Source organism: Centropristis striata, chromosome 1, assembly GCF_030273125.1.
Source record: "Centropristis striata isolate RG_2023a ecotype Rhode Island chromosome 1, C.striata_1.0, whole genome shotgun sequence".
Taxonomy (NCBI): Eukaryota; Metazoa; Chordata; class Actinopteri; order Perciformes; family Serranidae; genus Centropristis; species Centropristis striata.
Window position 1 is genome coordinate 28,098,872 of NC_081517.1, and position 106,319 is coordinate 28,205,190.

Below are 106,319 nucleotides of genomic sequence, written 5' to 3' on the forward strand. Positions count from 1 at the left end.
GTAATTTTGTGTCTTTTTAAAATAATTTTGTGTCTTTTTTTAGTAATTTTGTGTATTTTTTTGGTCATTTTTTGTCTTTTTTGTGTCTTTTTTTGTAATTTTGTATATTTTTTTGTAATTTTGTGTCTCTCTTTGTCATTTTGTGTCTTTTTAAAATAATTTTGTGTCTTTTTTGGTCATTCTGTGTCTTTTTTTGGTCATTCTGTGTCTTTTTTAAGTAATTTAGGGTTTTTTTCTGTCATTTTGTGTCTTTTCTTTAGTTATTTTATGTCTTTTTTTTGGGTCGTTTTGATACTGCCTCCAGCGGTCCCCAGGTAATTTGAGTTTGAGACCCCTGCTTCAGAGGGTTAAGAAACGAAAATCTCAGAAAGAGAGTACGCTTTCATAACGCCTGTCTGAAATACTCTGAGGGGTCTTCACTGGGTCCTTTGGGCGCGTTGGGCAGCTGTCAGGCGCTCTCCTCTGATTGGTCACCTCCCCGTTTCGTTCCTGTTACAAGCAAAATAGTGCTAGCCTGAGTTTGGTCGCAAGGAAAGAAAAGCACCGTAGATTATCCAAACCCGAACTCCGCAAATATGTCTGAGGAACGGTCTGAAAGATCCGATGGGAAGATCGTGAAAATGGAGATCGACTACAGTTCAACTGTAGACACACGTCTCCCGGAATGCGAAAAAATGGCTAAAGTAAGTGTGAGACAGGCCACCGCTGGCTGAGTCATGGTGCATCAGCATCAGTGCGTTAGCTTCCAAGCTAACATCGACTTTTACTGAACAGCATCCGGAAACCTCCTTTAGCCAATGCAATGAGCGTAAATTGTTCATTAATGTTGGTGTATTTTTAGCGTTCACACATTTAAGTCACCATTTTATTGTCAAATTTATATATTTGCTGTTAGGCTCGTTAGCATGCTAGTAGGGTGAGCGGTCTAATCAAAGGCAACATCGTAAGCTTCTATTGGAATACCTATGATTACACTTTTAACAAGCTTTCTCAGCTTGTCTACATATCATATATTAATAAAGTAATTGTTGTAAATTAAACATGTGTATTTTCAATAAATAGATGGACTCCAGAGGGTCAATAAGGGAGCTTTCACAGTGTGCTATTTAGGCTTTTGGACCATTTTAAAATGTGAATTTTCTTTCTACAATGAAAACTATTACTATTTTTAATTTACATGCAAATAGACTATTTTGTAGTTTTATTATTTTTTTCTGCTGTTTTTGTGTGCAAAAATGGTTTAAAAAATGTACGTTTCCATAGACACTAGTGTCTTTTGTTTGTATATTGCGTTCCTAGCAGCTTTATACTTTAATTTAAATAAAATGAAAAATCTGACTGATAGCCAAGTTTGTGTGGAGAAAAAGGAGCCATGCATGTGGTGTAAGGACGGACTGAAAGATGCTTAACAGAGACAGAAATTAATGTATAGGAAGTTGACATATTTGAACCAAAATCTCCTGGACTTCAGAGGTTTAATAACCTTAACTGGAAGAAGATCTGGAATTTACCTGCTACATATATTATGAATAATCAGGTTAAAGAAGTATCTTTTAAGATAATTCACAGAATTTACCCATCTGAAGTTTTAAGAAAGACATGGACTTAAACAGCTCTTTCTGTGAAGGACACCCTGAAGATGTTTTTCATTTATTTTGGTCTTGCTCTTTCTCAACTAAATTATGGGAAGATATTTGTAACCTGATTTTCTTTTTCGATTGAACCTCATTTGTCCCTGTGCTTTTAACATATACTATTTGGTTTCACTGACTTTCCTTTTGCAAAAGAAAAACAATACAATATCATCAATCTCATGATACAGTTAGCCAAATGGCATATCCATAAATGTTGTTACGTTAATCAAAAACCTCTCTTTCTTGTCTTTGAAAATGAAACCAAACAAGATATTAAGTCTATTAAGAAATCATGGAAGCTATAAAAGCTTTGAATTTATGTACACTTTACAATGTATTTGTATGAAAGCTTGCCTCTGTATTGTTGAAACCCCCTGACGGCGTTTTGTTGGTGTATTGTCTTGTATTGCATCATGTTGCTTTAATAAAGGGTTTTTTTTTTTTTAAACTAACTTCCTAGCCAGGCAAAATGCCTTTTGTCTTGTTTAAGTCCAAAAATGAATAGTTGTCATAAGTATAAAGTGAGACTAACACTATGCTTGTGTATTTTTCTTTTGCAGGAGGGGAAGCTGCAGGAGGCCATTGAGAGCTTGTTGTCATTGGAGAAGCAAACCAGAACGGTAAGTGGTTCAGTAACGTTATATACTAGAAATACAACTTGTTTACTTTTTTTAATTTCACTGTGGAAAGTCCAACATTTAGGAAGGTCAGACCCGAGTATTTTATGAACCTGCTTGATTGTTCTATATTTTGAAAAAAAAGATCTAATTCAGTTCGTAAATTGTACGAGAACCCACTGTCATCCAGAACAGTAACAGAACAGTACTCGAAGGGGATCTTGCTTGTCTTCACCAAAATCTCCTGAAAAAAGTTTCCTGGAACCCTTAAACAACCTGTAGTGATTTGATTTCCCTGGATAAATTACCCTGGTGGGTCCTTGGCATTAAAATGTCCAAAAAGGGAGAGTACTTTTGAGTAGTTGTGTAAATTAAACAACTAATTATGTTGTGTGTTATGCATGTGTTATATTTTACATATAGTCCTTGTTTTTACTTATCTCCCTTCAACCCTTGCTCAGGCATCAGACATGGTGTCCACCTCCAGAATCCTTGTGGCTGTGGTCCAGATGTGTTATGAAGCCAAGGACTGGGATGCGCTGAATGAAAACATCATGTTGCTCACCAAAAGGAGGAGTCAGCTGAAACAGGTCAGATACTTCTTTTCCCCTCGAGGCTTCAGTTAGTCTGAAAAAAATATTCTTGTGACAAACATGATTTACCTTTCAAACATGATTTACCTTTCAGCCGTTCTTTGAAGCTTAATTTTTTTTCTCTGTCTTATCAGGCTGTTGCCAAGATGGTGCAGGAATGTTACAAGTATGTGGATGCTGTGACCGATCAGACTATCAAGCTAAGACTCATCGACACACTTCGCACCGTGACTGCTGGAAAGGTCTAGAATGTGTTTATTTGTGTTAAAACAGAGCTTTGTGTCATGTGTGGGGGGTTTGTAAGTCCCAGGCTAGCTATGACTGAGGCACCTATAGATTTGTTTCCTCCTCACCAATTCACATGTCCTCCTCACAGATCTATGTAGAGATTGAGCGTGCCAGGCTGACGAAGACCTTGGCCACTATCAAGGAGCAGAGCGGAGAGGTCAAAGAGGCAGCTTCCATTCTTCAGGAGCTGCAAGTAAGAGACTGATGGACTATTTTCTTCCTTTTTTGAATGGAAAAAAAAAATCACTACTGTCTTTATGGTGACACATCTACTATCTTTTAACAGTTCTGAAAGAATTTGATTGTTGAGAATATTTTTTGGGGGGGAAGGACACAACCTGACTGAATGGGAAGTTTTTTGGACAGCTGTTTAGAAAGTGCTGAGAATATTTTACTTTCCTGATTCAGGTGGAGACATATGGCTCCATGGAGAAAAAAGAGAAGGTGGAGTTTATCTTGGAACAGATGAGACTTTGCATTGCTGTCAAGGATTACATTCGCACCCAGATCATCAGCAAGAAGATAAACACCAAATTCTTCCAAGAGGAGGGGACCGAGGTATGGGAAAGAGGCCACAGAGTGGCCAATGTGTTATTGGCTTGACAACCACTGATGATGAAAAGCATTTTTGATATGTATTGGTAACTAACTTTTTGCTTTTGTCTAATGAAAAACTCAGGAGTCCAAGCTGAAGTACTACAACTTGATGATTCAGGTGGACCAGCACGAGGGCTCCTACCTGTCTATCTGCAAACACTACCGGGCCATCTATGACACCCCCTGCATCTTGGAGGACAGCAGCAAGTGGCAACAGGTACATAAGCTTTATCTCAAAGCCACAGTTTATTATTACAAATGTGATTATTTTACTGTTGTTTCACTGCTGCAGTTATTCGTCCCATAACGGGGAAATTCTTTATAAACCAGTGAACACACACCATGCTAGGGGCAGCGGGCAGTGCATAACTGCGCCTAGGGAGCAGTGGCCCAACAAACGACAAACAAATTATGCTGTTATGTTTTCCTGTCTGAGTTTTAGGGCACAGTATCATGGTTTAGGATTAAGATAAAGATTACCTTATTAGGCCCACAATGGGGAAATTCAAACTCTGCATTTAACCCATCTTTTTTTACACACCAGTGAACACAACATGCTTAGGAGCACATTTTTGGAAATACATAAAAACTGTACCAGCCCTGTGTATGAATTTATGAGCATTGACACTGTTTAGTAAGAAGAGGGTTGCCTTTAGCATTGGTATTGAAATCCAGACTTTTGCACAACCAGTGCCAATAATAATAAACACTATACAAGTATCTTTTCAAAAATGTACTTTGCCTGTTGCGTCTAGGTTTTGCTCAATAAGTCATAAATGCATTTATGTTTCAGGCCCTGAAGAGTGTGGTGCTGTACGTGATCCTTTCTCCCTATGACAACGAGCAGTCAGACCTCGTACACAGAATCAGTGCGGACAAGAAACTGGAAGAGATCCCTAAATACAAGTAAGACATACTTCTTGCTTCTTTGCCTGTAGGCATCACCATAACTACAACAAAGTGTCCTCACCTCTTTGTTATTCTAAGAATAGATTGTAGGGATGCATGATATTATCGGCATGTTATCGGTATCGGCCGATTATTAGCTTGAAAATGAACTATCGTACATCGACCAACACGCCGATATCCACCGATATAATAAACTGATTAAATAATGAGGTGCACATCACCTCACTGTTGCACCTTGTTTGTAGCTCATAGAATTGTGCAGTGTAGTCTGAGCACACCCATTTATTTATGTTCTGATTTGGGACTGAAGCTGCTTATATTGTTTGTACTTATTGTATTTTGTTTGGACAGTGCAGATTGAGTCGTCACATATTGGGCTCCTGTTTTAAGTTAAATTTTAATTTTAGCAGCAGTCTGTAAGGTACATGTAGTTTTATTCAATTTGGGTTTAATTGCTGTACAGTTGCACTTTTCACATGTTCCCAGTGAACACAGGTTATGTTTACTTATTATGTCAATTGGGAAATTGGCCAAATTTGCCCTGATTGTGGGTATTAGTTGTGCGGGGAAAAAATATCTGTATCAGTAATCGGCTAAATGAGTTGTAAAAAATCGGCATTTCGGATATCGGCAAAAAACCCAATATCGTGCATCTCTAATAAATTGTATTATTTTTTTACATGATGGCAGTGGCTGTTGTGTTTCCCAGTCAGGGGGAATGATCATAGCAACTTTCATTGCAGACATCATGTGCATACGCTCTACAGACAGATGTAGTCATTGTGAAATCTCCTCCTTTCGTAGGGACCTGCTGAAACAGTTCACCACGATGGAGCTGATGCGTTGGGCCTCCCTGGTGGAGGATTATGGGAAGGAGCTGAGAGAGGGCTCACCTGACAGCCCCGCTACAGATGTCTTCTCTTATTCAGAAGAGGCGGAGAAAAGGTGGAAGGACCTGAAGAACAGAGTGGTGGAGCACGTAAGTCCCACAGTCAAGTGTAGACTCCTCTCATTTGGATCTGATGCATACATATTCAGATGGCTTATAAATGAAAATTTGTTGATGCTTGACAGCAGGGAGACATTTGAATACATTTACTTACAACATCTCAATTGCCTTGCAAGGTGCACTAGATCTTATGAAACATTTTTTTTTAATTTGGTTAGTGAAAAGTGAGGGTATGAATGTTGCATGAAAATCTTGTCATTGACATTCAAAGTAGAATTACCTGATTTTGCACCTTCTGCATTATTAAAGGTCTTTAAAAAAATTAACATGCATTTTTAACGTGTCCAACAAGTAATTTATAGAGATTGGTATTAGTAGGCCTGGGACGATAACAAATTTTGCTGGACGATATATTGTCCCACAAATTATTGCCGATAAACGAAATTATTGTCAACATGATGATATATCATAATAATGCACACCCTTTCAAATACAATACACTTTTATTTTTCAGTGTTATTTACCATTGTAATTGTAATTTTAAGAACGTTTAAATATCCTAAATAAATAAAACAAACGTTTTTTTTTTTTTAAAAGGGCAGCATTTATTTTGCGATGTAGCAAACTCCACTTTCTGTGAGCGCACAGCGTTTATATTTACTTTGTCGACCAGTGTTGACTGTCGGGACGAAGGCTCTGCATCTCCAGGTGCAGTTTTTTTCCCCAGCTGGGAAAACTGGGTCGGGTGGTTCTGCTTTAGATGGGCATGCAAGTTTGTTGTGGTGGCTTTTTTTGTTGCCACCACTTTTGAACAAATTCGGCATACAGGCTCGTCCGTGTGTTGATGGGCTCACCTTTTTCATTCGGTTTGAAACCGACATATTCCCACACCGGGGCTGTGGCATTTGGCTTTGCAATCATCTTTTTTCCTCGCGTTGCTCCGCACGAGGCTCACCTGCTGCACTCTGTGTGTAGCCAATGCTAGCAGCCCAGCCTTCCCCACAGAGACAAAGAGACTGGATGACTGACAGGAGGGTTCACTCCGCTCATTCTGCTATGGAACAAAAGCGCCCAGGTGCTGAGATCGAGCACAGAGTGAACCCTCTTGTCATCCAGCCTGCTTGGAGGCAACAGACGAGGAAAACAAACACGCATGCGCATGGCGATATATCGAGGCCGACAAAATTATTGAGTTCATTTAATTTATCGTGCGATTAATTGATTTATTGATTATCGGCCCAGGCCTAGGTATTAGGGCTGTCCTTAACTTAAGAAATTTTAAGTTGACTAACACTCTAAGACAGATTATTTGTATATAAACATTGACAATGCGCACACATGCCAATAACAACACTGATTGTGAAGAAAAATTAGGGGACTTTTTAAATTTATTTTACTGTCGAAACGCTGTTTTGATATTATAACAACTTGTCACTCAAGGATAAGCAAGTATAACAAATGTATAAAATAATGTATATGTATAAACATTAAGACTTTTATTAGTACCTTTTCAGCTTTAGAAGCCCACCGCACAACACCACATGTTCAAAACAGATTACAACTCCTCCAAGCCTACTTCTGATTACCTCTGCAACTGGCCATGTGTGACGCTAGAGTGACATGTTCTGATAAGGGCTCTATACGTTTTTATCAACTAATCATTCATTGATATAACTGACATATCTGTAAAACTGAGTTTCTCCACAAAGAATCATGCAAAAGAATCACTTCAAATCTTTGTTTACCAGAGATGTGCTCATAAGCTTCCTGAAAATAAATAATTCAGCATTAAAGCATAAATAATGACTAATCAGCTGAAGAAATCTTAGTCGAATATTACCAAATTGACACGTTAGTCGACTAATCTACTAAAACGGAGCAGCCCTAGTTGGTCTAGACTAGAGTATAAAATGGTGTTTACAGTGCGTAATAGGGGCTTTCAATCTCAGTTGTTATTTTAAATCCTAAACGATGAATTCCAGTGATACAAATAGGTATGAATTAGATTGAACTAAATGGGGTAAAATTACCAGATGGCAGTAGAAGGATAATAATGGATGCAATATTGAAGCTAAAATGTCAGACTGTTGTGTGCAATATTAAAATTCACTCAAATTGGATTAGTAATGGAGGGATTTAACTCATGAATATTTTTTCCAGCTGTGAGAGTTGTTGTGACCTAAAAGCACCTCTGTTCTAACCTGAAATGATTATCATGTCGTATTCTGCTGCAGATATGTGTATTAATTAAATTCTCCTTTTCCCCCAGAACATTAGAATAATGGCCAAATATTACACCCGAATCACAATGAAGAGGATGGCTGGACTCCTTGACCTCTCTATTGACGTAAGCAACAGTTTCACTAATTAGCTATTTTAATTCAGCCAGTATGATTTGCAGTGTAGTTGCTTATGGGTAATAAGAGAACTAATTATCAGAATTTGGTCTCGCTGAAGAATCATTTTGAAAGGCTAACGTCTGCTCAAATATTTTGTCAGGAATCCGAGGAGTTTCTCTCCAGCCTTGTTGTAAACAAGACCATCTATGCCAAGGTCGACCGGCTGGCTGGCATCATCAACTTCCAGAGGCCGAAAGACCCCAACGACCTGCTCAACGACTGGTCGCACAAACTCAACTCTCTCATGTCTCTGGTCAACAAAACCACACATCTCATCGCCAAGGAGGAGATGATCCACAACCTGCAGTGAAACAGTGCATTATTTTATGTTTTGGTTCATATTTGTTTGTCTTTTTTTCCTTCTGTGGGAAATGTTTTTGAATATACAGTACAGTGGTGGACTGTTTATGCAGCAGTATTTACAATGTCATATACTTGGAGATAAATCTGCAGCACCCCGACTTTGTTCATTTTTTACTATCCAGTAAAACCTTGACAATAAACACATGAGCACCTACCTTCTTTGCATCTGCCTGTCAGTGACTGGATCTCTACATATGCTTCCCATTGCCATTTAATGGACTATAAACAGTAGATTAAAATATGTTGCTGTATTAAAACATGCCTAAAACTCTTTGAAATGTATCCTTAGAAATGTAAACAATAAACTCCACATTTGGTTAACGGTTGTACGAAGGTTTTATACAGTATATAGATTTGTGTCTATTCTAATATGACACATTTTAAGGTTCAGAAGTCTTCAGAAGATTTCAGAGGTGCTGTTGTATCATCACTTAGTCTATCACATTGCTGTTAAGTTACATTATAACAATGTGTAGTGAAAAAATCTTCCCTTTTAGTTTCAACTAAAATGTACACACCTGACATGAATCAAGGTTTGTCAAGTTTGTGCAGAATGATTGAAAGTAATAATCAAATCCAATTGAACTCAGGATCTTATTACCAATCATGACCAATGTTCCACCTTTAGCTTATGCGAGTGTAGTAAGTTTCAGATTATGGATAGTACATGGTCATCGTAAATGTATGGCCAGTTTAAACAACCGCTACAGTGGAGTGCAACAAAGTCACAATTATATTGTCTTATATTCTTGGTGTAATGGATATCAGCACGCCTCTTTTTTTAATGGCAGTTTATAAGGTATTAAGGAGTGCCCACTGGAACATTTTTCTTTTTCCAGTTTAAAGGGAAGTGGAATAAGAGCGTTCACTGTGTAGAACCCTTGGAATCCTACAGGAAAGGTGACTAAACTAAATCAGAATAAAAATGAATGAGGAATACAGATGCTTCCTCGTGTAAAATGTATATCGGGGCATTGAAAATGTTCTGGCAGTTACACTTTACTGTCGTTGTTGGTTTTTCTTTCAGTTTGTCACAGACCTGCACATTTACACTACAACCCCACATGCTGTGAAACCTAATGCCGTGCCCTCTTTTGTTTTGCAGACAGAAATACTAGCTCTATTATCACACACAAGGTCATGCACCACCTGAAAATCTATTCGAAAGGATGCATAGTAAGCTTTGATAGCATGACATGATGTAATCTCGAATAAATAGCTCAAAGTGGTAATATACTGTGTTTGGATGTCATCTGACTGTCAAAATCTCTCGGAGCCCACCTCCAACAAAGGCAGATAGTGTGGCAGCAGGATGCAACATCACATCATCCTTTTTAAGCGGGCATGTTTTGCCATTACAAAATTTTGGAGGAGATATAAAAACCTTGATTGCAAATGTGCATATATCTCTTTGCATGAAGAACTTCAAACACAGTAATGTCTCCAGCCTGCTTAGTTTATTTCAGAACTAAACAAAGCCTATAACCTCAAAGTTGATTTATTTATTTTTTATAGCTGGGGTGCCTAATCTTGTAATTGTACTGTAATTGCTGTGTAATAATAACAACTTTGTTTTCAGGCACTTAATGTGTGGTACAGTAGACACAGTGTCCCTAGTTTGAAACTGACCCAGAATGTTTGAAGCAAGGAACACTCCTGTTTTCCAATTTTTCATAATTAGTAGTGATCTATTGAATAAAGACAAAAAGGCTTTAAAAAGCATCTTAATTAACTACCTACACATACTTTTTTAGCTAGAAACTAAATTAAAACAGCTTTTGATTGTTTTTACAAGGTTTCTAAAGACTTTTGTTGGCAAATATTTTGACTGTTTAAACACAGTTGCAACACTAACGATGCCTGTATTCCTGTATTCCAATTTGGTGACCAGTTCCAGTGTCTGATATTGTGAATGTTACCTCAGAGCGATTCTCTTGCTATGTTATTAGTTGCACAGGGGCTCTCTCTGCTGTTACAGGTTGGAAATAGTTCCATAATGGACTTTAATGGGGGAAAGCTACAGTGTCAATCAAACTACAGTGCTCCGAATGTATAGTAGACTGGTCCAATGTAGCTCCAATGGTCTACCACACCTATAACAATATACATTTTAGAGCTATCTTATTCAAATTATATTTTGATATTTTTTCCCCTGTTTTTTTAATATCAACATTAATGTTTAATTTCTTCCCATTCACACACCTTACACACAATCATAATATATATTCTTATTGAGTTTAATTGACAAAATGCATGCTGCACTTTGTTTGCTCTGATATATTTTCTTACCATTCACATAGTTATTATTTAAATATTTTACAACCCTAATAATGATTGGATAAATGAGATAATAACAGCAAAGACAGTCAGTAGCCTAGCCTATAATTTAATATAGTTGTTCAGCATGTTTTGAACCAGAAACAGGGTTTGGCCACAGGATATATTTCCTTGTTTTTTTTAAGTTCTAATGCCAACATAATACAAAGTAGCTATGGGGCAAATGAGTGGTAAGAGTGAAAAGTCAAATTTATAGTATTTTTTAGCTTTTTATAAGAATTAACAAGTGAATTAGTAGCGTTTAAGCAGCTTTTTAATGTTGCAATTGGCCATTAAAATTGGTTATTTTAAAATTACGTATTTAACTTCTAACTTTTCATAAATTCAAGAGTAATTTTATTGGAGCTATAGCAGATTGGTAAACGTGATTATATATTTTTAGAAGTAATCAAATGAAAAGCATTTCGTCACACTGTTAAAATAATCACCTAGTCAAGTCTTTTTTTTTGTCAAATTTTTTTTTTTTTGCCTAAATCATCTCCTGACGCCCGCCACCTATGGTAAAATCGCCTACATCCTCAGCTGATCAGATCATGTGATTTTACCCCTTTAAGATAATTGCCTATGTCAAGTGTGTGACTTAAGCGGATTTATTATGCCTAAGTCAAAATAAAATGTGACTTAGGCAATTTTTTGAACATGTCTTTGTGACTTAAGCACAATATGGTAACACTTTATTTTGAAGGTGTCTACATAAGAGTGATATGAGCGTGTCATAAACATGACATGGGATGTGTCATGAGCATTAATGACACTTTTAAGTAACATTAATGCTCATGATACTTGTCATGTCATGTTTTTGACAGGCTTGTGTGACTCTTATGTAGACACCTTCAAAATAAAGTGTTACCATATCTTACTTAAGTCACAAAGGCATGTTCAAAGAATTGCCTAAGTCATTTATTTCTCTTAAGTTACATAATTTACACACTGTGTTATTACTATGCCAACAGCCATCCTTTGTTACATCCTTTTTGAGTGGAATGATCAATAAATGTCATATGTTACACTTTTGGTGAAGTTTTTTGTGTTTCCTGCAAAACTTAAAAAAATGAGTAAGACGATTATTTTAACAGGGTGACGACAAGGAAGATCCTGCCATCAGAGGCCACACGCGCACTCACTCACACACGCATGCACTCACACACACGCAGCAGTCCTCTCAACCTTCAGATCAGTACATCCCACTATGCTTTGCGATGGTCTGACAAGTGGATCCAAGATGGCGTAGAAAGTAAAGCTAGGTAAGTGTTGACTTCCCATTTTTAGCCCTTTCAGTTGTCCTTTTCATCGCAAAGCCACTGACATGAATCTCCTCCACAAATCATTACGATAATGACGAATGCTTTGAGTTCATGCAAGAATAACAACACGATGTCACATCAATTATATGCGCCTAAACACCGTGGTAAAATTACAGGCCCGAGCCCGTTTTGTTTCGGCGAACCTAGCTAGCTAACTAGCTAGCTAGCTAACATTAACAAACCAGGCAGCTATTCTTGTTTTGAGCCTGCCAGTTTGGTGCCAAGAAAGGCCGTGTTTTGGCTAGCAAGCTAACGGTTAGCTACGCATACTGTGGTTAGTAGCAACACTGCTTACCCTGTGCAAACGCGGACGGCAAGTTGACCAACATTGTGGGGACATTTTTCAGGGCTTTGTAACGCTGCCGTCATCGCTCTGACTTGCAACAGTCATGACAAGTTCAGTAGACAAACAGCAGCTATAACTCTACATACTGAAAGACGAAACAAATCCTTTCCAACGTTTGTGTTAATTAGTGTGTGCTCTCTTGATATCTACTAACTGGACTTTGAGATATTTGCAAGTTTTATAGCCGTGTTTGCTACACATTGCTGCTAACGCTACTGTCCAGCCAAATAACGTTGTGTCAGAACGATAGCAACCGATGTCTCTTTTACAACTATAACCTGCTATAAAATTAGCTTTCCCCTCCACTGTATTGCAGCTGAAGCTTTAGTCTCAGCGGTAGGATCCCACGACTGGACACTAAAAAACAAGACAGGTGTCCTCCCACTGTATCCCGCCAAACTATTTGTTGTTGCCCCAATGAAGTGGCTGGCTTGCAAGCACTAGCATTAGGTAACAGCTATCCTTACTGTTACAAATAGGAGTGTAAAACCGTGCATAGGTTTTAAAATAACATCATAACTGGAGAAGGTACCGCGTTAAGATCAGTTCTATGTTTGGTTTGGTCTTTGACCCTAATTTCCCTTTCCTAGAAACAAACCTTGTCTGATAGTCCAAGTAGCTTCTAACCCTCAGTTTGCATGCCTCACATACTGTCCAGCATTTGCAAGCTGGACTCTGAGAATTAGACCCATATGTTGTCCCTTAATGTTGTAAAATAGAAACAGTAGTGTATGTCATAGTGGCCACTGTGCCAAGAGATAATCTCTATAAGGTGCATATGTTTTAACTATGTTATTTTGACTATTCAAGTACAATTACACATTCCCGTATGCACTTGCACCTGTCTTTTGGAAAAAATGGCTGTACCAGTGTTTCTTGTTAAAGATGCTTCACAGAAGCTATATGTGATATTGTGCTATAGTGGCTGTAACAGTATTTGTCATAATTGGTCAGTTGCCATGTTTGCATACTATCCAAGCATACATTTTCATACAACCTACTCATAAGATAAAGTGTTGTTCCTCATCTGGATGTTTAAATTTTTTTTAAGGAAGTTAACTCGGCAGCAGTTCACTTTTTTCTTGTGGAAAAAGATGAGATTACAGAGAGAGCGGTAATATTTTTTTTCAGATACTGCACATGAAACACTGAAGTGATAACTATGTAGGACATGCAGTTGTTGATGCTTAGTTTGCACAAACTTGTGTAGTGTCAGTCTGAGGAGATGGATGTGCTGTCTTCAGCAACATTTGGTTTGAGGGAAAAATATTGCATGTGGTGCAAATATTGTATTTTACCTTTGTTGGCCTCAGTGTTAATTTTGGATGAAATGAAAGCAGGTAAACTTATGATTAATGCTATATCAACACTAACTAGTTTGTGTCATGTGTTCACCCAACATGTACTGTACATAGAGAATTTATCTTATGATCCTCAGGGACAAGGAACAGGCTGACTCAGAGACACTGCCAGTTAGGCTAGAGCAGCTGCTACAAGCATAGTTGCCTGTTGCTGGGTATTCAAGAAAAAATACTGAAATACTTACCACAGGGTTATATACTCTTTCTTGCAAAATTACACCATAGTGGCAGATAGTGTTCCCTCTTCTCACACAGTCAGCTATGCCACATAAATATGCCCAATGAATGTTCTTTCACAAAAAGCCTGCCCTACCAAGATGTGACATTATCTGTTGTTTGATGTTGTCTTTATACTGCCAGTGTAGCTTTAACATACAGTAGCTGTCTGCTGTTTTACTTTCAAGAACTAACTGTCACAAATATATCCCAAATCACTGCCCACAAATTCACTGTTTTTCCTTTTAAGCCAGTCATAATCAAAAAGCTGAATTCCAGGCTGTGGTGGGGGCCAGGATGGAAATTCAGCATCAGCTAATTGTTTATGGAATTTTAATTAGCACCCCAATTTTTTATTATTTTGCCAGCAACCTCTGCACATAATAACTATAACAGGGCTACTAGGGCAGCATTTTTGTTAAAAAGGTGTTTTTTTTAATCAGAGATAAGCCGCAATACCAGTGGTGAAACCAGCTAGGTGGAAATAGGACCAAAAGTGACTATGCTATTGGCCAAGGTTGAGCATTTGTTGCCCTTGTGTTCCCCAGCAGGTCATGGTGTACCATCACTATCCTGATCTGTGCTGGTTGGTGTGAGGGAGGGCCGGCTGCTTCATGTAATCTGAAGTTTAGATTTTCATGCTGTAGCCCTGCTGCTTATTTGTTTCCTGGCCAGGTATTAAGACATGTTACCAGGGCCACAGAGGCTCGAAGTGGGCATTGTACAGCGTACTGCTATAGTAGTATAACATATACAAAAAATGGTATTGAAGCTAAAAGAAAGCATCCACTTTCAGACCAAACCATTGACCTGGGCTAAACCAGCTTTTTGATTGATAAATGGTGTCTGTCCCGGGTTTATGGTCTTTCTTTCAACCAGTACGTAACATGGACCAGACAGTGTTTGACTTTCGTATGTAAGGGGGGGGATACAGGTTTCTGCAGTAACTATTGAACTAAAGATAATCAAGTGCAATGTTTAGTAGGCAAGATTCCTATCTGCTCCTAATGAGTACTCTTTAGGGACTTATCCAGATGAAGATGCTACTTTAGTATTATGGGGCTTTTTGTGAATTATTTGACTTGCTGTACAGTTAATTTGAATCTTTAGACGCATTTGTTGTCCATTTAATGGCTTTGAAATTGGGGTTATTAGATGCAGCTCTTAGACATACTGCAGTTATTAACTTTTCTTAGAGCAGATTTTCAATCGAGATTTGAGTTTAAAAAAAAAATTAAAATAAGATATTGCATTGTACTAGTTATACCTTAATGTGCAGAAAAGTAGCTGGATGCCTTTTCCTGCTGCACCACCTACAACCACACACAGCCGCCTCCTCCTCACAGAACCAAAGGCGACTTACACTTAAATATGACTGTATGTTTAAATGTAAAGTGATTAGTGACATAGATGCCTGTAATTTAAAGACTATGACTGCAGGTGCACTCCAGAGGAGACATTTTAATAAGAATTTCTGCTGATTCTAATTTATCAGAAGACACACAGTACTTATACTTACTTAACAAATCTTTTATTTATTTATGCTCCATTTTTCATTAAGCTGACATATGACTGTGTAGTATCTTAATTAGTTATGATGTAAGGTGACTGGAAATTGCAATTTCAGTTTTTGCAAACAAAAGCTAATGCCTAGTTGCCATGTTGGCGACCACTTTGAGCCCTGCATCAGTGTATATGAACATCATGCATTCTCTTAACTTTAGAGGCTGTATAGAGCCAAATGCTCAATCCTCAGTGGAATCAGTTGGTTTGGCTCTGTGGCTATAATATGTCACAACACCCATTTCCTTCTGCATACTGTCCAGCACTGTCTAGTCTCAATAAAGGCTTCACATTCTGTATAATAAATTATTATAATGACCTTCGTCTAAGCAGTCAGATGACACCAGACAGCTGACTACACTGTTGCTTGCTTTGGAGCTTGAGATGATGTTAAAGAAGTATGTCTCACATAATTCGCATGTGATCACTGCTTTCCTAGCTAGTTTCAAAATTGATGCATTTGAATGTAGACTATATAAGCACAGGCCGAGAACATAGAGCCATTCTTCGAGCCTCATCCTGTCTTCCTGTTGATTTATGACACAGATCAACCACATGAGGACATGACTTTTGGTAAACAGACATCCACATTGCATGCTAAACACAATACGTTTAGAGTAGAAATAAGGACGGTTTCTCAGAGCTCAAGATTACATCTCAAAATTGCTTTTAAACCACCAACAATCTAAAGCCCGAAGATTTAATTTATACTATATAAGACATATAACTGCTGCAATTGTTCACATTTTGCTAGAATAATCAAATGTTGTTATCCCTAAAGCTTTTCAGTGAATACCTCTAAGATAGAGCATGAATTTAGATACAGAATTATTGATAACAATTATTGTGTTGTGTTGAGAATTTCATTTTATATAACGTTTTATGATAGAGATTTTACTGAAAATAAAAGGATTCTTTAGGTACAGAAGTATGAAATATGTCTCAGAGAGTCACATGTTATAACTACTAAGTGACTACCCACAAGTCCAGTAGGCAGGAAAATTAGTTATTGCTCTACAGAACCCTGACATGTAAGATTTACTTTGATCCATGTGTAAATTTGTTTTTTTTTGTACTGGATAAATGAGGGTTGGCTGTCAGCTGGTGTTTAAAACTGGGAGAGCAAGTGTTAGTAAATGATCCAGCACTCCCAAGAGAAGTGGAGTGAAGCCCTCTCTCTATTTCTCGAAACTCCCTTCCTCTCAACATTTCACTCTCTCTCTCTCCGCTGGGGGAAAATGTGGAAATTACAAGTTATTATAAGTTCATTTCCTGCAAATTCCACCATGAAGCATTTTTGGAAGGTTTTGTACTGAGTGTTCTTGTGCTAAGAGGTGTGAAAAACAATCAGGCTTAAGGTATTAAAGTACATCACATGTTGTTTAGAAATAATTTAATAATTATAAGTTACTTTCTTTAATAGTCTTTAAAGTTCTGAAAAAAATAAATAATTATAATTAAGTTTCAGTTGGATGCAGAAACTTGGAGTTGGAAAGTGAAGCAAACAAAAGGGATGCGTTTCACCAATAGGTGTGTGTGGGAGTACTGTAGGTTTTATTTTCTCAGATTGTATAACCTGATATGTACTTACAAATAGTCAGTGTGATAGTCTGACCTATATGCATGTCCACTCTTAGATAAGGGTGCTTGGATGTAGCATTATTTATTTATTGGCAATATTACTGGCCAACTAGAAAATTTCCTCTGGGGGAAATTTTGAAAGGGCCACGGGGGCTACTGCCGGTGTGTGTACACTATGATGAGGTTCTTCAGAGATTTCAAACAATTAATACTAGTAATGTTATGATACTATATAATATACAAGGAGCACACCTACAACAAACATTCCTCTTCAAGTATTTATTTATACAGCAACCTATGACCTTTAACCTCAAAATGTGTGTGTTTGTGAAACATTTGTATCTGGAGGAGTGTGCGCGCTTACGCGCGCATATGTGTGTGTGTGTGTGCATGCGTGCGTGTATCTTTAACTGTTATTACATTAAATGACCAGCGTGTGTGTGTGTGTGCGCGTGCGTGTATCTTTAACTGTTATTACATTAAATGACCAGTGTGTGTGTGTGTGTGTGCGTGTATCTTTAACTGATATTACATTAAATGACCAGTGTGTGTGTGTGTGTGTGTGTGCGTGTATCTTTAACTGATATTACATTAAATGACCATTGTGTGTGTGCGTGCGTGTATCTTTAACTGTTATTACATTAAATGACCAGTGTGTGTGTGCGTGCGTGTATCTTTAACTGTTATTACATTAAATGACCAGTGTGTGTGTGTGTGTGCGTGCGTGCGTGCGTGTATCTGTAACTGTAATCACATCAAAACATCAAAGCGTGGGGTCGACCAATCAGAGCAGAGCAATCAACGGAATTAACAGCTGTGGAATCTTCTGGCAGAGTGAAAGCAGCCAGAGGTGGGCAGAGTGAAATTTCTGGCCTCGAACAGAAAGCATTTTTGGCAAAACCATAATACCTATCATTGATCCGACTTCACTTTGAGCGTCCTGAGTTCTTCCTGAACCTCTACATATGTTTTTTTTTTAAGAAAAATGAAAAAATAACTTTGTTAGAGCGATCTAAAAAAACAGTTAAATCTCACTTTTTCCGAAATCTTCCTGCGTTTTTAATATGGGACCCAATGAGGCTGTTGGTGGTTTTGGTGGCGCATCTTTGCGTCGTACGCCCAAATTATAACTCTGACAGCTTTACCAGAGGATTGTGAGTGAGAAGAGAAATTTTCCTACATTTCTATGTATAAATTATTTCTGTAGAGTGGAATTTGCGGCCTGGAGCGCAGTTTTCAAATTTATTTTTTGACAGTTTTACCTCTCCCTCTACACTCTGAGCGATGACATCACACACTCTGACACGAACATTCCGTGCAATACACACCCATTATAATCTCAGAATTTCTCCCAAAAGGATCATGGTCATTGAACAGGGATTGATAAAAAACTATATGACCTATCAAAACGCAAAGTAATACACCAATACACAAGACTTGTGTCTACTGTTTAAAGTTTAAATGGAGTCTCTAGGTGAAATTATGCCGGAGAAGTAGACGTCTGAAAATCTTCAATTAATGTTCTTTTTTGCTCATTTTCTTTCGGCCGTCCCATTCATTTCAATGCAAAATTTTGGGCTTACGTCGCGAAAAATTCATATTCCGTAGAGAAAAGTAATAGCACACCGATCCCGATCAAACCGCACGTTTTGATATATAATTTGTCCTGCAACTCTTCGAGTTGCAGGACTAGTAGCAGGACGAAATTGCGTCCGGAAGAGGAATAAGAAGAAATCCACAGTATAACAGGTCCCAACTGGTCCCTACAGCTATTGCTGTATGGGACCAGTGCTCGGTGCGATTGCCCCGAGGCCCTAATTAGAGATTAAACAGAAAGGGTAAATGGAAAAACAAGGAAATATCCAAAGCAAATTCAATTAACAAATCGCATCCTTTTTCCTCAGATCATTATTATGTGTGAGAAGGTAGCAAATGATGTTAACTTTAAATAACTATAATAATAATTAACAAAACAAAATAATTAAAATTAATGAATCTACTCTTGGGCAAATTTATCTTTCTTTATCGGTCGTTTATTCACACTGAAAAATCCATAGTTTCTCAAACAAGCAGACACATAATGACATTATTGGACTACAGTCAGATAATTAATCAAATCAATCCTTCCTTTGGAATATACCTTGCAAATTGCAAATTTATTGTTGTTTTTAGACACCTGGTACAAGAGCCACACCAGTGAAGCTATTTCATCGGCATGTAGAGAAATTGTTTTGCGTCATCTGATCGTCATCCCTTGATAATGATTTTTTTAGTGGTTGATCAATCGGAGCACCCATACTCGACTAGAACCTTACATACATCCTGTGAGCATGCATGAGCTAACAAGAAACAAACTGTATTGAAACACAGAGCTGAAAGCTATTGAGAGTAAGGAAAGACTTTTGTGAAAATTAAGGAAGGTTTAAATTACCCAGTTCTAGATGAATATATCATATGTTAACACTTTTTCTGTGCCTAGATTGACACTTGTGTCATTTAACTTCCTAAAATATAACATATATGTTAGTGTTATGTTTTTTCTTTAGTACAGAGTCCTGCAAAATGCTGCTGAACTGGAAGTAAAACAACAGCTTTTTAACAGGAAACTGGTCAGAGTTCTTAAGCATGTAAACAAATAATTCTCATTTCCTTAAACTGCTTATTTGTTTTGTCCGTACATTCTAGGTGTCTGTGATTTACAGCTCAGCCTGGAATGTTATGGTGGTGTGGCATAATAAGACAAAATTATGCAGCATAAACAATCATTTTTTTATCAAGTTTCCAGTCCAGTGCCATTCTGTTACTTTGTAGACATGAAGAACGCCCTTTCTTTATCCAGATGGTTTCAATGTTGTCATTTTAATCTGAGTGGCAGTAGCCTATAGGTGAAAATGCCTTTTTCCCCCTGTATTGCCCACCCTGCTTCAGAAAAGATATTCATACTATGTCTGTCTCCTTGTCTTTTTCTGATTCCAGACGTTTTGTCCCTGAGTCATGGCGGACAGGAGAGCGGAGAAGTCATGTGAAGAAGCCAGCAGATCGTTAGCCAGGCGGGAGTACGAGGCGGCAGTCAGCCACAGCACGGATGCCCTGGTGGTCCTTGCACCCCAAGCCCCACCTTCCGGTGCCCCTCTCAAGCCGAGCCCTACATCCCTTGTCGCTGCCGCCGGACCCCTCCGCAGCCGTGCACTGCTCTACCGAATTGCTGCCTTCTTGCAGCTGGTGAGGACAGAGACTGTCTAAGTGTTATTGCTGCAAGCAAGCCGACAAATTACAGCCCAAGATAATCACTCTTTTCACTCTTGCCCTGTTACTTTGTGGCCCCCAAATTTTTTTGTAGGAGGGATCCTTTCCTCGAGAATCTTAAAAATCATAGTTTGAAGACAAAGTCTTGCCTGTCATAACACCAAATAGAATATACATTCCTCATATTTCTGAAAAAATGCATTACACTGTAATGACGTAGGCTGATTATTGTGCTTTAAATCCACTGTGGTACTGCTAATCACTTAGAAATTACCATGAAGAGAATGTTAGAAATGAGAACAATAAACCCTACTTTCGTCCTCTATGGTACTGTTATGTTATCTTCCCAGAGCACTAAAATTACACCAGTTACTTAAGCCCTAAGATTATGGAAACTACTTAAGTCTATAATGATAGTGTGAGGGACTCCGCTGTGAGGCAAAGATAGCCATTCTTGGAGCTTATATGAAGCTCTGACCCTCAAACACAAAGTATTCCCATTTGTTATGGTTTTCACTTTTTTTTTCTCTTCTCCTTCTGCCAACAGAAAAACTATGATGAAGCAGATGAAGACTGCAAACATGGTGAGTAGCAATTTAAATTGGAACCATCTGCTGATAGTGTATACAGTAGGGAGTTTTTTACCTAGTGGCAGACAAAGTGTGTGTATGTCTGCCAGGGTCAGAGAAGAAACAAGTTCTTATATGCTTGGGTCTCAGTTAAAGCAGAATAAATCTGAATTTTGGGCTTATCTAGAGACCTTCTGGGTCAGTGTCATTGCTTCATGAATACAGTTTTAGAGAGAGCAGATTTATGACATAAATTGGAAGAAGCATAATTGAATGTACTAAATTCATTCTCTTCCTACCTGTGCCCTGTGTATTCTTCATCCTGTCCTAGTCCTGGCAGAGGAGATTGCCAGGGGAGATGGTTCGCTACAGGCCAGCTTGCGCTCCATGCTGTTGGACGGCAGCCTGCAGGAGGTGGCCAGCATCCTCTCTAAAGCCTTGTATGGAGAGCCAATGGTATGATTAATGGACAATGTATATGATATATTCATACAGACAGCCAGCCTGTGCATTCATGTAACTAGAATGTAATGCCAAAGTGCATTTAAGGCTCCAAAAATGCATCTGTTGAGGTCACATTTCTATTCCTAAAAAGAGGTGACGCCTCAATGAACCTTTTAAGGGCATGGGAAGGGTTAAACTATTGAATGTTACTGTGCATGACTGACTTTCACAGTGATGTAACAATGATATCAGACACAGTGTGCTTGATGAATGTGATAGTTATGGTTGTCAAGGTTGTCAAGGAGTAAGTTTTAGTATTGTTCAGTTATTCTGCAATGGCTTCAAAAAAAAAAAAAGGGCCACATGAAAACAAGAGTTTAAGGTGAAATGAGGTGTAGTGGCCGACCTATAACCGTGTCAGAAGGTCAGTTTTTATATGTTTCCGCTTTTTCTCTTCTCTGACTTCTCCCTCCCTTATCCTGACCGCTGTCTTCATACATCAACATGCATTTTACTGCCAAGGTGCCTCCCCCGGCTACACTCTTCTCCTGTTTGCAACCACTTCCTGCCCAATGCAACACAGACACACAGACACAAGCATGCATTCAAAGGTTGAGCTTGGCCCCAAGGTCATCCAACACTTTATGCAAGTGGGACAGTCCTGTTTACCCGGCAGGTCTCTCTTTCTGTCTCTGTCTGTCAGAAACAGACGTTATTTTGACACAGCTTAGGCTGATTATCTTTCCTCCTTTGGCTCTGCCCCTCTTTTTACTCCCACTGTTTCACACATCATTTTAGGCCTACAATTTTTAATGTTCGTCCCTTTCTTCGTGTTGGAAAAGTTGTGGAACTATTTGAGAGTCAGAATAGGGACACCAGAGAAGGCAAAAACTCTTCTTTTCTTATTTGTTTGCCACTTCGTCTTGACCCTATGTAACACTCCACACTTTAGATTTCAGCTGCCCAATGGATTGTCATACAAGTGTGTTGTCATTTGATACACAGCTATTAGGATGTAGCCAGCCATCAGCAGCTGTTTTGTCAGGGATCTCATTCAATAAATGAGCGACCTTTTTTTATTTATTTTTTGTACACAAGGTGGGAAATATTAAAAAGCCATTACTGTAGTGGCCACACCTTTTATAGTAGTGGGAGCCAATGGGAGGCAGTCATATTACCCAGATAATGACATGCCAGGTGAAACTAATAGGATATAATGAAAACACAAAATAACATGAGATAAGATGAAAGAGATTTTTTTATACCTCATAATTGGAAAATAGGCACCCACACAGGTTTTAAAATAGGCTGGAAAATAATTAGGAAGCCTAAATGGAGAAAAGAATTAAAATATTAACAGAAAACTTGAAGTCGATATCTACATTAAGACCAGGATTCTTTCCCTTTCGATATGCCTACACCGCATCTTTGAATGCTTTATTGGCGCATCATACAGATCTGCCCATCAGAAGTGTGGGAAGACAAATGAACATCCTTATTTCAACTTGTTTTTCATTAAAGCCTTGGTCTTTGAGGGGAAAAACACCTGTATAAAGTTTGAGTCATGAAATGCATCTGCAATAAAAGCCATACTGATCACCACTGAGCCCTGAAGATTCTGCTGTCAGGTACATTTACAGGCAGGAAATCCACCCACTGAGGTGACAAATTGCAAGAGCAATATATAAACTGTAAGCACTTCATCTAGTTAATGCATGAGGTTAGTGAAGTTTTTGACACTTCTTTCCCTCATGCATTCTTTGTAGCGTAGCAGATAGACTTTTCAGTTGACATCTTTTACTGCCGTTTGGAGCTGAAGATATTCATACTTGTGTCATGCAGCTTTTAAATATTTGGATGGGGAAGGTTTTAAAGTTATCATAAACATTTACAAAACGCACTGATGAAAATCATTTTCTTTCACAGAATGGCATTGTCGCAAAAGATCTTACCAGATTAAAAATGCTGTTCTCAGAAATCGAGGTAAGCATCTCTGTTTGCAGGGCTGCAAACTGTTACACTTTCTCTCATCCTTTTGTTCATGTCTTTTGGAGCTTGCTGGTTTTACAGATGATGGTTTATTGCTTGCAGGCGAGAGTCATGAAGATGACTAATGGCCTGATTCCAACGCTAACTTAATTATTTTGTGCTCCTCTGCCTAGCTTGTAGCTGTTGTGGATTTATTACTCACTTGTCTGTAATAGGTCCAGTGGTCCAACTGCTTGTATGGCTATGTTAGTAGTTCACATAATAGTAATGATCTTTCTGTCCCCACATCCAACCACCCTGTCCCATCTTTGTCTCTGTCAGGCTATAAATAGAGAGATGGCACCAGAATACACAGATGACCAGGAGGAAGGTAAGCAAATCTGAAGCATAATTCGCTTATAATACTTTCCCTCAATTTGAAACATGGGACTGATCATTTCCTTGATACAAAAAATTTATTGAACTACAATTGATATGATTCATGTTAAGAAAGAGTTTGCTTAGCCAGCTGGCAGCGTAGCAGCACATTTTAAACAGGTTACAAGCTGGCTGAAGCTCATTTTATGAAGGCTTTGGCTTCATATCATTTGACCACTTGGCTGTGTGTTTCTACAGAGGTCCAAGATGGCTGGCAGTTCCGGCCTCCTCCCAGAGGAGTCACCAGCAGTGAGGAGTACACCCTCTGTAAAAGGTAATGCAAACTAGTTGGTCATTTCCACACATGGCATTTTTGTGTTTATTAAAAACACAAAAAATGAAAGGTACTTGATATTGGCACAAATTTGTTTATTATATTATTATTATTATTATTATTGTTTGAGTGTGCAGATGCTATATAAAATGCTATCTAAATGTGTTGCTATGAAAAAAAAAATATATATTATTTCCTATTTTTATTCACCAAAGTTTGTTCAATAAAAGAAAAAAAAGACAAATACCTGCCACAAGTGTACTTAACATATTTTCATATTGCTGTTTTGTTTGTTTCTGAATGTTTGTGCATTTATAATAATTTAAAATAATATGAAACAAAGAAATGTAGGAAATTCTCACACTGGGTTAGCTTTAACATTGTATTGGTATTCTTGGTAATTTCATGATGTCAAACAATTGGTTGAAATTGTCACAGATAGTTTTCCGTGCAGTCTAATTGAATATTTGCCAACATGTTGTAGCACCAATTCAGCACACAGTTTGTCTCTTTTGTAGGTACTTGGAGCAGGGCCTGTGCCGCTATGGGGCCCAGTGTACGTCTGCCCACTCTCAGGAGGAGCTGATGGAGTGGCAGAAGCGCTATGCGTCACGCCTCATCCGCCTCAAACAGCAGCAGGAGAGCAAACACTTCACAGAGAACTACATGGAGACTCTGATAGAGAAGTGGATGAATTCCCTCTCCCCAGAGAAAGTGGTGAGTGCATTCAACCTCAAGTGTCTTAATAGATAGAAAACAGACAAATTACAATGTCAAGACGATGATTCACTTCCTAGACAGGCCACCCAAACACAAACGTGGATGGTAATGTTGTGATTTTATTAAAAGCCTCTCTAAACTTACATACCCTCTTCACCTTCATCTAAGTGAGTCTAGTACCAAAAACATTGTACAACCCAGCAAAAAGCTTTTGTACACACACAACATTGACAACCATGGCTGAGTTGTATTTTTTAATATACTAGTTTGAATGTTGATGTGCTCTCATCTTGAGGTTATGCCCTGTTATTTTTCACTGTTCACGTATTATCATTTTGTTACTTAGAATAATGAAACACCAGAATTTTACTATACCATATTAGCGCAGCTGGAGCAAACTGTTTATATCCCCGTCAGGGCAATCTCTGTTGACCAGACAAACTGACAGAATCAAGTGTCAAAAATCATATATTGACACTGTAGCCGTCATATTTAAAGAGAAAATTCATAAGCCTTTATAAAACGTAGGTTGCATCCATTTATACTTCTTTCTTACCATGTGTGTGTTTTTTTCCTAGCTAAGTGACTACCTAGATGGAGTGAATGTAGAAACCAGCTCCAGCCTCTCTGTTACTGTCACCTCCAAAAAGTCCTCCCACTCCTGGACCTTCTCTTTGTTGTGCAAGGTAGGATGAAATGTTGAATACCAAGCCTGCACATATGCAAATGTTTTCTTTGTCTAACCAGATTATTTGTCAGCACAACGATGACAAATAAGATAATAATTCTGCACTGCACACCTGCCAGTGCTGGTTGGTCCTAATCATCTTTTGATTATCATATGAATGTTTTGATTATCTTCCCCTCTCTGTCTCCTTCATTAGCCGGCTAGAAAGCTGTACCGCATCGCACTGCTCTACGATGCCCACCGACCACACTTCTTCATCACAGGTGTGTCAGCTGGGGAGCGGCTGCAAGCCCTACCCAAAGGCTGCCAAGAGTGGACTCCAGGAGAGGAAACAGGAGGTATGTCTTGTTCAGTGAAGCCACAGGTCCCTGACAAGATGGTGCATTTGTGTTCAATGATCATTGACCCAGTTTTACAGCACTGGAGTTTTTAACTTGAATCTAGTCGAATTCCATCTTGTCGTTCCTTGTTTTTCTATAATGTTAAAGTTACATCTCTCCTTTGTTTTGTCTGCAATAGATGCAGGTTTTAATGTATTTACACTAACTTTGCTCTTCTGACAGTGGCAGCAGACAATGGCCTGGACCACTGTGTCTACAAGGTAGCAGTGGGCTTCAGCACAGAAATCTTTGGTACCTTTCGCCAAACCGTTGTTTTTGACTTCGGCTCAGAACCTGTGCTGATGCAGCGGATCATGGTGGATGCTGCCTCTATTGAAGGTACGCTTAAAACCAGACGGTCATCTCCACTCTTTGAAAGGAGTTACATGACTGTTATCTATTTAGGCATCCTTTGCGCCGTGTATCAAACACGGATTTACATCAGTGTCAAGTTGTATCTCTGGATACTTAAACCTTTTGCATGTTTAGTGTTTTAAGTTTAAATATCTAATGATAGGAAATTGCTTACAACCCAGATTCTGAAAAGTATTATAAAAAATGTCATAAAAAAAAGAATGCAATGATTTAAAACATTCAATTGAATACATTACGAAAACAAGATTTCTAATGGTCAAACTGGGAAACTTTGTTTTTTTGTAAATATATAAGGTACACTCGTTCATTTTATTTAAGTTTTACACATTGTGCCAAGTTTTTTGGAATTGTTGTTGTATTTTATGTGTATTGCAACTGCTTAAATGTTGCACTTGCAGTAAAAAGTGTAAACATCCTCTTGTCCTTTACTATGTAAAAGTAGTTTGGATTAGGATGCACACATAATGCACACTCTGTGGAAACAAATATCTCCCCTGAGGACAATAAAAATTCTATATATCCTTTGTTCACAGATCTGGAACACCTGATGGCAGCCAGGCAGCAGCTCTTGATCACTGCAAAGCGCTGGGATTCCTCCTGTAAGACCATTGTAGAATTCTGTCCGAATGAAACAATGGCAGAACTGGAGCGCGGCCTCCTTTCACGCTATCAGATCCCTCTGTCGGCCGACCAGCTCTTCACACAGTCAGTCCTGGACAAGACTCTGACCAAAGACAACTACCAGGCCCGACTGCATGACCTGCTCTACATAGAAGAGATTGCACAATACAAGGAAGTTAGCAAGTAAGTATTAAGGTTTCCATGGTTTATTTCTACTGGGATAGTAAAATAGATTTTCCATGACTGTCAATAAAAAGTCTGAACAACACTGAACATTTGAGATTTAGATATCTACAAACAATATATAATCAAAATAAGACCATGATATGAAACTACATGTAAGCTTGTAACAATCTGTAACAATCTGTGATTAGCAGGAAAGTTTTTCAAAGTTTTTTTAAAATAATTTTACTGTTAACCATAGAACTAAAGCTGTGATGTGTTCAAGGTGTTGACAGTAAGAACTAATGCAAGCTACTAACAATTTAGTACATTTACTGAAATACACTTTGGAAAACGACATTTTCATCGCATCAGCGAAAAATGGAAATATGCAGAAAATATACCAAATATTAAAACATATAAACGTGTTAAATGTATTACAGGATGACAAAAATTCTCAAATTCAATAGCTTCTTTCTGAAGCTTTAAGAATCTGAATGCAATGGTGTATCCTTTAAAAAACAAAACTGCAGAGAAAACACTTCAGTCACCAGTCAGACCAGTCTACATAATGGGCCTCTTGTATGGTCAGTATTGTAGCTACAAATAACAGACGTTACTCTCAAGAATGCAGTTAGTTGTCTTTGTCTGGCCTTACTTGACACGACAACTACTACACAGTTGGTGGTGGTTTTGATCCTGTTTAATTTTTTATAAATGTATTATATAATAATATTTTTTAATTTATTCCTTAATTATTTGCAATCTGAATACTTGGAATTCAAAGCCAATGATTGAATACATGTATCAATATGGACCTTGTCCGAGGTTGATTTGTGAAAATATTTTGTTATGAGATATCAACCCGCCACAAGGTGTCAGACTCAACCTTCATTGTGATTTGAGTGTGAAAGAGAGAGTATGTATCTCACACAGACTCACAGTTACAGTGCCCTTTATTAACATGTGTCTAAGTTGATCCTGGCAATTGAGGAAAATAGTGTTTTATTCCTCATTAATTGACACTGATTTTTTTCATTAATTCCTTACCTGCTGCCCCACTGGTTTAACTGAGTGTGATGTGTGCTTCAAATGCTTGATCCCCCATTCAGTGATATCAGTACAGTGAACCCTCCCCCACCACTTTAAATGTCTCAGCTTTCATCTTTGTTCTTAGTTTGATCCGTTCTCATGACTCGGTGTCATTTGATTTGGTATTAAACCTTCCTGCAGTATGAAATGTACTTTCAATGTACTGCATTTACAATGTGCATATGAATAATCTCTGCCTATTAAACCACCCATTCCCATGTGTAGTGTGGATTCTCTCCATGGGATCTGCGCCATGGAGGGGATCCCACAGATGTTAAGAGCTTGCTTTAGTCCTTTTAATGCAACATATAACTTAAAATATTGAATAGATCTCAGAATAATCTTATAAAATGTTTCCTGCTTGATAAGATTGTGCATCAGGAGGTCAGTACTACAAAGCCTAACTGCAGTAACTACATTTTTGGTCAAAACTGAGTTATAACTAAAAATGAACTCCTCGATGTCTGTTTTATCATGTGGCAAAGTTTTACATTTCAATTTTCCTTTATTTCAGAGAAATAATGATTTAAAAATTGCATTAACTACAAAATCCAACAAAAAAAACCAAAGCAGACTACAGTAATTGCACTGACCATATATATATATATATATATATATATATATAATACATTTAAACATAAAACAAAAGCAGTGTAGCCTTGTGTTTCTTCATTGTGTTGAATAGTGACAAAAATATTAGAAATTATAAGTTAATTTGATAGGGGAATTATTATCTAGATAGTGATTAAGTAAAAGTAAATTGTGTGATAAAATTATATTAAGACTAAAAAATCACACTACTTTATTGTAAGTCACTTTTAAATACACTACATAACAAAATCAATTAGAAAGTGTTTAATCACTGAAAATGAAATATAAAAGCTGAAAGAAGACAACAACATTGAAGTTACTGCACTCTGTGCATCACTATTGGAACCTTTTACAGTAATGCAAAACAAGAGTACAGTAATTACATTTTTGGGGTCAATGGTCAAATAAATTGTCATGATTTTTGAGCATGAACAATTGCATCATCAATACATGTAGAAATACGTGTCATATCACTTACCTACCTATTACCAATTTGGCTGCCTAGTTAAAAAAAGTTAAAGCAGTTTTTTTTTCAGTTTTACCTCTTGCGTAGTTACTGCAGTTAGGCTTTGTCGGGCAGAATAGTCATCACCTGATTATATACGTCGCCACAAAGCCATATCAAGAAACATCAAGAGTCCATTTGGTTGTGAAACACCACTGGTTTGCAGATACAGAATGTGTTTAAGTTATCTGCGTATGTCAATCATCCATCAGAGTTCATCACCAATATTGCTTCCTATTTCGTCACTTCAAATCCAACAGAGACCAGAGAGGCAATGTAATACAATCTGCAGCTGGAAGAAACCAAAAGTGCTTCCGTTTTCCGCGCTTTGTGCTAATGGTTGTTTTTCTTCCAAGGAATTAGTTTCTTCAAACTAATTCGGCACCTTTTTAGGTACACTGTTTTGTTTACGCCACTTTACATTTTGAAGAATTTGTAAGGCTTTGTAAAATGACATCTCTGCTCAGCCTTTTATGCACATGTTTCTATCAAAGAACAGTATTTCTTCACAGTTGCAGTTAAAGATCTGGCAACACTAATATTTTAGTATGATCTTATTTGTACAATTTGAGTCCACTGTTTGCTCCATGGGATTGTTTCTGACAAGGGTTTGTGCCGGCTTAATTCCAGTTGCTACAGTTGATAATAAAGGTTCGTCAGTCAGAAAATATGAAGACAGACACTCAAAGTTTCATTCAAAAACCCGAAGAGAATCTTTGAAGATATAAAAGTAACTCTGATACAGCCTTACTTAAGAGAACATGTACTACAAAACTTAATCGTGACTGTTTTTTTTACTCTATTTTTTTTTACATTGATTTATAAGCTCAAGCTAGAGGTCTGAAACAGCATAACCAAGTGTCTATGTTTGTCCCCCCAGGTTTAACATCAAAGTGAGTCTCCAGCTCGTCACCAGCTTCATGCTGACAGGCATTTCTGTTGGAGCCAAGTATGCCCAGAACGGGCAGCTCTTTGCACGCTTCAAACTCACTGAAACACTTTCTGAGGTAACTGGATTGGTTGATTTGGCAATTGCAATAAACTTGCAATAAACAAAATTGGTTTATGCCTTTTCACACTTAAGCACTGTTACTACTTAGCGGTGGCACTTGGAGCCCTAAGGTGTTCATCTCTCATGAACAGTATTTGGTGTTTTCTTACCTCAGGACACATTGGCTGGACGGCTAGTGATGACAAAGGTAAATTCAGTCCTGCTGCTGCCGTTGGGCCGTGAGGGGTTCAGCAGCCATCCGCCTCCTGGGGTCAAAGAGCGTGTTTATGAGGCGGTCATTGAAGAGAAGACCAAGGACTACATCTTCCTGAGGATCTGCAAGGACTGCTGCGAGGAGCTGGGGCTACTGCCTGACAGAGAATTACAGGTATGCTCTGGACCAAGGGACATTAGATACTTCTATCTTATGCAGACGCCCCTGTCCTGTTTTCATGACAGGATATTAAATTAGAGTTGTCAATTGATAGCAGTGGAAAGGGAAGGTGAATGATTTCTTGCAATGTTTTGTAGACCCAAAGAAATTTAATTTAGCATCCAGTTCACAATTCTTTCAACCTCAATGTTTTTGCCTCAAAAAAAACCTTTGAGGAATACAGTTTCACCTTTTCATTAGCATTTAAGGAAAAGGTTACCAGACAGAAGAACCATCTTTCCAGGAAAACCTGTGTTCTACTGCGTCTGTGTTAACATTGACTACACTGTTTTGTGCCTCTGGTTCTGAGAAATCTCCCTTTATTGAATGACTCTACCTTCAGCTGCCTCAGCTTGATATTTTTCTCCCCTCCAGCCTGAATGTGTTAACAGTTATCAAAACAACCCTCATCCTATCACTGTGGGAGCATAATCTTCTTATTCTTCTGCAAACACTGCTCCTGCCTGCTTACGTGCTACAATTTAATTTCCCTATCCCCTTGTGCTCTTCTGGCTCTTGCATATCTCAGACTTTCCTGCTCTTGTATTTGTTGTTAATTTCACTTTCTTGTTTTGTCTTTCCACCCTACTTTCTCCCTTACTTACTGTCTTCATGCTTTTTATCTCATTTATTTTTTTCTCTCTCCTTCTGATTTTAACACTCCCATCCTCAAGGCATTGCATTCTTTACAATATGCCTGTTAAGAGCCTGTCTCTGTTTGTATGATGGCGAGGCTTTTGTTTCCAGCAGTGGAAACAAAATCTTAGTGATTTCCTAGAACTGGTAAAAGGAATTAAATAGAAATGTAAATGCACTAAGGCTTCCCAAGACAACAAGGTAAAAATAATACAACAATGCCAAGGCCATTGTTAACTAAACATGACACAGCATTGTGCAACAGACGATTTGTTGAGGGTGCTGCAGGTGTTACTACCCCGCCCGCTCTCCATAGCTGATGTTGACATCAACCTTTTTGTGGATGATATTAGTCAAAAGCTCCTGAAGCACTTGAAAGCCCCTGCTCAACATGGCAATCGTTGCACTTAATCTTTTTTTGAAGATTCACCTTGATTTCTGTTATACTGGCAGAAGGAGACATGCATGTATGTCTTTTTAACGCAAGGCAAGACAGCTCTATTTATATAGCACTTGTCAAACACAAAGTGATGTTCAAGGTGCTGTACAGAGAAACAACACAATACAAGGTTAGAAACAATCAATTCAAAGTTTAAACCATGCAATTTAAATTAGCAAAACATAAGAAATATATTCACATAGAAATATTGTTCTCAGCCTCTCAAAATGGAGATTTCTTGCTTTTCTCTTTTTTCTTTCAAATTTAACTAAATGTCTTTGCAGGAACCAACAAAACAAGACATTCAATGACATCAGCTTAGACTTGAAAACCAGGATAAATATTTTTAGCTATTTAATGACATTTTATTGACTCAGAAGAACAAATTTGGAGTTTAATCGACAATGAAAATAATCTTAGTTTGCAGCCCTTATTCCCATTTTACCCAAAACGATTTAACTGTAACAAAAAACCTTTTGTTTCAGGGCTATTGTATTTGATCAAATTAGATTGTATTGCTTATAAGATGGTATGCATGGTTTGTAGATGGGTATTGGTGAGTTGTTTGTATTGGCTACTTACTAAACTGTGGGTAATGCCTCTATGTCAGGTGGAGCTCCAGTTCCAGCTGAACAGACTGCCACTCTGTGAGATGCACTATGCCCTGGATCGCATCAAAGATAATACCATCCTTTTCCCGGACATTGGCCTTGTCCCCACCATCCCCTGGAGCCCTAACAGGTGTGTATTCCACCATTTACACCATCACACACACATTTTACTGCTGAGGGCTGATGAAAAAAATAGTTTCACATTAAAGGCAGCCATCAATATTCTATTCTGATTATGGTTTTCATCTCCGGCGAGGATAATGTCTTACTCTTTTGATTGAATGGGAACTTTGGGAGAAATTACTGCATTGAAATAAATAATAAAAAATAAAAAGAAATAAAAAAAGTCAAAACAAATAAACAAATTAATTAATTCAAGTAAAATGAATTTTCCCTTTACACACACACAGACAGTTTCATATTGCTGTGTGGAAAGTGAATCTTCTTTCATGTTAGAGACAAACTGTCTAGACTTTACTAAATATCAGGTATCTGTCAATCAACAACCTTCATTTATAATATTTAACAGGAGGGAAGATGTTTGCACACAGCTTGTACGCACATTCATGCATAGAAAATTCTGCTAATCCTAAACAGTTATTATAGAGAAACTCCTTTAATACCTGCACATCACATTAGCCTGACAAATACCCTGACAGAGGGGACACCACATCAATCTGAGAGTTGACCAAATATCCCTCGCATTGCTGACTTGGCGGCCATTCTGAAATACTGGCAGCTCCCTGCAGCTTTAGATATCTCTCTCCAAAGTGGGACAGGTGAGGGGAGTGAGGCAGTAATCTTTATTGACTAGAGCCAATGTAATCCCATGTGATTTTCAAGGCTGCTGCTTTATCTAGTCTCCAGAATGTGATTGATGTAGACTTTTGTTTTAATTGGAATTTGTTCAACTGAGGATGTTTCATTAAATGTGGGCCAAGGAGGGAATTTAGCTGCAGTTTAAGTTTAACCTCATCGTTAAGGAGAATACACCCAAAGTGGTGGTGCCGTCAAGCTGTATGTTTCAATATAAACGCACACTCTGGCATTGCATCTTTGTTCTGTGATTTGTGCCCATAGCAGTACATAAAAACATCTTGTAAACATCAGTAATTGTTTTGTTTTAATGTCTTTCACATTAATAGTTAAGATGATGATGTTTAGACCTAAGAGTTTATTGGTGTCAGGTTGATACTAATAATCTTTGGTTTTGACAGTTGGCCTTACATTTTTACAAGTCAGAGAAATAAGATAATTTGAAATTCTCTTTCCAAACTCTACAAATGTTTAATGGTTGTTTTTTGCTATGATTAAAAGCCCTAGAGGGTTGTGACCATTGAAATTGGTCTTAAGATTTAATTATAAGACAACAAGCCACTTTTTTTTATACCAGTAATCTGTATGGTGGCAACATTTGTAAATAGGCTCACATATGCATGCAAATCAGCCACACTTGATCCATCCACTTATCCACTTTTAGTGATAGACAATCAAGGTGTTCTAATTAGTCATGTTAAGGTAAACAAAATGTCATGTTTGCTGTAAATGATACATTATCAAATGAGAAACACCTGGGTGTTAGCTTCTCTAATGATCAGGTTGCTGTATTGTCTCAGCCAAGCCTGTCACAATAATATTGAATTACCAAGGTCTACAAAAGTTATCAAGGCCATGTCCATATATGGTTTGATGTCGCTTGTTTTGTTTACATGCATGTTTGTTTATATAAGAATGTCACCAACATTATGCCTTCATAACAGAAGGGTTTTCCTCAGCATTATGAGACTTGGGTGCAACACCTAAGCCAAGTCAACAGAAAAGAAAACTACGCTGAGGCACATTTAGCTGTCATTTCTGATCACGCTGCGTCTTTCCTCCGGTCTGCTTTCTGTATTGGACTTTCTCTGTGGGCGGATCTCAGACAGCTCGTCCACACAAACACAGACAGGAAAAGTTAATTGTTCTGTGTACGGTACTTGCATTATTTTGCTATTATAATTATACCTGTGGCATTAAATTGTCTTAAAATGACAACAATATTTTATCGCAATTATTTCTGGGACAATATAAATGTAGTTATCATGACAGGCCTGTTGAAAGCTGCTGCTGTTTTTATTTCTTAGTTTGGATGCCAAAACACCGTACATGATCTTGAGTAAAAAGAAAGTTGATTTGCTTATGTTACCTATGATTGTATTTGTGAAGAAAGTATATTTGGCATAAAGGAGTTTTTGTCGCTCTAACTGTACCCCTTGATCTCATCTATCCACCTCTGTTACAGACAAACACACACACACACACACACACACACACTCTGAGCTACCTTTCAGCCTTCCAACTATGTCTCAGTTGGAGCTCAATCAGTTGGTGTTGCTGGATTCACAGCTTTAGAGGATGCAGTCTTTATAATGAGGACATTGATGCTAGGAGACAAATGCAGGAATGCACATACACCCACACATGCTACATGCACAATACCTCATACTTTCACAAGTATGTATCCAACATCACATATGTGTGCATCCCTCTCTTCTACCCATCTGTTTTGTTTAAATTCAACATACACCCACTGCTCCTCTTCACAGTATTTTTTATCTGTTCATTGCTGCCACTTTCTACTCTTGTGGTGGAAAGGGTGTTGCAGATTCATGTTGAAATGGTCGTGGATGTTTTGTTAAAAAACAAAAGCAGAAGTTTGTTGCATGTAAACACGTAATTGTGAAACTCAGCTCACCGACAGTTAAACTTTCACATTATCAAGTTGACCTGTTCTACATTCACATCAGCATGTGTAACTTTTTTTCATAATGTACATTTGAGTCAACTGTATGACGGAACAATCACATATACAGATATGGAAAAAAATATTAGACCACCCTTGTTTTCTTCCATTAATTGTTCATTTTAATGCCTGGTACAACTAAAGGTCCAAACAAATGTACCTTTAGTTGTACCAGGCATAAAAATGAAACGTACTGTTGTAATTAAAATTAAAGCAAGAAATTAAAGAAAACAATGGTCTAATAATTTTTTCAATGACTGTGTCATGCAAAAAAGTAATATTTCTACAAATTTAAGACAGTCCATCAAAGTACAAGCTGCTATATGTATGCACAACTTATATGTTTATAGTGTAGAGATGTTGCCTTTATTTATTTGTTTCTGATTTACCAGACTACAGAGCAGAATGCACATGCTCAGGGACTGACTGAATAGTATCACTTTTGTTCAGACTCCCTCCCTTCTTACCCATTTTCTAGCCCTACTGTTTCATTCTGTATCAGCCTCTCTGCTCATCTTTCCTGCACTTCCTTCCACCCCAACATTTTTTTCACATCTTTGCTGCTTCCCTCTCTCCTATTCCATCCACCCACATCGTATTCCCAAACACCCCACCCACCACACCTTCTCCCCGATGATACAATCTTTTGAGTCTGTATGTGTGTGCATGCTTTTCTTTTTCACTTGATCTCTGTCCCACTGAGGTTAATTATATTAACAGAATGTTTCTTTGCATTTTCAAAGATGTAACTTGTTTATGAGGCAATATTTTTTTATCTATATGTTTTTTGGTCTAAAAGTTGTCGTTTTTAAGCAAAGAAGACATAATTCTGTAATGTCAGTTAAAGTTGATCTTTTAATTCCTTTAATAATTTCCCTATCCACCCTCCGCCTTCAGGCAATGGGACGAGCAGCTGGATCCCCGTCTGAATGCCAAGCAGAAAGAGGCCATCCTGGCCATCACCACACCCGTCTCAATTTCCCTGCCCCCAATCCTCATCATTGGGCCCTACGGCACCGGCAAGACCTTCACCCTGGCACAGGCTGTCAAGCACATCCTCCGCCAGGACCACAGCAGGTCTGTTTTTTTTTTCCTTGTTTGCTGCTGCGACATCTATTGTGTAATTTTTTTTTTCACCTCTGTTGGCATCAAGCACAACATTTGTGGCTCTTTTACAATTTTTACCTACCTTTACAGCTCCAAATGCTAATTATATCTGAATTCTTCCATTACATTGATTTTTTTTATTAAGAAATAAATAAAAAAAGGAGATGATTGTAAAAATTGAGTGTACCCTGATTGTAAAAAATACAACAAAATAAACAATATATAAGCCATTTATTAATAATATACCACATTGAAAAGTGTCACAACCTTGCATGTTTTAAATTTGAGTAAAACAGTATTATTTGTTTGCCCATATATTAAACAGCCTTTACACCATGTTGGGAATCGATCAACAAACTGGCTTTCACAAGCTTCTCCTCTTTGAACTTGCACAGTCCCTGTGAAATTATAGGTGCTATCGAGTGATGTGTGTTTTTAGGGAAGGAGAGGGGAATGTAGATGTGGACAGGTGTGAATGTGCATAAAATTGGCGTCAGTCATAAAAGCTTCAGATGGCGAGAGAGGTCAGTTGGAGGGCATGATCGAGGCGGCAGGGGGATGCTGGGCTGTGCAGTCGCTCATTTGTAGCTTGAGGGCAGTGGCAGCCTTGGGTTTTGACATTAAAAGTTCAAGGAAACACTGAAGTGTCAAACTGTGTGTTTTCTGCTGTGTGGGTGTGCACACTTAGGATTGTGCATGTGTCATCACTTGAGGACAAAGAGTGCTGGTCATTTGCATGAATTTGTGTCATTTGCGGTGGTTAGTTTGATTATGAAGGCATTTCCTAGGAATGCCTTTCCATGAAAACCATAATCTGATGAATCAAGTTATGTCACTTCAGTGGGCCACACAGTGTTGTGTAACAATAAAACAACATTTTCTACCATTATCATTTTTCATCATTAGTTAGCTCCCTCACTGTGTGCAGAGACCCACAGGAAAATCTGCAATTTCTGGTGTTAGAAGCGAAGCGATTTAGCACAAGCACAGAAATGGTTCCCTGGTCTTAATGAAAAATGAATGCAGTTCCTCGGACAGTGTCCCTTGAACAGCAGATAACATTTTCAGTTTGAATAAGGAAGACAGTGCTGTATATATGTGATGTAAAAGGAAAAACAGTGTGTAGCAATGTAATATTAATTCCTCATTTCACTTCGGAAGCATTTAATATTCTATCTTTAGGATGAATTATAGATATGTTAAAAGCCAAGACAAGTGGAAGTGACCCCTCTGGACTACTGCTGCCTGCTCATCATAATTTTAAATTGTGGAGATGTTGTATATATTGCAGTCAGGCAAATGTTATTGCACATGTTCAATGCTCAAAGCCTTCTCTGTACATCAGTCACTATGGTGTTTCTCCTACGTTTACCTATCAGTACAAAACTGGCTTTGCTGTAATTACTTTTAAGCTTAAAGTACCCATTGCATAAAGATAATTTTTGTTTCCTTACTGCTTAAAATTTTATTTTTTATAGCATGTTTGCACAGTGAGTATGTCTGTATTGTATATTTTATAGCTTCTTGAGCAGCTGTTTTTGTAAATATGTTTTGATCAGTACAATTAGAGATTAATATTTGATCCAAAGCTTTTAGCACAAGAAAATGCATAAATGGGATTATGGTCTTTCACTTGCTTTGCCTCTGGTGATGTCAGAAAAAACTTTTTCTATTCTGTCATACAAATTGAAGGGAACTAAGACATAAAGGCAGGTTAAAGGGTCAGTTCAGCCATAATAAACAAGATGTACGCACTTGCCACTAGTGGTATCTAATCAATCAGATCATTTTGTCTTTACATGCTATTCTTTAGCAATCTCTCGTCATGCTTCACATCTGACGTTGTTTGTCTTTTGTCTGTACAGGGTCCTGATCTGCACCCACTCCAACAGTGCAGCCGACCTTTACATTAAGGACTACCTTCATCCATACGTCGAAGCAGGCAATCCGCATGCCACACCTCTCAGGTATGGAAGCATATTTCCTGAAAAAAGAAAATATCTCTAAGGGCAGAAACATGCTGCTTTGTGTATGTGTGCATTATGTGCACAACAATTGCCTTAAAGGAAACATGAAACGTATAACGGTATTTTTTAAGATATGTAGTCCGTTTGTTTGCATCTGTATGTCCGATTTGCAGGCTACCGTTCTTTCACATTTTGACAGGCACTTTGAGTCCTTATGTTCATCTGGTAGCTGAAGTTGAGTCATCAAGAATCTACATGAGCCACCTTTCCAAAGTACCTTCTGTAATGGCATTAAGACCCCAACTTCTCAAAAAATGAACACTTACCACATCCTGTTAAAATACACATTACTTGTTGCATATTTTAGGTCTATCTTGGAATTAAACACGTTAATGCCTCAAAGTAGTCATAATTTGTGTACTGTGAGTCATTTATAGCCCTGGATCTGGTACGTTCTCTGGTATTTAGAGTAGTTTTCTTTAAAGTCAGAACATATTTGATACCATACTTTGGATGAGAAAACAAAATACTGCCTCTTAAATAGCTGTTATTTAACGTAAACTCCAGTTCAGTTAAATTGTATCTTTTGTCTTCAGTGTCTTTGGACTCGGTCTGTGTCTTGCATGTCTGTCTGCTTAGACCGTCATAGCTGGAGAGCATCTGTATGACACTCACTCATCTGTACATCAACTGGATTAGCATTATTGAATAGCCTGCAGTCAGAAACATAAATCCACATTATAAAGAAGTTGTTCATTTGCTGGGCTGTTTTTCCCCACAGCAATAACAGGCAGGCAACAGCAGCTTTGGAGATATGACCCCAAGAAATATCCTGTTTTGAGAACTCCAACTGGAGGCAAAAGATGAACAATCAGTGAAAGACACAACTTCCTTACACTGCATCAGCGACTTTTAATCACATTTCAGAGACCCCAGAGGTCACAAAGGACAGGAAAGCAGTCTCTGCCTTGACCAGCCAGGACCTAACATGACAGCTGTGTGTTTGTTAAGCCTTGGGACCATATTGGCAATCAAATGACTTGTTTCACATGAGTAGGCAGACTGATTTCAAAGGATTCCAGTGTGAATTCCTCCATAATTACTGTTGCAACCTCCTCTTTTAGCTCCCCCTCGTCTCCTTTGGGATGAGTGGACTCAGACAAGAATACAGCCCATGTGTGAATTTTTAGGGCATTTAGAGTGTGGAAAGAGACTGACCAATACCCCAAGAAGGCAAGGGCTTCCTTTACCTTCCCTCCTGCCATGTGCAGCCATGCATAATGAACAATTTTAGAATTCATCCTAAAATTGTACAATTATTTACTATAAATCTTGTATGATACTCACTGAGTCCTTTGTCCTCCTTGGGTTGTGTCTCTCAATCCTTACATTTCTCCTTTTGTCTTTCTCTCCAGGGTATACTTCAGGAACCGCTGGGTGAAGACGGTTCATCCAGTGGTCCAGCAGTACTGTCTCATCTCCAGCACACACATCACTTTCCAAATGCCCACAAGGGAGGACATCCTCAGGCACCGTGTGGTGGTGGTCACCCTCAGCACCTCCCAATACCTCTGCCAGCTTGACTTGGAACCCGGTGAGTTATACAAGCAGATATATCCCCAATGCCAAAAAGTTGGCACCTTGTTTAGCAACTTGAGACGTGAGAGGTTGGAGTTAAAGTTGAGAGACAATGTCTACAACTGGATAGCTTTTCTGCATATACATGCAAATAAAATAAAAACAAGATAATAAAAAGCTAAATTGTTCGCGAATGATAGCTGATTTCAAGATTGCATTTTGGCCAATGCATTGTCCCTTTTTTGCCCTCCACACTGAATGTGATTGGTCAATTCTACATGGAGTGCAGACAGAAAAGGTACACTTTCAATATCAAAAGCTTGTCCTATAGATTCTGCATTCATGTGAAGATATCTGTTTATAGAGATTGTTTGATATGACAAAATATTACAAACACCTTTTAGTATAATACAGTCCAACACAATCATAGCCTTAATAATGACCATAGGATTCAGCAACAGATGTCTTAACAGATAGTGAGTGAGTATTATTTATTATAGATCCATTATATGGAAGTGCAATATATGAAAATGGTTTCATTCAAATGTATTGATTTTTTCCCTTGACAGAGATATGTAATTTAAACGCATGGTTTCTACAGATTATAACTATAGGAAGAAACAGCTCAGTGCATTCAGTCTCCTGTTCTTTGGTCATCCCCAGTGACTCTCATATTCGGTGTTGGCAGGAGCCCACCACTTAGAGGGATGGAACTCATTTAAGTGGTGTAAAAGACATGGAAAACAAACCAGTTTGTCATTGCAGGCTAATAACCGACTCTAATGTGTCAGCAGAGGGGGCTTTGTCTGTTGCTTGGGAACACCATCTGCCTGTTTCTAATGTACTTTACATCATTAGCCCTCTCCCCACGTTTTATCTCTTTAGCTCTCCCGGTGTTCGACGGTGATGAAAATCACCAGGAAACGAGGCAATTGGGAGCCAGGGAGTCTACTAAGTAGCGATAACAAATCTCCCACCTCAAACACACAGATGCCCCCAAAAAAATCTATTATATGTCTGGCTTGTTGACATTTCTCTCCCTTTACAGCCCAGATATTGAGATTTTGCATGTGGAAATGTGCAAGGTTTGGTTGGCCTGTGTAAGATCTTGTGTAAGTTAGACCCGCAAATGTTTTTGCCTGCTCATATATACATTTGGGTGTGTGTCCTCCATCAGTAAGCACATTCAAGTTAGGTGGACTGCCTATACAGGAGGTGTCCTGGTAGACGTCTTCAGCTAGTTTGCCCCTGAAAAAGAATAACGTTTTGGCATCCACTCATTATAAAAAGCGCTTTCTTACTAATTTCATCCAAATAATTGGACACAGTAAACAGTAAAGGGCTTTGTACACCTCATCAGAGAGTCACAAGTTATTATAGTAAATACAGGCACAATGTTTACACTTTTAACTTTAACTCTTGTACATTATAGTTACATTAGTTCTCCATTTTCTGCCTTTTTTTAAAGCAGCTTCAATAACTTTAATTTTGTGTTGATATTGGCGTTCCTTGTGGACAAAATTGGTAGTTTTTCCATAAGCATCGCCACTGTGGTGTAGGTCATATAGAGGCATCAGTATCAAATTGTTTGAAAACCGCCTTCTTTTTGCTCTAACTGATGAAAGAACAGAAGAGGCAAGCCCCGTATTCGTGAAAAACTTCAGCTGTCAGGGAGACATGCAGTGCTGCTCTGTGTGCTTGTCTACCATACTGCCAACTGCTGTTCAGGATCAACTGTGTCCCTGTAATTTGGCCGTCACAGGACAATAATAAAATTATCTCTAATGAATGTCTCATTTAATTATAATTTCTTAAGCTCAAGGAAGTAAAATTTGTTAAATAAACCCCTTTAGAGAGGAAATATTGTAAATGAGCTCATTTGCAGTTATATGAGAGGTGATGAGCTGTATTTTCCCTCTTTACAATATGTGTGTTGGTGCTCTGGTGAATATTGATCTGTCTGGAGGCTACTGGATTTTGCAGCCTGGTAATAAAGGTTCAAGACTATAGCTCATACTGTGATCAATAAAGGAATGCTGTTATCTGAAATTAAGTTGGTTCCTAATGGGTTCACATTGTGTGGCAGGCACTAGAACGCATCCAAAAAAAATGTCAAAGTCTGACGAAATAATTTCGTGATAGAATTTTTAACAGAGCTCCACAAAGCTTTCAAACCTGCTCTTTGGGGGCAGAGTCATCTGTATAGACCCTTTCGCACTCACAGATCACAGATTTTACTAGTCACTCTTATAGTGTGAAAAGGGTAGAGAGAGACTGTAAAAGGAGAATGTGAGAAACTGGGCGTGTGAGGTGAAGGAACCACCATTTATTATTAAAACCTCATCTGTCCCCCAAATCACTTGTGCAACACAATGCTATGATCTCTTTCACCTCTGCTTATTATCCCCTCCCACCCTATTTCTCTTACCCCTGTTGTTCCCAAATTCAAACACCAATATTGGCCAAATGACAGATAGCAGCTCCAGAAATGTAATTTGGACCTCTTGTTTAGAGATAGTTTCCCCAAGGCGAGGAGCGATGTCCCAGGTGGAACATTAAGCACCGTGTTCCTTCATGTCTGCCTCTCTGTCTACTTGGCACTCATAAAGACCATTTCTGCCTTCCTCCTTATCTCTCCCCCCCTGCCTGGGGAAGCATTTCAATTTGTAATGACCCATGTACATCATTTGCGAGTGTTTTCTTCCGTTACATATTCATGTGGATCGAAGAAAGAGCGAGTGTGCAGCATGCAGTAGGCTCCTGATGACAACAATATATAGAGGGTCAACAAAAGTTCCTGGCCTCAATAATTAACAATGTGATATAAGGGAAGTGCATTTACATGATTTCAAGTCCTTTTTGCTGCATTGTTAAGAAAGTAATACTCCATGCAGTGATAGAAAACAAATGATTTTCTCACCAACATTTCTATGCTCTCGACACAAAACTGTGCAGCTTGAGTGTTCATTCATCCTTTACATAAACTATTCAGAGATTACTCAAGCACATGATTTTAAGTATATGCCTATTATCCAAAGATTACTCATGTGAATGATTGTATGCATATTATACCCCGCCTTTGGAATAAGCATCATCTCTGTTACATCTTCCAATCTGCCTTTACTATATAACAAATCATACTGTTACAATTACATAATGGGAAATTGGATAATCCAACCATGCTTAAGTCCAGTGTGTTTTAAGCACCTTAAGGTTTTCCTGAGACTTTTTTCACTGGTCGTTTTCAATTTTGTTTGCTACATTTCTTTCAAGCTCTGAAGGGAAATTTTTCACTTCATAAGCTCCAACAGATCAAACCAATTATAGACATGCTGCTAATCAGTACACGAAAACATGGGAAAATGTTAAAGTGTGTATGCCTTTCCGCCAACAACGCAGTGGAGGAAGAGTGCTTGCATATCCTTCAATGAGGTGTACACACAGTTCAGAGAGAACACTGGTTTGATAGTTGAAGAAGAAAAAAATCAATACATTTTGCAGACATTTTTTCAAAGGCAGATACAAAGAAGTGAACGTTGCCTCAAATCAAACTGCTCCACCTTCTTTTCTTGCCAGCCCATGTTCCTGTTGTTTGTTTACTTTTTGACAGTCCCTGAGTTTATTTTGTTATTTTTCAACCGTCACATTTCATATCTACATATACTTTCCTGTGGAAATTGTGCTTGGGCTTCAGAGGCTGTTTGCTGGTTGTTATTCAGCCTCTCTCTGCCTCTGCTCCCCGCTCCAGCACTCATTTGCCATGCCGTTTCATCCCCTCCCCTCGTACTGCCTCGCACCGTTTGAGCTTTTTAAATCAGGGTTAGGCTACTGTTCAATCCCTTTCAAAACGTCCACAAAGGGCTGGTTAAAAGAAGGAGAAGAAAAAGTGACTGAGAGGATGGCACAGTTACAGGGTTTTAATGCTCCCGGTGAGCACAATTATTCTTCATTAATGTGCCAGTGTAACAATAGCTTTTAAAAAAAAAATTAATTCGTCATTTTGACACTTGCGCTCACTAGAACTGTTTCATATATGAATATTGAAAGTATTTATTTCTGAAACATAATAATATGCACTACATAAGTCGCATCTAAGCAGTATTTTGTCATTAAGTCACATCTTTGTCATGTTCTTTGTTCCGTAGTTTTGAATCCAAAATGCCATTTCCCTCATAGAACTTGCCCAGAGAAGGCATAGTTTTGACAGATGGGAGGCTCTGTAGTCTCTAACAATGAATGCTATGGTGAGGTGTCCTAATAAAGTTACAGTATTGGTTCACAATAAATGGCCAATTTGGGCATATCTCCTAGAAAGAAACTTCAACGTCAAAATTGTAGAATCTCTGTAGATGAAGAAACACTGACAAGCCCCACCTAACTTAGAATATCAATTTGACTTCTGTCACGTTCACTTGGTCCTGATTTTTCCCCACTATGACATTGCTCCTTAGTGAGCAGTGATCTGCTGGAAACTTTAGGTGCAGCCATATTAATAACAGGTGAACACTGGCTACAAGTTGATTACTAAAACAAGACTTTAATGTGTAGATCCAATGCTTGAGTGTCATCTGAACGCATGTTTAATGAAAGGGAATATTTCTCAAGGAAATCTGACCTTTTGTAAAAAAGTTAAGATAGTAAATGTAAAGAAAGTAAATTTCCTAAAATGATTACTGCTGACCCAGAAATGGTGCAGAATGTTAAATATTTATTTTTCATTTTTCATATCTACTTATGTTTTCATATGTTTCTGAAACCTCAGACTTTCTGATTATTTCCAGGTTTATGTGAAAATATTAGGATATTTACAATGTGGTGTCGGATTTTTCATACCATACTTTATATTATATTGTCATAACAGTATTCTTAGATAAACTCTGCATTTCTGGGGCAGTACAACTGTGTATGTTGAGCATATATGTACTTAAAGGACTATCATGTATATTGATTTTGGTGTACTGTCTGTTATGACAGGGTTCTTCACTCATATCCTACTGGATGAAGCGGCCCAGGCCATGGAGTGTGAAACCATCATGCCTTTTGCTCTAGCTAGCAAGACCACCCGCATCGTGCTGGCTGGAGACCATATGCAGGTAAGAACAAAGAGTTTCTTCAGTGGGGAAAAAAAGTCTTTGTTTATTCACTAATTACCAGATACTGAAAAGGTACATTGGAGGGTCTTGCATTTATTCTCTCAGATGATTGAAGACCTTTCTTTGTATCCTAACATAAATCAAAGAATACATAGATGGAGAGCTGTAATACAGGCGCAGATAATACTGTAGCCATGACATCAAATAGATTCACTTTGCTGTGGATTAGACTCCACTCTTGCCTACTCCAGATACAAAGGAAGAGACAGCAGCCACTGTAGAGCTGTGGTTCTGAAGACCACTTCAGTCACAGATAGCAATGTTAAAAACTCACATCAGTCAAGCTTTCTAAGCCAACACAAGGACTTAAAACCTTATTTCCTCCTCTCCTGGTTTTAGACAGTGGCACAGGATTACTAGTCAGAAGCAGATGAAGACGAGGTAGAATCTACTGTGCAGTAGCTGCTTTAATTACTTGATCCCTCTCTTTCTCTGCTATTTCCTGGAGCAAAGAAAATAGGTTTTTAAGACAATGTCCACCTGTGTTTACTTCTGTCTCATTCACAATCACTTTGTTTCATGCTTTTCTCTTTCCTTCTATATCCTAACTTAGTAACTCCACAGAAGGAAACTTTCTCCAGTCTGCTCTCACCATAACAGCTTACTTCCATTATTCAGCAGTGGAAGAGCATCTATTGATAATTGCTTTCCTATTGACAGTGTGGGCTCTCATTAAAGCTAGCTGACCATCTCTCACTGTCAGGCTTAAATTGAGATTCAAACTAAAGATAAATTGCAGCCTCGTACATGGCAGTGGTGAGTAGGGAGAAGAAATATGAGCCTGTGTGGGTGTGTTCAATTTTGCAAATGTGTAACCTCATTTGAAGTACATTGAAATGAAGATCACATATCTTGCTCACTACATTGAAGTTGCTTAGACTGTTTCAGGTATTGGGGAAATTACTGAGTTTTGCTTGATTTATTCACTCATTTGATTTATTGCTTGCAAGAAATAAGGAATCAGATACCATCTGTGGTTTGGTATCAAACAATCAAATGCTATTCAGCCTTGGCTTGCAAGGAGTGCCATATTGGAGCAGATCTGTAACTAAGACTGGCTCTGCACATATACTCTAAACAAAATTGAATTTGGCATGTTCTAAAACTGCTGTGAAAACACCGGTTAAATTCCACTATAATCACTGCAACTGAAGGTCTGTTTGTTAAACGACATACACACCAGATGGAAGAGCTTCATGTCACAGTAGGAGAAATAACTCACTCTTAAGTTTCACAGAACAGGAATAGTTCTGTCCAGTAGTAGAGTAAATAAAGTAGTTAAAGAAATGAAAAGATTAATAACATTTAGATTATCCTATCGATTAGACCTTTTTTAAAGAATGGTTCCAGGACCTATGGAGCCCAGGGTAAACCCAACTCTGCAACTAACCTGGGAAATTAAAACTCCTTTTTGTGGTGAGAGAGAGTGTTTATTTTTTTTTAGAAAATTATAGGCAAGAGCAGCTTTGTATATCACATGTGTTTGATATGTGTATCAGCAGTTTGTATATACACAGTCGTAGATCTTCCGTTTACCCTTTCTTCAATGATGAATACGGATTACCACTGCCTGCTGGTATGGATAGTTAGTTCCTCTCACAGTGCGATCAAGCTAGTGGGTCATTAGCTGCAGTCTTTGTTGTGCACTCAAGTGCAACTTTTATAGCCCAGACATAGGCAATATGAGGCGATGCAATTGGCCTCTGCACCACTACGTCTTTGATGTTGGTTTGGTGCCATGGCTTTAAAGATTAAGCAAAATAGCCCACACACAAGTTGAACAATGCACATATTCTGTGTTCCTTCTTGTCAAATCAGCTCACATACCTGGAAGCATACATGAGATTTTGATAGCATATATGATATTGCTAACACATGACAGTCTTGAAGACCTGCTTTCCAAGCTACTTTATATGGCATGGATTGTGAAATGTGATTTCAAGTGTCTAGCATAGCTTCAATCAGATCAACAAAGCAATCTGTACAATTACCTGATGCATGTTTGGTGTTAAATGAAAACTTTATTTGTGGTTTGCCTAAACCATTGATACATGTTTTGACACGATTTTGCTTGAAACAATTCAGTATACCAAATTCAAATTCATATTTGAATAGAAAGGAAAAGTAATGATGTGAAGGAATGATAAACTACCTTTGTCATTTCTTGAAACTAACTTTGTTTTCTGTCTCTCCCTCCATATGCAGCTCAGTCCATTTGTGTACAGCGAGTTTGCGCGGGAGCGTAACCTGCATGTGTCACTGCTGGACCGACTGTATGAGCACTACCCCCCTGAATACCCTTGTCGCATCCTCCTGTGCGAGAACTACCGCTCTCATGAAGCTATCATCAAGTAGGTGTGAGCCCTCAACACTGCCTTGTGTCAAAACTGTGGGAGGAGAGGCTGAAATACTCAAGAGACGAGGGGGTGGGAGGCATGGGTCAGGAGGAAAGGGGGAAACAGAGGTGAAGAACTGGCAGACCTGGGCTGTCCAGATGGGAGAGTGGGGTCATTAAATCATATGTTTGTGCTGACAATAGCTCTGTGATATAACATCACCAAAGGCGTGTGGGTTTGGGGACATGGCTTCATGTACTGGTGAGGACATTAAATATAAACTTGGAACTCCACTCTGAATTCTTAGCAGGCACAAGGGAAGGTTTACACAGCAGACAAAATGTTCTCCATCTTGATACTTATGGGATGAACAGTATGTACAATTCTGCAGGGTGCACAGTATTTTGAGCAGATCCTTTTTGAATGTAAAGTTTTTATGCTTGCTGGTAACATTCACAATGCAACTCTAATTTTTCTGATATTAAATATGTTTGTGTTTTCACTGGTCACAGTACATTGTCTTAAACCTATAGATCTTTTGGCAGGTCTGTCATTACAAACGCAATACTGCTTTGTGAACAATTGCAGTTCAGACCCACAGAATGTATAAAAAAATTTTGGCAAGGATACCAAACTTTCCTAAAGTCTCAAATATCCCGGATGAAATACAGTAAAATGTGTATAAAGTGATGACAGAGAATTGCACAAACGACTTGATCAGTTTTCTTTGGCTTTAAGTATTAACCTTAAATATTTACATTCAAGTAAACATCTGATAAGTCCCCATCTTTGGTCTAATGAGTTTACACAGTGGTTCTTGACTCTATAGCCCACTGATGAAAGCCCTAGCTTTTTAACAAGTAGCACACATTTAGTGACAGTTTTCCAACAGACTCAATCTTTAGCTCACTTGTATGTGAAGTGGGTACTGTTTTTCCGGGCTCTGCTAGCCTTGTAAGTGGTTACAATGATAATTACACATGATGGGACTTCAAAGAGAGAAGAAAATGTCAGATAAAAACACACTTGCAACTATCACATATCACCATGGTGCTGCTGAAGAGAACATTATGGAGTTCTTAAAGATTGTGACTTGTGAGATATCTTGCCATAAACATGCTCCATTCTCATAATCCACTATTTTTGCTTTCCTTCTTCTTTCCCTCAACCCTTGCTCTTCTCATCACCCTTCAGCTACACGTCAGAGTTATTTTATGATGGAAAGTTGATGGCAAGCGGGAAGCAACCTTCCCATAAGGACTTCTACCCGCTGACCTTCTTCACAGCCAGAGGCGAAGATGTCCAGGAGAAGAATAGCACTGCCTACTACAACAACGCAGAGGTATGGAAGTTAAATTAGGCTTTGTTGTTCAGTTTTGTTGTGTCATGCCTGATGTTGTTTGCATATACATTATGAACCAGTCAATTAGTCATAAAACTCAAGTTTTTGGCTGATATTATCAGGGTAATTATGAGATCTATAAAATAATTTTGTGTTGTGATTTGTGTTGTGTTTTGTTCGATTAATTGAAAATTCATAATTGATTGTTACAAGGTTTCACTCATTTTCATTTACATGACCAAATGTTTTAAAAAGTTACAGACGCACACAGTTCATTGGTCGACAAATTGTGCCCACCTAATAGCAACCACAAATTTCTATCAGTGAGCCTAAAATTTGCCATTGAGGTCAAGTGTTTGTGAGAGTGTGCTTGTGTGAATGTATGAAGATGTGGGTCCATGTGACTATAAGTTCGCAATTGCAAATTTGTTTCAGTTTCATCCACCATGTCATATTCAAGCTGCATTGCTGTCAGACTCCATTGCTCCTGCCTCTGTACTTGTAGTTCATGTGGTTAATGCACCGTAGCTGCATCTCTCTGACAAAGTGACATGATGATTGATTGATCACAAATGATGATTGTTCAATCGTCATGTAGAAACTTTGTGCTCCAAAAAGAAATTAGCTCTTGGGTGTTATGTGCTCTGAATAAGTGAATACTACTGAACTCACAGGTAGCTGAGCATAGAATGAATATTTTTGGCTTCGCCCTGTCAGTTTGATTAATGAAAGTGTGAAATTGATAATTTTCTTAACAATTTAAAACAAAGCATGGTTATTAGGCTCTAAACCTCATTTTGATATAAATAATTCAGGGATTTTATTATTATTATTATTAATAATAATAATAATAATTATAATATTCAGTTGGGTTTGGTTGACTGAAGTCAGAAGCAGAATGATTATCCAGAACTGATCAGTGCTGTTTATCTCACTTCATCACACCCACTGTCTTTTAATCATAATTAAAGATGAAACCCATGAACTTAATTATGAGCTACATTTGACAGCCATGATGCATGATTCACTGACAGTCCTAGCCTTTGATTGGTTCCTCTGTAGACTCAGTTGTTTGTGGTCATTGGCCAAGTCTGACCTCTGACCCTGTGCTGACATGTTCCAGCCAATTAAACCACGGGTGCTTCTTGATTTTGTTCCCAAACTGTCAGCAATGCCACATGAATTACCTCCTGTCTCTTTGAAACAGCACACATGTCAAGCCATTAACAACATTATCATAATCTTGCAAAATCAGAATGCATTGAGTAGTAGTGCAAGAGTGTCAGTTTGTTAGTCTTGTGCAAGTGTCTTTGATGGGCTTAGCTTCAAGTAGAAGACAATATTTCCATGACAGTTCAAAGCCTCCAGCAGTATGCCAAAGCTCTGAACAGGAATTGAAAACTTGCTCATATGACAAAAGAACAACGGGGATTAAAAATGCCAAGTCTTGCTTTAATAACTAATATCCAAGCAAATTTTGATAAGTTGGTTAAAACATGATACATTGAATTGGAATATCAAATCAAAATTGTAGTAAACCAAAACTTATATTTTTTATTTAGCAATGCATGATGATATAGAGTTCATTAAGCAATGGCTTCCTATTGTATGTATTGATTAGATGCCTCAATGTCATGTAGCACATGGAGCGCATACTATAACGCCTCCTTTGTTCTTCAATTATCTTGTTCTCCACTGTTTTCTTTTTTCCTGGGTTGGAAAAGATCCTCAGTTTCTGATATCCCACAGTTCTTTTGTGTGTAGGTATCAGAATGTGAGGAGAGCATTGAATTGAGCCTAATTGTCACATCTTATCTCCTGTAGGTGTTTGAGATTGTGGAGCGGGTGGAGGAGCTGCGCAAGAAGTGGCCAGTGTCCTGGGGCAAGCTGGATGATGGCAGCATTGGGGTGGTTTCACCATATGCTGACCAGGTGTTCCGCATTCGTGCCGAGCTCCGAAAGAAGAGGATGCATGAGGTCAGCGTGGAAAGAGTGCTCAATGTCCAAGGTGAGTGCAATGTATTAAGCATCATACTCACTGCTTTGTAGTAGTCATAAAGACTTGTATCTACATGTGTGTAGTTACTGGCTAAAACACTGAAACTATAGCTGCACTATTTTACCAGTTTATAAATAATTTTAGATTAAATCCTCTGAACCCCAAGCATCTTGAGGGCATTATTTTTTATTTCTCTTCCTCATATTTTGTTCACCGTGGCCTTGTTTTTCACCACAGAATACAAGTCCCACACCTTTTATGGACACAGCACAATAATGGCTAGAAGTAGGGATAACTCAAAAATGTTTCTTCCATGAAAAAAGTGATTCTATACATACAAAGGGTTGCTTTGTTAGTGTCCTGCATTCATAATTGACAAAACATACAAATATTTGAGGTTTCTGTATTTTGGGCTTTTATCTGTTCATTTGTTGGTATGTCACTTTTATTAAATGGGAAGCTGAAAACTGGAAGAAAGAAGCTATGGTCAAGCAATCAAAAACACAGTAGTCACAGACAAACAAATTGCCCAAATTTTAATCCCCAAGTTCCTCGTTAATATTTCTCTGCAACGCTTATCTCACTTCAGTTTGAGATGATAAAAGTGTCTTTATTCAGTCAAACTGATGCTTAAAATGAGCGCTTCTACCTCTGCTATTTTCCACCGCAGTTATCAGTGTTCATATTGCCCTTCTTATCATCCAGTCCCAGTATCAGGAGAATATGAGTTAAGGTTTCTTCCCCCAATCTCTCGTCTGCTTCAGTGTCATGCAGTTCCCACTTGTATTGTATCCAGCTGCTTTCCGCAGGTCGTTAACTGCCTCATTAATTACACATAAACCATGTGGACACACACAAACACACAGACGCACACACACGCAAACACACAGAAACTGCTTATAAATCTGAATTTAACAAATTGTGGACAATGCTTCTTTATGTTATCTCAACAGCCTCTGGAGAAGATTAAATTGTTACTTGACCTATTTTTTTTTGTTTCTTTAGAGTTGATTTGTCTCTTATTTGTAGCAATACTTGAGACAGTACAACACAATTATCTTTAAAAAAACAACAAAGCACTTCTTAGACACCTAAACTTCCTAATAAAAATAACATGTTTGCAGGTAAACAGTTCCGGGTGCTGTTCCTCAGCACAGTGCGTACGCGGCACACCTGCAAACACAAACAGACGGCCATCAAACGTAAAGAGCAGCTAGTTGAGGACTCAACAGAGGATCTTGACTATGGATTCCTCTCCAACTACAAGCTACTCAACACAGCCATCACCAGAGCCCAGTCCCTGGTTGCAGTTGTGGGAGACCCCATAGCACTGTGCTCCGTTGGGCGCTGCAGGTAAATAAGGACACTCTTGACTAAAGCCTTCAATTCTGTAACATAGCAGATCTTTATGTAAAGTGATAGTTGTAGTGAATGACTATTACTACTACTACCAAATTTCACCAACAACCTTTGTAATGTGTACTTGTTTTGCAAAATACTAGATATCCTTTTATCAAGTGTTTTTTAAAAGCCCGATACAATTGAAGTTTTGAGCAGTTTGTTTACTTTGGACACTTTCTTGCATTTGTTGAGCTTTGGGAAGTCAGAGTTTCATATGGAATTGGCTGCCACCCCATATCTCAATTTGAATCTCTATCACTCATCCACTTTTAGACCCTGAGAAAAGTAATGTGTTTGGGGTTTTTTTACGTGAAAGCAGGTAAACATTCTGAATGAACCTGAAAATTAGCATAATATGTCCGCTATAGGATGCAGGGATTAGCTTGGGTGAATATGGTTGTGACTCAAGGTAAAAGGCTTAATCATGTCATCTGTTACTGTGTTCTGGATCAGTTTTGCAGGCTGAACTGGTTATGTGTTATGCTGCATTTACTATTTTTCCTTTTAACATGAGTCCATTGTTTAAATTTTCACAAATCTAGTTTTGTGTAAGAATGATTTGATAGTTCATATGATTTTTCAAAGCTGACAGCTCATTTGTAGACAGTGTACTAAGAGATTATTGTGCTCTTTGTTCTTTTCAATATTGGGTTCCTGCTACTCTAGTTTAGCCTCCTCCTTTGTTTTTAACAGACTTGATTTTTTAAAATATTTGGCCCCAAAGGAGTAATTTGTTCCACTGCCAGCGTGAAAAACCAACAACAAGATGATCGATGAAACTCCCAGTCCAAACAATGAGATAAAGGAAAAATTATATGAAACTTATCTCCATCTGCCCTTTCCTCTTCTTGCCCCTTTCCAGAAAATTCTGGGAGCACTTTATCTCCATATGCCATGAAAACACGAGTCTACACGGCATCACCTTTGAGCAGATAAAGTCTCAGCTGGAGGCCCTGGAGCTCAAGAAGACCTACGTCCTCAACCCTTTGGCCCCAGAGTTCATCCCACGTGCCCTCAGGCCAATGCAAGGGCACCACCCTTCTTCGCAGGCCCTTCATCCTCACCATCATCCACATCCTCAGCATGCACAGCCCGCCTCCAGCAAGCAAGGTCCACAGCAGCAGCAGCAACAGCAGCAACAGTCACCCCCCAAGGTGAGGTGTTTGGAAGATGAGGGAGGGCACAGTGGAAGGAATAAATGTTTCCAGCCACCTCCTTTTTTGGGGGGCATTTTCAATTTGATTACAAATCCTGACACCAGACTATGGAAAGTATAGACAAATAAGCCAATAAGATAAAAGATAGATATAAATAGACTTTGGTTAGCAATGATATTACAAAATATGCTTCCATTTTTTTTCTTCTGGAAAATATGAAAAAGAAGTTTGATTGTAAAGAAGTATGTGACAAAATGCCCCAACTTCTCACTTGAGAATTATTGTATGGTTTCAATCTCTAGTTTCTAGGGCTGTGGGTTATGGCCAAACTATTCTATCCCAAATTTAAGTCAATTCATATCATATAAATAAGGATATATATCACAATATAGCATGCTACCAAATCTTAAAAAAGGGTCCACAAACCAATCCACTTATTTTATGCAGTCAATTGTTAACACTGAAAATAACAGTTTTTGCTCATGTCGGGAGGGAATAAGAAGAGAAATGTAAGAAATAAAAAAACAGAGTAGGAAGACAAAACATTTGGAAAGCAAAACAGTTGGGAGCTGAGGATGTTGTGAAAAAATCAAATGTTGTAGGGTTTTCTATGTTAATGTGATGTGTTAGGTAACCACTTATTGGTTTGTAGAAATAGTAAACAAATTATCCTGAATAAATTGAGTGCTTCTTGCTTTTCGAAAGGAAAAAAAAAGATCAAAGCTTTGCACATGCTGGCACAAAGCACACATCTATTAAAATGGCTATTTTGTCATCACAGGAAATTACTTTATGGCTGTTCATTTTGCCCCCAGAAAAACAACATAAAATTAGCATCGCAGGTTTGGGGGAACGATGCGTTGTTTGATTGTTTAGCTCGTGTTGAAATGTCTTAGTGTGTCTGTCTGTCCTCCCTGCCTGCCACGAGGTAAAGGTTAACGAAATCACCGCAGCTGCCAACCTGCTGCCATCACCCGCTGGGCCTAATGAGCCGTAGCTCCGCGGCATCAGCCTGCTTTAGAGAGAGAGAGAGAGAGAGACACACACACACACACACACACACACACACACACACACACGCCATCTTTCCCACCACAGTCGTACTATGTTTCTCACAACCATGCAGCGCACACAGACACGGTGCTATCATTATGAAGTATGTAATCTATTATTTCCTTCAGTATATAGAGCATGTTGAAGTTTAAAGTGCAGACCATTCGTTTGTGTCATTTAATAATGGAATTATTAGTTTTACTTTTAAACTTGTCTCACATTTGTTTCCTACCTGTATTGTAGGATTGAATATGGTTTTGCTGAGTATTACAAAGTTATTGTACTGTTCAACAGCACAACTATGAGCACCAAAGAAATGGTCAATAAATCTATTGTAGAGACAGCTGATCATTGTGATTCAGTGTAATAAACAATCAAAGCATTGCCCAGGGACAGAGAAGTCTGGATACATTGTGTAGTTGCAATTACTTGTAAAACAAATTAATTTAATCAGAAAGCATGCACCATATTCATGGTTGGCCACCCATCTGATCAGAAATATGCTTTAGTTTTTCAGACACAGATGGTGTTTTGGTGCAAGTATGCGAGACTGTGACACTTGTGGTAAAATATGTCCCATATTAAAAAGCTCTTTGTAGTTTCAGCTTTAGCACAATTAGCGTGACTTTAATTGACGAAATAGGACTTATAAGTACACTTTTTTAAACAATTGTATTACTTTTGTTTCTTAGTGCATCTTTATTTGTAAATCAAAAAGGCTTCTTCGGGTGATATCCACTGCATATTCTTGAGTGGTCCTCTCTTTCATTTCCATCTTTGTTGTATCTATATTTTTCTTCCGACCAACCTGAAATCGCTTGCAATTTATTCCCCAGCACAGAGCATGTCACCACTTCACTGAGAGATTGAGTGTGCCATTGAGGCCCACCTGTTACTGCTGCACTTTGGTACTCAAAGGACCAAATTTAACCATTTTTCATTTTCTTTTTTTTTTTTTTTTTTTTACTTAACTGGAAAGATGAATATGGGTAAATAATGTAACATCACAAGCAACTAAGACCCCAGCATGACAGCCGGTATGCAGCAACTAGTGTTTTTAAGATCCAGTAAGCAGTGAATTCTCAGCAGACCCCCGGCTGTTTGAGAAAATTGATCAGATGAGACAAACATTGAGCAACATCCTGTTTTATCTTTGCGACTATTCATCTCATACATTTTAGAGGAAATGCTGCAGCAAGGCATCTATGACTAGATCAAATAACCACAGCGCAAGACTATGGGCACCATTTTCAGTCTGGTGTGTCTTACATTGCTCAGTTAATGTTGCATCCGAAAATAGCAGCCAGGCAGAGCTGCCTCTGAGACATTATCTCAGACCTCAGCCAGTTTTAAGAAACAGATTCTTCTCACATTAAGTACTAAATGCTACACAATTACATCTTTAGTTTTTTTTTTTTTACAATATAATTGCAATCTACAGCGGCTGATATAACATCCCTTGCACCACTTTTGTATTTGGATGCTATGGCAGGTGTCATATTAAATAAAAACTTTTTACATATAGAACAAATACATTTTATATTGTTTGTGACATTGTAGTTTGGCTGCTCCTCAGCTCAAGCTGGACATGCTGCCTCACATGTATAACCATCTTTTAATGACCAAAAAACATTGGCTATGCTGTGTGTGAGCAGTACAGGAGGCCCTGATGGATTTGGCTTATCTTATAGTTGGTACCTGGGCTCCTTCTCACAAAGTAGCTTCAACATTCCAACTGTCTTTAAGAAATAGGCAGGTATTTGGAATAATAATAATATATTTCTGGAATAACCGCTTTCTCAGCCGTTTCTCCAAATGTTTAATTTGCAGACTTTGTCTCATTTTTCTCAGATAAATAGCCTTTGCCTTCAAGCATATTCTGTCTGGATTTGTAAGGGGTTTGCACAATACCAGACATTACAGAATTGCCGCAACAAGTTAGTCCTGTTCAGCTTATTTTTAGGTGCTGTCATCATTTTTCAGTAAATAGTATACTACTATGTGGTGGTATTGTACTGCATTGTATTGTAATGTCAAATTATCAAGTTCACTGTTTTGGTTTAGTTATATAACTTGTGTACCTTACCTTTTTATAAATGAATATTATCAGCATAGCAACAGAGTGGATGATATGGAATGGAGGATTTTTTATTATTTTCCAAGGAAGCATATTCACTGTCGAGGACTATTTGTTAGCACCACAATCAGCTGGGAGACAACTGCGTGCTACAAAACCATCCACTGAAAAGCTTAAAGTAGATTGTTGTGTATGCTTGCTTGTAATGATTAATATTACATGACATATCCACCTAAACTCAGGTATGGGGAGATGTCTTGTGTGTATCTGTTTTTGTGCATTTATGTATAGGGTTTTGAATGTTCACGCACCCACACATGAGTAATTGTGTGGGTCTGTGTCAACATTGATCAGGATTCGGTTCAGACTTTCTGTGTACACATATATTGGATGGAGCTGTACTGTGAATCCCTCTGGAGAAAGAGAGAGATTAGTGAGGGAGTTTGGTTGTTGACATCCAGTTGTAGAAAGAATAGATCTTTCTTTGCAGACATGTTGGCTTGTTGAAGCATTAAAAACAAAAATGCAGTCTCAAAATTGATCAAGCACTAACTACATTGACCATGCGTGTTATGAATGAATATGTCTCCCATTCCAGTTGTATGGATCCATTTTATTTTTGATAGATTTTAGACAGCGGAGTTCTCTGGAATAAAGGCATGCTTTGAGCTGTATCAGGCTTCGATGTCTCTTCCATGTGTTTATTATTGTTAATATATACATATGCGGTTTACAAGTGAAGTAGTCACTGTGAGAATCATCTGCAGTTATTAGTCAGCATTACTTTTACATGACATTACATGTCATTTAGCTGACACTTTTGTCCAAAGCAACTTACAATAAGTGCATTCAACCTGAGGGTACTAGACTTAGAATCAAGTAAGTACATAACTTTAAGAGCCAACTATAATCGCTACAGGAGTGCTATATGTTAAAGAAGAGAAAAGAAGAGCATTTTTTGAAAAAAAAAAATATATGTTAGGTGACCATGACTTAACCGAGGTATTGTTGGAAGAGGTAGGTCTTGTAAGATGTACAGGCTGTCTGAGGTCCTGATGTTGGTGGGGAGCTCTTTCAACCATTGGGTGCCAGGGCAGAGAAAAGTCTGGAAGTGGTTTTGAGGCAAGTTGACCGACGCATGGTGGGGGTTGCCAGCTGTTTGGCTGATGCAGAGCGGAGAGGATGGGCAGGGGTGTAGGGTTTGACAAGGTCCTGGATGTAAGTAGGACCTGAACCGTTAGCAGCGGAATACGCCAGAGCTAGAGTGTTGAAGCGTATCCGCGCAGCCACCGGTAGCCAGTGAAGGGAGCGGAGGAGGGGTGTTGTGTGTGAAAATTTGGGAAGATTGAAGACCATTCGAGCAGCTGCATTCTGGGTGAGTTGCAGAGGTCGGATGGCTTTGGCAGTCAGACCTGCCATGAGGGAGTTTCAATAGTCCAGGCGTGAGATGACCAGTGCCTGAACAAGGACCTGAGCTGCCTTCTGAGTGAGAAACAGGCGGATTCTCCTGATGTTATGCAGCAAGAATCTGCAGGATCTGGTGGTGATGTTTGGAGAGGACAGTTGGTTGTCAAGAGTCACGCCAAGGTTTTTGGCGGTTTCTGTGGAGACAACCGCTGTGTTCTGGACAGTGATGTGGAGGTCACTGGTGGGAGAGCCCTTCCCTGAGAGGTAAAGTAGCTCAGTCTTTCCCAGTTTAAGTTTGAGGTGGTGCGAGGACATCCACTGGGAGATGTCGGCCAGACATGCAGAGATACATGCTGCTGCCTGTGTTTTAGACGTGTCGTCGGCATAGCTATGCGAGTGGATGAGGGAGCCAAGGGAGTTGGTGTATACCGAGAAAAGGAGCAGACCAAGGACAGAGCCTTGGGGGACCCCGGTGGTGAGTGGACAGGGTTTTGATACAGAACCCCTCCAAGTTACACGAAAGGTGCGGTCCTTGAGATAGGATTTGAGCAGAGAGAGGGCAGAGCCAGATACTCCAAGGTGGTGAAGGGTGGAGATGAGGATCTGGTGGTCCACAGTGTCGAAGTCTCTTCTTCTCTTCTTTAGGTTAATATGGACTTGTGAGTAGCTAAGCTTTGGACATGAATACCCAGGAGGCCACGATTAAATGTTACTATTGGAGATTAATCTGAGACTGTGTTACTTGGTGCTTACACTACACAGCAGAAGATAGTCAATTTTTGACAAGGAATATTCACTGATTTTAGAAGAGTTAGCATTGCACCCTGTCTAATGGATAAACAATGGGTTTAAAAGCACATTTGACCAGTCAGATTCTTGGCTAAATCTACTTAACAGCTACACAACAATTTCTCAAACGTAAATAAATTTAGCATATAAACAGGAATCCTTAATGGCAGAAAATGTTGCATGTTGTAGAAGATTTTGCAATTGTCATATATTTAGACCGGTCATTACAAATGCTGAAAAAATAGCCACCTGTGACTCTACTGAAATAATTGATTTATTCTAAGTTTTGATGAAAAACTGATTTTCTGCAAACCCCACGCTTTACTGTAGCCTGTTCTGTAAGAGCATAGGATGTCTGCATCACACATTAATATGAATTAATTAATCGGTGCTTTTTGCTAGCCAGCCTTATTCCCGTGCCATCACTGGTGAGGTGTTGCTCCTACAGCTGTTGTGACAGATGTGGGACAGTCATGAACATATTTAAAATGCTGTATGCCCAGTCCCTGTTTACAGAACTGCATTTGCCACCATAATCTAAGATAATAAGATTTTTTTTCCTTCTCTATGTGATCTCTATGAACTCTTTGTCTTTACAATTTTCTAATGATTCTTTTGTTTTACAGGGGAAACATGCAAACCATGCAGAGCATCTTCCACCTGAAGGATATGGTGAGTGTATCCTACTGCCCATGATTATTTTTATATCTGAATTACAGACTTCTTCCTCTTGCTTTCAGTTTTTTTAATATGCAAGTTATCCTGCACTCTGGACCCTATGGAGAAGTAGACTTCTCTTACAAATTCAAAATCAATTTAATGAGAGGTTAATATTTTATAGCTCATTGAGGGTTGCTGAGAATGTTCACTTGCCTGGATATAGATGAAGGAAAAGGATAGAGATTGAATGCAAGCCAAATTTGAGAATATAAAAATGTATAATCCATCATTGATAAATGGTGCATTAAAAAGGCATAGTCTTGTAGAAGTAATTTCAAATAGCTGAACCTGATTGAACATATACAGAAATTAATTCCATCCACATAGCATTTCTGTCCTCATCACCATATGTTTTCTATATAATAGTCAGGCCTGACAGCAGAGCAGCAGTGGAAAAGTTTCCATTGTTTCGTTTTACTCCATCTGCCTACACACAAACAAGCACACATCTCAACAGCTTGATATGAGCCATGCTAATGCAGCAGCCCAGATGGATGCATGAAGGCCTGAGGCTATTGAAACCATCAGTGTGATGCAGCCTTGAACAGCACAGCAAGGAGCTGATAATACCATGTTTACTACAGGAAGACAATCCGCTTGTTTCAGCCACTGCAAATTATCAGCCAGCTACATTAGCCTAAACTAAAAAAAGATCAAATGAAATCTGTGCAAATCACTTCGTCCTACCCAACACACCAAGATGAATACAGGTTGGCCATCAGATATTCATATCTTGCCCTTATCTCTGATAGAATAATCCATATCCAAGCTATGAATAGTAAGATATGCCCCGGGCTTGTGTGTCGCCTACTATTAATGTGTCATCACATTGAGGTTCAGAACCATTTGTATTTACTTATATTACCATGCCATCTTCTCTCACTGCAGTCCAACCCAACCCAGCCGTGCTAATGGGAAACCCTATTCGGGCATTTACACCACCCTTGGGTGGCACACCAGCTGGAATGGGCAAGTCACCAAGTCCTGTTCAAAGGATAGATCCTCATACAGGCGCCAGTATCCTCTACGTCCCAGCCATGTATGGTGGAAACATGGTCATGTCCATGCCCCTGCCGGTAAGTATCTTGCCTCTTTACAAATTGGTTAGGCATGAATTATTACATGTGTGTCTATTAATGTGAGCCAAAATACAACAAAGTTTCTAATACAAAGAAATCCATCAAATCAAAAAAAATCATTAAAGAATAATATGGAAAATTGCACCTCTGACTATTGTCCTTTGTTATTTTATGTAGCTCACTTGAGTGTAAAATGTCCTGTTTCATTTAAAAAAGAAATACAAATTGAGTCCAATAAAATTACCAAAACATAGGAATATAGTTTCATTTGTTATGCATGTGCTGTCCATAAACCATTGTCTGTCATGGTGTCTTGATTAATAATCGGTCAATTATGTTTTTATTTCCTTAGTTGCCTTGGCCAGGTTATCAGAATCGCTTTGCTGTGGACCCTCGCATCATGAGCCACCCAGCCATGGCGTACAACTTCAATCTGTTGCAGGCCCAAAATCGAGGCTCGCCCATCCCTTACAGTGGGGTGGCTCACCCCTCCCCTCTGGGAATGGGCCAGCCCAGCCCTGACAAGGAGCTACAGGCAGACCCCATCAGAAATGGTGTGTCTTGATTTTCATTACTACATAAAGCAAATAGAAAAATAAATTGCTGTAATTTGATGACATCAAATGAAAAAAAAGCAATTTCATAAAACAGACAAGCATATGGTAATAATTTTGTTTTTATTTTCTTATTAGGTAAATTAGAAGGATGTCCAAAGGCAGAACAGAGCCGTCTACAGACACCAGAGAGGAAAACTGCAGACATGAAGGAAAAACAGGCAAGTTGTGTTATTTATTTATTTTTAACCATAAGCAACTTGTCAATTTTGTGCAGACCCACAAGTATTTGCTCATGGTGTTTGGGCATGTGTTATTTTTTGATCCAGGGAGATTTAGACACAGGCCAAAGTCGAAGCCTGGACTCACAAACAGATGGGCTGGTTGGATTTCCCAATGCGCTGCTCCATCGAAAAGATCCCTCAGCTGCCCAAAGACCCCTCAACTACCACCTGGCACCACCCAACCCAGCTTTTCCTCCACATCCTGCCAGTGGAAGAGCCTTCCCTCCACAGTATCCGGTCTCCAGGCTTCCTTATCGGGTGAGCCAGCCTCAGCACCCAGGGATGGCCCCACAAAGTCAGCAGCAACAGCAACTCAGCCCTGCCTACACTGGTGGAAGCCACAACGCTTCCTTCTTCAGTGGCCCCATACCCCCTCACAGGGCTGTCCAGTCTCCCACTTTGGATGGGCCCGAGCCTGGAGGGGTGGAGGAGATGGGTGGTTCTATTAGAACTCCAATGGGTCACCCAGGGGGTCACCACCCAGGCCTGTCACAGCATAACAGGGTCAACAGCTTTGGGGAGGATGGACAGGATGGAAGCCTGGGTGATAGTTTGGGTGAGTGAAGCATCGTATTTTTTTCCCAAATCCTAAAAGCCAGAATGTGAAATGGTGATTTATTATTGCAGAATTTCTTAAAATGAACTTCAATTAAATTAGCTTATAAATTGAATTTCAGCAGATGCAGAAGATCTCATGTTGGTTGTTACAGCGGCTTCTCCTAGACTTGCTCTTTGCTATTTAGACTAGACTTGCACAAAGTAATATAGTGTAGTGTATAGTGTAGTGTAGTTTTAACATTTTTAAAAAAAGGTTAAATATTTTTAAATTTAGTTTGAAAAGCATTAATTTCCTGAAAATCAAACTGAATATGCAAGATCCTTATTTTTCTTGGAGGCTTATCAGTAGCTTCCTACACCCACTCATACTAAGAATTCTTTATTACACTGCTCAAATACTTCTTCAGTCTTCAGTGAAATAATTTATCTATGCAGAAGATTAGTAGATTGGCTGCCGCATTTGATTAACCTAAAAGGCGATAATAAATGTCAAAGCAAATTAAATCAACATGCCTTTTTTTCATTTTCTTCATATTGTTTTTGATTATCTCAGAATTGTAATGTAATGATATTAATTTGAAATAAATGCTGGTTAGCTGAAAGCTAAATTGAGTTAACATAATAATTATTTGCTTATGATGGCACAGAAGGACATGCTTTTCCAGCATATATAGAAGATGAATGCAGTCATATTTAAATATTTATTACCTTTCCTGTATATAAATATTTGCTACATAATAACTCATTGTGAATTGGTTTAAAGAGATCCTAAGTTTACACTGTACAGTACCTTAGACCACCAAGTCATGAGGACGTCACCAGTGACTCTAAAACTAAACTTGTGGTTCCCCTTTCAGACCTCCAGGGTCCCTTGGCTCTAGAGGCCCTGAGCCAGCAGCAGCAGCAGGCAGCCAGACTGGGCCAGTGGGGGGAGGCGGCAGGTCCTTTTCTTCAGGGCAGCGTCGCCTTCCCTCTGCCCCAACAGCTCGCCCACCTTGCTCAGCCCGGCATGGCTCGCTTCCCCCATCAGCTGCTCCGGGCAGCTAGTTGGGGCCTTAGTGCCAATATGGAGGATGAGGCTGTTAGTTCTGCCTCCACTGGGCCGCCTTTCACCAGGTTAGACTTTTTTGTATTTGTCATGTTTAATGGCCTGGTAACTTCAGTTTTACTATTAAATATTAAAAAATACTAACTGCTACTTAAAAACATGATCCAGAGTTTAGATGTAAAGAAATACGTTGTAAATTCCCAGGTACCCGGGCCTCTTGAGAGAGATGCCCCCACAGGAACAGCCTGAACCGAGGGATGCAGCTGAGATGCAGCCCCCACCCCAGTCCCGTCTCCTCCAGTACCGCCAGTCCCAGTCCCGTGCCTCAGGTGACCCTTCATCCTCTTTAGCCGCCACCTCCAATCATGCTGGCCCTTTCCCATCAGTACCCTACTCCCATGACGGGGGGCGAGATCTCCTTAACGACAACCTTCTCAACAACCCAGCTCTGCAGCAGCAACAGCACCCTGGGAACCCCATGTATAATACTGGTAGCTACCCACATCAGCCACCAGCACACTCTGCCAGCCCCCCTCCCTCCCAGGTCAAATACCTTCTGCAAGAGGCCCAGTGGCCCCATGGCGGAGCTGCATCAGTGAGCCCATCACAACAGAACCACCTGTTGGGGAACCAGGGCCATGGCCTTCCTTACGGACTTCCCATCATGGCTCACCCTAGCAGGCAGGAGCAAGTCCATCTGATGCAACTTCACCATCAGCACCAGCAGCAGCAGCAGCAGCAACAACAACAGCAACAGCAGCAACAACAACAACAACAACAACAACAACAGCAGCAGCAGCAGCAGCAGCAGCAACATCAACAACAACAACAACACCAACAAAGTCAAGGTCCAGACCAGGAGTCCTACCACCCTCTGTCCCCCAGAACATCAGCAGCCACAGCCCATCACAATGTAGATGAGGTCAGTTTATTTCTTTATTTGGATTATCACTGAGATCATCATTATCTACAGTCTCTCCATATTAAAATAAAATGTCTAAATTAGAGGAGATAATGGAACACAGGCTTCAGTGCAGGTTAAAACTACTACTAAAATGCTGTAGTAATTAAGTTTATATTACCACCTGTATGCCTGTAGGTCCCATTACATCCTGAATCAGGATATTGTGTTTCATATAGTAATGACTAAAGTGCAAGCTCTGTGCCTGCCGTGATATGGCCAGCAGTTCAACAGTTATACTCACAACAGTCAGAATTGACAGAAATAGTTAGTGTGAATTAGGGCTGCAACTAACGACTATTTTAATAGTCGACTAGTCACCGACTATTGAAACGATTAGTCGACTAATCGGATAATTATTCATTTTTTCTTAAATTTAGCATGAAGTTGCTTTAAATATGTGGCAAATGATAATAAACACAAGAAAGATGGGTACTTAAATGAAAAATGCATCTTTTATTCAACAATTCAGCTGCTGATTCATACAAAAAATAAATAAACCTCTGTCCATTTTTTCTGGACAGGAAAGTTTTATAAAACTGTATTTCTGCTCCATCAAGTGGGTGGAACTGGTTCTGGGTTCTGGATGTAGCCTGGGTTGAACTGGGCTCACCTGTTGGAACCTCGTATCACAGACCAGCACCAGTACTGACTCAGTGAGGCGCCTGTTGCTGCTGCACATCTGCTTCTTCTGCAGAAAGGCTCCATGGTGGCTCTCTGTTTCAGACTGCATGCATTTAATTTAAAATACGTTCGTCAGACATAACGTTAAAGCTCTCTTTTAAAGCGAAAAAATGCGCTTATAAACAAAACGTATCGGCTGAATGTTACTTGAATCTTACCGAGGTGAGTTAGACTCTGTTTGGTTCAACTGCCCGACGTGCTTTCTATTTAAATGCTCGTGCATCGTCGAGGTGCTGCCGTGATACGCAAGGTCTGCTTTGCAAACCTTGCAAGTCATTTTTTATTGGCCGTATCCAGGCTAAAATGCTCCCAAACTTAAAAAAGTTTTGGTACGTGTAGCTGTGTTGGACGCCACCACTTCTGTGTATGTTACCACTCGCGCTCGGCAGAGATTGTAATGAAGTGAGATGCCTCACTCTGTTGGAAAAACACGTCTGGCGACAATAGTCGACAATGGAATTCATTGTCGACTATTTCTATTATTGATTTTTGACGACAACGTTGACGAATCGTTGCAGCCCTAGTGTGAATGATGACTGTTTTATGTCACAGCACTGTATGTTCATATGCAAATATCTGCTTCAAAATGCATCAGGGCAAGAACTTGTTTTTCACTCTATTGAAAAAAGGGCATGTGGTTTAATTCACTTCCACACTGGTAGAAGCAGAGATTCCAAAATTCCTGGTAAAATCTAAATGATCAGTGCTGACAGATAATATGCTAATGCTGTGGATAATATTTGTCATATTTGATAGAGATGCAGAATGATTATTAAGATGTGTAGCACAGGTGCTGCATACAAGAGCATGATGGATTACAGATGTGTGCTTTTGTATGCTTACTATAAGATAAAGTTTATTTATTTAAATCTCATCTCTGTCTTGGTGATCTAATAAATGAGCAAGACTAAAGGCAGTAGTTCTATTGATGCTGTGGTGCTTTGATCTTTACAAAACAATAGCCGTGTTACCAATGACATATTTTCATGTGCATTTTGAAGTAAGCACTCAAAAAGCTGAAAGGAAATGGTAGGCCTGGGACGATAACAAATTTTGCTGGACGATATATTGTCCCACAAATTATTGCCGATAAACGATATTATTGTCAACATGATGATATATCATAATAATGCACACCCTTTCAAATACAATACACTTTTCTTTCTCAGTGTTTTTTACCATTGTAATTGTAATTTTAAGAACGTTTAAATATCCTAAATAAATAAAACAAACGTTTTTTTTTTTTAAAAGGGCAGCATTTATTTTGCGATGTAGCAAACTCCACTTTCTGTGATCGCACAGTGTTTATATTTACTTTGTCGACCAGTGTTGACTGTCGGGACGAAGGCTCTGCATCTCCAGGTGCAGTTTTTTTCCCCAGCTGGGAAAACTGGGTCGGGTGGTTCTGCTTTAGATGGGCATGCAAGTTTGTTGTGGTGGCTTTTTTTGTTGCCACCACTTTTGAACAAATTCGGCATACAGGCTCGTCCGTGTGTTGATGGGCTCACCTTTTTCATTTGGTTTGAAACCGACATATTCCCACACCGGGGCTGTGGCATTTGGTTTTGCAATCATCTTTTTTCTTGGCGTTGCTCCGCACGAGGCTCACCTGCTGCACTCTGTGTGTAGCCAATGCTAGCGGCCCAGCCTTCCCCACAGAGACAAAGAGACTGGATGACTGACAGGAGGGTTCACTCCGCTCATTCTGCTATGGAACAAAAGCGCCCAGGTGCTGAGATCGAGCACAGAGTGAACCCTCTTGTCATCCAGCCTGCTTGGAGGCAACAGACGAGGAAAACAAACATGCATGCGCATGGCGATATATCGAGGCCGGCAAAATTATTGAGTTCATTTAATTTATCGTGCGATTAATTGATTTATTGATTATCGGCCCAGGCCTAGGAAATGGCAATATTTGATAAAACTTTGGGATATGGAAATACCTTCTCCATATCAGTTCTGACGTAGCAAACAGTTGATTCACATGACAGCTGTTTTTGCTGTCTGCATCTTCCAGGATAATGTATGAATTTGAATTTGTCTTGTTTCCGATTAGCAACCTCTTCTTCTTCTGTGTGTACTGGTGAAGTACAGCCATGCATAGCACATAGCTCCAACTTCTGACAAAACTATGCTGTAGCCTAGTTTATTTGCTCAAAACCAGCTGATAGAAAAATGACTGATCACATTTTCTTTGCAACATTCAAAAGTCAAATAAAAAGTTCTGCACAGGAATGTTGCAGAATGGAAACAGTTATTCTACAAATACCTACACAGGAGAGTTTTTCTCATTCTTTCAGTGATGGAGGGAAAAATGAAAAAGTTCTGTGAAAGAAGATGCAGTTATGGTTGTTGCATACAGACCACAGCTGCTTCAGGCTGCAAGTTACTTTTATTTTTAAGGTGATACCGCCCACCATCCTGTCTGCCTGAGCACACCGTTCTCACCTTATTTTGTTCCTTTTCCATCTTTACTCCCTTTGCAGTATGAACCCAGAGGTCCAGGCCGGCCCCTCTATCAGCGGCGCATCTCCTCGAGCTACCCAGATGAATCGTCTCCAGCCAACGCCCACAATGCCCTGTCCCAGCAGTCCCAGCCTTGTCCTTCAGACCCCCAGGACCACCCTCATCCGCACATACAGCATCATCCGCACCCACATGCCTCCTACGGTTACCCCTCACATGACCTCTGGCCCAGTAACGGTGGGGGTCCCGTTCCGTTTCAGAACATTCCATGTAACGGAGCGGGCACACTCGCTCAGCACCGGGACCTTCTGGGTAAGCATCACCAAATATGCTTTTTTTTTGGCGCTATTGTTTGTGTTTTTTGTCAGTTTTAACAACTATTTGACATGTTCCATCCAAGTCTAATTATAACCTCTCCTATGTTCTGACTGTGTCTTCTCTCTGGGTCCGGCAGCTTCCAAGGCCCTTCGTCAGACGGAGGAGCAGGTGAAGGCCGAGGCCACAGCAGCACAGCAGACGCACCCCCACTCCCTCAACTCCCTTCAGCACCTTGGACAGTTTCCACCTCTCATGCCCAATAACAAGCAGCAGCAACAGCAGCCGCAGCAACAGCAGCAGCAGCCGCCACCACCACCGCAGCAGCAGCAGCAGCCGCAGCAGCAGCAGCCGCCACCACCACCGCCCCCACAGCCTCCCACAGAGGCCAACCAGGGGGCTCCAAATTTGAGCAAACCACCAACCATGTCCTATGCCAGTGCCCTCCGTGCTCCACCAAAACCCCGAGCTGTTCGCCCTGAACAGGTCAAAAAGAACAGCGACCCTCTCTCCCTCCTACAAGAGCTGAGTATAGGAAGTTCAAATGGTAGCAATGGGTACTATTCCTACTTTAAATGAGTGTCACCCCCTCCCACATAATGAGTAATCGATGAAATATAAAACTAAACAAAAAAGGCAAAAATGTTTTTAAAAACACAAAAAAATATATAGTGCAAAGTGCATTTACAAATTGTTTCTATCAGTAGGTTTGTTTTCTGCATTTTGTTTCATTTTAACTTTTTGTTTGTAACGGTCATCTTTTCTCCTGTTTCACATATCTGTGAAGAAAATAAGTATATATAATGAATGCATTACTGGTATATATACATACTCATTATGTATATATGAATATATACTTATATTATCTACACTTGTATATGTACGTAATGCTAAAAAAAAAAAAGTTATAAAAAAATAAAACGACAAAAAAAAAAAAAGTTTGGTTGACCACTTAGCTACCTGCATATTTTTCCTTATTGAAGTCGCTTTTGTTGGTTACTAAATAAGTATGTTGAAGTTTTTATCATTTTGTATTCTTCAGTTTTTGAGTGGACGTTACGTCTTGATTTTCATACTACTGTAGTTGTGGTAACGGACAAAAGCTAAGTGGTCAACTGACACAGAAACTACATGGAACAGTGTATAGAAGTAGATAAATTTTCCTCTAATCTGTAAATATAAAGAAAATAAAAGACTGAATTGTATGCCACAGACATGTCCTTAAATTCCTGTATCATGCTAGCATTTGCATTATGAATTATTTTCCGTTTGTTGGCTTCTGATCCTTAATTCTTAGACATCCTGGGAATAGCTGGGAATTAACTTCACTGATTTAGTAGTAAATGTGATTATTTACTGAAAAATAACAACACAAATATTGATTGCGCATTTTACTTTTCACCAACGTCTCAGCAACAATGGAAACAGTGTGAAAATGTCAAAAAAAATAGTAACAACCATGTCATTCCTCTGTTTGTTTTAAGGATCAGAGAACACCAGACATCGCTTTCTATGATAAAATTTATCCCAAACTGCTTCGCTTGTGGCCGATGCTCAGTCATTTTATTATATTTCTTTTGTTTGTGTCAACATAAATCATCACCATGGAATTTCAATTACTGCTGGGGATATGAAATGTGTTTTTTTTCCTTTTTTTTTTTTTCTTTTGAAAAGGTTGCAGTACTCTGAGGGTTTGTGAAAGTGAAGAGAGAGTGGTGAGGTCAGAGTGGTGTGTCATGATAAGTAAGTAGAAACTGAGGGTGTGATCAGCACTGCCAGCCAGGCGTTTTTGAACATTTTTGGTTAAATCTGAAGTATGTAGTAAATACCCTAAAATTGCACACATTAACACATTAATAAATAGGGATGTCACGAATTTGGATTTTAAGGTCACAAACTGATTTAACTTTTGATTAAATGTTTTTAATGCTATACCATTGTAAGATTCTTGAGGGTTGATTCATAACAGATTAACATATTATTGGTTTTATACCCTGACAACTGTCCTCAACATTTTAAAGTTAAAAATCTAGGCTGCATGGTATCAAGTGTGATAAAACTGCCATATTTTTCAGGAATGTACTTCACTAAGGCCATGTGGCCAACTTTTAATTTTACTGATCCTGCTTTTAGTTGTCAAGATTTTTTTATGTAGAATTGAAATTGTGGTTCCCCTTTGAATAACACACTAACTCTTTGTGGCGTATAATTTGATTAGAAATGGCCCTGATCTTTGCTGATGCTTTGAACATGCTGTTGGTTTTGCAGCCACAGAGTTCCCCAGTTGCCTTTTCATGCTATAAGCCAGATTGCCCAAAGAGCATTTGCCATTTTCTCTGTAAGACAATCTTTAAAATATCTGACTAATATGATCATTTTAATAAACAATCATAACTCACCCATAGGCTAATATTTTTCACAGTTTCTCCAAAACAAAATTCCATGTCAAAATAATTTACCTATCCCTGTTTTTCAGGGTATTCAAATCCAAGTTCCTCCCATTTCCCCTAACACTTTTGAGCTTCAGATATAACCAGAAAAGTAACTTTATATAAGCTGTTCAAAGATGTCTGACTGTTCATGTGTCTGTTTGTGCATAATAAGAATGAATCATTAATGTTGTATGTTGTTCCTGATCATTCAGTCTATTCTGATTGATATATTAATATTAAAGCAGCAGATTGATCTCATTCATTTGAATTGAATTGAAAAAGCTCTCTGAGCGTTCTTCACTTTGCTTTCTTCTCTCTCAACCTTAAACACGCTACGGACATAACACAGGAACATTCATGTATGAATTCTAGTTATTGAGTTGCTCGTTATTTGTTGACACACAGAGGCCACGCAGCTTTTACACGCACATGACTTTCACTGCTAATATACATACTGAACCCCCGGTGATCTGAAGTCCCCTGCAGGAAAAATATAAAAAGATGCTGATACTATATCTGCCAAGGTTTCTCCTTTTATGACTAAAAGCAATCCTGGAAACAGTCATCCATTGCTTGGTCCTGTTGTATGTAATTCATTTTAATTGTTTGAACACCACTGCCCCATTTGCAAATTGATAAAATTGTAATAAGCATCTTGCTCTTTCACATGACAGTAAATCACTGTTAAATCTCTTCAAATGTAACTCTCAGAAAGCTAGTACCCCTCGGCTAATAACTTAGATGTGTTTTTAACAGTCAGCGGAGAGCTTCATGGTTTTATTTGTATGTTTTTAAGTTTTGACATTGTACTTCAAAGGTCCAGATTTTTTGACTTAGCGGAGAACAACACATACTTGTAAATATGCATTTTCTAGGTATTTACAAACAAGAACTTTGGGAGCGCCTCAATTTTGTAGAAGCTGTTCAAAGAAGAGGTATGCCCTTTTTAATTATGCAAATTCACAAAAAATAATAATTCTAGAAATGGACAACAACAACAACCCAGTTGGTAGTTGGGACATCTTGTAACTTTTTAGATTTTTTTCTTTTCTTAAGATGGTGTCTGGCTGATTTGACAAAGAGGAGAATTTCTGTTGCAGCTGTGATAAGACGACTTATTTCACTGTACAATACATATTTTGAAGTATATGTTGCTGGATTTGTCCTGTTCTGTTTTCTCACCGCTATACAACAATCAATATGGATTTTTTAAATTTTTTTTTTTTTTTTTTTTTTAATGTGAAGAATGATTCTTTTCATGCATGTTGAGATGACCTGGCTGGTTTTTATCCCTGTTTTTATCAGTTTGTATTGATTTGTGGATGAAAAAAAAGAGAAAAAAAAGAAGAAAAAAAGCTTTTGTTCAACCTACAAAGTCAATTTTTGGTATATTATTTGATGTGTACAATAACTTGTGACATTATCAACAAAACTATTATAATATTTTACTAACATGTCAATCAATATGTAACGGTCATGTAAGTTCTTTTTTTTCTGCAGTTACTTAGCAGGGCGAAAGCTGAGGTTGCTCCCTGGTGTGTGTCCTATTTACGAAGCTTCTGTTTTTTTTTGGGGGGGGGGGATCATGTTTTCCCCAAAGCAGTCGTTGGCTAATCTCTGAAGTTGTGCAATACTAATATTTCACCGCTTCTTCACTTTTATTTATTTTTGAAGCAGAAGAGATTGAGCCAAAGACATTTTAAAGGGATTTTATTTACAGATGTTCGTCATTGCTTATTTGTTTTTAAGGCTTCATTGTTGTCCTTCCTGTGTTTCTAAAATGAGGATCTTTGCTATGAAACTAAGGGTCTTAACTCTTGTAATGAAGTTGGATTTGAGATGTTTTCATCACCCCATATTGCACCATTTATCATATGAATTATTTTCTTTTTAGAAAATTCTGTGTTGCCTTTTAAAGAAAACAAAGCAAAACCAACTTGTGTGTGTGTGGCACATGGAAAGGGAGCAACCTTTTGCCCAGCCAGTAGAGAGCACTGTGTTCAGCCTTCTATAAACGCCACATCTCTTCCTGTTATCTGTTTGCTCTCCTCTGTTCTTCCCTCGCTGCAGTGAATCAATGGCACACCTGTTCTCCCAGCCTCCTAGTCCCATTGGTTCCTCCCTCGTGGGTACAAAATAATGAATAGATCTGTTTTACTCTTCTTCATTTCAATTGGTGGTGGTTATAATAAAGGATTTAGACTGTGTTTCAAAGGTTTATTTTCTTTTTTATTTGTTTCTCTATTAAAGTGTTTTTATTGAAACTGCCTGGGTTCTGTCTTTTTTTCCCCCCAGCATCTTCACATTACACAGCAGTACTATAGGGAAGCCTTTGTACCTATATGTGATATAGGAATTTTTAGGGGTTTGCTTTAGTTTGAAGAGGTATGATTCCAGAAGACTTGTCAGCATTTGTAGTGCAGAAGATACGGCTTTGTAGCCTCAGAAAAAATACCTTAAGGGAAAGTTCACCCTAACATAAAAAATACATATGGTTTTCTAACCTGTATTTCTCAATCTAGATTGTTTTGTTGTGAGTTATCAAGTGTTGAATGTTTTGATCAGAGAAATGTGCCTTCTTTTGATATAATTGAAGTAGTTAATCAGTGGAACAGCAATGTCTATTGTCTCTTGTTGTAAGCAGTTTCATGTAGAGACTATTCTTTCTTATAATTACATTCTATCCAAGAGAAGGCAGACATTTCGATGGCTGATATTCCCAACAGCAGCTCACACCAAAACAATCTAGATTGATAAATACCACTACAGTAAAAAGGAAATATGTGTTCTTTTTGGGTTGAACTGTCCCTTTAATTTAATCAAATGCAGCACACAGTCATGGAAAAAAATATTAGACCACCCTTTTTCTTCAATTTCTTGCTCATTTTAATGCCTGGTACAACTAAAGATACACTTGTAGTGATATCTGGCCATTTTCCATGTTTGTTTTTTTTATGATAACCAAAATCATTTTCAAGAAAGCCATGGAAAATGGAAAGAAGGAGAAAACAAGCATGATCTAATAATTTTTCCATGGCTGTAAAGCTAGTTATAGATCATCTTGATTCAACCCAAAAAGGTTTGAACCATCCTTGACACCACAGTGTCAGCAGCTTCTCCTTTGTCATGGCCTGTCACATTTGTTGTGACAAAAGAAAATAAATTCACACAGTTGAACTTGGAAGATCACATTTATTTACAGATTTTGCAGTAAAATATACAAACTACTAATACTAATCAGTAGGTCAATAGCTTCAGTGAGTGGATGTATGAAAGTACCGTGTTTTATGTTGTAAGGTAAAGATAAATGAGACTAAAAGAAACCGACAGAACTAAGTGTGAGGCAACAAGGAGAGGCATTGATAGAATTAAGTCAAAAGCTCATGGCAAACTGAAATCAAGAGTAATTAAAATTTGTGACTTGAGTCCACACCTCTGTTTTTTTGGTACATAACAGCAAGGACACAAACAAAAAAACACAAAGCAATCTCAGTCAAATGTTTTCCAAAGCTTATCAAGATTTAATTTTGGTTAAAAAGATATAACGCATAATGAACACACACACAAAGATCCTGCATTCAAAAACTTGTTTAATCAGATACCGTATTCAATGAAAAAAGACATAAGACAGACTAAGTATACATATATTCATTTTAGCAATTGCCACTTTTTCTTTTTTATTCAAACATATCAGCAAGTCAGTCAAAAGAAATACAATTAGAAATAAACGAATTCGTTTTGCAAGCTCATAACAAACTACTCACCTCTACATGTGCTTAACAGCAGCTGTTTCATACAGTAGGAGATGCCGAGCAAAGTAAAAACAAATGTCAGGTTGAGAGATTTTAAATGTGTCTCTGAATACCCAAAGCTTTTACACAATACGACTTCAAGGAGCCTGAGCGGGTATACTACGTCTTTGTGCACAGTTTGTAGTGCAGCATGTTATTTCTTACTTGGAAATCAAAGTGAATAACCTGCTGAGTCTGCTCATGGAGTTAAAGGTTGACAATTACAGATCATGAACCCGTGTGGGTTTTTGTTCCACAAAGAGAAAATGTAGTTACATGGACGAACGTAAAAACCAATTTACTGCGTTTCAAATGGGTCATGATGACGCATGAAAACGAACAGAGAATTTTTTGTAGCGGTTTGGTTTGGAAGCTGTCAACAAAAAGTAAAAGGCCTTGTATGTGCACCTGCTAGAGCTGAGCCTTTTCCAACATGCAGACTGTGTGGGTGTTTAGCATTCAGCCTCACACACACACACACACACACACACACACACATGCACACAAACCTGCTCTGTGCTACTGCTTTGCTTGAAATCAGTCATTTATTCATGACGCTCTTATTCTAAAGGGACATTCTTGATCTTAAAGATTCTAAATAAATCTTACAAATAAAACTAAACATTTGAATACACGTCTCGACTTCTCTTACTTAATTGATATTTCTTGTAAGTAGGTGATTCCTTGAGCAACCCCATACAAAAACCAACAGATGAACATTAGATATGTACAAGATATCATACATGATGCAGTACACAAAGTCACGTAAAGTCACCTAATGTAGATGTCAGGCAATGATTGTATGCACTATATTCTCAAAAACAGAAATAAACCTAAATTCTTAACATTTGGGAGACAGTGGCATGTGATAAAATGTGGTCGCCCATAAAGTTGGAATAAAATGTTGTTGTTTTTTTTACCTCTTTCCATTAAATGATTGATTTATTCTTGACAGATAAAGAGTTTATCTTCTCAAAACTTTATGAATCAATATCTTCCAAACATATCACAATGAAAATGAAACCACTATTATCAGAGGATTGTGTCGGAAAACAAAATCATTCCAACTTTATGGGCGACCATGTAATTTTTAGCATTTCTTTTTAAACATGCCAGCAGTAAGTTACAAGTGTAGAGAAAAACGGAAACACCATAAAAGTGCTTACAAATAATTGCAAATGGTATTTGGACCAGGTTTCTGAGAAGTATGGTGTTATTTTAAGACCCCTGTTAGATTTAAGCTCTGGTCTCCAACATGGCGAAGGATTTTTATAAGAGGAGTTCTACATTTTACATTCTCTGTGCACATAATGGATAAGGCAAACATTTGAAATGCCATCAAAAGCCCCATATTCAAGTGACTGTATAATTACAGGGAGGTAAATTTCCCATCATCACTATGGTCCATCCTGTCTGTCTAGCTATCACTCGACTTGCTCCGGCTCGGCATCCATGCAAGTCTCCCATGGATTTCTTGGCATCTGGGGCATGGAGAGGAGAAGCAGGGCGATGCCAGTGAGGAAGAGGAGGACGAAGCCTGTGCAGGCACAAGCGAAGGACCAGGAGTAGAAGTACTCGATCCAGATCGTATCCTCGCTTTCGATCATGCGCTTCACTGATTGACGCATCACCTCCAGCGAGATGAAGGCACAGAGACCTGGGAGGGAGTAAATGTGTGAATGTGAGTACAGCTCTTATAAACTCCCGTACTCTCCTCATAGGATGCATGATCATGAAGACAATGTTGCTGGTTAACTGAACTCACCTGCAAATGCGAAGAACATGCCTGCAGGTTTGAGGAGGTAATCTCTTCCTTTGCCCTTACCGGTACACGACCCCGCCAAACACAGAGAGCCCAGGATCATGAAGGCCAGACTGAAGATGGAGATGGCTGCAGCCGAGATGTTGTACTCTGGGAAGAAGACATCAAGAGATTGACGTTGAATTAAAAGGAAAGCCCTGTGCGTCTTAAACAGATGCTAAAGGGTGCCTTGTACGTTTGCCTGCCATTATAACTATTTTTGTTAGATGATACATTGTCCCAGAAATGTAAAAACAATAAACAATACAACAATCTTTTTTTCTCTTTTTTTATTAACTTTCTATTAATTCCATTCAGCATTGTCCATTAGCATTTAACATCTCAAACATATGTTTTCCATGCATACAGGACATGCAAATGCTTCACACCAGGATCAAAAACATAAATTGCTAAAAAAAAAAAAAGACAATTAAACCCAAAATTTAGTAGACAACAGATGAGATAATTTTTCCCTACCATCCGCATTTCAATTCCCCTCTTGTAAAGACCTTTCTCTCCTGATGAAGGATAATGCTGGACACAATCTTGTGAACATTAAACATTTAAAATTTGTAGCAAGAACTAAGGGAATCCGTAAGTTACATTGCTTTTTCCAGATATAGTCTGTTCTCAATGGTGTTACAAAATCAACCCAGTTTACCCATAAATTCTTACAACAATCATTTTATAATAGGATTATAATGCAAGTAAACCCCTTCAAAGAGCAATGAACATTTGATTCTTAAGAACATCTACACATGAATGTGAAAAAATATATAAAAATACTCTGAATAAAATAAAACAACACACCAGAAATGACAGTAAAACATGTTTCAATATTTTTTTTATTTCTGTTCATTTGTGAAAACATGCTAAGGTGCTGCGCCCGGGTCTAATAGTCACTGTTTGTCAGCCAAAATTATGGTGGTCATGTCTTTGTAGTGTTAAGTTGATATTGTAATTAATGTGACAGGATTATTGCATTGGTGTCAAACACTGCAGCAGTACCTGACAACCTAGGGTGATACCAGTTGACCATTTAATGTTTGCTTCATAAATAGAAAGACATCGACTAGTGGTGAAGACAGAACATAAGACATACATCATCTACTATCAATAAGAAGACACTGCTTTAACAAGCAGTGGACATTGTTGAAAATCATCACACTGTTGGGTAGTTGGTGACAAAAGCCAATTTTTTGTTCAATAGCTTAAATACAAAATTACCAAACACTTTCAAGGCTGCTTATTTTGTCCCACCCCAATTTGTTTTACATTTTGAGCCAGTATGTAGTACGGGATCCTTTAGAAATTAGCTGGTTTTGCACATCAATGTCCTTGGAAATGCTCTTAAATCATTAGTGTCAGGTGAGGATTAAAGGCTTAGGCCTCATTCTATTTTTTTTCATTGCCCACAATTCCCACTAAAAACATACATGAATGCATCAGTTCCAGAGAGTTTTCTACCCTGTCTATTGCACCCCAAGCTGTTTGATTTCTTCTGACTACATGAATCTTAAAAAAATTGGTCACAAATGTATAGTTTCATTTTAAGAAAAGAACTCAGCAGCACTGTAGTTTGTAGAAATAGTTACTCAGACTAGAGTACGGTGCATTAGTTTGGGACTATTTTCAGCTGTGGAATAACACAAATTTGGCGCTTTGGTAAGTTTTTACATTATGTGGGATTGCCTTTAAAGTAAATTACAGTGCTCATGTTCTACAGTGTGTCTCACTGATATAGGAAACAACCAGACTTGGTATAAAGGCAATAGAATTTCCACTGAACACAAATCCACTATATGAATGAAATTTGTTGACAGAACCAGGGTGTCTATGTAACAGGAACAGCAGCTGGCTTGTTTTTCCGATCAGTGAGGTAGATAGGATGTGAGGCCTTTGATCTGCCGCCTGTTTGCCTGTGAACCATGCCCAGGGGAGAGGTGCTCCTTTGGGGGAGAGAGCCTTCATCTTCTGCTGGCAGGGGAGGACGGGCCGCACCCTGAACACTCTGTGCTCTCTGAGATACTGCACGTCTGTGAACGAGTGGCGAGCTCAACACCAAAGTTTCTCAACACCAAGAGCAAGGTAAACATCAAAGGATGCCAGTGTTTCTAGTCAAACAAGGCTTACTCTACCGGTATGCTGAAGGATTCCTCTTTCATCAAAAACATGAGACTGACATATAAAGAAGTCTGTAGTACTGCAGGTCAGGGAAATAAAAAAAAGGCTTCATTCAGGCTAAAAGGTGTTTGGGTGTGAAGTCAGAATATTGATTTCTGATATGTCACTATCTCTATGAGACAGTTTTACATAAAGTAGCTTTGCTCTTTATGTGTATGTTTGCACTGCAAATACATGTGTGCCTGTGTGTGCAGGCTATATTCATGTATGCATGTCTGTAGGCTAGTGTGGGTTCATGTGTATTTTGGTGGGATTATATTAATTTAGGGGCTACACATGGTGCAGTGTTAAGCACATTTCTCAGAACAAGAGGGTTGTAGGTTCAAATCCGGCTTGTGGCTCTTCAGTGTGGAGTTTGCATGTTTATCCCTGTGTCAGCGTGGGTTCTCTACGGGTCCTCCGGCTTCCTCCCACAGTCCAAAAACATGCAGGTTAGATTAAAAATTGCCCTTCGGTGTGAATGAAAGCGTGTATCCCGTCTCTCTCCCAATGTCAGCTAGATAAATGTTTAAGGATAATGATTGAATATGTATAAGGCATGTGCATATGTTGATTTGTGATTTGATGGATGAAAATATGTTTGAGGATTTAAGACTTGTTTTCGTTGCCCTTCTTCTGGCAGATATGGCACATGCTCACCTTTACATACCTAGTTATACACAGTTGCCCATAAAGTTGGAATCATCTTTTTCAGACACAATCCTTTGTTAATTGTGGTTTCATTTCCATTGTGATATGAAGAGATTAATAAGGTTTTGAGAAGATATACACACAATCATTTCATGGAAAGAGGTAAGAAATATTTTATACCAACTTTAAGGGTGACCGTATATCTGTCAATGTGCCCTTAAGCAGAATTGTTTTCCATTTCTATATACACACACACACACACACCCACACACACGCAGGTGAAACTGTGTTTCTGGCCACCGTATACATATGGGCTATGAGTTTGTTTTGCCAATGTTTTGTGTGCCCTGAGAACGAGGACACTCCTCCAAAATAATATGGCACTGTAGACATTTTGCAGTCTTATAGCATCCTTAACTGTTCTTGCTGATTTTCATCACACTTCATTTACTTTATACTGGCAAACTCCCTATGGCAGATAAGAGTCTCACTGTATGGATGGATGTGCCTCTGGTGACATACATCTACTATGTTCATTCAACCTTATGCACCATTATGGTATAGCCAAAAGACCCACTCAAGGGTGAATAACATCAGTGAACTGAGATCAGTATTGCAATCATTCCAGCAAACTTGCAGTGGGTCTCTCAAGGGCTGGCTATCAGCACTGGGATACTGCATCTCTCTCTCTCTGTGTGTGTGTGTGTGTGTGTGTGTGTGTGTGTGTGTGTGTGTGTGTGTGTGTGTGTGTGTGCGTGTCACAGGATGGGGGAGGGTGCCTATGTATTCTTGCATTAGCATCTCTGAGTTTAGGGTGTGGGGGTGTTTGCAAGACTATTCGCATTTACACCCCAATGATTGAGTGTGACAGTGCTCCACATGTGCTCGGCCCCCTAACGCACATTACATGGGAGGGCTGTCATACAACAAGCTCTCTACGGGCTCAGTACGATCACAGCAGGAACAGGGTCACTGGAGGGAGAATGGAAGTAATGGAAGATGGAAGGAACTAACACACACACACACGCACACACACACACACACACACACACACACACACACACACACACACACACACACACAGTACATGTCTTGCGCTGTACCTGAGGCACCATGTGTGAACTGGGACTTAGTGGGTGAACTTTGACCCCTTGCTGGAGACCATAATTGGGAAAGCAAACTCTGACATATGCATTAACATAATGTTAATCCATTGCATAGTAGGTACAACCTACACAGGTCATAACTGCCTCTTTCCCTGAGAGCAGAAAAACATCTTCTAATTTAGAAGTCTGATCTCAATGGTTTTATTTTAGGTTTATTTTCTCTTAAGTCCTCATTATTTACTCATCTATCATGATTATAACTGCTGCACATATTTAGTTATGTGGTATTTGTTCTAAAGAAAATGTAGTATGTATATATATATATATATATATATATGGTCACTAAATCTAAAAATTCTTGATTGTCAGGTGGTGCTCAAAACTTAATGACATTTAATTCTAAATGTAGTAATGACTAACGTTTGTTGATGCCCCTGCATGAGGCATCATAAACTTTTTTCTTCATTCGCACAAATTTGTCATCATTTACGCTATAGTGCGGCACCATTACAACCAGTGGTGGAAAGTAACTACGTACATTTACTCAAGTATTGTACTTAAGTATCATTTGAGGCACTTGCACTTTACTTGAGTATTTCCATTTTGTGTAACTTTAGCTAGCTAAATAGCTAGCTGACAGATTTAGTTACTTTTCATGTCAATATTTAACATAAAAAACATAATACATTTTAAAGTGATGAGACATTTAAAAAATAAAAATAAATCACATAAAAGTATATTAAGTAGTTTAAATGGATACATAAATGCATCAATAATAATAATCCAACAATATTATATTTTATAAAACAATCTTTTTGGGTACATTCTGCATAACAAGTACTTTTACTTTTGATACTTTAAATACATTTTGATGCTGATACTTTGTACTTTTACCTAAGTAGGTTTGAATGCTGAGTTTTACTTGTAGTAGAGTAATTCTACAGTGTGGTATTAGTATTTTTTACTTAAGTAAGGAATCTGAATATACTTCTTCCACCATTGATTACAACTCGCTTGGAAGAAAACATGAATGCTTTAAGTTCTATTTAGAACATCGAGGAGAGTAGTTCAGCCTCTTTTTGCCAAATTGAGTATTATAACACTGAGAAAATATATCCTGACAAAAACAGATAGACAAACAAAAAAAGGAATTCACGGGTCAAAATGTTTTTCCACCTGTTGTCAAGGATAAAAAGGGAACTTAACTAGAAAAAAATGTTCTGTTTCAAGAACAGAAAAGAAAACAATTTAGATCAGACTTAGAAAATGGATCACCAGTTTCACTTGCATCTCGTGCAACATTGACTTCTTGCCAGTGGAACAAGGGGCTGGGAAAGATTAAGCAAAATCTAACTGCCTTTCACCCAGAACTTTCTTGTGTCCTGTGAAAGGTTTTGCAATTGACAGTCACCTGCTGCAACATCAATGACTGTTCTGCAATCAGAAGTGAAACATGAATGAAAATCTGAACCCACAGAGAGCAGGGCAGCGGCAGCAGGTGAGGTCAGTTGGGAGTATGTTATGTAGCCAGCTTGATTTTCAACTTCACACATATGCCTTTTATCTTTTTGTTCAGGTGTTTGTAGCCTGGGTGCAATCTAGCAAACCAGCTTGTTTTACCACCAGTTTTGAGCAGAACCACTGCAATCAAGGATGTGTCATCGACAAGTGCTAAATGAAAAACATTTTTCAGTTCCAAAACCATTTATTCTTGGTTGAAATGATCTGAATGGTTCAAAATTAGGTGCACAAACTGAAATGGAACTGCTTCCATGTTAGGGGAAAAAGGGGTAACAGTCTGAGTATATACTAATGTCCCAAGGAACATGTTTACAAAATGAATTCACAAATGAAAGGATGGAATAAAAGTAACCACCCACAAACCAAAAACAGAAACCTACCTTTCTGTGTTTTATATTCAAATATCTCAGCATCCTGTCCTGGAGTGAAGTGTCTGAAGTAAGTGCAGTTTTCCTCTGTGAAAAGAAACAAAAGAAAAAAGAATTCAGTTCAATGTTAAACCCACATGGTTGATGCATTACCAAACAGCTGCTTATTCACAGATTCATCAGATGCAAAGCAACCTTTATTTAGCTCTATTTCGGTCTCCACTAGCTGTTGAAGAAAAAGGTTGGCTCTTTAGGTGCAACCAGCTAGCTGCTAACTGTGTCTGTATGCAGTTTGATGTTGGCCAGGAAAGGTTAAGGTTGGACTTTAGAGCTTTTATGGTAAAAACAATTATTACTGCTGTAAATGGTTTTTGAGAACAATGAGACTGGATGTAAACTATAGACTATATAAAAGAAGTTCGGAGATGTTGAAAATGTTTAACTCATTTGAGAAGTAGGGTTATTTTCTCATAGACTTTTATACAAGGTTTATTCTTGATCGAAACAGTAACCTTTCATGCCATCAAAATCAAAATAAAGGGCTGTAAAACTCCAAATGACCCTTTAATTAATAGTTAATTCTCTGTGGGTTTGTCACCATTGGCCTTTCACATTACACAGTCATTTGGCCTGATATTATATTAAGTTTTAATAATTAAAACTTCACTCGATTTGATTGAACTGTTCTTTTATGTTTTTTTTTAGTTCGGCTTTGTCTTATGAAATTTAATGACATTACATTTAAATGTCCTTATATGCAAATACATGCTTCATGCATAAAAAGCAAAGATACCATCAAGAGGAGACATGAGTCTTATAGTTAATAAGTTAATAAAATGTCCCTGTGATGGAACATTTTAACTGCTTTGATGACCAGTCTGTTGTGTGGAAGATTTCTACTGTGAGCTTATTCTTTCATTACTTCATTTTGTTGTCTTATGTCTTTCTTTGCTGAACCAATGCACATTTATACCCTTCTATTCATCATAAATAAACTATAGATCATTTTGCACCCTATGAATACGATGCTTTGAACACTTCACACCATCTATTCCATATTCACATTCCACCTCTCACAGATTGACACCACCAGGATAATATTACCACTAAAATGTCTGCGTGATGCTGTGCAGACCCTGGTCTGCTTTGTGTGCTCTGACTGTCAAAGTAAAAATGGTTACAGCAGTCATCACTATCCTTTTTTTCGACGAGGTGTTAAACCTTTGGGATTTACACAAATAAAGCCAGGGTGCATTATGTGATCACAGGCGGGTTTGGTAGAGTAAATACTCCCTGATGCTATGCCAAGTGTAAAAGCAAAAAAAACAGGTTTGGTTTCCCATCAAATCTTGATTACATTTGACTTATCTTGTACCACATACTTCCTGTTGGAATTTAAACATCTATATGGTTAAAAGTAGATTATCAAGTGCATACATGGTGGCTCACCCTTAACATCTGAGGCTTTATTTCACGTGACACATTTCTGAAAGCAGAAAAAAATGTCACATGGGTGCACATGATCATATGTACAATGCGAATGGGAACATGTATGTGCGGTATGTAAAACTAGATCACTTCTAGTCTCTTGCAAAGTCAAGTGCACATCAATGATGTTGGTTATGCTATGAGGTCTGCACTCACACGCATGTTGCTAATCCCCTCTGCAGTCTCACCACAGGACATCAGTGAAATGCTTTCATGTTAAAATATGTAGTACTGCATGGTATCATATCACGGTGAGAGCTCAATGACCCATGCTGGGAGGGTAAAGCAATTTTCCTATGTACCCTGGAAACCATGAAAATAAGCTAAAGGGGGTCCTATCAGGATATAGCAAGTAATTTGACATAATAGGCAGAAACACTATCTCTGAATCATGTTTTTCCAAGCCAAGTCAACATTGCAATGTTGATCAAAAACCTTTTTTTGAAATTAAAGGCTTTTAATATTGTGGTCCAACACAATACAGCACACACGTACCAAAAATATGTTTTTATGAATGAGGATAGAGACTGGCCATAAAAAAACAGAGTTTGTTACTAAGCAACAAGCTCCACTGTTTTCACTGTAGAAGGCACATACAATATGATGGTGTGATAGAAGCTCATCAGTTTTACTGTTTAATGTTCAAACAGAAGACTGAAAAATATATTTGAACTTCACTCAATATTCATGTTTTTAAGGAAATGCAAATCCACCCAACAGTCTGCTTCATCTCTTTGCTGTAACACCAAACAACTCTTTTAAAAACAGGAAACATGATCTCTGGATGAGATCTCTCCATTCACTAAATGCGTATCTGGTTTGTTATGTATGTTTTAAGTGGAGCCACTTAGCATTTATTAAGGCTTGGAGTGGATGCTTTGAGCTCATTATCTGTATCAAGCAGCTTTATTCTCACGTGACTGCATATGTGTTGCCTAATTACACCTTTTTGTACCATCTTTAGAACACAAGCTTCAACAAAAGTATGATGACAAGCTGGTGGTCATAAATGAATCTGTTTGCATCTGTAGAAATCTACCACAGGCAAACACACTCTATTGCACTGCTGCCCCACTTGTTGCTGGTCCTCTTCTTGCTAGACGCTGCTGACAGCCTCTGCAAAGCCTCTCTTGTCCCTAATAGGGCAATACGTCACTTTTCCTAAGTTCAGGAGAGGACGTAGCTCTATTCTGAACATCACAAATCACACTTTTTATGGTGCTGCTCTGCACTGTCTATTCATTTTGTCTGCAGCGGGAGTTAAGATTGGCCAGACCTTTGAGCCCTGGCTTTTGTTTTGTCGGCTCTATTTGGGTGATGTAACCGCCCTCAATCTTTGGTTCTATCAGCTAACACAAGTGCAGACAACTGCAATTATGTCGTTGGGTCAACACAAGTGTACATGCCACCAAAAATATTATATTTCTATAGTCCTTTCTTTCTTTCTTTCTTCCTTTGCTATGCAGGTTTTAATGATAGACTTTTCTGATAAATACCCTACGCTATGGTATGCAACGATACGATATGTTACAATATGATACGATAGGTTATGATATGATACGATACGTTACGATACGATACGTTACGTGACCATATGATACTTTACCATACATTACGATACCATATAAGTTACCATACGATACGATATATTATGTTACGTTACAATACGTTACCATACCATACAATGCAATATGTTACCATACGATACGTTACTTTACAATACGTCACTATAGGATACGTTACCATACCTTACAATATGATACGTTAGCATACGATACCAATATGATATGTTACCATTCGATACATTACCATATGATCCGTTAATATACCATACAATACGATACTTTACCATACCATACAATATGATACCAACCAAACCAAAATGTATTCAAGGAAATAACAATTACATCTCATCAACATTTTATTTCTGATCACTGCTCGGGTCTGTAATTTAAACTCCAAATTAGTAAACCAGAGCTTAAATTCAACTAAAAACCCTCAGAAGCATATGGACACATATCTATATAAGTGCCATCACAGCAGGTCACTCCCTATACTTTTATATACGATGCCAATCCCTGGGTCGGTAGGTCATTTGAGTGCCTGTAAAGGCAAAATACCAGTAATACCAATATCTTTTTGGACTATGTCTCCCATCCCCGGGCAGTGTGAAGTAATATGAGTGACCATGTTAGCTGCACGGAGATGTGAAGCAGCAGGAAGGTCTCGTGGGAACAGCTTGGTCGGGACTGCAGGTCTTAGAGCTATGCCTGACTTTTGACTACCATGCGGCCCTGTCACTCAGAAGACCACTGCACTGAGCGTTAACACTTGACACTCGCGGCTTCCGCCCAAGACAGCTGAGTATTTACGTGGCCTATATTTATAACCACAACGGCTGTTTGCTGAGCAGTTTGCACGATATGATTTTAAAAATCACAACGTTTCCTTTCCTGTAACCATGGTGAATACATTACATTTATCGTCCTTCTTTGTATGCTTTGAAAGCTTGCAGCAGTTCAGAAAACCAGTATGAAAAGAGATCCCATATGAAAACAAAGCAAAAGCACCTAAAACAAAAATAGCCCTCAGGTAAATGTTTTTGAAATGTTCTTTCTTTGAGCTGAATAGACATTTAATGTAGGTCTGTATAATATGCATACAAAGTTTCTGAGATCATCTCACCATCTGTGCTTTGTCAGCAGAACACCTAAACAACAACTCAGTCCATATTTTCCAGTGTCTCACAGCGAGAGAGACCTCAACAGATACTGTTTAAGTCCTGCTTTGGATCAGAGGTTGACACCTCTCTCTCGATGTGTGGCTATGGTAAACAGTAATGTTCCTGTCCAAATACAGCTACTGAGCTGGGAGAACCTCTGGAGATCGATGGTTTTACTTACTTCTTAAATAAAGGCTGCCAAGGTGGCCATCACATTCACTGACTTGAAAAAGTTTTGGCTCTTTGCATATAATATAATATAATATAATATAATATAATATAATATAATATAATATAATATAATATAATATAATATAATATGATATAATATAATATAATATAATATAATATAACAACAAAAGTATGCTAAATTAGAAAGAACCATCAATAAAATAATAACAAAGACATAAATAAGCAATATTAACAAGAAATACAAAAGTATTTACAATTAAACAAGAAATGTTAAAAAGCATTAAAACTTTAAACAATGAGATTTTAAATTTGAAAAAATATATACAATATAGAAAACCCCAACAATTCAAAATAGCACTTATTGTGGTTTACAGTTACAGACACAATCATTTCATGGAAAGAGTACTGTATGGGCGACCGTGTGTGTATATATATATATATATATATATATATATATGTATATATGTGTATATATATATATATATAAACTCACTTTACAAATATTTATAGATCACCACAACTGGCGTGTATGTGCATGTTCAGGCTTTACTATAAACATTTGCCACTTGTCTGCTGAATGCCCTGCATGCCTGGGTGGGTCGAGCTGATTTAGTATATTCAGCACATGCCTGCCATGTCTGCACCAACGAACCACCGTCATCTGCTCCTGGAATGGCCCTGCAGTGTAGACGGTGTCTGGGATTCCCCAATGTCTAACAGCCACCATCAGCTGGGACATATTTTTGGAGTTTCTGTCAGCTCTGTCAGTTGGACAAATTTGGTGGGAAATTCCATCCTAATTTACATATAAGTAACACGCAGGGTCAGATAACCATCAACAGTCAGATAATAGTTTCTCAGATATCAGTAAATTTGCCAGCGCAGTGCTACAGATGAGTGACTCTGACCACAAGTCATTAAGACATAAGTCACTTCTAGAAAGCAACTGCTCGATCTGTTTACATCCATTTTTATTAAATTACACCCTGCTTTTTATTCAAGCAGCTGTAAGAGCTTCCGTTAACATAGAGGGTTTATTTTGAGACATTCGTAGCAAGGTGAGCTGTTGTTAGGATACACAGGACCTCTGATCTGACCACATTATAACACCATCATAGCAGATGAGGTAGGTCCTTTACCTAAATACAAGTTTTACTGCAGTGTAAACATGCTCCTTTAAGTGGCTGTAGACAAAATTCAGTGGATTGTGGTGGCTGAGCTGGTGGCCTGCAGTTAAAGATGCTAACACCACGAGAACAATTCTAAAAACAGCAACAGTGTGGACAGAGCTAACACTGTAACCTGAGGGGGAACCGGGGTGGATGTTAAGATTCTGCGTCTCGGGAAGTCGTTAGTAGCAATATCCGCCTTATGCGAGCAGTGCAGAGCGGTGGTTAGTGTGTACTAACATGCACGGTCAGCTGGACCAGCTACAACAATCATTTGGTAATGTTTGTTGTCAACAAAGAACAGAGAAGCTCGGATTAAAACACACACGGAGGGAGGGTGACTGGTCTGAGATTGGAGCTGTTGTTGATTTCGTGGATTTATGAGTTTTAATGACTGGAGAAACTAAGTGGAGGTGATTCTCTTACACCAAAAAAAATATTCATCTATATGTTAGAAATGGTATTTGTTGAAATGAAATTACCGCAACACAGAAAGACACATTTTTCATATTTTTTTCAGCTGACCTGCTATGGTGTATACATACTAAAGATGGTTATTATAGGAAACTATATGACCGATAGAACACTGAAGTAAACTACCTAAACACTGTAAAAAGTAAGTTCTTAGTTACTTTGCAACACTGCTGATTGTGCACTATTTTAAAAAGCATTTCCTGAGGATGTTCCAAAGACTCTCTGTACATGTCAGGTACAGGCACTTGTGTTATATGGATCATGATGCTAGTTGTTTGTTTACTCATAAATACTTCTTTAAAGAGAGAGGACACAAAACCAGCTGGTGTGGAGTTTATTCAGCAAAAGCCTGCAGCCTCCTGGATGATGCTTGGCCATTTTTGGTTGATGTCAAATATCTACTGGGGTCAGGTTAAGTCTTTACAGCCAACTGATAGCTAAGGCATCCCCTGGAGGCCTTGTCATGGGGCCTGATCTAACTGGATGCTGTTCCCCCCCTCTCCTTCTGGCTTATTCAAAGGAACCCAGCTGATTGAGGCACAAGATAACTAATTACGGCTTACACTCAGAGACTTGTGTGTTATACTGATTTTAACACCACTGAAATAATGTTTCTTTTATGCTTTAGGTGAAAAATCAACTATAACTGCAACTATTTTCAAAAGTAAAAACAAGTTTATTACATTTTTGTAGGCTGCATGCATGTCACTCAGAATAGGATCTTTCTTCTGTTTCACAAGGAAGTTTATAATTTCATGACATGTCTGGTGATCATGCACCTCTATTCTTAGAAGCTTCATACCTCAGGGCTGAGGGCTGAATGGCATAGAAGCACCTCACAGTCACAGACAAACAATATTCATACCATATAGAACCACGCCTTTGATCTAAATGGTACAGCAACCGAGACAAAGTGTCTTTCAGCGTTAAATATAATTCTATCTGCCAGTTACAAAAACATGCTTTGCTTCAATTGTTTTCTTACCTCCAGGCAGGCTGATGGGTCCGCAGCCATGCCCGTCCTTGTAGTTTTCCGAGCTAATGTAGATGTACTTTTTGCACAGTCTCCACAGGCCGAAGTGGGCCGCCTCGCAGGTCCCATTGACTTTCTCCACCCGCGGGCTGAGCACTGCCCAGTAGTCCGTCACCACCGCCGTGAACATGCAAGCCATACCCACTAGCAGCACGAAGATGGCAATCTTTATCTTTGTGCGCTTGTGCATGTTTCCAGGTGATGAGGTTCTTGTTCAGTAAATATTCTTCCCCGGATTTAATAATAAGAGAAGTCTATAAAATTGGACGTTCTGCAATGTGAACACACTGGTCGGCGGTCCAGGGGCTTCTTTCTTCAGCGGCTGCAGCAAGCTTCCCAAAGTCTCTCCTCCTTCTCTCTCCACCTAAGACTAGTGTCTTCTCTCCCCTTGCCGTGAATCTGTGCCTCTGGTTCGAAGGGAAAGGGGCCAGACTGCTCTGCCCTAGTTTCAAGTCCCCTCTTCCCTACTCACTATGCTGTACAACTGTGGGACTGCAAGTTTAGACTTACAGCTGTTGAGGTAGATCAAGAAAGTTGATGACCACACCAACTGTCTGCCATGGTGGGCAATGGGCGTGGAGGATGCTGCATGTGTTGGTAGGTGTTTTGCTGGGGGGTGGGGGGGTCGAATGCTATAAATGTGACTGGTGAGTCAAGTTGTCAGCCTGTCTGCTTATCCGGTTTCACTGCCAGTGGGTAGAGATGCGTAATGTGCCATAATAAGTGGACTCACACAAACGGTTTCTTTTATCCGTGTGCACACGCAACTTTCAAAATGGACGTTTCAGCATTGTGAGAATAGTTTTCCCTGCTTCTAGTTTCCATCCATCTACAGTGGCTGTGTCTTCATTACAACACTGCCTCGGTGTGGATTTGTGCCTGTAAACTATTTATAAAGGGAAAGTCGACGTGTTTATAAAGTACGGCAGCAATGCTCCAGCTGTCAGACAACAGGATAGTTTCTCTGATGGAGCAATGCTGCATTAAGTAATTATGGTCAGCATGACAACTTTATATAATGTCTTGAGAGACTGACAGTCTCCTTATTCTTCTAAACAGTGTCAAGGTAAAGTCTTTCTTTGATTTTTCTCTGTGTGAATATCTCAGAGTGGGTTTAGAAGATTATATCAGTAAAACCATTATTCTCCTTCTTGCTGTCCTTCTGTTTAGAAATAACATACATTGTATTTAGTTGTACAAAGGAAAACGAGTGGGTATGTCACCCTGGACTGACAATACCTTTAAGAAAAGAAAATAAGAAAACATGAGCTAGTGTTAAGCCATGTGTATTTCAACAAGTTTCCTGCAAATGAGGCGACATTCAGCATAGACATGTTGGAAGCAACCAGCTATAGCTCTGATGAAGATTGAGCCAATATTTCTGTTTATAAGAAGGTACAACAGGCACAATAGTGGGCTTTTAGAAACTGACCATTTTTGAATGCACAGCTGTTTTGATGTTATTTAACTGCAGGGAGGTATCAGTAATGATAGCAGATAGTCAGTAATGATGTGAGGGTGGTTTAAATGTACTGCAGAGGCACCTATTTTATAATCTGCTCTGCCCCAGAGGTTGTTTCTCTTTGTTTCATTCACCCCATCAGTTTTGATTGCCTGCCCTGCCTGGATTAGCTTCATCTGTCACTTGTTCACCCTGTACTCACCAGACCTCCAGCTCACCTGCTCCTACTTCTGCATGGAGCTTTGTTTGCCTGTCATCTGCTGGTTGAACCTGTCTGCCTCTGTGGTGAACTAATTTAGACTCTGTCCTTCTTTCAGTGAATTTCCAAGGATGCTTGTGTGTATCCTCCTCGCGCATGTGCACCAATAATGCTTTATGCACAATCTTCTTCTTCTTTTGCCTGCATCGTAAAACCCCTTCAGATGATCCAGAATGTGGCGGTGCGCCTGGTGAACAACCAGCCAAAAAGGTCACATGTCACGCCGCTGCTCATCAAGCTCCACTGGCTACCTGTTGCAGGCCGCATTAAATTCAAATCTCTAATGTTCACCTACAACGTTGTCTCCGGTACTGCACCTACTTACTTGAATGCCATGATACAGGCATATGCTACCGCATGACTGTTGTGCTCTTCCAATGAACAACCACCGCCACCTATTGGACTTGAGTTTGGAGCAGTATATTAGCCATTGCGCACTATGGTCTCCCTGGGGTGTTAAAAATGGCGACCGACGAAGCAACCACACCTGCAGCGCAGTATGCTGTTTTTTGTATAAAATTATTTCTTCCTGCTTTTAAAAAAATGTTGAAAAGCACTGATGCCAATACCACATCCATTTTGTGCACTGGTTTTTAAAATTGTAGAGCTGAATTGAACGTAGGACCTGTTCAATGATACACACCTGCACACTATCTAGGCCATTCCATTTGTCTGTAGTATCCTTGACTTTTAGAAGCATCATGTATCTTTAATACCTTTGTCTGTACAAAAGAATCTTCACTGAACCTGCCAATTTTTGAGTCTGCACTTGTGTGTGCTTCTTGCCTCTGCTATTTCACTCAACAAAAACAACCTTTGCTATTGAAGACATTTAGTTGAAAGACAAAAAATTCACATTAGGATATTTTAACTATTTTTTCTGTAAGTTTCAGTAAGTGCACACCTTGTTTGTTTTTTTTTAGAAATTGCCCATTGAAAGTGGCTGAACCTGCTACATTTTGCACATATTTTTATAGGCCATTTTCTTTTTACTAGTCTCTTTAGGAAAAGCACAGGTGTAAAAATGAAATGAATGATGGCTGAATCTAATTTAGCAGCACACTGGTATGTTTCATGCAGGCTCACTGTTACTGTCACTGGAACACTTGAGCACAGCAGAGCCATAGTTGGGATCTTTGGAACACCTGTACTTCTCCTACCATGTCTGCTGTGTGAAAGGTCTATTGTGATGCCCAAATCATAGCACAATGTTCACAGTTGGTGCAAAATAGGGAGTTGCATAAAAACTCCTTGCCTTTTGATTCCGAGACTCTTTCACTGCTCCCTGATGTTTACCAGAGATGTGTTAGTTTCTAAAACCGAACTACTACACTGCAGGAGCACGTGTCTGTGTGTAACATCCTCTTTGGACAGTTGGGGAAAAAGAAAACGTTGTACTTTCACAGATTTCAGGGGCTTTGATTTTTCCTTTAAGACCTGAAAGCAAACTCTGTATACTGCTGTTGAAAAAGAAGAAAATATTTGTGTAAGGGCTTTATCACAAACAGGGCTGTGACAAAATTAGAGGAAAAAAGAGACAGGAAACATATACCTAAAAGGTGTGCTCATCCCTTTGATAACTCCCCTACAGTATATCACAGTGGTACGTCTCTGTTTGTCTTTTTTAAGCCTTGGCCCACTTTGAGTTTCTTTAAAAGAATTGTGACCCACTTCCCCTCAACATGAGCACAGGCGCCAGTGAAAGTGAGAAAGTTGTGATGGCATAAAAGTAGAACTTCAGAAATCACTACAAAACGTACACACACACGACAAGCTAACGTGTGTCTGAGCGCAGTCTCCTGCTGAGGGATCTGTCAGCTGTTACCACCAAATATACCCACCCACGGGTGTCCCAGAAAGCACTGTAGTAGTTCCTCTCCACAGGTCCTCAATCAAAACCTCAGTGAAACAACAATCAATTTTTTTTCCTTCTATTGCCTTTAGTGATACAACAGTCTCCCATTGTTGTAGCTTTGCAACTATGGGCAAAGGTGTGACAATGACAACATGACTTTATCATATTTATTTTTACATGTTACATGAAAACCTGAATTGAGCATCATGCCCAGATATTTCAGGCATACTATGCAGGATTTGTTGCATACTGGTAACCACAAAATCTAATGGGCGTTTTTTCACTTTTGTTTTCACCTCCAAATACATAATAACAGATTGGATTGAAGTCTTAATGCTCCAAAACCTGTTGTATTGCTCACATTTGTGATCCCTACATGTCTCTATTGAAAAGCAGCTTTGACCTGATTTTGCTGGACCATATACCATCAAAGGCTAATGAAGTTATGTCTAAAAGTATGACTGTAAGATTGAGATTTTCCTTTAATGCAGAAAAAGCACTTTGGGAATGCAAAAGTTGATCCCATTGTTTCATTCCATGCCTTAATGTGCTTTGCTTTTCTGCCAGATGTACTTTGGAGCAGTGATCAGCGCTGTCATCATTGCAAGACAGTCCAGGATTCAAATCCAACTGGCTGTGTTTAAACGTTCTTTCCATATCTACTTTAGCTTTCCTTCACACCTCTACTTCGCCACACACATCTTTTTTTTCTTCTAGGGATTTATGAAGTGAACGGAAGTCAACATGGTCTCACTAAAATCCGTGAAATAGCCACGGATTTCGCTTAACTCAAAATCCGTGGAATAGCCACGGAATCCCTCAAATTTCCGTGAAACTGACATGGATTTCGCTACAATGCAAGTAATGTCTGATTATCAGGCTACATGCACTGTATCTGCAAGTGTCCTCACTTGTTTGGTGGATTGGTGAATCCCTATATCTGCTGTCCCTGTTTCTCACCCTGTGTGAACTAGGATAGGATAGAATCCCCCCACACTTCCTGACTATAACTATAACTATTCTTGGCACCACTATGAATTGCCATTACACTTGCTTTGTTTTTATGCCCAATCGTAATATCTTTACTACCCACATACCAATCTATTTTGGTTTTAAGAGTCATGCCTCCTAAATTCTTTAAGAGCCGGATTTATAACTGGTATATTTTGACCAGTTTTGCACTGATGAGGTAAAGTGCATGTTAGGTGAGGGTGCAATCACAATTCTGTTAAACAAACAATCTGAATGTATCCTATTGTCTCTGGGAAATTGTGATGGCCATTATTCTTTACTTAATTTTCTACATTAAGTGTTCATTTTTAGAAGAAAAAATAATGGGTAGATTAATAGATAATAAAAAAGGTAGCTGCAGCTTTAGTGAATGTAAATGTACATGTAAAAAGCTGGCGCAGGGTAAATACACGGTCGCCCATAAAGTTGAAATAATTTTGTTTTCAGACACAATCCTCTGTTAATTGTGGTTTCAGTTTTGAGAAGATATAAACTTTATCTGTCAAGAATAAATCACATTGTCACAACAGTTTCATGGAAAGAGGTAAAAAAAATATTTTATTCCAACTTTATGGCTGACCGTGCAAAGTACAGTATATAAAAAGTGAAAAAAGTACCACTGCACACAAGACAGATACTGGAATAAAAACTATATAAAATTTGTATCCATAACTTACGTCAAAATCAAAGTGGAGCAAACTACACATTGCTTCATCAGATTGATTGAAAAAAAAACATAACCTTTTGTGCACTGACACAACACAATAACACAACACACAGCTGTTATTTGCATTCATCACTTACACTTCACACGATACGTCATTAGCTGCAGACATAGAGACATTACTGAGAGGCTGTAACAGTGATGTCCGGGAGTCACACGTCACAGTGGTCTGGATCACTTATCTGATAAATAATGCACATTGAACCTTTTATCAGTCCAGATCTTCACACAACTTACCATCAGAGTGAACGTTCAAAACACTGACATAATGACTTCCAAAGGAGACATTGGCTGCTTTGACCTTTGACCTGTGTTACAGCCACACTGTAGCTGTAAGAGTAAGACTCAGGGAGTCCTCAGGGATGTTTCTGGCTCTCCACATGTCTTTAAAAGGAAACCTCATCCTGTGGACTAATGGTGCTGACAGAACCTGAACCACTAGAGCCTATTGATTGTAATCACAGAGGACACAAGGTTACATTGATTATGGCTTATAATGACTGCTTCTCAACTGCAGGCATAACACCCTAATGCTATGGTGACAAGAGTCATTGATTACTTTTGTGGAAAAGTTAATGTGTGTTTTAAATCACTGTGGTCTTTGTCAATGTAAACCATCTTTTAAAGGTTAAAAGGTATGGACGCAGCCCGGTCTGTGTGTGAGGCAATATGTGTGACTGAATGGAATTTGTATTTCTGTGGTGTAGTTGCTGACAAAGTCAATTCATTACATCCCTCTGATGAAAGACTACAGAAATAAAACACTTAGTGATCCACTTTTACATAATTTATCGATGAAAGCTTACTCAACACGACCGTTTGGATAGTGCTTATTTTCAAGTTTATCTTTAAACACACTTAATGACTTAAATTGACCATTTTTAACTGATGTTGTTGAAATGTTATTTGCCGTAATCAAAGAAAGTAATAAGACATTAAATGTGGTTCTTAAAAAGGATTTGGGACACTCTGTGATTAAGATTTTCTCTATACAATTTTATAAATGAGAGTAACAGCTGGCTGCTCAGAAGATTTTGTTTTCCCGGCTGTTATGAGGATGTAACATGTTGTACAGCAGCAGTATTTTTTTCTTCTTCTCATGTATTGTTAATCTGCAACGAAGGCTTCTTGTGTGTGAAAACCTAATTGAGCAAAAGTTCAGTTTTTGAATTAAAAATATTCCCTTTGAAGTTACTGATTTGGCGTACATGAACATGACAGGGTTTTAAAAAGTACAGTTTCTATTTACTGTCTGTCCAATAAAGTCTTGATGAATGAAGAACCTGAATTAACTACTGCAGCTGTTGTCTGCGTGGGTTAATCCTCATTGGCATAGAGTGCAAAGCATGAATTATGCTCTCACATGTGGCATCTTAATACGAACACTGATACTGGAGTACACTGGAATGACAATCATCCACATCATCAGTCAGTTACCAGACGGTGCAAAGGGACTCAGTTAGTCTGGAAAGTATTCATGGTCTACAGCAACAGAGACAAAAAAGCAATTTTTTGCAATTTTTAGGACTTTACTTTGTTTCCACCTTGTCTTCATGAATAAAGGTTACACTAATAACTGAAATAAAGATGATCATTTTGCTTGTGAAATATTCATTTAATATGCTGGAAATCTTTAAGTGGACCATGTTTAAAAATGTCAGAAAAAAATAGCAAAAAATCTGAATGATTTTTATGCTTAAAAGGAAAATCAAACAGACTTTCAGTTTCCATTCACTCTCTTTTTAATGTCAGAGTCATTTATCAGCAAAATGATACATTACAAACTTCTCATAGAAATAATTAAAGACACTTTATATTTACAGGCTCAGTAGTATATTATACATTATTGATATAGGTTTTATTTCACTGAAAATACAAGTCGTCAACTAAAGCAGACAATATAAGTATTTTGCGCAGACCATAGAGGGTTGAGGGTTTATGAAGAACACTTATAGATACAATGACTTAAAAGAATGCAACACAGTTCTGCACCAAGCTCACAATTATGATGTAAATTATCATAACCAGAACCCCAGTTCTCTTCTGTAACAATTTACCACCTTGAAATCTTACTGGCTGAATTGATATTGTACACACTTTTTTTCATTCATGGTGAACTAATTGAATTGTAACAAAAACCTTTAATGGGCATCAGTGGAAAAACATGTTACGTTCAGTTGTATTTGAACTTAATGTGTGATTTTTAACTTTGTTTATATTTATTATGGGGGGAAAAAATGTATTCAATGCTGAATTTCAGCAGAGGAATTATGATCTCCTCTTGTATTTAGAGGTTAACCTTGTTTAATTCACGGGTTATAATAAGTGATTTCTGCCTGTTATCAGTTAAACAACATTTTAAAAATAATTTGCTACATTATACCATCACAATCTGTTGTTTTTCAAGTGTCATAGCAGATGAAAAAGGTTAAGCTCCAAGTGCTGCTGGCTAAATCCAGTCTTAGCACAGTGACAGATGTCATGCTAATGGATGCCTGTGGTTCCTGGATCGACAGTATGGCACCGATATATCAACAGGGAGTGAGGAACCAAGCCGCCTGCTGGGGAGAAACCTTAACCACTTTAAATTTTCAAAGCAAACTTGGGAGGAGAGAGAGCGCGCCTGTGGAGATTGGATCTCTCAGGAGGAAATCGTATCTGGCTTTTTACATTCATCCTGTAACTGGGAGATACACATTGTGCTAATAAACAGTATAATCATATAACATTAAACTAAGCTGCTGATGAAACAGTGCCTCATATACCCTCAACTCTAAAAAAGTTGGGACCTTGTCTAAAGGTAAAATAAAAGACAGTGTGATAGTTTGCTAATCCTTTGTTACATATATTACATTGAAAAAAAAACTATACTTAAACTCTTAAAACCCACCTGTCATCCAGCCAGTAAGGATAGGGTTTGACCAAAAAAATATTTTGTTTGTTTTAACTGATGTAGCTTTGGTTGTGTTTTAGCCACATGCTAAACAGCTGCAGAAACTACAAGATGTTACCTTTCAGATGAAGCTTCGTACATGTGTTTTGGTCTCACGGTACTTCTGTTATAAGAACTGGCTCAAAATTCTTTTGGTAAACCTATACTGGCAGGTGGGTTTTTTATTTGAGTTTTACAATGTCCCAACTTCTTTGGAATTGAGATTGTAAATGAATTAGATGGCTGACCATTGGTGGCTTGGCCATTTTATGATATTATACTATCAGACATGATACTAGTTAGTCACATGAGTGGTTTTAGATGACACAAATTATATTCTATATGTGCACATATCATCTTTAAAGCCTTAAAATTGAGTCATTATTTAACGGAGGAAATCTAATCTAGTGACAGTCATTGGCCCCAGTTAATACAAAATATATTTCCCGTTTGTATACAAATTGTTGTAACATTTAAACCCCCCAGTTATAGTTGTATTTGTATTGTAAGTCCAACAATAATCCTTCATCTGTCTCCAAGTGTCACAAGAGGAGACATGTGATCTGTAGCCACATCCAAAATATCTTTGAGCAGCTTTTCATTACTAAAATTACAGCCAATAAATTGCTTTTAAAATAAATCACAGCTGGCTATAAATGCTTTCTCATGGCTTTGGGTGTGTCAGATGGAGTATAAAGATAGCTGAGCCATAAAGTGTGCTGGACCATTTGTCACGCCAGCAAATCAAGTTACAAAGGCAGAACCTGAGTTGAGACCCCAAATCGTTATTTTATCCATCCTGCACAGCGAGGCACCGATGCTAACAAGCACCTTGGCTAGTTCTTTGACTGCATGGAGAGGTGACCCTGCCATTTCCCTCTCAATTACCGGGAAGAATTTTCACTGGCGCACTACAGGAGGGAGTGGGGGTGCGGCTTTATTGTGGATGAAAATACCAGTGAGGGTCCATGGCATTCAAATTCACAGGGCTTAACAGCCTGGGTGATGGACAGAGGAGAGGGGTGAAGAAGAATTGCTCAAATTCAGGGCTGTAATGGGAAACAAGGTCAACACACCAATTTGGCATAACGATACATAACACACACACATACAGAATGAAAATAAGTCTATTCTAATTCAAGGCTTCCCCTTCTCCACATCAGTGACTTGAATGATAACAGAGTACACAGCCTATCATGACCAATACGCATGGCAACCACCGTGACACTGATTCACAAACCAACAACCAAATTAAACCAATTCCAGCTGCTTCTAAAAATATTCAACAGGGAAACAAACCATGAAGCTGACGTGGATCCCAGTCGAGCGTGAGCTATACAAAGAATGAGTAATTTGAACTTTTACTAACCTCTCACACACATACGATGCTCGCTCTGCTCCGGCTCTTATTCGGAGACAAGGAGAAAAGCTTTTTGAAGTCTGGATGAGCATTTGGGAGCCGGTTAGTTCAGTCAAGCATTAAGTTGGCTGATGCCGATTTCCTTTAACACCCTGTGGTTGCCCGACTGTCTGCCATGCAGTTTCATAGCAGGGCATAGCGGGCCCATCAGCCCCGCGTCATTACCTAAAATACTTCCTCTATAGAGAAAAACAAACGCATTGGACCAATTCTCATATTTCTGCATAAAGCCACAACCAAATAAAGTTAACCGTGATTCCTAAGTTGCTAAAAATTCCTAAAATTAGGAAACCTGGTTCTAGACACTGCTTTAAAACTTCTGGTTAGAAGTCATTGGCAAGATATCCCAGATGTATTTGCCCTTAGCATCCAAATGATTGAATCTAATAGCATTAACTGTGAATAACAAGACTGCTCTTTGCTCAGTTGGAAAGATAGAACTTAATTATCCATCCAACACTGGCTCAGTTTGGTCCCAGAATACTTTGTAATAGAGATTCACAGAAACCTTACAGGACAAACTATATCATACAATGTGCTTGTAAAGTCAATGTAATTTGCCAAAATGGATTAGGCCAACTAAATTTGCCTACTGTGCATAGGTGGCCCAAAGTGTTTGGGGGCATGTAGGCTACTAACTAGGAAGAGACTGGTTAGAGAAAGGAATGATTAAAAAACAAAAACATTACTACAAAGAGACACAAAAAGACTGCAAAGAGACCAAAACAACTACAAAAAGATGCCATCAGCTGCAAAGAAACACACAAAAAGATCACAGACTGACAACGACTATAAAATGGAACAAAAAAATAAGGCTTTTTGACCAGAGCCGGTTCCCGCCCGGTGCCCAATTGTGAATTTTCCACCAGATACGGGCGAGCTAGTGTGTTAACTTTAGTGGGCTAGCAAGACCAAGACCTGGTCAAAGAAGACCAATAAGACTTGGTGCCGTTGAGAGAGACCAACTAAAACATTTATCATTCATTTATTTGATTTGTTTAATTGCAATGTGATTGATATGGGCGAAGTAGTGTGCTAACAATAGTGGGCGATCGCTAGCAGGCAATCGCTAGCGGGCAATCGCTAGCGGGCAATCACTAGCAGGCAATCGCTAGCATGCTAACATTAGCGGGCTAGTTAGCTTACAACAAAGTCCAACATTAAGTTTTACATTCAGTGTTAATAAGAATGTATTCAGCGTCCATAATGATTAAATTGAGCAGCACAGATGTGTTGGAGAGACATGTAGTTTGCCGTTATTGTAGGCCTCCTCAGATATAGACGTTAACAGTGATGCAAGGACGTGACTCTAGAGCCTGTGGAAAAAGCAAACAGGTTCAGCACTGGTCTGCAAGTTTAATCAACTGCTAACCAGCACTAGCCCCGAATCTGAACCAGCCCTAAACTGCTTTGGTCGATAAGGGGTAAGAGACAAGCAAAGAAATTACAAAAAGGGGCAAAAAGACCAAAAGAATTATGCAGTGACACAAAACAATGATCCACAAAATCACTATAGACACAACAACAAAGGAGAGGTGGTTGTGACTTTTTAATGTCTGTGCCCAGGGGCCCATTGTTACATCATCTGCCCATTTGTCCTGTTCTCCATTTTTTTTTTGTTGTTACTTGAAAAATGTATTTGTAGTTTTATATTGAGGTTTTTTTAATACTGAATTATTATTGTGTCTTAATCACAAAAGCTATACAGAGAATAACTAAATAGTGCATTTTTACAAAATCTGTCATGTCAAAATAATTGCCCAGTTCAGGAAGTCACATGACATGAAATAGTTTCTCGATGTCAGAACAGGTAAAGAGTGCAGAAATACTTTAAATAGAAGTTCTGCACTGATTACAAATGAACACAAAAGCAGTAAATGCAGAAACATGAGTCATGTTAATTAACAGCAACACATACAGCGTGATCTCACATCTGTTTTTACACACACCAACAGTAACAGTCTGTCTGGCTTAGGTAAAAAAACGAAAAAACGTAAACATATTTGCTCTCTCTCGTGATAAGCTCTACATCTCTAAAAGTTAGATTCCTTTGTTCCATACATCGTCCCTGAGCGAACAAACTACACTCATATAATGTTAACACTGATACATCACGCAGCATACTGGAATGTACTGACATTACTGTGTCTTTTGTCATATTTGTCGATATATATCTACAGAAATCTATATAGTGTGGCAGTGTCTCGGGGCCATAACACACATTTCACATACCTTAACACACATATTTTTCACCAGACTCACACACAAGCTCGAGAGGAATTTAAGTGGCAGTTGAGAAGGCTTAAAAATATCAAAGGTGTACTGATTAAGTTAGCACCAGTTGTGTTAAATCACAAATACAATATAATAATACTCAAACAATCACATGAATCACTTCATTTTAGGAAACTATTTTGCAGACAAAAGTTTGTTTTTGTCTCAGAATAAAAGAAAAAAGTTTATTTCCAGAACACTTTACACTACTTTAAAAGCATCATTACCTGAAGTTCAATATCCAGAATAATATTATATTATTATATTATATATATATATAATATTATATTGAGCATCAAGTAAAAAAAAAAAAAAACTTAATTATTTGATCAGGCAATTATCCTTTAAAGAATACTGGAATTGGTACAGCAGTTTCAGTCTTTGTGTAAGAGGAGAAGCCACTCATAAAATAGGGTATCATGTTGCTACAAAATGTCTTTGTCAACTTTTTAGATATCGAGTCATATCATAAAAAGTTATTTTGATACCACCTGTCCCTCTTCCTCCAAATGACACACAGATTGGCACTTTTCTGTCACAGAGGGACGCACAGGAAAAACTATTTTGAGCCCTGACCTTTCAACACTGAGAACAGCCCCGGGGAGGAATTGTCCTTTCTCATCAACTGTACAACATCTAATGTGTCCCATCAAGCTTATTGTTTTACACAGTGATGCACTCCTGACCTCATACCGGCGTGGTCCTCCTGTTCCCTCCATCTTTCAGATCTTTCTGGAAGCAGTTGTGGACTTGTAAAAACCCAGAGTCCCTCTCTGGACTGTAGGGCCCTGCAGCAGCACCTCCGCCCTTCAGAGGGTCCCTACTGAGGGCGTACAAGGATATATCCCCCATTGGCAAACCCATCCCCAACCCTCCTCCTTCTCCTCGTCCTCCGCCGCTCCCTCCTCTCATCTTCCTTCCTACTGGGGAGGGCTCGCGGGACGGTTCACTCGACCTTGAGCTTGAGCGTGAGCCCCTTCGTCGGTAGCGGTAACTTGGGATGCGAGAGTATGGCGAAGAGGAGGAGGTGGCTTTGATGAAGTTCTGGGCTCTGAAGCGTGTCTCTTTGTTTTTCTCGATATATATGTTGACTGCCAGGACACCCACTGATTCAGCCACGATGAAGGAGAGGGCCCCGAAGTAAAAGGACCAGCCGTAGCTGTAGTGGTTCTTCTTGTCCTCGTCTTTCTTGTCACTTGGATCTCCGGCGTTGCTGGAGATGTAGACAATGATGCCGATGATGTTGCTCAGGCCTGAAGAGAGGAGAGATCAGAAAAGAAGAGATGAAGAGAATTAAGAGGGGAAATGATAGAAAACGGTAAAAGGCCTAATGTTTCGGTACAAACGTATGTTCATCTACACCTCTCTTCATTTACAAGTATCTTTATTACATTCAACACCTGAGAAAATCATCTTTACAAGTTATTTTTAAATTGAGAGACCAAATAGTCTTAATAAGACAACTAGGTATTAACAAGAAAACTTGAATATTCACACCTTTCTTGCAGATTTTCACTTTCTGACACATTTTATTACATATTCAGAAATAATCATTTATCACAGCCAATTAGACAGAAACAATGGAGTCAAGGGAAAGGGGGGATGTGCTCGAAGGATATAAGATATCTGCACTTTATCAGTTAAGTATTGTGGAAACAACAAATTTTACTGGTGGGAAAAGGCATATGTATCGTATTTTTTGTTGGAAAATATGGTCAGGGTTCCTAAAAGAAAGAGACAAAACTTGACACCAGAGGGAGACCATCTTGTGTTGTGTCTGTCTTCTCCTTCTGTCTTATGTCCTCCTTATTTCTGTATGTGGCCATGCACAAAATCTATTTGTTGTTGTTGTGTTTAGTGCACTGTCAGACTCTTCCTACCTGCAGCAACAAACAGGATGCCAGCGCTGAGAAGGATGTTGTTCTTATTGTTGTAGACGCGTCCAACCCCGACACACAGGCCACCCAACATAAGCAGAATGTTGCTGAGAATGGGGAAGAGGCTCGATGCCCGCACTATACCTGTTCATAAAAAATAGACAGAGACATTAAAGCCTTATTGTCAGCACAAATAAAGAAACACATCACTTGAAACATTTATAAAGCAAAGCCAGAGAAGCATGTGGTTCATTTATCATAAAAAAAAAGACAAAGTACTTTAGTAGAATTAGTCAGTACTAGAGGTAAAATTGTATTTATTTACCATGTATTGCTATTGTTATTATTATTATTATTATTATTATTATTATTATTATTATCATTTACGAGATTTTTAAAACTGCAGTAACATGTTGGCCACTTGCGAGCAGCACAACAGACTGACATATCACTATCTTATAAAGTTGACATGACAAATGTATTCAGATTCAACAGTCTATTTACTCATCCAGCAAATACTGACAACATAAACATACGTTAGGATTCATATTTATAACCGCCTGACAAATCCAACAATGACTTCTTTTAGCTCTGTTTTGGTCTCCACCAGCTCTGAGGTAAATATCTGGATTTGGGGCGCTTAAGGCACCATAACAATGTAAAAACAATGGGCCTCATTCACGAACCGTTCTTAAGAACAAATTTGTTCTTAAGTGCTACTTACGAAGATTTTACGAAGATTGTGGCATTCATGAATTTTTTTCTTATCCAGGATTTTTCTTAGGTAAGAACAAATCCTACGAACACTCAGGAGTACTCTTAAGCACATTTCAGTACTGACATGTTGGCATGCTTGTGTTTTCTTCTTTTGTTAAGTTCAATAAAATACATTACAGTGATATTTCCGTCATATTTATGTATTTATTTATTTATTCATTTCATTTTTTTTCATTTTAATTAAAATAAATGTGTCAACGCTTTAACATGAATCAAGTAAATTGGGGGACTTCATCTGTGATAAAAAAATAAAAATAAAATCAAGCCAAGGTTGCAACCCCTCTGTCCACAACCTCTGGACACAAACTCACCACGGGCCCCTGCCTACACACGCAAAGTGTGCGCGCAAAGGCGCTCTTCCCATTGCGCACATAACACCGGCACACACAACCACACAACATTACTGTCAGTTTAGGTCTGTTTTGTTTGGCACCTGCCATGTACAGGACGATACATATATTATGGGAGAGACAGAAAGCTCAAATAGCCAGCCCTTGTAGTATTAATTAAAATATAGGTAACCACCTAAAAAAAACTATCAACCAGCGCATCCAGAGTGTCCCATTAATAATCTCTCTCCCTCGCGCTGGCCGGCGCACACAGACGCACTTACACACACAAATACAGGCACATGCCATGGAGGAGTCATGTTGTAATGGTAATAAAAAATGCACTAAATCGCGCTAATGTGTTCAGACCGACCGTCCGACCGGAACTACTCACCTAAACCACCGGCTTTTTACTGGCCTTCTTCGAGGAAAAGTCCTTGATAAAGTAATCACAGTCCAACTCTCTGACCAGTTTGGCCTCTACGGCCAGTTACATATTGTGGTTTCAAGGTATTATTCCAGAAAATAAATTGTTTGTGTTGTTGCAACCTGCACTAAGGCTGCTAATTTTTTTTTTTTTTTTTTTTCTTCAACTCCAACAGATTTACGCTTTGCTTTAGGCATTCTGTTGATGTTTCTTCTGTGTGGCGTCTACACACAGCCCTGCAGTCCTTTTTATGGGTCCTTTTATGGGCATTAATGGGCGGTTACCTATGCTAATCCTATGTTAATTAGACTCACCTGGCACGCGCGCTCAATTTACGAGGAGATGGCATTCATCAATTTAAGAACACGGCTGCGAACAATTCAGCGGCTTAAGAACACGTTGATGAATCTGGCGTAGGGTCTTCTTAGAAATCTTCTTAAGAAGGACTTAAGAAAGAATTTAAGAAGATTCTTAAGAAGATATTGGTGAATGAGGCCCAATAAGCTTAAAGGCACAAAAATTGTGTGTAGAGCTGAGGGGAACTGCAGAGTCTGATGATAACTCTGTGGGTTCAACACTGTGAGAAATGAAACAAAAGAGTTTTTTAAGTAACTTCCGTGGCTCACGGTTTGTGAATCAGGTTTTTACGTAAGTTACGTTTTTTTTTTTACGTAACTTCAGTGGCTCACTTCACCCTTGCAACTATTTCACTTCCAGCATTTACGTACATTTAATTACTGTTTAAACTGTCTTTAATAACGCCTTACCAGGAAGTTTTTTGTCCTAATTCTAGATCAGTGGTTTTGTAGCCTAAATTTACAGAAACTTCAGCCTTTTTATAACCGCGAACCGTACATGTATGTATAATGACGTGTGCTATTTTTAGAACGATCTGCGGTAATGTGAGCCGTGAAACACTCATTTTGAAAAACGCTCATACGGGTGGTATTGACAAATGGTCTATTCTTCTGTTAAGGTTGAAGATCTTGTTGAAAAAAGCATCAACAACAATAGTGAATTAAAAAAAATCAGTTAATAATGCTTTAGAATCTCTGAGGGGATGTGGGAGTATTTTGGGGAAAGTTTGCAGCTCATTCCATTTTAAAGGTGTTACTTGAATCCAGTTCTGCCAATATTTGTGCATACATGAGGGACATCTAAAGTTCATTAGTTACTTGCTTGTTTGCTTTATTAGATTTAAATGAGAGAAGAGATGTGAAGTTGAAAGCTTTGACAATAGGGCTTTATTGATGAATAACACAAGATGTCTATTTCTTCTTTACACCAAGAGCAAAGATGAGTAACACATTTGTCATTTTTCCTCTGTAAGTTTCCTTTCAGTGGCATTGGTAAAAATACAAAAATCTGCTGTTCTGACCATTCTGCTATGTTGATTTAAATACATATGTCCCTTCGATCCATAATTTTTAATTCTATGACTGCACAATCTCATTTCTGTGATGGAAGCAGGCAAGACGTCCTTCATTTCTACAGTCAAATGGTGAATATGAATCATGAATGACTTGTCTCCCATGAAGCTACATTCTTAAGTATTTGTATGACTCAGCAAGAGTAATATGGTGCCATTTAAGGTTTTAATGGAGCATACCATGTACTTGGTCTTTCTGCATTTTAAACTAGTTTGTGACTAAGAAGTGATATTTAAAGAAAATGGAAGCCACACTGACAATGACTCATGGCCTTTGCTGTGGTGGAGCCAGGGACATATCAAATTGTACCATCAGCAAAGAATGGACATATCTAAACACTGATTGGAAAGAATGATCCTATTTATATATTAAGTAAACAGCATTGGACCAAGAATAGACCCCTGTGGCAATTCACTTCTGATGGCTTGACTAAGTACCATCAGCAGCAATACTTTGAGTTGTCACTTGTCCGAAAAGAGTAGAGCCAGTTAACAAAGGTTGCATGAGGAGTTTTTGACCTGTGGTAGTATGAAGATGTTTTTTAATGGACACCTTCCTGCCAATGGTTTTAACCTATTCCACTGATCAACAGGTGGCAAACACATGCCAAAATATGCAGCAGTGCGTCAGCAAAGAGAGATTAAGAAATACTGCTAGCTAAACAACCATGGATGAAAACAATGCATGATCTAAAATACTATTTTATGTTTTATGAGGAAGGATGCATGGACGGCTGCATGGCTCAACATGCTCTTTTTTGGTTTGCTATGGATATTACCTGTAATGCTTATTGGTTCAACCTCAGTTGAGCTTCTAAGTAAACTGAGCCAATATAGAAGTGGAGTTAAAATACTGCAGACCACTGATTGGTCTGAGAGAAACACATCACTAGAAAGGCCTGCACAAACCTGTCATTCTAAAATAGCCAAGCATCTATCAATAGCAACCGAAATATTTTTATGCACTTGACCCAGATTTTAAAATATGGCAGTCCACAAAATCACGCCATACACTACGCTAAGATGCTCCTCTGTTTGGTTGCTGATATGGGATTCAGCAGGTGTCGCACTGACTATGATTTCACGGCAGCTTCACCAGCTGTCCTATGGCGATCAGCTGAGAATATGACACGGATCATCCGCAGTGGAAAACAAAATAAAGAAAAGGTCCTGGTACCAAAAGTCAAATGAGTGGACTCGAGCAAAGCCATAGCATGCAATGAAACAGCAGCATTAGAACTCAATGATACACACATTTAGGTTGTGGTGGGTAACACTGAATGTAGTGTTTGTTTACAAGAAAACGCTACAAGGTACCTTTAATTTAAATGCACTGTCTGACAGCATACAAATTATGTCTGAGTGTACTCAATTATAAAGTATAGATTGGAGTTCATATTTTCTGAACCCTTAAACCCTGTAAAATAACAAGTATCCTTCTATATATTCGTGGTACTACTCGCGTGCCACTTGATATCATTACTGGCTGTCCTAAAAATAATAATGTATGGCACTCCTGGCTGATACAGTACATCTGCCATCAGGGTGGAAATAAAGGGAGTGAAAGAAGAAGAA

At 38.7% G+C, this 106,319-nt stretch overlaps 4 protein-coding genes across 4 annotated transcripts in view; 2 read left to right on the top strand and 2 right to left on the bottom strand.

The window, feature by feature from the left end:
* Positions 1-459: 459 nt before the first annotated feature.
* Positions 460-8,504, top strand: psmd12 (proteasome 26S subunit, non-ATPase 12). Its single transcript, XM_059340048.1, has 11 exons — positions 460-683; positions 2,195-2,254; positions 2,713-2,841; positions 2,979-3,086; positions 3,221-3,325; positions 3,541-3,690; positions 3,812-3,946; positions 4,523-4,635; positions 5,443-5,617; positions 7,857-7,934; positions 8,087-8,504. Exons 1-11 carry the CDS (start codon positions 576-578, stop codon positions 8,294-8,296), a joined length of 1,371 nt encoding a protein of 456 aa, XP_059196031.1. The 5' UTR covers positions 460-575; the 3' UTR covers positions 8,297-8,504.
* A 3,327-nt stretch (positions 8,505-11,831) lies between these two features.
* Positions 11,832-71,696, top strand: helz (helicase with zinc finger). The gene is made up of 33 exons (XM_059337246.1): positions 11,832-11,930; positions 20,034-20,279; positions 20,851-20,887; positions 21,204-21,328; positions 23,243-23,299; positions 23,627-23,675; positions 23,921-23,996; positions 24,515-24,713; positions 25,295-25,402; positions 25,601-25,742; positions 25,968-26,123; positions 26,693-26,963; positions 30,011-30,137; positions 30,297-30,509; positions 32,240-32,370; positions 35,920-36,099; positions 37,995-38,096; positions 39,512-39,690; positions 44,649-44,767; positions 47,033-47,178; positions 48,358-48,505; positions 50,330-50,513; positions 51,629-51,857; positions 52,768-53,059; positions 59,015-59,060; positions 59,997-60,184; positions 60,540-60,741; positions 60,880-60,961; positions 61,064-61,581; positions 62,441-62,699; positions 62,836-63,553; positions 66,763-67,054; positions 67,197-71,696. The coding sequence occupies exons 2-33, from the start codon at positions 20,052-20,054 to the stop codon at positions 67,634-67,636; spliced, it is 6,243 nt and encodes a 2,080-aa protein (XP_059193229.1). The 5' UTR covers positions 11,832-11,930; positions 20,034-20,051; the 3' UTR covers positions 67,637-71,696.
* Positions 71,697-74,205: 2,509 nt separating this feature from the next.
* cacng1a (calcium channel, voltage-dependent, gamma subunit 1a) lies at positions 74,206-88,158 on the bottom strand. Its single transcript, XM_059334919.1, has 4 exons — positions 87,921-88,158; positions 80,903-80,977; positions 75,046-75,192; positions 74,206-74,937 (listed from the first exon to the last, which is right to left on the bottom strand). Exons 1-4 carry the CDS (start codon positions 88,156-88,158, stop codon positions 74,705-74,707), a joined length of 693 nt encoding a protein of 230 aa, XP_059190902.1. The 3' UTR covers positions 74,206-74,704.
* Positions 88,159-95,145: 6,987 nt separating this feature from the next.
* The window catches only part of LOC131974790 (voltage-dependent calcium channel gamma-4 subunit-like), a 19,410-nt gene continuing 8,236 nt past the window's right edge, over positions 95,146-106,319 (bottom strand). Inside the window, exons 3-4 of the mRNA XM_059337262.1 lie at positions 101,786-101,926; positions 95,146-101,158 (exon numbers count right to left, since the gene is read on the bottom strand). Of these exons, the coding sequence (XP_059193245.1) occupies positions 100,593-101,158; positions 101,786-101,926 (707 nt within the window). The 3' untranslated portion in view covers positions 95,146-100,592. The remainder of the gene's footprint in view (positions 101,159-101,785; positions 101,927-106,319) is intronic.

Coding starts and splice junctions, on each gene's coding strand:
- psmd12 (XM_059340048.1), top strand. CDS start 576: ATGTCTGAGGAACGGTCTGAAAGATCCGATGGGAAGATCGTGAAAATG. Junction 3,691..3,811: donor TCCAAGAGGAGGGGACCGAG/GTATGGGAAAGA, acceptor TGAAAAACTCAG/GAGTCCAAGCTGAAGTACTA. Junction 5,618..7,856: donor AGAACAGAGTGGTGGAGCAC/GTAAGTCCCACA, acceptor CTTTTCCCCCAG/AACATTAGAATAATGGCCAA.
- helz (XM_059337246.1), top strand. CDS start 20,052: ATGGCGGACAGGAGAGCGGAGAAGTCATGTGAAGAAGCCAGCAGATCG. Junction 61,582..62,440: donor AAGCCTGGGTGATAGTTTGG/GTGAGTGAAGCA, acceptor TTCCCCTTTCAG/ACCTCCAGGGTCCCTTGGCT. Junction 63,554..66,762: donor CCCATCACAATGTAGATGAG/GTCAGTTTATTT, acceptor CTCCCTTTGCAG/TATGAACCCAGAGGTCCAGG.
- cacng1a (XM_059334919.1), bottom strand. CDS start 88,158: ATGCACAAGCGCACAAAGATAAAGATTGCCATCTTCGTGCTGCTAGTG. Junction 75,193..80,902: donor TGAATATAAAACACAGAAAG/GTAGGTTTCTGT, acceptor TCTTCTTCCCAG/AGTACAACATCTCGGCTGCA. Junction 74,938..75,045: donor CATGTTCTTCGCATTTGCAG/GTGAGTTCAGTT, acceptor ACTCCCTCCCAG/GTCTCTGTGCCTTCATCTCG.